Below are 144,179 nucleotides of genomic sequence, written 5' to 3'. Positions count from 1 at the left end.
TTTGGAAGGTTGAGGCCGGTGGATCACCAGGTCAGGAGTTTGAGACCAGCCTGACCAACACGGTGAAACTCCGTCTGTATTAAAAACAGAAATAAATTAGCTGGGCTTGGTGGCATGCACCTGTAATCCCAGCTACTCAGGAGGCTGAGGCAGGAGAATCTCTTGAACCTGATTGGTGGAGGTTGCAGTGAACCGAAATCACACCACTGCACTCCAGCCTGGGTGACAGAGCGAGACTTCTCAAAAAAAAAAAAAAAAAAAAAACAAGAGACCAGAGAGCTCTCTTATCATATGAGAAGAGATTGGCCATCTGCCAGCCAGGAAGAGAGCTCTCAAAAAAATCAGTGTCCAGATATTGATCTGTGACTTCCAGCTTCCATAACTGTGAAAAGAAAATTCTGTTGCCTAAGCTACCCAGGCTGTGGTATTTGGTTATGGCAGCCTGAACAGACTAATACACTTGCTAATACCAAGTAACCTTAGGCTACTTAGAAAAGGCACAGTTAGGCTGATAACAATTAGAAACTACCTCTTCTGAATGTTAATTTTATATTTATTTTTTCTAGTATATAATTAAGTGCTATTACAGTATGGTTCTTAGTTTGTGTTATTCTTTGAAAGTAATTTTGGAAGAGAAAATGTAAGTCAGAGTATTGCAAAACCACAAATTTGATTTTTTATCTGTAAAATTCTAAGAATTCACATAAATCCTAACATTATTTCCTGTTATCTATAATTTATCTGCAATTGTTATGTAAGTGACTTAAGATTGATTATATTTCTAATTTTTCTTATAACCTACATTGTTTTATTTTTACTTTTTAAAAATTAGTATTTATTTGTTTTACTTGTTCTCATTACATCCCCATCTTTAGTTCATTGCATCTGCCATTTAGTGCCTTTAAAAACATTGTATTTGTATAATATTTGGCTATATCTTCCTGATACAGCAAGAGCTCTGGCCTATAGCAATTACATTCTCCCTGGATGCAACAATTTGATGAAAATTTTGTAAATAGATTGTATCAGGACTTTCCTCATTTACAACTTTATTAAAAAATAATCACAAAATATGCTGAATTTTGTCAAATTGTTGTTCTGAATCTGTTACATCAGGGGATTTTTGTATTTTAATCTCTAAATTTGGCAGATTACATGAATTAATTTTTGTAGTGTTAAACAACATCCCTTGCCTTCTGTGATGCCTGTAACTTCCTTGTTATCCATTTTAAAGTAGTTTTAGTTTGCTAGTATTTTGTTAGGATACAGCTACATTCATAAAGGAACTTGGAATGAATATATGTATGAAGCTAGAATATGCTTGGTACAAAAATTCAAAATAGGGCAGCATGAAAAAGAAAGAAATATATATACATATATATACACATACATAGTATATATATATATATAGTTATCTGTATTCTTATGTGTACATATATATGTGTGTGTATATATATATTTTTCTTTTTCATGCTGTTCAGTTTGGAGGTTTGAATCACAAATATGCTAGCTTTATAAAATAAGCTAAGGTTTTTTTTCTACTTTTTATATTATCTAGAAGCATTTTTGTTTTACTGAAATTTTTTTTTTTTTTTTTTTAAACACTCGGTAGAAGCTAGGAGTGAAGCCATTTGAGCCAGGAGTTTTCTTTGTGGGAAGATGTTTCACTACTTACTCAATTTTATTAATGGTTATGTGATAATTTAGGTTTACCTATTTCTTCTTTTTTTTACTTTTTTATTTTATTTTTGTGGGTACATTGTAGGTACATATGTTTATAAGGTACATGAGATGTTTTGATACGGGCATGCAATGTGTAATAACCACATCATGGAAAATGGAGCATCCATCCCATTGAGCATTTATTCTTTGTGTTAAAACAATCTAATTATGCTCTTCTAGTATTTTAAAATGTACAATTAAATTATTATTGACTATAGTTACCCTGCTCTGCTATCAAATAGTAGATCTTATTCATTTTTTTCTATTATATTTATTCTGAATAATATTTGCTAACTTATACTTTAAAATATTTTGTCTATATTCTTTAAATTCCAAATTTATGTGCCTAAATTGTGTCCTGTTATTTTATATTTTTAAAACCTGCAATTTCTGTAGTATGTCTTGTTTTAATTCTTGTCATTAACTATTTGGGCTTCTATTTTTCTCAAGCATTTTTCTCTTTTGCATTTTATGAATTTTATTTTTGATTATTTTTCATTTATTATTTATTTTTTTCATTTATATTAGCCAGAGTCAACTCATAAAACATGAACATTAGACATATTAAACATATATGTTTGTTTAATGTTAGTCCACCTCCCTGGCCTTCCTAGGATTTCCATAACTTGCCTATTATCTATTATTTTAAGTTGTTGACTTTGTGTGTGTGCATATGTGTGTGTGTGTGTGATTATATGGATTTGATGTTATGTAATCATATGAGTTGATTAAACAAACAGTTTCTGTAAGGATGCTGTATTTGTGTCTTGCACTAGAGCTTTAAATTGCAGGGTAGGAAATCAGGAAGGAAAGATTGATGTATGATCAGAAACAATGAGGATAAGCTGAAACCCATAAATAGAAGGTGGACCCAATGAGGATGCACTAAGATGTTTCAATCTTTCTGCCTTTCACCTCCTTTAACTTCAGCAGATATGGATGTCCTGCAAGACAAACCAACACCCTGCATCATGGAGTTAAACATGCATTTTTCCCAGTTGTTGGAATAGCTGAAGGAAAATGGTGAAGGGGGAATGATTAGAAGAGGCAGCTGCAGGCTGATTGCAGCCCATGCCAAGGAGGTGAGCCAGCAAATATGAAACTTGTGTAAGCTGCAAGTGTACTTGGTAGCCCAATCTTTGATGTAAAAATCCATCACTTTTATCATATGCTATTGCATAAGAGCATTCCTAAATCCAGCCCATCCTGAGAAAAAGGGGAATATGTAACAAGAGGCAGCAAACATTGAGGGGCACCTTAGGGGTTTCTTACCAATTGCTTTTCTTTTCAAAACTGCATTGACAAAAAACAAAACAATCTCATATCTCAAGATAAGCAAATGCCATCAAACTACCAGGAATTATAAACCTTTTCTATATTTTCATAACTTTAAAATTTAAAAAAACATGTTATGCAATGTTTTACTTGTTTCTTTTCTCATACTACTATACATTTTCCAGATAAACACAGATATTTACATAAAACATTAACAATAATAGTAGGAAGAAAGAAAACTAAAATTTGATTTGGCATGAGATAATATTCTTTTAAATTCCTTGTGGTTTATATATCTTTTCTTAAAACAAATGAGCTCATTTCAGCTCAGGCCAATATTTCATACTCTATCCAAAGAGTTCTCTATGAAAATTTGCAAGATGTTCCAGGTAGCGTAACTCTAAAGATATTCGAAAGACAGGTATCAAGCAGGCTGTAAATTTCTTCATTTATCTTTTCTCCTCTATATACTTAATAAGGACATGCTGAACAGCAGTCCAAGCTGTCCTGCTTCAAAAAGCAAAAGTATAACAGCAAGTGATTTTTATGAGTACCTTGGAGAACAAGTTGAAAAAATAGATGTAGCCAAATACTATCTAAATTATCTCCATATAAAAGTAAACATTTTTCTTACTTTTCTATGGAACATAAATAATTTTAAAACTCATATATCACTCTTTATCACCTTGCTATACAAAGTGTCAATTAAACATTTTTGGGAAGCTTGTGCAGCTACCCATATAAAGAAACTCCATTTAATATTTAACTAAGATGTGGATAACTTTCACTCAAATTCACCATGATAGTTGATCAGAATGTTGTAAAATATATTCTATAGCCTATTGTCTTTTTTAAATTTTATTTTAATTTCAATAGTTTTGGGGGTACAGAGGTATTTGGTTACAGGGATAAATTCTTCAGTGGTGATTTCTGAGATTTTGGAGCATCAGTCACTTAAGCAGTGTACACTGTACCCAACATGTAGTCTTTCATCCCTCACTCATTCCCAACCCTTACTGAGTTGGCAAATTTCATTATTATTATTAGTATTATTATTATTATTATTAAGAGACAGAATCTTGCTCGTCACTCAGGCTGGAGTGCAGTAACATGATCTCGGCCCACTGCAACCTCCACCTCCCAGGTTCAAGTGATTCTCGTGCTTCAGCCTCCTGACTAGGTGAGATTATAAGTGTGAGCCACCACACCCTGCTAATATTTTGTGTTTTTAGTAAAGACAAGGTTTTGCTATTTTGGCCAGGCTGGTCTCAAACTCTTGGGCTCAATTGATCCACCCTCCTTGGCCTCCATTATATCATTTCTTGTTTCCTAAAGTCTTCTTCTGAAAACTGATCAAGTCAAGTGATTGCTAAGGAAAACATCACTTCATTGTTTTTGTTTGTTTTTAACGGCATCTTTTGGATTTTATGTGTCTTTCAAATTTTAAAGAGTAATACTTGCTCATTGTAGAAAACTTAAGAAACACAGAAAAAATACTGAAATTTAATTTTCATAAATCATTCATAAGCCACCATTCACATTTTGATGTTTTCACTTTCAGATGTGTGTGTGTATATACAAGTTATCTATCTATCTATTCATATTGCAAATTCTGTTTTCCAGCCTGCTTTTAATCCCTCTTAATTAAACATGGTAAATCAGCTTATTGAGTGGTAAATATTCTCATACATTCTGATTTCTAACAGTTGCATAATATTTAGTTACAGGGAAATGACTTAAACAGTCTCATACTTTTACATAGTTAAGTTATAGTTTTTCAATTTATGTTATTATAAAATTTTCTGCAATGATTATCATATATAAATATTAGCTTACATCTCTGTTTATTAATTTCCACATAATTAACTAAAAGTAAAATTGCTACGAAACAGGACATGTTATATTGATATTTTGATCAAATCTGCATACCACTTATTTTTACCAAAATAAGGGAATAAGACAAAGCGTAACTTAGCAAAACATACATTAATAATGAATATACTGGCCAGGAACATTGGCACATGCCTATAATCCCAGCACTTTGGGGGTCCAAGGCTGGCAGATCACCTGAGGTCAGGAGTTCAAGACTGGCCTGGCCAACATGGTGAAACCCTTTGTCTAATACAAATACAAAAATTAGCCAGGTGTGGCACATGTCTTCAATCCCAGCTACTGGGGGAGCTGAAAGAAGAGAATTACTTGAACCGGGGAGACAGAGGTTGCAGTGAGCTTAGATTGCACCACTCACTGTACTCCAGCCTGGGAGAAAGAGTAAGACTTTGTCTCAAATAAATAAATAAATACACCAACATTCATAAAATAGAAATATAAGAATCCTTTGAATAAAGATGGGTGTAAGGGTAGGAAAAATTGTCCCTTTTCTGCATTTGTGATAAGCCAAATCAAATGGAAAATTACTTGAGACATCAAGTTTTCTACTCAATTTGTTGCTTTGTTCAGAGAAAAAAATAAAAGCAACGATTCATTTAACAAATTACTATCCGAATCAAAAGTATGATAATTGTGCTCTCTTTTTAGCAAATTATAATTACAGTTAATCTGCATGGAACTTTACTATTTGTCAAACGTGTTACAGGTCTAAGCTAAACAAATGTTTCAGTAATTTTTGGGAAGGCTATCCTCTGTTGTTGCTATTTAACAGGTATAGGAAAAACTGCAGCTTAGAAAATCACTCATCCAAAATGAAGCAGAACTTTTATTTGAATTCTGACATTCTGATACTAGATCCCAAAAAGAAGTTTACCAAATTCAAAAACACATCAAAAAGATAATACACCATGATCAAGTGGGATTAACCACAGGGATGTAAGGATGGTTCAACATAAGCAAATCAATAAATGTGATACATAACATTAACAAAATGAAGAACAAAACCCATATGATCATAGCAGTAAATAGAGGAAATTATTATTCAACATCCCTTCATGAAGAAAAGTTTCAGCCAATTAGGTAATGAAAGAACATACTTCATTATAATAAAGGCCATATAAGACAAATGTATGGCTAACATCATACTAAATTGGAACAAGACAAGAATGCTCACTTTCAACAGTCTTATTCAATACAGTACTGAAAGTTCTATCCAGAGCAATAAGGGAAGATAAAGAAAAAAAAGGGCATCCAAATTGGAAAAGCTACATTAATGTTGTTTCTCTTTGCAGGGACATGATCTTATACATAGAGAAACCTAAAGACTCCATCAATAAACCCTCAGAACTGATAAAACCATTTCAGTAAATGACATGGTTTGGCTGTGTCCCCACTCAAATCTCATCTTGAATTGTAGTTCTCATAATCCCCACGTGTTGTGGGATGGACCCAGTGGAAGGCAATTATGGAGCAATTACCCTCATGCTGTTCTCATGATAGTGAGTGAGTTCTCAAAAAAGCTGATGGTTTTATAACAGGCTTTCTCCCTTTTCATCAACATTTCCCCCTGCTGTTGTCATGTGAACAAAGATGTGTTTGCTTCCCCTTCTGCCATGATTGTAAGTTTCCCGAAGCTTCCCCAGTCATGCTGAACAGTGAGTCAATTAAACATCTTTCCTTTATAAATTACCCAGTCTTGGGTATGTCTTTATTAGCAGCTTGAGAATAGACTAATACAGTAAATTTGCATGATATTAAATCAACATTAAAAAAATCAGCAGCATTTCAATGTGCAGATAAAAAACCAACTGAAAAAGATATCAAGAAAGCAATGCCATTTACAGTAGTTACAGACAAATAGAATAAAATATTCAAACAAGGAGTTGAAAGATCTTTAAAAGGAAAAGTGTAAAATACTGATGAAAGAAATTGAAGAAGACACACAAAAATAATGAAAAAACATCTCATGTTAATGGACTGGAAGAATTAATACCATGAAAATGACTATTCTACCCTAAGTAATCTACCAATTCCTTGAAATACTTATTAAAATATCAATGATGGTCTTCCCAGAATTAGAAAAAATAACCCTAAAATTTGTATGGAACCACATAAGACCCCAAATAGTCAAAGCAATACTGAGCAAAAAGAACAAAGCTGGAGGCATCACACTCCTGACTTCAAAACTTATTACAAGGCAATAGTAACCAGAAAAGAGTGGTATTACTATAAAAGTAGACACATAGATAAGTGGAACAGAATAAAAAGCCCAGAAATAAATCCACATATTTACAGCCTATTATTTTTGACAAAGCTGCCAAGAACCTACATTAAGGAAAGGGCAGCTTCTTTAATAAATGGTGCTGAGAAAACTGAATAACCATATGCTGAAGAATAAAACTGAACTTACCTCTCATCATATACAAAAGTCAACTCAACATGAATTAAAGACTTAAATGTCAAACTTAAAACTATAAAACTACAAGAAGGAAACGAAAAAAACTCTTCAAGACATAGGTCTAGGCAAAGATTTTATGGCTCTGATTTCAGAAGTACAGGCAACAAAAGCAAAAACAAACAAATGGGGCTATATTAAGCTAAGATGCTTCTGCATAGCAAAAGAAGCAATCAACAGAGTAAAGAGACAGCCCACAGAATAAGAGAAAATGTTTGCAGGCTGTACATTCGACAAGAGACTAATATCCAAAATGTGCGAGAAATTCCAACAACTTAACAGGAAAAAAATGAATAATCTGATTTAAAAGTGAGCAAAGAATTTGCATAGAATTTCTCAAAGATATGGAAATGGCCAACACATTTATGAAATAATCATCACCATAATTAATCATCAGATAAATGCAAATCAAAACCAGGAAATCTTATATCACTCCAGTTAGACTGGCTATTATCAAGAAGACAAAAATAACAAATGCTGGCAAGGATGTAGAGAAAAGGGAACTCTTACACACTGTTGGTGGGAATGTAAGTTAGTACAACCAGTATGGAAAACAGTATGGAGATTTCTTGAAAAACTCAGACTAGCAAAAGATGCAGCAATCCCACTGCTAGGTATTTTTTCAAAGGAAAGAAAATCAGTTTATTGATGCAATATCTGCAACCCCGTGTTTATTGCAACACTATTCACAATAGTTAATATATGAAATAAACCTAAAAGTTCATCAACAGATGAATAGATAAAAAATGTGGTATACATACACAATTGAATACTATTGAGTCATAATAAAAATAAAATGTTGTCATTCATGGCAACATGGATAACCCTGAAGCACATTGTGTTAAAGGAAAGAAGTCAAGCACAAAAAGAAAAATACTGCAAATTGTAATTCATATGTGAGAACTAAAAAAAACTTGAGCTTATAGAAGTGGAGATTAGAATTGTGGTTACTATAGGCTGGGAAGCATAAAAATGATGAGTAGACACAAAGGTTGGTTAATAGGAACAAAATTATAGCTAGATGTAAGGAATAATTTCTAGTGCTCTACAGAACTGCATGGTGAATATAGTGAACAATAATGTATATGTTCAAAAGTTAGAAGAGAGGCTATTGAATGTTCACAACACAAAGGATTGATAAATATTTGAGGTGATGGATATGCTACTTACCCTGATTTCATCATTATACACTGTATGCATCTATCAACACATCACTGTATCCCGTAAATGTGTACAATTATTACGTGTCACCTAAAAATAAAAGGAACAAAATTAGAAATTTACTTATGTGACTATATGCTTATCATTTCACCTTATTTTTCTTCTGTGTATCTATAGTGAAAAGTTAATTATGAGAGATAAAAGCAGAGACCTAGGTATAGAAAGAATCATTAGCAGCTGACTTATATACATTGATATTTATATACATTAATTCACATTTCAATTTTTATCATCACCTACACAGCTTACCTATATTACAATTGCTACTATCTGTTTTTCTTATTGTTTTTAAATTAAGAAATAACATATAATGTGTGTATACCTTAGATGTATAGCTTTATAAACTTTTACGTATGATTAGTACCTATAACTACTATTTTGATTAAGATTTCGAACATCTTTCAAGACCAAAAAGGATCTATTATTCCTCTTCGAAACATTATCCCCTTTTTAAATGTAATCACTATTCCGGCCACTAACACAACAGCTTAGTTTGCCCTGTATAAAATCCATGTTAACGAAGTCATACAGTATAGAGTATACATATTTTAGCTTTCTTAGAAATTTTCCAATTGTTTTCCAAAGTGACGGTACGAATGTACTAGTGATGTAATTGACACCACATTGGTAACCCTTGGTATTGTCAATCTTTTCAATATTAGTTACTCTGTTGACGCATAGTTGTATGGCATTCTGTTAATGATTTGTATCTCTGGTGATTAATGCTGCTCATTTTTTATTTGTTGTTCAGCTGATGAACTTGATATGATAACCCATTTGTGGCTTTGGCAATTTTTTTAAAATGAGTTGTTTGTTCTTTGTAAGCAGTGGGTTTTGGGGTTTTTTAATGTTTTTATCTCTGGCTACAAGTGCTTTGTCATTTTTCTCTCTTCTTTAGTACAGTTATTATTTTTAATGTTATGTGTAATAAAAATATTTGTATTTGCAAAGTAGGGAAGATATTCTCTAACGTTTTTGCCTAGAAGATTTATGATTTTAGCTTTCACATATATATTTTCAATTCATATTGGATTATTTTTGTATACGGTATAAGATAGGCATCAGTTAATTTTTCCCATTTTTTTCATTTACCCCAGCAACATTTATTGGATATCCAGTTATTTTCCCTTTAAGTATAATAATGTCCCATTTATGAAATATCAAGTATGCATATATGTAGGTATATTTCCGGGATTTCTACTTAATTCTATTGGTCTAATTGTGCTACCTTACCCTAATCTTATACTGCCTTAATTACTGTAGGTTTATGTAAAGTCCAGAAATCTAATGGTGTAACTTTTCCAACTTGGTTCCTCTTTAAGCTCGCATTAGTTAGTACTTCCAGTACGACGTTGAATGTGAGTAATGAGTTAGGCTACCTAGATATATTTTACAGTGGTTATTTGTCACCTTCCCTGCTAGAGATATGAGGGGATCTCTGGCTTTTCACTATGAGAACTTGGTGGGAATCCTGATGATAGAACTCACCATAATGTAGGACATCCCTTAAGACTGCAATGGGAGTTTCACACTGTATAGCTTGTTCACACTCAACCTTCAGCCATTTATCAAAATTGCTACTTAGGTGATTACAAATTTATGACTCCAGGAGAGCATATCTCAGCTGTTTTTCTCTGACTTGAGGTGGCAGTCTGCTCTGTGAACTTAGTTCTGTGATGGCCATAAGAAAATTATTGCTAAATATTTCTCTTGATTTTTCTTGTTCTCAGGATAGCAGTGACAACTTTCAACTCTATATATTGGAACTGAAACTGGAAATTCTCTACCAGGTACATATAATATGACAACTATTCAAGCTGCCATCAAGTCTACTATTTTTCTTTTTTTCTTTTTTCCATGTATGTTTTCATTTCTTTCGTCTTTGTCACATTCTTTGAGATTAAGTATTTTGTTTCATTTTATTTCTTTATTAGCTCTCTAGTCACATTTTATTTTGTTACTCATTTTATTCTTTTAATGGTTACTCTATAGATTAAATTATGTGTCCTAGGTTTATTCACACTATTGATTAAATTTGTTTATTTGCTGCTTCCCAGAGAATGTAAGAAACTTACATTATAACTTCATTTACCACTTCCTAATCTTTGTGCTAAATATAATTTTAATATATTACAAACTTCATAGGATATTATTATTTTTCTTTTAATAAATAGCTAATATTCAATTATATTTATCACTGTACTTAACTTTCTAGTCTTTTTGTGTGTTTTTTTCTTAGAGTTTTGTGCTTTCATTTGTGATAATTTTCCCTTTAACTAATTTAAATAATTTCATCTTGCTGGCAAGAAACTATTGAAAAATATAAGCTTTTTAATAAAAAACAAAATTCCTTTCAAAAAATTTTAACTACTGAAGAATATTTTATCTGGATATAATTCTGAGTTGGCAGCATTTTTTTCTTTTATCTCATTAAAGATTATCTGAATTTTTTTACATTTTTTAAAAGATTTATCATTTGTCTATTATTACTTCCTTTTAAATGTTTTAAAAATTTTTTAATCTGGCTACATTTAAGATGTCAGCTTTTTGACTATCATATGCTTAGGTATGGTTTCTTTGTATTTATTTATTCTGTACAGGGCTTGCTAAATTTTTTGAATCTGTGGGTTTTCATCATATTAGGAAAATTACTGAACATTATTTTTTCAAATGTTATTTATGCTCAGTGCTAACCTTTTTTTTTTTTTAGGAACTCAAAAATAAATGTATATTATATATTTGACCATACCTCACATTTCTTAGAAACTATTTTTTGTTCTTTTCTGTCTACTCTAGATCTCTTCCATTAATTTGTCTTTTACCTTTCAAATAGTTTTTTCTTCTCTCTCCACTCTCCTCTTAAAACACCCAAGTTCTTAAGTTCAGGTATTGTATTTTTCCATCCCAAAAATGTCCATATGACTTTTTAAATGGATTCTCAGTTGTCTCTAACATAGGATTATAGTTATGCTGATGCCTTTGTCTACAATACCCAGTGTTTTGAATATCTTTGGTTATAATTTTACTGTATTTTTTTCCTCTTTATTCCCTGCTGCTTTTTCTTTCTTTCATGTTTTTTTGATTGCATTGGATATCATGGAAGATATGTGGTGGGTATATATTATATAACCTTTATTTAAGGAGCATTCTGAAGTACGCCCAGAGACAGTGGACCTGGGGGACATGCGACATACTGAGACACCAGCTGGGGCAGCCAAGGAAGCGGTGGCATCACCCACCCCTAAACCAAGGCTGCACAGCTCACATGGCTCCAAAAGGGATCTGTCAGACAGTGATTGGTCAGGCAATACGATTATAAGTGAATCACTTTGTATCAAACTTTGGTTTTAGGCTTTGTGGAATTTTTTTTTTCTTAAAAATATGGCATGATCCTAATCCTAGATTATGCCTTCATTGGAGTTTCAACTGAACCCCAGAATGTCTATCAATGTCTCTTTAGTTGGGCACAGAACTTAAGCTCTCGCATCCAAAATGGAGGCATATAAATAGAAAAAACAACTTAAGCTCTATCTCCCCAATACTGTATAAGCTCTGAATTGTTTGCCTGGATCTCCAGCTTCCCAGTGGTTCTGCCTTCCAGACCTCCTGAAGTTTTCCCTTGTAGATGTGTAGGAGTTGGTAAAGACATTAACAAGGGTTGTTTACGAAGATTTTTGGAGCCTCTTCCGTGCTTCCTTCTCTCTAGGACCAGGTTTCCCAAATCCCAACTGTCTGGCCAGTTCTCAATACTAAATCTACATTCCCCGCCTGCAGAGACCACCGTTCTCTGCTTAACAACCTATTTCCCTACACCACATTTTAGAGCAGGGATTGACCAATATTTTAGTAGGGAATGTAGTTTGCTGATCCCTGTTTTCGTGGGTTCTCAGGACAAAAGCCACAGTAAAAGTGAAGTTCAACTCTTGTACTTCCTTTATTTCAATAATTTTATGTATTATCCAGAAAATAGGAAACAAACACCTGATTGCTTGGAAATATTCTGCCCAGATTTTATAGTTTTTTAAAGTGTATATGTGTGTGTATGTGTTTTACAGTGATTTGGTCTGATGTCATCTTATGCCATCTTTTATAGAACCAGTTGTGTGGTCTTATTATTTTCATATAAAGTTTGTAGTTAAATTAGAAGAAAAGATAAATATGACTCTTGCTGTAATTCTACATGTTCTCTGATTACTTCAAAGGAAGATAGATGTAAGGCATAAAGTTTAGAGAGGGTAGAAGGTAAGGATGAAGGCAAAATAAAACAGTGGGAGGGTGGGGTGAGCTCTTTTTCATACATTGTATTGATCAACCAGAGAAGTTGTACAGTTCTGTCCCCCTGCCTCAAAAGATGAAGATATAAGCAAGTACCATGTCCTTTTTCTTAGAGCTCTTTTATTTGTTTTGAATCTTTTCTCATTTAATTAGCATCAATCTTACACATACTCTGATCAGAGCTAAACATAAATATCTCAGAGCAATATGTGAATAATATGAAGCTTGCTTGAAGTTTGAAATTCTCTTAACTATTTCCCATTTCCATTAACATATATAACTGATAGAGGCTGTTAGAATCATCTCATCTTTTTTTATAAAAGAATGTCTGCATTAAGAATACATTAGAGAGTGAGGCAGAGCAAAATGGAAGAATAGAACTCTCAACTGATCACCTACCTCCATCCCCAGAAAAACACAAATTTAACAAGTATTTACACACACACACACAAACACACACCACTTTCATAAAAACCAAAAATCAGGTGAGTACTCATACTATTAGGTTTTAACTTCATATCACTGAAAGAGGCACTGAGAAGATAGAAAAAACCGTCTTGAATCTCAACACCGTAACTCCCCGACCCCCAGCATCACTTGTGTGGTCAGAGAGCTTCTCTGCGTGCTGAGAGATGGAAAATACAGCAATTTTGAGGGATTGAACTCAGTGCTTTCCTGTTAGAGCTGAAAGAAAAACTAGACCAAGCTGAGGTGATGCCTGCCCACAGAGGGAGCATTTAAACCAGCCCTAGCCATAGGAGAATAGCTGATTATAGAGGTTCAAACTTGAGTGCCAGCAAACCTTGCCACCTAGGGCTACTGCGTTCTGTGCTTTCAAGTTAATTTGAAAGGCATTCTAGACCACAAGGACGGCAAAACCTAGATGAGTCCTAGGGCTGAAGTACGCCCAGAGACAGTGGACCTGGGTGACATGCAACATACTGAGACACCAGTTGGGGCAACTGAGAAAGTGCTGGCATTGCCCCTCCCTAAACCCAGGCTGCACAGCTCACATGGCTCCAAAACAATCCCCTTCCTTCTACTTGGAGAGGAGAGGAGAGGACAGGAGAGGAGAGGAGAGGCAAATGTGGAGAGGACTTAATCTTGCATCTTGGATACCAGCTCAGCAATAGTAGGATAGGGCAATGATCAGAGTCATGAGGCTCCCATTCCAGACCCTAGCTAGCAGATGACATTTTTAGAGACACTCTCGGCAAGAAGGGAACTCTCTGCCTTGAAGGGAAGGACCCAGTCCTGGAAGGATTCATCAGTTGCTAACTGGAGAGCTCTTGGGCCCTGAGTAATCAGCAACAATACCTAGGTGTTACATCAAGGTCCTTGAAAGAGCCTCTGAGATTTGCTGGCTTCAGGTGAGACTCAGCACATTCTCAGCTGTAGTAGTCATGGTACAAAACTCCTTCTTTTTAAGAAAAGCAGAGGGTAAAGTAAAGGGGACTTTGTCTTGCACCTTAGGTATCAGGAGACCTACAGTGGGTAGAACACCAAGCAGGCTCTTGGGGTCCCTGATTCCAGGACATCAACATTCCTTCATGATAAACATCCTTCATCATATTCAACATCCCTTCATGAATTCAACATCCCTTCATGATAAAAGCCCTCAAAAAACTGGGATGGAAGAACATACCTCAACTTAATAAAAACCATATATGACAGACCATTCAGCTAGTATCATACTGAATGAGAAAAATCTGAAAGCCTTTCCTCTAAGATCTGGAACACGACAAGGATGCCCAGTGTCACCATTGTTATTCAACATAGTACTGGAAGCCCTAACTAGAGCAATCAGACAAGAGAAATAAATAAAGGGCATCCAAATTGGAAAGGAAGAAGTCAAACTATCTTGTTTGCAGAAGAAATGATCTTATATTTGGAAAAACCTAAAGACTCCACAAGGAAACTCTTAGAACTGATTCATTTAGTAAAGTTGCAGGATACAAAATCAACTTGCAAGAGTCAGTAGCATCACTATATTCCAACAATGAACAATGTGAAAAAGAAGTTTAAAAAGTAATCCCATTTATGATAGCCACACATAAAATTAAATACCTAGGAGTTAACTTAACCATATAAAACACTGATGAAAGAAATTGAAGAAAACACCAAAAAACGGAAATATATTTCATGTTCATGGATTTTCAGAATCAATATTGTTAACATGTTCACACTACCCAAAGCAATCTACAGATTTGATGCAATCCCTATCAAAATACCTATCATATTCTTCAGAGAAAAAGAAACAAATACTAAAATTTATATGGAATCACAAAAGACCCAGAATAGCCAAAGTTATTCTAAGCAAAAAGCAAAAACATACTGGAAGAAAAACGTTACCTTTCCTCAAGTTATACTACAGAGCTATAGTAATCAAAACAGCATGGTAATGACATAAAAAACAAACACATAGGGCCGGGCGCGGTGGCTCACGCCTGTAATCCCAGCACTTTGGGAGGCCAAGGCGGGCGGATCACGAGGTCAGGAGATCGAGACCATCCTGGCTAACACAGTGAAACCCCGTCTCTACTAAAAATACAAAAAATTAGCCGGGAGAGGTGGCGGGTGCCGGTAGTCCCAGCTACTGGGGAGGCTGAGGCAGGAGAATGGCGTGAACTCCGGGGCGCGGAACCTGCAGTGAGCCGAGATCGCGCCACTGCACTCCAGCCTGGGCGACAGTGAGACTCTGTCTCAAAAAAAAAAGAAAAAACAAACAAACACATAGATGAATGGAACAGAATAGAGAACTCAGAAACCAATACCCCCATCCACAGTGAACTCATTTTTGACAAAGCTACCAAAAAATACGCTGGGGAAGAGACAGTCTCTTTAATAAATTGTGCTGGGTAAACTTGATATTCATAGGCAGAAGAATTAAACTAGACTTTTATGTATCACCATATACAAAAATCAAATCAAAATGGATTAAAGACTTAAATCTAAGACCTTAAACTATGAAACTATGAAAAGAAAATATTGAGGAAAATCTACAGGACACTTGTCTGGGCAAGAATTCTACGGCAATACCCCGCAAATACAGACAACCGAAACAAAAATGGGGACAAATGAGATCACATGAAGTTAAAAAGCTTCTACACAACAAAGGATACAATAAACAAAGTGAAGGGAAAACCCACAGAATGGGAGAAAATATTTGCAACCTACCCATCTGACAAGGGATTAATAACGAGAATATAACGAGCTCTAACAACCCTACAGGAAAAAAAACAAAAACCTAATACTCTGATCAAAACGGGGACAAACGATTTGAATAGACATGTCTCAAAAGGAAGACATACAAATAGCAAACAGCCATATGAAAAGGTACTCAGCATCACTGATCATCAGGGAAATGCAAACGAAAACTGCAATGAGATATATCATATCATGCAAGTAAAATGACATATACAAAAGACAGGCCATAACAAATATTTGCGAGGATATGGAGAAAAGGGAACCCTTGTCTACATTTGATAGAAATGCAAATTAGTACAACCACTATGAAGAACAGTCAGGAGGTTCCTCAATAAACTAAAATCTGAACTATCATATGAATCAGCAATCCCATTTCTGGGTATCTACCCAAAATAAAGGAAATCAGTATATCGAAGAGATATCTGCACTCCTGTGTTTGTTGCAGCACTGTTTACAATAGCTAAGATTTGGAAGCAAGCTACGTATCCATCAACATATGAACTGATAAAGAAAATGTGGTACATGTACACAGTGAAGTACACAAAGGAGTTCAGCCATAAAAAGGGATGAGATTTAGTAATTTGCAACAACATGGATGGAACTGGAGATCATTATGTTAAGTGAAGTTAGCCAGGCACAGAAAGACAGACGTCGCATGTTCTCACTTATCTGTGGGATTTAAAAATCAAAACAATTGAACTCATGGACAAAGACAATAGAAGGCTAATTACCAGAGGCTGAGAATGGTAGTGGAAAGTGGCGGTGAGGTAGGTATAGTTAATGGGAACAAAAAATAACTAGAAAGAATTAATAAGACTTACTATTTGATCACACAACAGGATAACTGTGATTAATAATGATTTAATTGTGCTTTTTAAAATAACTTAAAGAGTGTAATTGGATTGTTTGTAACTCAAAGGATAAATGCTTGAGCAGATGGATACCCCATTCTCCATGATGTGCTTATTTCACTTTGCATGTCTGTATTAAAACATTTCATGTTATCTCATAAATATATATACCTACTATGTACCCACAAAAATTAAAAATAAAAACAGTGAAAGGGAATACATTACAAAATGCCTTCAGGGAAAGTTGTGTTCTAGAGCTTAAATAATAATGTTACTTAAGAAGAAAAGTTACCTAATAAAGTTTTTAACCTGAGGCTCAAATTTCTTGAATATTAATTAAATTCTTCAAGGAAGACATTTTTCAAATCCAAAGAAATGAAAATAAGTGATACTTTTTCCTAAGTAGCTAGGAAAGTTGGGGAAAAAACTCCAGAAAACTTATTTAGAGGCAATACTTATGTCTCAAGTAATGTAGGTATTCAAACTCTGAGCATAATTCAGCTCACATCCTTCACTCCACCTGAAGTGAGGTTTGCAAATACTAAGAATAACACCAAGTCGTTTGTATTGGCCAGCATTGCATTTGTAAAATCACAAACCCATTGCATAGAAATGTCCTTGATTTATATTTACCTCAAGTTAGCTAAATCCAACATGAAGTAAAGAATTCTAAATTTTTACAAAGACACATTCTTTGCTTTAACTACTCAAGGTATATATGCATGTAGAAGAAAGATTTGAAATAATTCCAAAATATAGTGGGGTTAAATTGCCCACAGAAAGTACCTAAAATCTCTTTAAGTATGGTGTTAACTCCTTACTTATCATATAGCTAATGTTCTCACTCTAAATATGAACTTTTAAAATATTTTAATATATTTTTTAGAGAGATGGTCTCACTGTGTTACCCAGGCTTGTCTCAAACTCCTGGCCTCAAGCCTCTAATGATCCTCCTGCCTCAGCCTCCTGAGTAGCTGAGACTACAGGCACAAGCAACCTTGCCCATCTTCTAAATATAAATTTTAACATGTGGAATTAAAAATTAAAGGGCATTAAGGAAAGCTCTATTTGACATTTATTGCAACTGGTGACCTATGGACAGATAGACTCACTTTGTACAGCAAGAACCCCAAGAATTATTTCTAAAAATCCTAAGAACTAACTAACACTTACTGAGCACTTAAAACAGTGTCAAACACTACACATAAGTTATATTTTTAGCTTTCCCACTACATTATAAATTATTATGTCCATTATGTACAAATGACTAGGGGCCCAAGATGGTCAAGTGACTCGCAATTCTGCAAACTAGTCAGTGTCAAAGCAGTGTCACCCTAGGTCTCGCCGTTAAAAGCCGTGACTCTCAATGCCTTTGACATTTTGCCTCTGAGCTAACATGACAGTTATTAAAAATTAGTTCTTTTGGGTTTTAGTCAATTAAACTATAAGCTCAGAAAGGCTGAGAGCACTTCTGTTGATTATTTTATTCACTCATTTGTTAATTCATTTAACGAATGTTTATTTAATGAAGATCCCCTGGGCATTAGAAATTTAAAACAAGACAGAAAATAATCCCTGTATCATGAAAATTATATTCTAGTTAGGAAGACTGAAGCATAGTAAGAAAAATAAATAAGATCATTTCTGTTAGTGCTAAGTTCTATGAAAATTATAAAATGTGATAGAAATGGGTCAAATTTAGCTAGAGTGGTAATGTGAGACCATTTTTGCAGAAGAAACTTTGGAGTTTATAAATGCACAACTCTCCATCAGCATTTTGAAGACAAGATTTCACATCTGTCGTCTTAATTTTGATTAATTCAAATTCAATTTTTTCTCTCCATTTCTTTAAAATTACTTTAGATGAAAAGTCACAGAGCTCCTTAGATGGAAATGTCTCCTTCTGTTGCTAACATTCTTCTTTTTAATCACACTTACTGCTTCAAAGTAAGAACATTTTTTTGAAAAGAATGAGCTTCTGTAATAGTATAACTTTGAGGAAAAGGTGATTATTTTTCCCATTGCTTGTCACTTAACAATTCAAAGGGCCTCTTTTGCCATTGTTAGTCTTGTTGCAGATGGCTCTAATAAGAGAGCGAAGAATAATCTGCTTTAGTAAACGAGACATATCAATTCATGAGATAGTAGTGAGTTTCTTTCTTTTCTAATGTTAGAAAAAGTGTTAACCAGCTAAGCAAATAAGGGAAATGTAGTGATAATATTCAATAGTCATTTGGGCACTATCTTTTTTTAGTTTCCCAAATCGAATAACTGTCACTACTCATATGAACCAAATACTTCCATCATGTTTACCTTGAAATATAACAAAGAAGAATTCAGGCTAAATTTTTTTTAATCACAAAATTCTTATCACTTTCTTTTTTTGTTTTTTTTGAGACGGAGTCTCGCCCTGTCACCCAGGCTGGAGTGCAGTGGCGCGATCTTGGCTCACTCCAAGTTCCGCCTCCCAGGTTCACGCCATTCTCCTGCCTCAGCTTCCCGAGTAGCTGGGACTACAGGCACCCTCCACCACGCCTGGCTAATTTTTTGTATTTTTAGTAGAGATGGGGTTTCACTCTGTTAGCCAGGATGGTCTTGATCTCCTGACCTCGCGATCCGCCCGCCTGGGCCTCCCAAAGTGCTGGGATTACAGGCGTGAGCCACCGCGCCTAGCTGCAAAATTCTTATCACTTTCATAATGCACCGCAATATTTATTGCTTGTTCACTTTACTAAGGCAATCTCTGAATTAAATTTTTGTTTGTAATATTTCCAGATAGTATCTGAAAGCCTGAAATAAAACCTCTGTATATAGAGGCAGTTTGAAACTTAACTTTCACTGGGGAAAATGTATCACCAAGGAGAAAGACTTTAATAATATTCTTCTTTTAGAGGGCAAGATAGCCAACAGCTATTAAAATTCTGAAATAGCATTGTAAATTGTAATTATATATTGTTTCACTATGGCCAAACTATGATTAAAATAATATTTATATTCTTGTTACTAAAAAGGTACAGCACATTTTTTTTTTATTTTGCCTCCTATTAATTGAAGCTATATAATCTCTAAAGGCGAGAATAGAGCCATCTGCTCTTTCTTCTTCCTTTAATTAGTTTGTGTTGGCTTTGACAAGGTGTTACTGGAGATTTATTGCAAACAATTTCACTGCACTGGAGCCTAGGTCCTAGGCAAAATCTGAGTGCCCTATGGCGTGTGTGCATGGTTTTTCAATGGGCTAGTTTCCAAAAGAAAGCTCAGAATCTGTAAAAGAGGCATGATACAACTGATGTCCTACTCGATAGACTCTTGTTGAAGGCAAGAGTCTGTTATCAAAACTCTTACTTTGTTAACTTTTTATTGTTATCTTGTCTGAACAATCAATATGTCTTTCTAAATTTTTGTTCCACAGATGTTCAGTCCTCTTTCTCTAGGACTTTCTTTGTAAGCTCCATTAGGGAAGGTTGTTTAAAGAATAAATGTTTCCTGTTTTCCTTACTTGCTGTCTCTTTGAAATGTTGTTGAATAGTGATGCTTTTCCTCCTGAGAATGTTCTAATAATTAAGTTTTCCTGGAAACATACAACCTACCAAGATTGCATCAGCAAGAAATAGAAAACCTGAGCAGACCAATAACAAGTATCAAGATTGAAGCAGTAATAAAGTATGCCAACAAAGAAAAACCCAGGACCGGATGAATTCACTGCTGAGTTCTCCTAAAGATATAAAAAAGAACCAACATCAAACTTTCTCAAACTATTCCAAAAAACAGAAGTGGAGAGAATTCTCTGTAACTCATTCTATGAGGATGGCATGACTCTAATACCAAGATGAGAGAAGGACACAAAAAAAATAAAACTACAGGCTGATATCCCTGATGAACACTGAAGTGAAAATCCTCAACAAATACTAGCAGACCAAATCCAACAACAGGTTAAGAAAAGATAATACACCATGATAAAGTGACATTTATCTTAGGGTTGCAAGGATGGCTCAATATTTGCAAATCAATAAACGTGATGCATCACATTAACAGAATAAAGGAAAAAACACATGACCATCAATAGATGCAGAAAAAGCATTTGACAGGAATAAAAATCCCTTTATGACAAAAACTCTCAAGAAACTCAGCATAGAAGAATCATACCTCAAAGTAATAGAGGCCATATATGACAAACACCATACTGAATAGGGGAAGGTTGAAAACCTTTCATCTAAAAACTGGAACAATACAGGATGCCCACTTTCGCCACTCCTATTCAACATAGTACAGAGAGTCTAGTAAGAGCAATTAGGCAATAAAAAGAAATAAAACCAGTCAAATTGGAGAAGCAGAAGTCAAATCGTCCATATTCTCAAATGGCATAATCTTATATTAGGTTGGTGCAAACATAACTGTAGTTTTTTTCTAATATCTAGGAATAAACAAATGACTTCACAAAAAAACTTTTAGGACTGATGAACAAATTCAGCAAAGTTGCAGAACATAAAATCAACACACAAACATCAGTTGCATTTCATACATCAATAATGAAATAGCTGAAGAGAAACAAAGAAGACAAACCTATTTACAATAGTTATTAAAAAAATACCTAGGAATAAATTTAACCAAGGAGATAAAAGATCTCTACAAGGAAAACTACAAAACACTGTTATAAGAAATTGAAGAGGATGTAAATAAATGGAAAGAGATTCCATGTTCATGAGTTGGAAGAATTAATATTGTTAAAATGAACATACTGTCCAAGTTAATCTAGAGATTCAATGCAATCTCTATCAAAATACCAATGTCATTTTCACAGAATTAGAAAAAAAAAAACTAAAATATTTATGGAACCAAAAAAGCAAAGGAATCCTAACCAAAGTAAGGAAAGAAAAATGGGAGGAAGGAAGGAAGGAAGGAAGGAAGGAAGGAAGGAAGGAAGGAAGGAAGGGAGGCCCTTAACATGTAATAATTCATAAAGTATACAAGCCACAGTTGAATCATGAATTCATTTAAAAACATATCTTTGGCTAAAACTTGATAAGTATTTTCTTTTTAATTATAATTTTCAATATATTTGAATGCAGAGGTTTTAACAGCAAATAGAAATATTCATGGATTGTGATTTTTCTGTGTGAACTATACATACTGGTTGACCTTGCATTTTCATTCATCATTTTATGTCTTTTGATTGTCAAGTAATATTTAGTGATTGATAACTGAATGGCTATCAATTATATGTGATAAATTCATTGATTAATTTAACAAAGGTTATACATATATTATAGGAAACTAGCTCCCTTGCACTCACAACTATTTATGTTTAAATCATTTGTGAGGAATGTAAATGGACAAATGTAAATATTTTCTAAATGATGGTAGATAGGATTATGTACTTAATCATAAATCAGAAATTATAAATATTATGTACTTAAATAATTATTTGAGACTCTAGTGAGGTAATCTTACTATATCTTTTAAAAATTCTTAACTAGGTAATATCAAATGTCAGGAATGGTGTGGAGTTACTGAAATATATTTCTGGTTGAAAGAGTACATTGGCAAAATGACTTCAAAAAATAATTTAGTATGACCTGATAGTGTTGAATTTGCACACAGCTTATGGCCCAGCAATTTCATTCTTAAGCATATGAATATATATCCTCAAATCTTCTAGAAGAGATATGTTCCCATAACATTAGGTGCTGATGGCCTAGAGGTCTTAGCTTCAGAGGGAGGAATGCTGCCACCAGGAGACACAACAATGATCCCATTAAACAGGAAGTTAAGATTGCCACCTGGACACTTTGGGCTCCTCCTACCTTTAAGTTAACAGGCTAAGAAGAAGTTACAGTGTTGGCTGGAGTGATTGACCTTGACTATTAAGATGAAATCAGTCTACTAGTACACAACAGAGGTAAGGAAGAATATACATGGAATATAGGAGATCCATTAGGTTGTCTTTTATTATTACCATGCCCTGAGATTAAGGTCAATGGGAAACTACAACAGCTCAATCCAGTCAGGACTACAAATGGTCCAGACCCTTCAGGAATGAAGGCTTGGGTCACTCCACCAGGAAAAAAAACAAAAGAAAACAAAACACAGTCTGATGAGGTGCTTGCTGAAGGCAAAGGGAATACAGAATGGGTAGTAGAAGAAGGTAGTCATCAATACAAGCTATGACCACGTGACCAGCTGCAGAAATGAGGACTGTAATTGTGATGAGTATTTCCTCATTGTTTTGTTAAATACGTGTTTGTGCATGTATACACTTGTACTAAGAATCTTTATTTTATTTCCTTTCTCCTTTATCATGTGATGTAAGATTTATTGACTTCATATCAGCATTTAAGTATTGTTAACTTTATGTGATAGTATTTGGGTTGGGGATTGGTTCATTTCTGGTTGTACAAAGGATAGTTGTATGATGTTAGGCGTAATTATGACTTTATTGTTGTCTTTATTTGAAGATTATGTATGATCTCAGGAGATGCATATGGGTTCAAATTCACAAGGGGTGGACTTTTGATGGTTAATACTGAATGTCAACTTTATTTGATTGAAGGATGCATTGATTGATCCTAGGTGTGCCTGTGAGGGTCTTGCTAAAAGAGATTAACATTTGAGTCAGTGGTCTGGGAAAGGAAGATCCACCCTTAATCTGGGTGGACACCATCTAATCAGCTGCCAGCATGGCTAAACTATAAAGCAGGCAGAAAAGCATGACAAGACTAGACTGTCCTAGCCTGCATCTTTCTCCCATGCTGAATGCTTCCTGCCCTTAAACATCAGACTCCATGTTCTTCGGCTTTGAAACTTGAACTGGATTTCCTTGCTCCTCATCTTGCAGACAGCCTATTGTGGGACCTTGTGATAGTATGAGTTAATACTAAATAAACTCCCCTTTATATACATGTATATATATGTATGTATGTGTGTATATATATATATATATATATATATATATATATATATATATTCTATTTGTTTTGTCCCTCTAGAGAACCTAAGATATTTAAAATTATACATAAAAGAATAGCTTGTAATTAAATAGTGCATGACCACCAACATTAGAAGAGGTAAGTAATATTTGATATATTAATTCCACAGACTATTCTACAGCAGAGAAAACAACTGAATAATAGCTACATGAAATGACATGGATGAGCTGCAAGATGTAAATCAAGCGAAAAGAAAACTTGAAGAAGAATATACAGCTTAATTCTATTGATGCATATTTCAAATAAAACAGGAAACTTTTAGAGTTACAAATATATACAAGTAAATAGAAGCAAAGGAACAATAAATAACTCAATATGATGAGTACCCTGAAGGTGGAGAGAAAGAGATGGGAAAGGGATTGGGCACACAAAGAATTTTAAGCCAACAATTTTTTAATTAAACTGAGTGTTGTGCCCACAGAAGATCACAATATCTTTATTCTTAATCCTTTACACATATTTTATAAATTTCCTTTTGTATCTACTCAATATTTAATGAAAAATGATGGGCGACTGTGTAATACTTGTGTTTTAAATAGGTATTTATAATAATTAAATTAAAACATATTATTGCTCCTTAAGCATTGAAGAAGAAATAAAAAAGAAAGAAAATAAACCAAAAAATTAAACCCCAAACAAAATTTTAGAAGTAATAAAAAAGAGAATAATTTTGGACTCCTGGCATTAGCTACTATGATGACCTATTTATCACCTATAGGGTAGTTGACATGAAGAAAAATTTGGCTAACTCTGGATTTTATTTCTGGCATATACTGCATTTAAATACCTGTTCAGAAGCAGAATTGCTGCCATTTTGATTCTCACATAGCTAGATCCCCAGCCAAATCTAAGACTGTGTTTCACTGGGAGTAGATGCACATCTGTGTGTGTGTGTGTATGTGTGTGTGTGTGTGTGTATGCATGTACATATGTGACCTGCATACTGGTACCATCCAAGGACTTGAAATAACATTGAAATTGGCTCAATACTTTTATCCATTTGAGCTATCACTTTTTCCTTCAGAAGCTGTGAAATGTGTTTGATAAATTATGACCATATTACTTGATAATATATCACTACCATTGCATTGTAAATTATCAATCACAAGAAGAGTCAAGCCATCAGGCCCCCAAAATAGAGCTGTGGGAAGTAGAAAGCATTAAAGTAAAAAACCCTCATGTTTCTCCTTTCTGTATTACATGTCATATGACCAAGGTCCACCTCACTACTTCTTCAACACTCCGTGTCTAGCCTAGGCTAGAGATTTAACCAAGCTTAGTTCATTAACTGATTGATTTCACCTAACACAAATTCTGCAAACATGTTCTCAGGGGCAAACAAATTTTGGAAATACCTTGTCAACCACGGGTAATAGGGTCCTTTACTACTGATTTAGAGGATGTAAAACAATAAACCATATTTTGATTCTTCATTAAATAGGGAACATTATACACATTGTTTTTCAAATTCATTTGATTATGATGTTTATTCCCCTCCCTCGAAGATCTACCTCATAGGACTACTGATTTTGTGGAATGGACTTTGGGAAATGCTGCTACTAGTTATTCTATTATATTCTGTACCTTTCTCCAAAAAGGTATAGTAATTAGAAAATCCAGGATGTATTAATAGAATATTAGCATATATCATGGAGTAGCAGAATGGGCACAGAAGCTGCTATTGTTTTAATGTGTCCCACAGATAAGCATGTGTTGGAAACTGAATCCCTAATGTAATAGTGTTGGAAAGTGAGGCCTAAAAGGAGGTGTTTAGGTCATGAGGGCAGAACCCTCATGAAATAGATTAATGTCATTATAAAAAAACAAGTTCAACAGCCTCCTGGGCTTTTGCCCTTCAGCCCTCCATCATGTGATGGCACATCATGAAAGTCTTAGCCAGGTGCAAATGTCTTGATCTTGAACTTCCCAGACTCCTGAAGTATGAACCAACAAATTTGTGTTAATTATGAATTACCCAGTGTCAAGTATTCTGTTATAGCAGGACAAAACAGACTTAGACAGAAGTAAGCAGAAGTAAGCTGAAGCAAAAGTTTCAATATATATATTTAAACTTTGAATATATAAATATATATAGTCTATAAAATGTATAAAACTTTGAATATGTATAGTATATAAAATATTTTAAAAAGTACTTTATAAAATATAATTTCCCCCATGATCTCTGAGGATACTATTAAAGACAGCCTTTGCCTTTAATATTTACTTGTAGCTTTTTTCCCCTGTTCTAAATCACCCAAAATTAATCTGGCATCTAATGGTTAAAAAAATGGCATTCTAGTTAGATTCAACTTCTCTTTAATCAGGCCAAAGAATTTTCACCTTAATTATAGAATAAGGTCTCACTCAAGTTTCTCTACAAATATCATGTGACCCACATCCTACTTGGTTGTTTTTAGATTCTTAGTCTCCATAAAAGAACAAGACCAAAAGGTGAGAAAAGTCAGGTGAATGTTCTGAATGGAATGTAATAAAAAAAATCTAACACTCCATATGGAACTAAGTTTTCCTTAAGTGTGAAAATGAGAGAAAAATAACATATAATGTTGTTATGATTGCCTACAGGATTTTAGAAGTTTCAACACTAATTCACACATACCACTTTCCTCCAAAACTTTATCTAAGTTGTACGTATACTTATGGGATTATAATTTTTTCCCACATAAGGATGATAAATGTCAAAACACAAAAAATTTAGATTACCTGTATAAAGGCACAAGGAATACTATGACATTCATAAAGTGAGAGAGTTGGATTAGATGTATATCAGGAGCTGATCAAGATCTAACACTATTGGATTCTGTAATGTGCTGATATTTCTTCCAGTCACAACTTGCTTTCAGCAACATCGAGGAGGATGACAACAGCAAACACATCAAGCTTATTTCTCATGAATAGTCTCGATACCAACCACACTCAAGACCTTGATTAATTTCTAAATCAATCATTCATCTTTGGGTCAAATATGGTAGTATGGAGTGACTGAGCTGAAGTCCATTGCTTCTGCCCTACTTGCCTGCACACAGGTAGACGGCATAGCACTGCTGGTCTACAGTAGTGGTCTGTAGAATTCTGCCTGTTACCAGTGCATGAATGAAATTAAATGGCATGCAGGTGCTTAATAGATTAAATAAATACACAATATGTAAAACAAGCAAATATTTTTGGTTTATTTGGTTCAATAATTGGAATGTGTGGTTCAATAATTCCTGGAATATCAATTGGGAAAGACTGATAGCTTTGTAGAACTGGAAAACTAACACTCAAAGTGGCTCCTTGCCACTTATCCACCATCAGACCAAATATGTGCTCTAAAGTCTTGAGTAAGTGAAGTTTGGTGGTAATGTCAGGCACCTGTTAACCTCAGTTGGTATGGATATTTGATAATGTCTATTGCAATTTATGCTTGAATTGTCTGTACAGATGAGCACCAGATAATCAGGTGTCAAGATGAGAAAAGTATAAAAAATATAGGGGACTGATATGTCTCCATTCCTTAGCTTGTTCAGAAACTGCTCTGCAGAGTGAAAACTGGAAGCAAGCCTTTAGTTACAAAGTGCGTTTCTTAAAAAGATTGGGTAGATTTTGCCAAAATAAAAATGGAGGATAATACACTCCAATATTTTCATATGTTTATGTTTTTTAGGCCTTTAAAACAGTTCTAAGCTATTATTCCCATTGTGTAGTACAGGAAGCCAAATCTAAGACAGGTTAAGTAAACTATCCAAGATTTACAAACCAAAAATGGCAAATCCAGAATTCTAATTCAAATATTTCTTACTACAAGACCCGCTACCTTTTTTTTTAATTTGTATGGGTACATAGCACGTGTATATATTTATGGGATACATGAAATTTTGATATGGGCATTCACAGTGAAATAAGCACGTCATGAAGAATGAGGTATCCATCCCCTCAAGCATTTATCCTTTGAGTTACAAACAATCCAATCACACTCTTTATTTTTAAATGCACAATTAAGTTATCATTGATTATAGTTACCGTGTTGTTTGATTAAATAGTAGGTCTTATTCATTCTTTCTAGCTACTTCTTGTACCCATTAACTATACCTACCTCTCCCCCACCTCCTACTACCCTCCCTAGTAACCATCCTGTTACTTTCTATCTTCATGAATTGAATTGTTTTGAATTTTAGATCCCACAAATAAGTGAAAATATGTGATGTTTGTCTTTCAGTGCCTGGTTTATTTCACTTAGCATAAGCCCTCCAGTTCCATTCATATTGTTGCAGATGACTGGATCTTATTCTTTTTTATGGCTGAATAGTACTCTATTGTGTATAAGTACTACATTTTCTTTATTCATTCATCTGCTGATGGACCAGGTTACTTTCAAATTTTGAGTATTGTGAACATTGCTGCAACCTCAGTGTCTTAAGTGCTAAGGTTATTGCCCCTAAATAAATGAGAAGCCTCACATAATGTAGAGGAGGACTTTTCTGAAACTCTGAAATTATATTATTCTAATCTGTACTAACTGAAAAGACAATTGTGTGTCACTCCCATTTTATCTCACATATCTCACCGTGCAGAGCAACTTGTCAATATATAGATGTAAAATTCAGAATGCTGGATTCTTTTCTACCTGTGAGAACTGGCCAAGTCACATACTCGCCTTAATAAAATAAAAGGGCAGGAACTATGATCTTTAAGGTCCCTTTTATATTAAGCACTGTTCAAAATACCATCATCATTTTTCCTTTATGCCTAAGAATATGATTTTAGAACTCTTCTAATACGTAATTCTTTGGTAAAATGGAATCATATTATGAATAAATAAATAAATAAATTTGCATTGACATTAAAATAAGTCTTTCCAAGTTATATATTATAGATCTGTCTTATCTATTTTAAACATGTCATAGTGCTTCATAAAATTTTATGGTATTCTACAGTGCCTCAAGTTTATTTAGATATACTTCCATACAAGGGTATTTATATAATTATTTCCAGTGTTTTATTTCTGATTTTTTTTTTTGCCTTTACAAATAAGACTGATGTGTGCATGTGTTGTGTGAAATTAGACCATAGATATGCAATATATATATATATATATCAAATATATGACATAGATATATTCATCTGTCTATTTATAGGCGCTATGTAATTTGGATAGATTCCTAAGATTCCTAGTATTAGTAGCTGGGTCAAAAGAGATGAACACTTTAATTTACTTACATTTATTTGCTGATAATTATCCAAAAATGTTGCAATAATTTACATTACCATCCAGTGTTTGAGGTATTGTATCAGGTTACTTTGGGTTTCAAATAAAAGAAAATGTCAATTTAAGTTTATTTAAATGAGAAAATTCACTTTGTCATGTAACAAAGTTCAGAGGATGAAGAGGGCTGTGCTGTGGCCTATTTTTCCTCCTGTTATTCTATTCTCATAGAGCTCTCCAAGGTGATTTCAAGATGACAGCTGCAGCTCTTCCTGGTGTCCATGCTAGACCTGACACCATTCAGAGACAGAAATGGGCCTCTTGACCTATTTTTTAAGAGTGTGCAAATCTTCTGCAGAATTTTTTTAGCAGATTTCTTCTCTCTCATTTCCCTGAATTATGTCAAAAATCCATGCTTAAACCAATTACTGGGAAAGCGAATGACTCATGAGGATTTAACCCAGATTTGGATCTATGGCCAGCATATTCTAAAGTGTATGGGTATACTAAGAGGAGAAAAAACTGAACAAAACTGGTTGTTTTTTAAAACAATGATGTAGTTTGTTGTGGTTAGGCAAACAATGTCTGCAACAGATATTTTTGGTCTTGAGGAGAGGATATATAACTATATGATGGATATAATGGTATGATGTTTTAATACGCGTATCCCTGGTTACTAGTTAGTTAAGCCTTTTTTCATATATTTATTGACCTGTATCAATTCTTCTCAGTTAAAAGTCTTTTTGTATCCCTTTATCATTATATTAAAAAGAAACACTTGTCAATTAATAGGGGCTCTTTGAAGAATAATATTTTAAGACTTTTTGTGTCAAATATTTTACAAAAAATTCATAGTTTGTAGTTAGACTTTGATTTCTTTTACATCTTTTTTTCATGAAAAACATTTCTATCTCATCACTTTCCTTTATGGATTTTGGATTTGTGTCTTGCTTAAGAAACCGTAAGTTACAAAAATATTTTCCTGTGACCGGGCAAGTAAAATCTAAGCTATTCATTTTTTTGATCTTCATCTCTTTTGACATAAAAGTATTATGATAAATTTGAGGGAAGTTGCATTAGGCAATTATTTACCAAGATATATAAAGGATTAGAAAGGAGGATTTGTTCAGGATTTAATAAGGCCTTCCCTGAGCCCAACCTCAATGCAAACATGTCTTGTACCATGTTACTAGTTTTCATTACAACTTAGTTTATTTACAGTTCTTTTAATAATTCGTTAGTTCATATTTATTTACTACTGTGTGTTTTTCTGTTTAATATCTATCTCCCAAAATAGAAAATTAGCCCAAAGAAGAAAATGACCACCTTGCTTTATTCATTGCTCAGTCTTCGGGATACCTAGGGATTGTTGCCTAATGCATAGTAAATGTTCAATAGTGTGATGAAATGAATTAATTGAAACAAAATTAAGTAAGGAAAGGTAAGGAAGGACAGTGAACCCTGCATTGCAAGCAAATGCAATAGTGGAGATACTACTGTGGAGAGGTCTTTTCTTTTCTTTTTTCTTTTTTTTTTTTTGAGACGGAGTCTCACACTCTCGCCAGACTGGAGTGCAGTGGCGCGATCTCGGCTCACTGCAAGCTCTGCTTCCCAGGTTCACGCCATTCTCCTGGGAGAGGCCTTTTCTAAGACCTAGTTGCCAAATTGTTGCAATTTGACAGTACAGCTTAAAAATGGAGAATTATAAAAATGCTTTTGTCCTTTGACTCAATAATTTGGTAACAATGAATTATCCTATGGGAATGAGTAGAGTGACAATCAAAGGTTTGCATATAATAAAATTTTTAAATTTCATTTTCCTTATACTTCCCAAATATTCCACCTGGATCATGGGTTCCTTTTGTAATCAGTAAAAAGTAAATATTATAAAATGTATGAAGACACATTTCGCAGAAATAACACTGGCATAGCCAGGTTTTTCTAAAGCAGGGAATTATATGTAATTGTTTTCAACTCCTGCCCACCCATTCAACTACATCCAGTTCACTTGAATCTCCCTAATCTCCTACCAGTGAGTGGTATTGTTTCTCACATTCTGATTGATATTTAATATAGATTTTTTATCACCCTACTTTCAATAACTGTATTTAATAAAGGAAAAGGAGAGAGAGAGAGACAGATGAAGACCTCTGTCTAAATGCAGGCACATGAAGCAAGTAGAATATTTCACTCACTTAATTAATTTTCTCCAAGGTATTCCACATAGTTCTGGGAAATTAAAATATGTATTATATTTACGTCTCCATTTTTTCTCACCTTCGATGCATAAAATAAAGATAAGAAACAACTAGTTAGATTTTAAAAGATTTGTGAATGTTAGACCAAACACAAAGGAAGGCCCTCATAGGGGTAAGCCTCTAATCAGAACTGGACCAACTTCTTTTTGTTTTCACTTCTGAAATGTATCTTTCTAGTTCTTATTTCTATTCTCTAACAACGTAAAGCAGCAATGATATTTGCCACTTGTTAATCTTTAAATAAACATTCTGAGAAGGTAGTTATACAAATATAGACCCATTCAAAAGGACACAAAGTCAAAGAGTAATGAAATATACAATTTTACAAAAAAATAACTCAAAACGTAAAAGATCTTAAGTGTACCAGTCTTTCGGTTATATGGATTGGAGAGTTAAAATATAATACCCTATTAAAATGTGTGGTACCCCTTAAGTATCAAACTGAACGCTTTTGCACATAAGTATCTTTCTAAAGAGTATTTATAGAATTTCTAGCAAAGCATCTAAAGTACTAAATATACTTAGCAGTAAAAAAATACCTTGATAAGGCCAGGCACAGTGGCTCACGTCTGTAACTCCAGCACTTTGGGAAGCTGAAGCAGGTGGATCACGAGGTCAGGAATTCAAGGCAAGCATGGCCAAGATGGTGAAACCCCATCTCTACTAAAAATACAAAAAAATTAGGTGGGCGTGGTGGCAGGCACCTGTAGTCCCAGCTACTCGGGAGGCTGAGGCTGAGAATTGCTTGATTCCGGGAGGTGGAGGTTTCAATGAACAGAGATGGTGCCACTGCACTCCAGCCTGGGTGACAGAGCAAGACTCTGTCTCAAAAAACAAACAAACAAATAAAAACAAAAACAAAACAAAACAAAAAAAATCCACACCTTGATGATTTCACTTAAGCTTACAACTTTTGTTTATTAATGCATAGACGGTGTGAATGGATTAAATTAGAAATGCAGGCAGTTTTTTGGCTGGTGTTTTTTCTTCAGGATCTAGCCCTAGAAACAAAGGGCAGAAGAGGGAGAGGGAAAGGAGTAATAGCGTGTGTGGCAAAGGATCTGAAATAATTTCTTCTAACAGTATGGAGTAGTGGTGAGGGACACAGTCTGACATCATGAAGATTTAGTTTCTCGGCCGACCTCTACTACTGTCTTGGCAATGTAATCTCTCTAAACCTCAGTTTTCTATTCACTATTAAATTAAGTATAACACTACTCCCTACTTCATTGAGTTGTGATGCTTAAATGAAATAGTGCATATGAATCAGCTGACCAAGTGATTGGCACAAAGCATTCTCCAATTCCTTCTCTGAGGCAGGTGATATTAAAAGTCTATGCCTGTGACTATTTCTGTATCTTATGACCCAGTCATTTGGTCAAATGCCTTGATTTCACAAGGACATATATCTTAGACATATTGTCTTATGTATTTCACGTTTCAGAAATTCGATTTTTAGAATAGAAACACAGTGACACGGAGCCATAGAAAGTATCACATTAAAGTGGGATCTAGCAAGCATTATGAGGTTTCCAGAACTGATCTGTTTTCCTTTCTTTCTAGCTGTTAGTTATTCGAGTCTTTATATCTATAAGATGTATTAACAGTCTTCTGCTGAGCATGGTGACTCACGCTTGTAACCCCAGCACTTTGGCAGGCTGAGATGGGAGGATTGCTTAAGGCAAGAGTTCAATAATAGCCTAGGGAAAATAACAAAACCCCCATCTCTACAAAAAATAAATAAATAAATAAATGTATTGGCCAGGTGTGGTGGTGTGTACCTGTAGTGCCAGCTATTCAGGAGGCTGAGGTGGGAGGATCACTTGAGCCCAGAAATTCGAGGTTGTAGTGAGCTACTATCACACTATTGTACACCAGCCTGAGCAACAGAAAGAGACCCCAACTCTTAAAAAAGAAAAGATCTTCTAATATTTTGTTTTAAGTAAGATAACAAGAGTTTGTAACTCAAAGAGGCTCAATTATTAATGGTATAAAACTGCTGTACATGCTAGTTATTGTAGCTTGTAACTAAAAGAACCTCAACTAGTAGTACAAGACTAAGAAAATGTTCCAGTTCTCATGTGCATATTCAAATTTCTATTTTTGTCTAGAGTGGCAAACAAAATTAATGTTTTAAAGAACATGATATTGAGAAGTGAGACATGAGAAAGAAAGAGGAAGAAAATAAAATTCAGGAAGAGCAACATCTCAGAAGTTGGAGAATTGACTACATGTGTCCCCCAGGTAATTCCCTATTGCATGTTTTTCCTTCACTTTTCTTTCCTTTGTAAAGGATAAATAATAAATAATAATAAATAACATACAAAATGGCTATTTTTAAACTTTTATTCCTTTCACCTTGGAGGATTTATAACAAATTGGCAGCTACAGGAAAAAAATGATTCTTTTTAAATAAAAGTTTAAATGCTTTTGTAACTTTATAACTTAGAAAAATTATTTGAGAATTACTGCACTATTATTAACCTCTTGTTACCTCTTTTTAAATGTATTTTAATTTCTTTATTCCTTATCTCTGATTATAGAAAAAAATACCTTTGGAAAGATTGCAAATAACAACTACTTGCAATATTTTTTCTTTGCATATTTGTATGACAACACTCAAATATCCGTGTTGTAGAGGTTTACTATAGTGAAAAATGGAAAACAACCTAGGGGAAGAGGAGTTAAATAAATTATGATACATCCATTCCTTGGGATATTATTCTGCACTTACCTAGAATAAGATAAATTTATATTTTGTCATGAAGAGATAGTGCTTTCAAGGCAAAAAAAAATAAAAAACTACAAAACAATATGTATAATATAATCAAAACTTTATATAAAAAAATTAAGAAAAGCGTTCCACCTCCTAATACCATCACAAGGGGATTCAAACTTTAACATATGAATTTTGAGAGGACACATGCTTTTGGTTTATCACATTTTACCACTGGCCCTTACAAGCCCTCTCCTTCTCACATGCAAAATACCCTCATTTCATCTCAACAATCCCAAAAGTCTTAACTCATTTCAGCATCAACTCTAAAGTCTAAAGTCTCTTGTAAATACTATCTAAATCAGATATAGGTGAGACTCCAAGTATAATTCATGTCATTCTTCCAGAGACAAAGATCCTCTTCATCTATGAACTTGTGAAACCAAATTAGTTACCTGTTTCTAAAACCCCAAGGGCATGCACAGCAATTTGCCTCAAATGACCTGCTAAAAAACAGCTTCCCTATCGCCATTGACACTTCAAACATTACTGGATTTGCTAGATCATAAGGTCGAAGCAGTAACACATCTTTCACAGCAGCCTGAACCTCTAGCAGAGCTTTTTCTTGTTCTGGGTCCCACTCAAAACTAGCGCCTTTTTGGATTACTTAGTAAATTGACCAGAGTAACACACCCAAATGTAGAATATGTTCAAAAATTCAAATAGGTCCCTAGGCATTGTTCCTTTTTTTTTTTTTTTTTTTTTTTTACCTCAGCATGCCCTATATCATTGGACCCCAAGAAATTTTGCTGACGTAGAAGGCCCCTGAATTTTTGTCTGATTTATTTTCTACTCTTTACATGCAGATGTCTTACCAATAAGTCCAGAATAGTTGCTACTTCTTGCACTCTAGGTCCAATCAGCATATATTATCAATATAAGGGACAAGTGTGATATCTTGCAGAAGGAAAAGGTGACCCACATCTCTGTGAAATAATTAGGACATAGGGCTGGAGGGTTGGTAGATTCTTAAGGGTTGTAACTGTGCCAGCCACAGTATGAGATGCTGCATGTAATTTTCAGTCATCTCAGACTTGTGGCTGTAGAAGATGAGGATCTCCTCTAGAACACTCAGAGAATCTTTCAGGTTAGTTATGTAGCACTCACACTGGGAAACTGAATCGCTGAGCTCATGTTTTTCTGCCATCATTTTGTCCAGCAACACTAGGAGCAACCGTTTTCATAATATTATTTTTTTCCGAAAAATGTGTAAGTATAATATAGAGTCATTCTGATTCTTGCTTTTTTTTTTTTTCTTTTTGAGACGGAGTCTCGCTCTTTCACCCAGACTGGAGCGCAGTGGCGCGATCTCGGCTCACTGCAAGCTCCGCCTCCCAGGTTCACGTCGTGTTCCTGCCTCAGTCTCTCGGAGTAGCTGGGACTACAGGCGCCTGCCACCACGCCTGGCTATTTTTTTTTTTTTTTTTTTTGTATTTTTAGTAGAGACGGGGTTTCACCGTGGTCTCGATCTCCTGACCTCGTGATCCGCCCGCCTCAGCCTCCCAAAGTGCTGGGATTACAAGCCTGAGCCACCGCGCCCGGCTATTTTTAGTGTTTTTTTGGCTTAATACTCTTAAGTAAAAGGCAACAATTGCTTGCAAATAGTTGAGGTCACAAACAAGGTATCATATTGAACTGTTTGCTCATAACTGGCAATGTGGCCACCTCAGATAAAATATATTGAATACAGGAAGGAGAATTCTATTCTTATCACAATGAAAAATTGTTAAAAACTATAAGGTACAATCCCTATTTTTAAGGAGCTTAAAGTTTCCTTAGTAAGATGAGAAACTATATCGATGCAGTAGTATTTCTTAAAAAATAATTTTAACAGTGTATTCAGGTTTCACAGACACATGCACATGTGTACACAGATGTACACACACACCACTCTCTAGTCACAGAAACATATTATTATTATTATTATTATTTTGAGGCAAAGTTTCGTTCTTGTTGCCCAGGCTGGAGTGTAATGGCACGATCTCAGCTCACTGCAACCTCCACCGCCTGGGTTCAAGTGATTCTTCTGCCTCAGGCTCCCAAGTAGCTGGAATTACAGGCATGTGCCACCAAACCCAGCTAATTTTGTATATTTAGTAGAGACAGGGTTTCACCATGTTGGTCAGGCTGGTCTTGAACTCCTAACCTCAAGTGATCCACCCACCTTGGCCTCTCAAAGTCCTGGGATTATAGGTGTGAACCACCATGACTGGCACATTATTTTTTAATATTACTAACATTTTAAAGTTATCTTTGATATTACTGCTTGAAGATTTACAGACTGAGGTATTTAAATATGCATAAAATATAATTTTCTGTAGAGTTCAGAGATACTTATTTTTCACTTCCATGTATAGGTTAATATGAGAGAGACAGACAGACAAAGGGATCTGAATGATATCTGCCATGAGGCAGTATAGTCCCAGAAGAGGGAAAATTTAAAATTATGAGAAGAAAGTAGGCATGGCTTCAAAGAAGAGGTACCCAAAGCATGGTATTAGAGAAAAATCAGAAGGCTGTTGTTTGCTTCTATCACGCTTTTATTGTGTAGTCTTTGGCAAATCATTTAGCATTTTCAGAATTCAAGTTGTTTCTTAGTAAAATAAAAAAGATTGAATTGAATTATCCGTCACTAGGATTCCTTAAACAATCGTGTATCGCTGTATTCGAGAAAAAAGTATACATTTTACAATTCATTTTATTTAATTGTGGGGATAATAGGTTTTCAATTTTGCATGCAAGTTAAATTTTAAGGATGGTTAAAATAACTTTAAAAATAACAAAATTGCCCATGAAATTTAAATATATATGCTGACATTAAACTAGGTAGAATGCTCACATTGTGAGCAGCATGTGGGAAATGAAGATAAATAAGGCAGTAAACAATTCACTTAATTCATTCTCTGCTTCCTCTTGGAATCAATGGCAGAGATTAAGGGAAAAATCTCCGGGACTCTACCTTCTCTCTTTGATCTTTCACTGTCTAGCTCTTGAATTTGTACTCACCCTCTCTGGTTTGCACTTTTCACCCACTGTAATTAAACTTGCCTTCCTCTGTAACTTTAGAAGTATCACAATACATGCAGATGTCTGTATCTCTCTCACAAACCTACACATAGTTGGGGATTAATAAATGTCTATTGAAACAACAATCAAATTTAAAATTTAAAATTTTATGTTCACAATGAGGCTCAATTAAATATATAATATAAAAATGTATATATAAATCATATTAAATAAAATGTCTATACATGTATACATATAGATGGTAGTAATAATACACAAGTGAACACTTACTGCTATGATATGGCTAGTTATGTACCTGCCAGTATGCTAAGCACTTGACTAGAATTACCTTATTTTATTCGTAATAGCCCATGAACTAGTTATTGGTATTACCTACATTTTACAAATGGGAAAAATAAGGCTCAGAGAGACTTTATGTAATTGTAATACACAATTAATTAACCTAGAACTAGTAAATTTTCAGCCAATATTCAAACAATCAGTGTAATTCTAGCAGCTACAATTTATTCTAAGTATCAGTCTGTCTACCATCCATCCATCTACCCACCCATCCATCCATCTATTCTTTATGCCTGCATCAGTCCATTTATCTATAATCTGTAACTTAATTAAAATCATATAAGGTATATCTTCTAAATCCTGCTTACTTATTTAGCAATATATCACCAACATATTTTACATAATTAAATATTTTAATATTGTCTTAATGACAGATATATTTCCCTCTGTTTTTAACACTATCTACCTCCTTCTTTAAAAAGAGATCTTTATTTCCTTGCTACTTAATCTATATCTTAACACAGCTTAAGCTTTTAGCTTCCTAAAAATACCCGAGAAAAATGGCATTTTACTCAAGAATATTTCATAAAATAAGTCAAATGTGTCCCTGAATTTAATTATGTACTCATGAGTTAATTATTATTTAAAAAGTCTATTCAATTAGCTACATATCACATTGGAGTTTGAATTCTCCAGCAATTTTTTATTCATTTAAAGTCTGAAGCCAAAATTCTAAAATAAAATGCTAAATGACTAAATGGGTTCTCCCTAAGGCAACTGGAGATGACAAGGCTAATATGGTCTAAATGAAAATGAAAAGTGTTTGGAAAAATGAATTTTTGTGTTAAAAGGGAACGTTTTGTTTTTCTTTCTTTTTTTTAGTTTTTTTTTTTTTTTGCTCATACTAAATGCTTTATGCCAGCCTAGTTGAAACAAGCATATTTTTCTCAAATGAAAATAAAACTTATAATCACCACTTATATTTTCATACACTTCAGGTATATAAAGTACTGTTTAAAATGTGGCTAAAATAAAATGGTTGTCACCTGAGTAAGATTCCAAGAAATGCAATCAACATTCCAAGAAAGGAAATAAAATGAAGACTATCTTTCTGAAGAGATGAGTAAAAGAATGCCAACAGCTCAATGGTTCAAACCAATTCCATCATTAAGCTTAATTCTTAGCCAAGCAAAACTCCCAAACTGAAAGCCCCACCCTATGCATTGCACTAATAAGCAATCCTTTGTTCTTCATCCCCAATACTGTAAAATGATAAATGGAATATTGTTACATTGAATAATTAAATATCATGACTTTACTAAAAGCATATCATCCTTTAAAGACTGAATTAAATAAACAAGAAACAATTTTATGTATTTCAGAGTATTTAGTAAGAAGAATTAAATCACAAATACTTTATGACCATAATATTCACCTTTGTCTTAAACTATAAATTGAAGTTGTTTACATGGATGTGAAGACAAAATGAGGCCTGGTAGTGAATTTGCATTTCCTATCTTAATTCTGTTATTAGTCATCTGGGTAATTTTCAATCAGTCATTTATCCTCTCTGGGCCAAATTTATATATTTTTTTATTCACAGAGAAACTTTGGTCAGGCATTTTCCTAAGGTCACGTTCAGGTCTGGAATTACATTTGATAACTTTCTCACTGAGTAATCCATTTGATACTGATTAGGGAAAATGAGCAGAAAGTAAGAAAGTTGATAAACTATCAAATTCTATAGGAATTACATTAATGGACTCCAGAAATTTAAAAAAAAGTTTTAGTTGCAATTCTATTTAATATCTAATCCCCACAATCTGCCATGAATAATCTCTTAGAATGCCAATAAATATTTCATCTTCTTAAATCATTTTTATAAAATGCAGTACCCTAAAAAATTTGTCACCACACTGCTTTTCTCATGTAATTATAAGGGACTTGAAGGCAAATATCATGACTTACTCACCTCTGCATTCTCCAGCACCTGGCAGTGTCTGACACCTTAATGACAATTAACAGTAATTGTTAAATGAATGAATAAATGAATGAATGAATGATAACCTGACTTGAAAGCATACTGGTTTGCCTAGCTTTTTGGAGAACTGGGTTTGAAAAGTTTTTCTATTAGAAATTGAATATTAAAATAGTTTCTACTATTTTGTTACAAAACTTATAATAACCCTATGATATATAATGTTCCTTGGTTTAAAATGTTCCATGTTTTAAGATTATTTTATATAACTACACATAAATAGTACAATATTTTGCCATTATCTTTTAAATGCAATCAACTTGAAACTTATTTAATGTGCAAAGAAGAGCAGAAAATCAAGAAACTGGGGAAAAGACAAGCAGTGAGATTTGGACGTGAGTCACGCAGTCATTTAACTATTAGGCCACCAAGGAAACAGTACTAGACCATCTTTGCAGAACGTATGGTTTAATTGGAGAGACAAGCATTAAGTAAACATTTAATTAAGTATGGAATTATAATCATTTATATTTGAACTGATGATAAATCCAGGATGATATGAAACATGTTTAATGGAGACATAACCTAATTTGTGGGTGAGGGAAGGCTACACTGAAGAAAATATGTTTAAGACGACATCTGCATAGTGTGTAGGAGATAACCAGGCAAATAGGGAAACATTATAATGTGGACACAACAGCATGAGCCAAGGTCCAGGAGCTAGAAAAGCCTTTTGTACTGTAAAGTATCAGTGTGGTTAGAAAGCCATTTCAAAATTGGTCTGAGAAAGCCATTACAAAAGAGGTCTAAAAATAGACAGATGTGTAGGGTTAGCTCATTCGGGACTTGGGCATGTTAAGAGTCCTTAATTTTATCTTACTATGGCAGAGGAGATGTATTAAATTGGTTTAGCAAAGTATGTGATTTCATACAATTTGTGTTTTTACAAGATCACACTAAGTATTCTAAGAGCAGCAGTGGATATGTGGTCAATATATAAGGATATTGAACAATAATGGGTGAAAAAATGACGAGGATCCCTATTAGGGGATTTGCAGAGGGAAGGAGAGTAGTATGGATTAAAGTTAAATTTAAAAACAATAGTTGAGAAGACTGTGTTTGGGTGTGAAGGATGAAGGAAAGAGTTATCAAAGATGACTCCAGGTTTATGCCTTGATTTGCTAGTTAATATTATATGAGCAATCATCTGCCTTGAAACTGGCTGAGGTCCCAAAGCTGATAACATAGAAAGAGTTTCAGACCTCCTTTGCAGAATATACTGAAAAAAAAAAAGGAGCAAAACTGATATTATAATCCTCAGCGAGTATTTTTCAAAGGGGCAATTTTGGAAATGTGTGGGATGATTCTGGCTATTACAACTATTTGAATACCTCTACATATGCTGCTGTGTGCTAAATGATACAATCTTATGAAGAGTCATTCTTCATCCCACAAAACTAAACTACTATATATATTGATAAAAGAAAAACTTCAGTCGAATTAAGTTCAAAGGAGTTTAAAGGAGCAATGAATGATTTGTGAATCCGGCAGCCCCCAGAATCACAGCAGATTCACAGAGACTCCAGGGGTGCCTGGTGGTCAGAACATATTTATAGACAAAAAAGGTAAAGTGACGTACAGGAATCAACGTGAGGTACAGAAACAGCAAGACTCGTTATAGCTCAGTGTTTGCCATATTTGAATGCAGTCTGAACGCTCAGAAGACTATGAGTGTTTGAAGTATGGCTGCTGGGATTGCCCAACACTGGACTATTGTTACAGGTGCACACTATTAAGTTAGGTTTTCAATTTTATCTGACTATCAAACTAGGTTACACAGTTCATCCACAAGAACTCAAATATGGAAATATAGAGTCCTTCTCAGGCCATGTTTACTTTGCTTTAACAATATAAATCATATTTCTTAATATTAATACTAGAATCTCATCTGAGCATGGTGGTTCATGTTTGTGATCCTAGAATATTGGGAGGGCGTGATGAGAGGATTACTTGAGACCAGAAGTTTGAGAACAGCCTGGGCAACATAGGGATACCTCCTCTCCAGAAAAAAATTTAAAAATTAGCACAGTGTGGTGGCACATGCCTGTAGTCCTAGCTACTTGGGAGGTCAGGAGGGAGGATTGTTTGAGCCCGGGATGTCAAGGCTGCAGTGAACCATGATCGCACCACTGCACTCCAGCTACAGCCTGGGCAACAGAGTGAGACCTTGTCTCTAAAAAAGCAAAAAACTACAATCTTTTATGTTACATGAAAAGCTAGCTATTAAACAAACAAACAACAAAAAAAATTATTGAGATGGAAACTTAATGGAAAGAAGATATGATGTAGAAAATTTGTTCATGGGGCATATTCTTATTGCTGAAGACAATTTACAATATAACATTTCTAAGTCCATATTTACTTGACAATATTGCAGCACAATAGTGCAATAACTGAAAAAGAAAACTAATTGCATCGTTGCAAATATAATATAGATCCCCTAAAAGAAAATTAGACCAAATTATTAAATTAGTAGTGACAAATACATTTCAATCTTATTAGATTTTAGCAGTATTTTTTGTCTTAAAATTGTTTTATACTTTCTCACACAGTTAATTTTTGTGGACCCCCCCAAAACAAAAGATATGCATCACTAAAGTTACATGCTAAAATTCTATTTAAATATAATTTTGTTGTTGGTTTTTGCTTACTTTTTTATTTTTTATGTTTTATGTTTCTTTCTTTTTTTTTATTATACTCTAAGTTCTAGGGTACATGTGCACAACGTGCAGGTTTGTTACATATGTATACGTGTGCCATGTTCGTGTGCTGCACCCATTAACTTGTCATTTACATTAGTTATATTTCCTAATACTATCCCTCCCCCTTCCCCCCACCCCAGGACAGGCCCTGGTGTGTGATGTTCCCCCTCCTGTGTCCAAGTGTTCTCATTGTTCAATTCTCACCTATAAGTGAGAACATGCAGTGTTTGGTTTTTTTGTCCTTGAGATAGCTTGCTGAGAATGGTGGTTTCCAGCCTCATCCATGTCACTGCAAAGGACATGAACTCATCCTTTTTTATGGCTGCATAGTATTCCGTGGTGTATATGTGCCACATTTTCTTAATCCAGTCTATCATTGATGGACATTTGGGTTGGTTTCAAGTCTTTGTTATTGTGAATAGTGCCACAATAAACATATGTGTGCATGTGTCTTTATAGCAGCATGATTTATAAATCCTTTGGGTATATACCCAGTAATGGGATGACTGGGTCAAATGGTATTTCTAGTTCTAGATCCTTGAGGAATTGCCACACTGTCTTCCACACAATTCTTATACAGTGTCTTAGGTTCTTTTCTTGTCAATCTTGTCTTTTCTGTTCTTTTCGTTTCTCTTTTCCCTTCTTTTCAATCAGACTGAAAAAAATGGACAAAAAATCTTAATAGACACCTCACCAGTAAGGGTGTACAAATTCCAAGTAAGCATTTGAAAAGATGCTCAATGCCATTAGGAATGTGCAAACTAAAAACACAATAAGATACTCTCACTCCTATTAGAATGGTGAAAATCCAAATCCAAAACCCTGACAACACGAAGAAAGGCTGGTAAGGACGTGGAGCTGCAAGAATTCATTCTTTGCCGGTGGGAATGAAAACTGGCACAGAAATTTTGGAAGAGAGTTTGACAGATTCTTATACAACAAAACGTACTGTTAGTATATCATCCAGAAACTGTTCCTCAGCATTTACCCAAATGAGTTGAAATTTATGTCCACACAAACCTGCACATCATTTTTAAACTAACTTTATTCAGAATTGCCAAAACTTGGAAAAAACAAAATATTCTTCAGTATGTGAATGGAAAAGTAACCTGCAGTACATCCATATGATGAAATAGTATTCAGTGCTAAAAAGAAATGAGCTATCATACAGCAAAAAGGCATGGAGGAAACACATTTTACTAAGAAAAAGAAGCCCATCTGTAGGATTCCAACTATATGACTTTCTGGAAAAGGCAAAACTACGGAGACAGTGAAAGATCAGGGACTGCGGGAGTTTTGAGGGGAGAAAGGAATGAATAAGTAGAGCACAAGGGATTTTTATGACAGTGAAACACCTCTTATGATACTGTAATAGTGACTATATGCCATTATACATTTGTCAAAATCCGTAGAACATACAACACAAAGAGTGAACCTTAATGTAGACTATGGACTTTGGTAAATAATGATATGGGCTGGGCACAGTGGCTCACACTCGTAATCCCAGCACTTTGGGAGGCTGAGGGGGGCAGATCACCTGAGGTCAAAAGTTCAAGACCAACCTGGACAACACGGTGAAACCCCATCTCTACTAAAAATATAAAAATTAGCCTGGCGGCAGAGGTTGCAGTGAGCCGATTTCAGCCACCACACTCCAGCCTAGGCAACGGAGCGAGACTCAGTCTCAAATAATAATAATAATAATAATAGTAATTATAATATGTCGGCTGGGTGCAGTGGCTCACGCCTGTAATCCCAACACTTTCCAAGGCTGAGGGGGGCAAATCACTTGAGGTCAGGAGTTCGAGACCAGCATGGCCAACATGGCGAAACCTGGTCTCTCTAAAAATACAAACATTTGTCGGGTGTGGTGGCAGGCACCTGTAATCCTAGCTACTTGGGAGGCCGAAGCAGGAGAATTGCTCAAACCCAGGAGGTGGAGGTTGTAGTGAGCAGAGATCACACCACTGCCCTCCAGGCTGTGTGGCAGAGCGAGACTCTGTCTCTAAATAAATACATAAATAAATAATGATATGTCAATATTGGTTCCTCAGTTGTAACAAATGTATCACACAGGTGCAGACTCTTGATGGTGGAGGAGGCTACCTGTGAAAGAGAAAGAAAGAAAAAGGGATATATGGGAACTATTTACTTGCTGGTCAATTTTACAGTGAACAAAAGACTGCTGTAAAGCATAAACCTATAATTTTTAAAAAATATTGACTTCTTTATATCTTTTATGATAGTCATGCCTTGGTGTTTACAAGTTGGAAATGTATTTGTATTATATATTACTTTACTTTTATTTTACATTATATTACTCTTAGGAAAATATTTTTAAATTATTGGCTAGGTTGGGGTGGTTTTGAATTGTATTATAAGATAGTCCATGGATGAATTTAAAAAATTAGTTAACAAAAAAGGTGATTAGGTTTGATACAGTTGAGAACCATATCCATATTGATCACCTAACCGCAGGGCATGAAAATGAAAATGGTAAATTCATTAACAAATATTAAACAACAAGCAGAGAGAACTTCACTGGGGAATTTTCAGTGTGCAGTTAGATCTGTTTAGAAAACTACAACTATGGGAAGGAAGCCAGGAAGGGGACTGCTTCTTCTCATTTTAAGCTGTGTTTGGAGTTCAAAAGAGTAATCTGTTCCTTGGAAGGTTTGCAGGACTTATGATATGTGCATGATTGAGAATTGGAACAGTCTGAAGGCAAGAGACTAGGACTAGAGCTTTCTGGTAAGAGAGGAAGACACAGAGTGCATGCGAAATATCCTGCGCTTTCAGAGATTGGCAACACAGTTACGTGTTTTCTGAGTTAGATGTGATTTCCAGGAAAGGAAGTTGGCTGTGGGTCACTGTAAAAGACTTCTGGTCAGTGCAGAGCCTGACATCTCAAACTGAGAGAGATCATTGTCACCACCCAGATACATTGTCTGCAACAGAAATCTTTTAATGGTTCTTGGTGGAGATAGCCAATGAACTCTCAAAAGTGTTTTATAAAAGAGACAGTAATTGTATATCCAAGGTCCTGACACCAGATTATAATGTATTTATTAAGTGAAATCTTTTCTGCTTTCTTGTTGAAAAGCAGCTTCAGAGCGTGCACGTGTGTGCTTGCCTGTGTGGGGTGTGTGTACTTCTCAGGGATGGAATGGAGGAAGATATACCAAGACAAAGCAGAAGTGTTGCTTAATTCTCCCTCCTCTGCTCAGCTTTCTTCTCCTGGAGTAAACCCTTCCATTGCAGCAAGACATGTTTTCAACTGGGAAGCATTTCGAGTTTTGTGGTAAATTGAATTGCACTTCTTAATGTCTCCTAAATACCCATTCATTAATAGCTGACATGGCCAGAAAAACTGTGAGAGATATGCCCAGGATTTCATGTGGACACAGGAAGAATTTGTCCACAGAGAAGGTGGAAATGAAGATTTTGGGAAAGATTTTATAAGAATCTAAGTTTCAGATGTACCGAGTTTGTTGCTCTGGGAGACTCCCAAGAGAATAGATCTATGAAGGATAGGTTATTTGTTTACAAAGCACAGAAGAACAAAGTGCTTACTTAGTGTTCCAGTAGGAGTGAGAATGGTAGAAAATAATAATCACTAAACTATAATCTCCTTAAGGACAAGAAATTTGTTCAATGCAACTTTGCTTAAATAATGACTAGATTAATGCCTGGTAATTAGTAGGTGCTAATAAATTTTGACACATGTTGCAGAATAATAAAAAAGTCACAATGATTTTAAAAGATAATATTTGTTGAACATGTAATATAGGCCAAGAATTGTCTAAATTGTTTACGCATGTTAATCTTTTAATCCATGAAGTGCCATGACCTTAGTATTATTATGGACTCCTATGCAGAAAAGACAAATGTAAAAATTCTTAATCAGTTGTAACCTAGAAAAGATACTAACATTTCTGATAAGACTTAAAATATATATTAATTCTCTTTGTTGAAACCTTTCACTTTTTGACAGTAGTATTAATATTTGGCAGTAATATTTGGCAGTTAATATTTTAAGATATTTTCTCTAAGTTTAAAGGAGCCATGCTTTCTTTAAAATATTAATTTGAGGGGCTAAAATTAGTTTGAGGGGCTAAAATTAGTTTCCTTAATAAAACAGTCTGATGTTCTTAAGCTGAAAGTCTCCCTGCAATTTGATATATTCATATTGTATTTTCTAAGTTTTCATGCTTGCTTTCTGCTGATGCAAACTGTATCAAATAAATTGTGATGGTTGCAATAATGCTTTTATTTATAATCATGTTTTTACAAAAATTAAACATGTTTTAAATTAAATCCATCATTTAAGAAATAATTCACGTTTCCAATGTAAATCATAACCACAACGGGATATAATTTCACACAGTTAGAACAGCTATGATCAAAATGACAAAAGTAAGGCAATTTTTGCCTTTAGAATATAGGTTATTGTAGCCATTCTATGTGAGGCTAGCCAATGGCTAGACTGTAGCCATTCTTGCGAAGATGCAGAGAAAAGGGAACTCACACACTGTTGGTGGGAATGTAAATTAGTACAGCCACTATGAAAAACAGTATGGAGGTTTCTCAAAACACTAAAAATAGAACTATCATGTGATTCAGCAATTTCACTGCTGTATTTATCCAAAGGAAAGGAAATTAGTATATCAAAGCCATATTTGCACCCCCATTGTTTATTGCAGCACTATTCATGGTAGCCAAGATACGGAATCAACCTAAATGTTCATCAACAGATGAATAGATAAAGAAAATGTGTTGTATACATGCAAATGAAATAGTACTTCAGCCATTTAAAAAATGAAAGCTTATCATTCATGGCAACAGGGATGAGCCTGGACAAAGTTACGTTAAGTGAAGTAAGTCAACCATAGAAAGATACATAGTGCACGTTCTTAGTGACATGTGAAAGCTAAAAAAGTTGTACTCAGCAGTAAACGGTAGAATTATGGTTATTAGAGGCTGGGAAGCGTAGAGAAGAAAGGAGGACAGGGAGAGGTTGGTGAAGGAATGCAAACCGAGAACTAGATAAGAGGGATACATTCTAGTGCTCAATAGCACAATATGGTGACTATAATTCACAATAATTTATTGCATATTTTTAAATAACTAGAAGAGAAGATTTGAATTGTTCTCAAAACAAAAAGTATAAGTGTCCAAGATGATGGATATTCTAAATACCCTGCTTGATTATTACATATTGTATGAATGTATCAGAATATCACACATGTCCCATAAACACGTGTAAAATATTATGTATCAATTAACAAAATTCACCTTTTGTCTGAAAAAAAGAAAGGAAATTAATTAAAGTATATTCCAAGAATGCCATAAATGATCACTATGATTGTGCACTGTCATTTCTGCTTGCCCCTTATTTGTCCCTGTAGTTTAAAATCCTCTTGTAGGGATACCTGAGGAGATTGGGAAGCCATTAGAAAGGTCATTCACACTACAATTCCAGTGCCTGTCTGTCCCACAGGCACTTCTGTGACTCAAATGTCTACAAGGAAGTCCTTGGGAGGAATATCATTAGCAATAAGATGATAGCCTGGGAGAAGTTCGCTTAAGTGTGTAGTGATTGCCCAGAACATCTGAGAATCATTACAAGGTAATTCGCAACATTGATCAAGTTTTTACATTGTGTGCCATACCAAGTAAAATATTGAGAATGGCTAGGAGTTTTCAGACTCTATTTTTGGTATTTTAAAAAATGATAAACCTGATGATTTCAAAAGAATGGTCAAATTGGCATTCACACATTTGTTTCAAATGTATATGGACAATATTTCTGGAGTACACTTTATGGGTCAACTTTTAGACTTCAACAAATATTCAGTGAGCATGTATAGTTTGTGCCAGGCCCTGCTGTAGGTGCTGCATTGAAGACAAGTAAAGCCCCTGTTGTCACAGAAGACTGACATTCTCACATGACAGCAGGAACATGAGAACAAAGACGGAAGAGGCAATGCCGTTGGAGGCCCAGACTTCAGAACTTACATATCTGTATATTCTCTCGAACAAAGCAAATCATGAGGGCAGCCCAAGCTCAAAGCATGGAAAAAATGAGTCGACCTCTCAATCTGGCTCATCTAGTATTCTTCTGAGCCATGGGGAAGTACTTTGACTCTCCTATGAAGTTTAAGAACACTAAGCTTAAGATGACTAAGCACAGCATTTTTTCCAGTTTTTCTTTTAGCGAAATAACATGGACATTGACCCCATTAATGTCATGGTCTAATTAAACGAGCTAATTTATCTGGAGGAGTTATAGATATTTTGTCTCATGGTCAATGAATGCTATAACTTTAAGATTTGTGTCTATCTCATATACCATCCCCTCATTGTATTGATGAGAAAATCATATCTGAAAAATGCAGTAATTTTTTCAACGTCACAGAGTTAATGACAGAATCAAGATTCCTGACTCTGAATTACATACTTTCTGTATCATAGCATGTTGTCACTAAAGTTTTGTTATAGATAATGATTAGACAAGTGAATTGATAAAAATGCTATTTATTACAATTATATTATTAAAATACTGTATACATTTATGCTTAAGTGTGCAAATTTTAAAATCAGATTATCCAGGTTTAAAACTTGCTCTACCATGAACTGTATGAACTCTATGAGCAAGCAATTTAACCTTCGTAAACTTTAATCTTCTCTATAGTAAACTTTAATAATAATAGTATCTGCTTTGTAGGAATTTTTAAATAAGGATCAAATAAGTTCTGTCACCTAGCACTCAGCCTGGCGTAGAAAAAATGCTTAATGATTAAGATAATATTTATTAATCAAATTTTTAATCAAGACTAAATCGACACATAGTAAAAATGCTTAGATCTTAAGTGTATAATTCAATTAGTTCATAAGTATTTAAACCTATTTATAACTTCCTATAAAAATGTGGAATATTGCTTCACTCAATAAATTTCTCCTGTGCCTCAACCAGTGAATTGCTACCTATTATAGGCAACTTCTGTACTGATTTTAATCACGTAGACTTATTTTGCTGCTCTTGAAGATCATATAAATGGAATTAGGCAATATGTACTGTTTTTGTTCTTTGTTTAATATAATATTTTTGATATTGAACAATGTGAATGAATGTGTAATATTAATGAGTTTTTCATAAGATTATTGCTGAATGGTATTCCATTGTATATGTGTCCTGGAATCTGATTATTTGGTTTCCTGTTGATGACATTTCCAGTTTGAATATATCTATACAAATCTTTACTAGAAGGGCTTTATTAGAGATATATATTTTGACTTAAAAAATAAATATCTTGAAGTAGAATCACTTAGTTTTATGATAAATGCGTGATGAACATTGCTAGAAGCTCAAACATATTTTGCAATTTGTTGTACCATTTTACATTTTCACCAGAAGTGTTTCAGTTTTGGTTACTCTATATCCTCAAAATAAAATTGGTATTACCAGTTTTGTTCATTGTGACTATTATAGTGAGTATAAAAAGCAAAAACTGGAAGCATTCCCTTTGAAAACCGGCACAAGACAAGGATGACCTCTCTCACCACTCCTATTCAACATAGTATTGGAAGTTCTGGCCGGGGCAATCAGGCAAGAGAAATAAATAAATTGTATTCAAATAGGAAGAGAGGAAGTCAAATTGTTTCTGTTTGCAGATGACATGATTTTATATTTAAAAAATCCCATCGTCTCAGCCCAAAAACTCCTTAAGCTGATAAGCAATTTCAGCAAAGTCTCAGGATACAAAATCAATGTGCAAAAATCACAAGCATTCCTATACACAAATAACAGACAAACAGAGAGCCAAATCATGAGGCTTATTTTGTAAGAAGTTGAAAATAATGCACGTTTTATAGTTTATTCTGCAATTATTGGATGTAGTATTCTATACACGTCAAGTCAGAAAACTTCTGTTAATATCTCAAAGTATGATTATGGGATTTGTCTATTTCTCCTGCTCTCACTGCTTTTACTACATTTACTTTGAAGCTCTATAATCAGACATATAATTTCTTATAATTTGTATGTCTCCTTGGTGAGTTAATCTTTTTATCATTATAATAAACCTCTCATTACCTTTCATAATACCCCTTAGATTCATATCTACTTTCAGCCACAATTTTGCTATTTGGATTTTGTTTGTCCCATTATTTTCCTTCTCTGCTCTGTACTTTCTGCCTTCTTTTTCATATATTAAATTATTTTTTAGTTTTTATGTTTTAATTTCTGTGTTTTTAAATATATCTTTTTTGTATTATTTTTATTGATACTTTCAGGATTGCCATTTTCATATTTAATGTATCAAACTCTATTTATAGTTACTATTATATCACTTCATGAGATAAGCAAGAATCTTCTAAGAGTAGAATTTTATTTATCTCCAACTCCAGAAAATGTTAAGTACAAATTATAGGAGACTATTATTTTGGACTAGGCTTTTACACTAGGCCCCAACAGACCAGAATAAAAATCAAATTGGAGTAATTTATGCTAAAGTTCCAGATTGCCAGACCTAAACTAAGTTGTTATCTGACCTTTAGAGAAATGAGAAGAGACAGATAACAGCCAACTTCTCAAAGAGGCGAGTTGAAATCTTCAGGTGACAGGTTAATGAAATTTTCTCTACTTTAATTTTTACACACACAAAAAGGTAACCAAGGCAGGGTGTACTGGCTCATGTCTATAATTCCAGCACTTTGGGAGGCTTAGGCAAAAGAATTGCTTGAGGCCAGGAGTATGACACCAGCCTGGGCAGCATAGTGAGGCTGCATCTCTTTAAAAAAAGTTAAAAATTAGCCAGGTGTGGTGGTGCATACCTGTAGTCCCAGTTACTTGGGAGGCTGAAGTGGGAGGACCAACTGAGCCCAGGAGTTCTAGGCTGCAGTGAGTTATGATTATACCACTACACTGCAGCCTGGACAATAAAGTTAGACTTTGTCTCTAGAAAATAAAACAAAAGAGTTAGCTTCAAGTAATCTGATGTTAAATAATGTTATTTTTCTATTGTTTTTCCCCCTGTCCCTACCTTACAAGAAAAGTAAACTTTGAAAGGACTACTGACTCATTGTTCACTTCTGCTTCCTTCAGCCCCTCTCTATGAAACCAAACTCTTCTCATTGGAACAGATTCTACTTCACGAAATGAAGCATTGCCTAATTCTAGAATCACAATAAAACTAATTGAGGTCTTTAAATTCGTTGTAATTTCATCCTGTGGCACTACTTTGTGCTATTGTTAACATATATTTTATATGTGTTATAAACTCAAAAATGCACTGTTATGGTTTTTGCATTAAAAAGTCAGGTGCCTTTTAAAGATATCAAGATAAAATATATCCTCTTTTTCTGTTTTCTCACATATTAACCATTTTCAGTGCTCCTCACTCCTTTTTCTAGATCTGGGTTTCCATCTGGTCTCACTTTCAGCATAAAGAATTTCTGTAGCATTATTTTTAGTTCAGTTTCACTGCTGACAAATTCTCTCAGCCTTCATTTATTTGAAAATGTCTTTATTTTGCTTTTATTTTTGAAGGATTTATTTACTAGATATAGAATTCTGTGTATACATTTTATTTCAGCACTTTAAAGATGTTGTCATCCAAAAAGCCGGCATGGTGGTGCATGCCTGTCATCACTACTACTTGGGAAGCTGAGGCACAATCGCTTGAGCCCTGGAGTTCCAAGCTGTAGTGGGCAATGATTGTGCCTAAGAATAGCCACTGTGCTCCAGCCTGGAAAACACAGCAAGACAAATAAAGAAAGAGAAAGAAAGAAAAGAAAAGAAAAAGAAAGAGAAAGAAAGAAAGAAAGAAAAAAGAAAAAAAGAAAGAAAGAAAAGAAGAAAGAAAGAAAGAAGGGAAAAGAGGAAAGAAAAGAAAAGAAAAAAGAAAACAAAAGAAAAGAAAAGAAAAGAAAAAAGAAGAAAAGAAAAGAAGTTGTCATCCACTATTTCCAGGGCTCACTTGTTTTGGTAAGTCACTGTATTATTGGCCTCTCTAGCAATTGTAATGGGTCATGTTTCTCTGGGTACTTTCCAAAATTTCAATGTATCTTTAGTTTCTGGATGTGTGACTATAAAGTCCCTACATTTCGATTTTACAGTGTTTACACTGCTTTGGGTCTACTAAGCTTCTTGGATCTATATGTTAATATTTTCCAGCAATTTGGGGAAAATTTTGCCCATTATTACGTTGAATATTTTTCTGCTTAATTCTTCCTTTCTTATCCTTCTACACAACTTTATTAGGGTGTTTGATGTTATCTCACAGTTAGCCAGTATCTCTTTTATTTTTGTTTTTAATATATTTCTTTTTTAAAAAAATTGGATCATTTTTATTAATCTGTCTTCAAGTTTTGCTGATCATTTCTTCAACTGCTATTCTGTAATTGCCAACCTGCTATGAAAACTTATGCAGTGACTTGTTCCTTTCAGGCCTTATAAATTTCAGTTCTACAATTTCTATTTTGCTTAAAAAAAAAATCATTCCAGCCAGTCTCAGTGGCTCACTCCTGTAATCCCAGCACTTTGGGAGGCTAAGGCCGGCAGATCACATGAGGTCAGGGGTTCAAGACCACCGTGGCCAAGATGGTGAAATCCTGTCTCTACTAAGAATACAAAAATTAGCCGGGCATGGTGGCATGCACTTATAGTCCCAGATACTCGGGAGGCAGAGACAGGAGAATCGCTTGAACTTGGAAGGAGAAGGTTACAGTGAGCCAAGATCATGCCACTGCACTCCAGTTTAGGTGACACAGCAAGACTCTGTAATAATAATAATAATAATAATAATAATAATTTCCATTTATCTGCTGAGATTCACTACTGCTAACTTATTTGACCATAAAAACATTATTACCAAATTTTTCTTTAAGTTCTTTAACTACTTTATAGTGACTGCTTGAATATCCTTATCTGCCAACTGCAGTATCTGGAGCATCTCAGGTTTTGCCTGTTTCTATGGACTGTATTAAAAAATATATACATACCCACACATACAAATATATATATATCTATATATATTTATCCTATTATACTGCTTCGTGACTTTTTTAAAACAATGTACAAGACATTTTTTATAACAATGACATTCAGATTTGTTATATTCCTCTGATTGATTCCTGTTGATTTTTATTATCAATATTATGAGTTAAATTATTGATAAATTAATCTTGTGGAGGATTCATCTTATACTCTTTTCAGGTTGGTCAATCTCATTTTCTTCCGTAGAGTAAATCCATTGTTATAAAACAGGGGAAAGTTATGGTCCTTCTAGGGTTTTGAAGGAATGTCAGAGAGGTTTATGAAGACCCCCTCACTTATTGGAATTCAAACTTCAAGCTCTGTGTCTCCTGCAGTGAGTGGCAGCTGAAATATTTGCTCAACTTTTTAAGTCTCTCAATTTTTGCTTTCATCTGGGCTTCTTGAAGTCTTTTCTCCTTTTCCACACAAAAGCAAACAAAATTTAAGGGAAGTTTACATACAGATATGAAGTCTTACACTTCTGTCTGTGAGTTCTCCACTCATGTGAGCAGCTCTGGTAGCCCCAAAGTTTCCTCTTAAACCTCAAGCCAATAAGATTGATGCCTTCTGCTGATTCTAACCACCCTGCATTTTTGGGATGGAGGGGCTTCCTGGATGTTGGACTTTCTGTGCTAAAACCAGGAAGTTTCCCCAGGGGAAAAGCCACAAAATCTTAGATCTCATCCAATTCAATGTATTTATTTATTTATTTAGACAGAGTTTTGCTATTGTCACCCAGGCTGGAGTGCAATGGCATGATCTTGGCTCACTGCAATCTCCCCCTCCCAGGTTCAAAAGTTGCTCTTGCCACAGCCTCCCAAGTAGCTGGGACTACAGGCACGCACCACCACGCCCAGCTAATTTTTTGTATTTTTACGAGAGATGGGGTTTCCCCATGTTGGCCAGGCTGGTCTTGAACCTCAGGGGATTTGCCCACCTTGGCCTCCCAAAGTGCTGGGATTACAGGTGTGAGCCACCTCTCCCAGCTTCAATTTCCTCTCTTATTGGCCATATCTTCACACCTCCTTTTGGTAGCATCCTACTACTTCACATATTTGCTTATTTAATATTTTGTCCAATAGTAATAATTATTACCTACAAAATAGTCAACTTTGTCACTACCAGAAGTAGAATATAAATAATATATTTTACTTTTCCAAGTAATGAGAGATTTGATATCAACAACCAAACTTGTCCAACTTATAACCTCATAATTCACTTCTGGGTGTAGTAACTATCACAAAAATAGTAGTAATAATACAGTGTCAAATTATAAGCAAAAAAAACCACTTTATTCATAGAGAATTAACTTGTAAAACAATTTTCCAACATATTGGCAAAGCTTGTTTGGATGAGTGGATTTGGGTGGTAGTTTTCTTCTTTTACTTTCCAATGTTTTTCAAACGTTAGTATAATTAAATAAATACACATACATATACACATATATGCGGCAACTTGGCATACTGAGGATTTTAAACTGAAGGAAATTGAGAAGACCACAGAAGCAAGAAGGTCTTTCTGACCTTCTTCTGCACCCCTTCTCTCCTGAATCAGGCCATAGAAACTATAGAGAATTTCCTTCACTCCTTTTCCCCTGCAGTGGGCCATAAAACCTAGTTGACCTTCCCCTGAAAATAGGTCATAAGGCCCTCATCCAAGGGATGTCCTCCCTGTGCCTGGAGAAAAACAATGTCTTTATCTCTGAAGACACAGAGACATGGAGAAGAATCTGAACTAGCAGGCCTCTCGGAGTTCCCCCGTTTATGCCCTTTAGATCATATCAGTTTTTGTCCAATAATGTTTCTGCACAACTATCCACTTCTTTATTTGATTTAGCATAAAATACACAATTTTCCGTTTCTTTTGAGCTTTCATTTCTAAAGGCTCCCATGTCACATAAAATTTGTATGAAATAAATATTTCTGTTTCTGTATGCCTTTCTACTGTTAATCTGTCATTTGTTATAGGGATCTCAGGCATAAAATTTGTATCGGATAGGAAAATATATTATATATTTCCTCTATAATATATACATATATACTATGTGCAATGAGAAGGTAGCATCATGTTTATCAAATAAAGGTTACTTTATTGATTTTAAGTATAATCTTAAAAAGGGGCAAGAGTTTACCTCAAAGTTGATAACAAAAGTAATTACTAGATCTCTTATAAACACCATTGAATGTAACACGTGTTGTAAAATCTTAGAAAATATATTAAAATCTTTTTTTTTAAAGACAGCAGCCAGCAGATAAGTCCACAGAGGCATACTGATGCCTACTAGCTATGAATGGCACAATTAAATTTGTACTCAGGTACTATAAATAGTAAAATTACCTCTATGGTTTCTCTTAATATGCTGGGCAAAGTTCCATCATTCAATAGCTTCTAATTTATAGGGGCCATTATAAGACTGATAAGGGATTAGTATATGAATCACTTCTTTGTGAATGTGACAGCACTCATTTTCACAGCTTCGTTATGCTTGACAATAAATAAACTCACTTGAGAAACAACACAAAAAATTGGAAATGGCATGTATGGTAGATATTTTACATAGTCTATAAAAATTGCAACCTTGTGGCCTGGATGCCTACTTGGTTTGGCCTCCTTTGCATTTTAAAAATTAGAACATTTTATTCTGCAATTCTTATTTCCATTTCTTCTGGCAATTCTGACTGGAACTGAACAGTGACAGCTCCATTTGGATGGAGTATTGGTACTTCAGTGTGCATGGTTTCCACTACTTTACTGATTCATAAACTGCCAATGTCTTCCATTTATCTCACTTGCTTGGGTTTTGTAGGTACTTAAGTAAACACACACACACACACACACACACACACATCTTAGCCTACAAAAGTGTGATTGAATAATTTCGCTAAGAAAATATATACAGCTATAAACAAACTAGGCTCTTTGGAAAAAAAATAGTGAACATAAGAAGGTGCATGACATTAGCCAGGCATAGCGATGTAGTCCTATAGTCCCAGCTACTTAGGAGGTTGAAGTAGGAGGATTGCTTCAGCCCACGAGTTTGAGGCTGCAGTGAGCTATGATTGTCCCAGTGTACTCCAGGCTGGGTGACGGAGCAAGACCTTGTCTCTAAATTAAATAAATAAACAGATAAATAAAAAATTAAAGAAAGGGAAAATACCTTCACAGTGCAGCAAAGAGCAAGAGAATTATATAAAAAGGGAATTTATGTTTGCTCTGCCTCCATTTTAGTCACAATGGAAAAAAGTCAAAACTGCATTTGAATGTGGTTTTCATTGGATTTTGTCTAAATGCCTTAAGAATAACTCTGCCTAAGGCAGAATTATGAAGCCATGCAGGATTCCAGGTGGGTCTGTCAGGTCTTTTTTGCTTCATTGTCAGGATGCATCTCCTGAGCCCATATGATGGGCAGCAGCCACTGGTAATTCTTTTTGCTTTCCTTGGGTATAATTTAGTGTTAGTGATGAAGTGTGGACCTGATTTTCTCATGTTCTATTCCTATGTCTCCTGGACTCCTTACTCAAGTTCCATTCATGGAAGACTTTTTTCTTGCAGAAAAGGCACTTATTTTGAAAAAACTCCTTGTCACTTTCCACAAAGGGCTAAGATTGTTCCTCATCACTAGTACTGCTTCCTGCATACCTTCAATGTGGTATCTTGACTTTAAAGAACAGTGAAACACTCCCCCACTTTATTTTTCATGATTAATGAAAGAGATTTCCTCCGTGGTGGATGAACTGGTTTGGTGTAAAGGGGGTATCTTCTATATATTAGTATCTATAGTAACATTATAGGCAAGAAAGAAGCATGCTAATACCACTCATCCAACCTAAAAACTTTAAGGATTATTACCAAAAACAAAAAATCAGCCCCCCGCATGACAAACAGAAATCCCTTTGCATTGTTAAATGACCTCCTGATTATACCCGTCTGCCCACCCTTCCTTCAAAAAACAGCCCCCCTGTTTTGTGGTGTGTAATCTTTATTCAAGCAGCTATCCCCACGCAATTACATTTGTCAAACTTCAAGCAGTTTTGTGTCTGTGCATTTTCACTGGGGTTGGAGAACTGACAAGGGAGGAATGAATCCTGAGTAGCATAGAATTTCTCCATGTCCTTTAATTCTATCAATGTTTTCTTCTCTCATTCAAACTGAATTCACCAAATCTGTCTGCCTCCAGGATGACTTACTGAGACACTCACACCTCCCCCACTGTCTGCTCCCCCAGCTCTAACAATGCAACCATGATTTCTAAGACTGTACGAGTTTAAAATAAGGATTCTTGGCAGATCTGACGACCACAAACCTTCTGTCATTGATGATGTAGTTTCTGGGCTTGCTAAAGCATCTCTTGTCCCCACGAATGCCAGTCCTTGCATGCTGGTGTGTGCAGTAAAGGGTTAAAAAGCTTTGGAAAGACACCACGCATGTGTTAATTCGTGCTGCAGCAGCGTGCATCACTTCCACTTTGACCTCATAGTTAATCTGCGTGATAGTTAATCACGCAGAGTCTCTAGTGATTTTTTTCCTATTTATTTCAAATACACACACTCACAGGGCTCTGCCCCCTGTAAAAGAAAAAAAAATCAAAACAAACAAATAACCCCAAAGAGATGGACCCCGGGGAGAACGCGTAAGTGTGAGGGGCATGAGTATACGAGTGCGCGTGTCTTTCCCTCTCCCTTATTTGTCTCCGTGTGAGTCTCTCCTTGTACCCTCCCCCTGCCTCGATGATATTACTCCCCCAGACTTGGAAGCCGCTGCCAGAGTGACGCTTTGATGGTATCTGCAAGCGTTTGTGCTGATCTTATCTCTGCCCCCTGAATATTAATTCCCAAATCTGGTAGCAATCCATCTCCCCAGTGAAGGGACCTACTAGAGGCAGGTGGGGGGAGCCACCATCAGATCATAAGCATAAGAATAATACAAAGGGGAGGGATTCTTCTGCAACCAAGAGGCAAGAGGCGAGAGGAGGAAAAAAAAAAAAAAAGCGATGAGTTCGCCAAATATATGGAGCACAGGAAGCTCAGTCTACTCGACTCCTGTATTTTCACAGAAAATGACGGTGTGGATTCTGCTCCTGCTGTCGCTCTACCCTGGGTAAGATGTGCCCTTTTTGGCGTCGTTTTCTTCTGAAGAGGTGGGGGGAAGGTGTGGGGAGGGGTAACTCGGGAGACCACCCAGATTTAAAACACTCTCCTAGGATGTGAGGCTTTATAATTTAGGGGAGAGTGAATATATGGGGCGGGGACTGGAGGGAGGAAAGTGGAAGGTCACTTTCGTTAATGTATTCATTTATTGGATTTTATTTTATTTTTTGTTTGGTTTTAGAGTGGAAAAGGTAACCTCATAAAGACTAAATATTTAGGGAGTAGCATTCTGACATTATTGCAATCTGATGTCGGAGTGGGCTGTGCTGATACACACTGGCATTTGAGGCCGTGTTGCAAGCGTTTTGGGTGGGGGTCTGATGGAGAAATCTACAAATGGGTCCTGGAGCACACCGGAGAGATATGTGTGAGGGAGTTGGGGGGAGGGGCGGCGGGAGGCCCTGTTCCTGTGTACTAAGGCATCGCTTGCTTCTGCACCTGGCATTCTTAAGGTGAGTCAGCCAGGTTTTGCATCCAGTCCCATTGACCCAACAGCCAACTCCCTGTGTGCAAACGTGGTTCAGCACCAGGGACAGCAGTCCTGGTGAGGGCCAAAGGGATAGAGGCTTGTCTAACCTGACAGAACGTCTCTAAATATACTCAAGGCATCCACACAGTCAGACAGAAGGCCAATGAAGCCACGGGGCACTAATGACATATACAGATCCTGATCTGATTACCTCTGCTCCCTCCTTGATATGGGAAGGAGACTACTCGGCATAGGGTGGAGAATGTAGTTAAATGATTGCATAGGGGAATATACGTCTGGAAAAGAGTTGGCCTTGCTGCAGTGTTGGAAAATATGCTGAACCAGGTGAATGTGATGCCAAAATCGTGAAGTACACATTAATGTTTTAAAACCTTGCTGCACTGAATAGAAAAAAAAGGAAAGGCTGGAGACTGGACTCCTGAAAACCCTGAGAATGTATATGTTCTGAAGTGCCTGGCATTTAAATTTACTTGAACTTCCTTGAGCTAAGAGTATTAGAGGAGCAATCATCCATGCAGCCTAGCTGACTATTCGTCTACCTACCTAAGCACCTCCCCCGCTCTCCAAGCTTTCTAACTAGGACCAAAGGCGTGTTAGAGGTCCACTATTTACGTTACTTGCATTCTTCTATACTTTCATTTTGAAATAAAGTTCTATAAATATACCTCTCATATCCTACCAATGTAAAGAAAGACACAAACAAAAACTAGCTATAGAAAATATCAAGACAGTGCCCTAACATTTTTTTGTGAGTTGACAATCTTACATGGTAGTTGTAACAAAAGCAGCTGAAAGGGATGGAGGTTAAACTAGTTTTTTAAAAAAATTATTGAAACTAGGCAACTTCTCTGGCCCCCTCTTCTCTAGAATGGGTAATAAGACAGATAGATTTATGATAAAGAGACCCAGGCAAAACAAAGAGTGAAAGCCTCACTTTGGAGTTTCTAAACAGAGAGAGGGTCTGCTTAACTCTTCCAGCACTTTTTGTACCTTCCTAATTTACTATAAAAATAGAATGTATTTTCACTAGGATTATAAGATTTCAGTATCTTTCTCAGAATATGAGAGGGCCTTTTACTGGAAACAGTCTTATATGTAACACAATTTGGTGAAATCCTGAAAAAAGTAATTTTTTGATTCAAAATTTGAACTCATTTTTATACTTAAGGTTGTGGATAGCTGTTAATTTGTTTCAGAAATTAGAAAATAGTTACTTACTAATAGAAAATATCTTTCCCCTATTTCTACCATTAATGAAACCTGTGGATTAAAATCTAGACAAGACACAATGGAATGTCTTTCTTTGTGACTCATCTCCATCTTAGTAAACAATTGTCTAACTTAATAGATAAAATATTATGTATTTTATCTCCAGTAACCCTATTTTAACCTAAGCATGTTTAACTTTACTATAGGTCATAAGAAAATAGTATTTAAGATGACTTCTTTTTGCCACAGCCCCACCTTTTCCATTTCAATGTCTTATAAAAAGTAAATTTGATGATACATTTTAATTTTCAATTTGTACCAGACTATCTTAGATGAGTTTTTTAAAAGAGCTCTAAAAATATGAGCTATCTGTAATGGAAACTCCCCAAAGTGGTAATTTTTACATTCTCTTATAGTGACAGAGAATGGAGTCATTGCTGTTTGGTGCAGAGAATGTGATCAGAGTTTCAGTCTGCCGCAATCCCATTAAAAAAAGTCATTTGAATCATTGAGTAGGACTGGAGGTAAACAGAAGCTTTGATTTCTAAAGTTAATCCTGAGGAAGGACAATAAATAACTGGGAAATGTTTGAGACATGAGGAGCCCATAGGAAATGGTACTTATGAAATAATACTTTTGTGGTAGACAGTAGTAGCAGAACTACCTAGAAAGTTAAAGAGAAATAAAAATAATTAATTGGTTTTTTATTTATGTAACTCAAAAGATTGTTTTCGCCCTCATGAAGTGACAAAATTTATTAGTCTGTGTCTTTACAAAAGTAAAACAGAGAAAAATAAAGCATTGTAGTGAGAATATTAATAACTAATATCTCTTCTTATGAGTGAAATAGTTAATTTCTGAAACCCAAAATTTTTGAAACATTCACATAGCTTGTGCTGTCATAAAAAATAACACGGGGAACTTACTAAAATGGAGATTCCTACACTATACACTGAATGCTTTTGAATCATTATGTCTGGGGAGAAAAGGAATATTCAACAGGAATATTTTCAACAAGTACCCTAGACCTCACTTTGAATAAAAGTGGTCTATACTTCGCTGATTTCCAAACGTTTATTTATCATCATATTTAATATTTAAAGGTGTTTTGATTATTCATACTTTATTATTCAGTTAGGCAGAATAAATCAATTTAACATCAATAATGTTTTATTTGTATGTAAATCATTGAGAATATTATACGTACAATAAAGCATAAGGAATAGTATAAAGAATACACCAACATTAGTTACGAGAAGATATTGGCTCCAAAAAAAAAAACATATATACATATATAAATGTGTATGTGATTATATTGAAAAACTATATATATACCACATATGTATGCATAGAGATTTTAAAACAAATCTTATAACTTTATAAACTTTTTCAGTGTAATTTTATTCCATCTCAGAGTAAAAATACCATAAGGGGAAAAATATATACAGAAAAAAATAAAAAACAATTTAGAGTAAATAAGAATAACTGAAACATAAAATGTTTTTATTTTATTAGAATAAAACAAGATTTTGTAATATACTTAGAGTGACAAATAATTATTTTTCAAGGATAAATTGAGCAGAAATAAAATGGACTGAATTTTTGATGATCCGTCAAAACTTTACTTTTAAGTGCTCATTCTGAATTTTTAAAAAGAAAATACAGTTAAAGGTTTATACATATTTTCTATTTTTATCTGTTGCCTAAACAAAGATGCTTTTGATGATGTTTCTTATGAGCTGCTAAAGTGTTTGTATTCCATAATTTTATTTTGCATGTTTCTTTAACCGGCTGGACTATGCATGTAGAAAAGATATTTTGATTCTTCAATATACCCTTAGTTGTTTACAGAATTAATCTCTACAGACAAGCTTGTTATTCCCTATCTTTCTAAATGCCCCATCTGGTATCCACCAGAAAAAAATTTATTTCCTCAGCGTACTAAATTGCTTTAGTTGTAGACGAATAGTCTATCCTGAGGTGGACTTGGTAGACTCTGTGAATGGTAGGGACTCTACCTTCCAAATTCAAAAGGTTACCCAGAGGCCATTAACCTGAAAAAAAAAAAAAAGAAAAACGGAAAGTAAACACTCATCACCTAGTATCTCCCAGAACCCAGTCGCCCACTACTACCTAAACAAAACACCTGAATTGTAGGCAGAAGTTGAAAATTGGCTTGTAATTTAAATAATGAGTTATATAAATGTGTCTTTCACATCCTAGATTCATTTAGATCAGCTAATTTCCTCAAAATAATTGATGTAAAGCATATATATTTTAATGATAGAGGTCTCTGTTCTATACTTCAAAAAATTGTTTCATTCCAAGGATTTCCGCTCAAATTGGAAGGAAGTTAAGACTAATTTTAGATACTGTATCTCTTTGCTATAAATATTATGTTACTAGGGTACTGGCTACCTCTCTACTACAATTTCCCAGCCATTCCAAGACAAGCTTTTCAGTTTAAGTACAAGTAGGCTTTACTGGAATTATACATACTTATGGTTTTCCAAATACTTCTGCCAAATTGGCTGATTATAGAAGATTGAATTATAATTAAAAGTTATAATCAGAGTAGTTTGGAGATTGTTTGACTACTATGGGTGTCAGCACAATTCAAATGCTTAAAGATTCAGGATTTCAGTTGAGATGAATATTCCAGATTGATACTTTATTCAGGTAGACATGCAGAAGACAATGCATCTTTCTGCTGACAGGGGATCAGACACCTATGTGACCTCTTCAAAGCCAGAAACCAAATAGCCATAAGATAATATCAATTTTATGCCCTGCTTGTGTCATATTATACATACACACTGAATCAAATAATACACATACACAAACACACACACACACACACACACAGACTTAATCCTCACTGTGACTCCGCAAAGTATTTATCATCAACCACATTTGAGAGACTAGGAAACCAAGATTATAGATGGATTAAATGACTTACTTAAACACAATAGATAATTAGAAGTAACATAATATAATAAGTGTGAATGTGGATGTAAGTAAACATGTATACATATATAATGATGTTTATATATCTGTATACATATGAATCATAATAACTTGGTTTTTTAGATCTGTCAATATTATCTTCTGTGTTTTTTTAATCAGTTTGGGGTCTCAATCCATCAATAGTGTTCCTGGATTATCTGTAAGTTATTTACTAGTTTTAATATTCATGATTCTCTCATTCCGTCTTCAGTTAATAGAATCTACAACAGATACTTTACAGCCATTCAGCCCACTGAATAAATCAAAATGTCTAATCTATAGAAGGACATGTTTTAAGATACTCAGTGTCCACCAATGACATCACTATTACATTATATTTTATTGTTTTGATTGAAAGGTCTAGACAGAAATGCTTAGCAGCAGTCTGAAATTCAGTTTTTTTAATTTAAGAGCATATTAAATGGAATTATTTAGAGCTGAACAAATATTATGTTTAGAATATATATTTCCTCATTGTTTGTGTCTATGTAAGTAAAACATAGTTTAATCTGCACTTAATTATTCATTAGAAACTTAACTATAGCACGTCATTCCATTTTTAAAGAGGAGACCTTGCTTTTTATTGAGAAAATCTATAGGAAACTTTCTCAATGTTGTCCTCCAGTTTTCTTACAAAAATTCTTAGAAAAGTGAAAGACAAAATTGAGGCAACGATACTCAATATTAAAGTAGAAATAATATTACAACTTCATATTTGGATATGTATAGTTTTAATATATAGATATTCAATGATGATATATTTTTAATCACCCCAATCATACTAGCAACTGGTTAATTAACATTACTACGTGGTAACAACATAAAAGCTCTTAAGTTTTAATTTCTAGAGTAATAAGAAGTTGTAATTTCTAGAAAGTAATAGGGATTTTACATTTTTACAGAAATGTTTGCATTCACAGTTTTATTCTCTCAGTAGACTCATGAGTTAGATGGAAAAGTTAATATTTTCTTCTGACAACTGTAGAAAATGAGATATTGAGAGATTAAGGAACTTCTTCAAGGATCCTTTACTATTAGCTGTAGAACAGAATTAAGACCCCCTCCTTGAATTCATAGCGCAATACATCACATTGTACAAGTATAGTCACCCCCCCAGCTTTTTTTTCTAAATGTAAGATAATACTTTGGTTGTTTAGAGATGTAAAAGTCCTCTAGTCCTCTCTAACTTGCATTACTGGGGAGGGTTATTTCCCATTCATTTGTTCCCCATACTAAAGAATAAATATCCTTTAAAAGAGGAAATAAAAAGCTCCTTTTAAGTTACACATTAGTGGTTTAGGGTAAAAATAAAACTTAACTCTAAATCATATTAATCCCTACAGTATTATGATATAAGAACACAAACTATGGCAATAATTCTATATTATTATAAAAATCATTGTATAACTCTGCATAGATAAAATACCATGTAAATGCTAAATAAGTAGCACTGATACAACACTCTCCACCCATTCATAAAGAAAACCATATAAGTACCAAACAACATAATCGTGGAGAAAACAAGGGTTGTTTTAAAGCAAAGATCCTTTGTTATAATTGAAACCCTGCCATGAACCCAAGTGTTGCTGTAAGCCAAAGTCTACCTAGTAAGACAAATATACAGTGTGTATTTGCTTAAATACATCTAAAGAAATTGCAGAACTTACTGTATATTTATATAAATAAAATGGCAAAAACAAACTGAATATAATGTCATTATAATCTTGATTGGAAAAAATAAATGATTGATGCTTTCACGTGTTCTTTTTTTGTCAGTTATCAGTTCTTTTTTATAAATTGCTTTTGAAAACACACTTGAGATACACAATTGAGGAAAGCAACTCTAAACATAAAAGTAAAAATAAATGTATAATTTCTTAATTAATTTATGAAACGAATATCATTTGAGCCAATTCTGGGATTTTTGCATTATGGAGAATACAGGCCAAATTTCCCTAGGAATTTTCTAACCACTCTTTGTTTAGAGAATGCTAAGAGGTTGTAAAAGTTTTTGTGTTTGTAGTAGAGATAAGAATTGGCCTCTTAGTCTTTTTTTACGGTGGACATTCATGAGTGAATTATCTGATTTCTGCAGGCAGAAGTGGAGCTACCTCCCACTATGGTAGGAGATAAGTAATTGAACAGTTCCTTCTATTGCTAAGCCAATAACCCTCTTCCACAAGTACTCCTCTGTCATTTAATCCTTAAACTTCTATCACATTGCTGCAAGGAGGGGGAAGGAAAGAAAAGGCACTGAGGGCTATTTTATTAATCTTTTATAGAAAGTTCTATTCCTTCTTAGCAGTGTACCACATCTATATTAAATGAGAATATGATGTTTGTCATCTTTTCTCAGTATCGGGAAATTAGTCATGATAACATAGGGAAAATTTTGTATAATATTGTGTTCCCTGCGCAATGTGTTTCACATATCCACTGATTAACTCACCTTTTTGAAGTTTTTGCTCAGATCTCACCTTCTCAATAAAGCCTGCACCTACTACTCAATGTAATATTGCAAACTCCACTCCACCCTGTACTCCTAAGTCCTCTAATCCTCTCTGCTTTACTTTGCTGTAGTACTTACTTATAGCCTTTAGTAATTAATCAGAAAAAATGTTATTTATTGGTTTATTCTTTTTACTTTTTTATTTTCTCTCTCTCTCAGCTAGAAGCCAGGACCCACAAGGGAACAGATGCCATTGATACAACTCACCTTTCATAGCATCCCTAGCCCCTAACAGATGTTCAATAATTCTATGCTTAATTAAGTAATAAAAATTGCATTTTCCCCCAAATTTTATTCTTTTCCAAAAAAGGAAATATTTTCGACTTTTTTTTACAGTATCTCACTCTAAGTCAGCATATATGGCTGTCAGAAAAAAAAAATTAAAGAAAATGAACAAACTTCCACAGCATAGTATACTTGTTAATAGCATAAGCTATTCAGACACACTTGATCAGGGTTCAGTTTGATGACCCTCAGTCAACCAGTTTCACTCTATCTTTTCACATAAAAAAAGGAAGATTTGGGAAGCTGAGGCAGGAGGATCGCTTGTGCCCAGGCATTCCAAACTGGCCTGGGCAACATAGTGTGACCCTATTTCAAGAAAAAAAAAATTAACTGGGTATGGTAGTGCATGCCTGTGGTCCTAGCTTCTTGGGAGGCTAAGTCATGAGGATCACTTCAGCCCAGGAGTTCGAGGCTGCAGTGAGCCATGTTTGCACCACTGTACTCAAGCCTGGGTGACAGAGTGAGACCCTGTCTCAAATAAAAAGGAAGATAATAATTTTTCTTAAGTTTATTTTGAGTAGGAATTGATATAATACATATTAAGGGGCACATAGTAAGTGACCTTTACATGGTGTTATTTTTGTTACTGTTATTGTTATTGTTGTTTTTGTTATTAATACAGGACATTATTTAACTCCTGATATATCACCGGAGGCACAAGTAGGCTCCCCATCCCTGCTAAACTCTGAACTTGTGAGAGTGTAGAAGAGGGATTTTTTAAAATACAACTTTTCTAATTCTTCAGTTTCTTGCTTTGACTTGCATGAGATAAGCAAATTGGGTAGAGGTCCCTAAATTTTGAGAATGCCTGTGTAAACATTGAACTCAATAATATCTCTAACAATGTGGAATAGCTTCTATTTAAATGAGAAAATATATCCTGTCATACAAGACTCCTTCCTGAAGATAATTTTGTCACTGTATGTAAAGAAGGATATTTTCCCAAAGACATTATAAAACATTATCCCTGAGTTGCTAGGCAAATTTATTCAACTCGTTATTCAGAGAAAACTCAGGTTGCTACTCTTGATGGTCAGGTCTATATTGGATAGCATGAAGCGGAAGCAGTGTTGTGGAATCTGGAGAGTAATGAGGAAGGAAACAATCTAAGCTGGTATTTTGCTATTCAGGGTCATGACTAACTTTTCATTTTTCTTTGTGCCTCATACATCTGATCATATAAGAAAATTCGACATCATCTGTTACCTGGGTCACTACAACACTGCTCAAAATACCTTTCTGAATATGTTTTTGCTACCTTCCAATTCACTCACCACATAATAGACTTTTCCCCTGTAACTATTTTTAAATAAAGACATAACATAGATTCAACAAATTATTCAGAATTTAATATACGGTTAGATGAAGTGTTTTCCAAATGTATGCAGTATTATAGCAACCACCCCTGTGTGTGTGTGTGTGTGTGTGTGTGCGTGTGCGTGTGTGACGTTTCTATCACATCAGCATGTCTTATTGTGCTTCTTTAATAATCATCTTTCTCCCTCTCTCCAATCCCTGCTTGCCCCTGGTAGCCTCTTTTCCAATTTCTTTCGTCATAGATTATATTTTTCTGTTGCACAACTTCATAATAATGAAATTAACAATGTGCTTACCTTTTTGCCCAGCTTCTTTTGCTCAATATAATATTTTTGAGATATAATATTTATGCATATGAGTTCTTTTTTATTATTATGAATTCCATGGTATGAATTACAGTACATTTACCCAGTATCCCCTTGATGCTTCTAGGTTGAGGCTAATTGAAAACAAACTGTCGTGAATGTTATTGTACAAGTGTTGCTGTAGGCATCTGTTATTATTCTCGATGAAATGTCTAGGACGTAGCATGGGTGTATTTTATTATAAGAAATTTAGCAAAACACTATTTCAGTGTATGACAGTTTAAGTTACTTCAAGTCATTGCAACCTTAGATATCATCTGTCTTTGCATTAGTTATCTATGTCTACATTACCAGTTATCCAAAAGTTCGCCGTTTAAAATAAGAAACACTTCTTATTTTGCAGTGTCTGAGGAGCAGGAATCCAATAATGGGTAGCTTGGTAATTGCAGTTTAGGATCTCTCATAAGATTGCAGTCAAGTTGTTTAGCAGGGTCCTGGCCATCTTAAGGTGCTTTCATGCTCACTCCAATGTGGCTATTAAAAGGAAGTTCCTGTTTCTTGCCTTTTGAGCTCTACATGGGGTTGGAGAGTTGGAGAGAGGAGACAGAGAGGATTGGGGGAGGAAAGAAGGAGGGAGGAAGGGAGTGGGAGAGAGGGCTTTCAAGATGAAAGCCATAGTCTTTACAAGAAAGCGTCAAAAATTGTACACCATCACTTCTGTCCTATGCTGTTGGTGATACAGACCTATCCTGATGCATAATGGGAGGGATCTACATGAAGTTGATTCCTTAGTCAGCATCTGCTACTAAAACAAAACACCATAGAATACATGGCTTATAAACAACAGAAACGTGTTTCTCACAGTTCTGGAGGCTGGAAGTCTGAGATCAGGATGCCAACATGGCTGGGCTCTGGTGAGGGCCTTCTTGTGGGTTGCAAATCGCTCTTCTCATTGTATCCTCACAAATAGTGTTATGCCACATTAAACTTAATCAGATCCCTTTGAACACTGGGTTTATTTTCCTGTCACCTTTACAGGCATTACTTTCAGAGCATCTTACCATATATATATATATATGTTTTTTTTTTTGAGACGGAGTCTCGCTCTATCACCCAGGCTGGAGTGCAGTGGCTTGATCTCCGCTCACTGCAAGCTGCGCCTCCCAGGTTCACGCATTCTCCCACCTCAGCCTCCCGAGTATCTGGGACTACAGGCGCCTGCCACCACGCCCGGCTAATTTTTTATATTTTTAGTACAGACGAGGTTTCACCGTGTTAGCCAGGATGGTCTCAATCTCCTGACCTCATGCTCCGCCCGCCTTGGCCTCCCAAAATGCTGGGATTACAGGTATGAGCCACTGTGCCACCCCTCACCTATTATTTTTTAAGCATGTCATCTTCAATACAGAATTTTCATCAGCGTGATGGCTCAGGGTTTGAGTTATAATTTTGTTATAGATATTTTCCATTTAAAGTTTAAAAAGTGAGGTCATACATGGAATGATATTTAAGTGAATTTTTGTTTTCTAAAGCCTGAAATAATAAAATTTTTTCAATTTTAGATAAACAAAAATCTACAACCTTTCAGTCACATTGCATGTCACTTCATAAAAAATCTTTTATACATAAATAATTAAATTTATTTAATTAGTTTAAATTAAATAGATTAATATTATATAATTAATAATTTAAAAATGAAATACAATGAATTCACTGTCATAAAAACAAAAATATGTGAGTACTCACATACTCCTCAAAACATCTATTACAGTTGATTGTAATTTTCCAGGTACTCTTGTGGTCAACAGGCCATTTACACAGTTTCCATGGTCCATGATGGAAGTCCTCTTGGGAGACTGACTTCCCTTCGCATGTGCAGCTCAATTTCTCTGATGACCAAGCATCACAGTAAATTCTAGAAAGTCATATGAGGATGGAGAGATTTCTTGATTCAATTTTAGTCTCCTTTACTTCAGGTTGTAAGTGATATATACCAAGCAAATTCTTAACAATGATATTAGAAAGACTAGAGAAAGTAATAATAGGGAAGATAGGGGAAGAAACATGGATTCTATAAGAGCCTAATTTTACAATATGCACATTAGTGTTGCAGCTGTTTGTATCTGATGATAATATACTGCCAGAAAAGACAGTACGTTATCTTGTTATTTAATTAAGGCACTCTCATTTTGTAATATGAATTCATAATAATTTAAGGCTTTTAGCCTTAATGTGTGTTGAAAGAGCTAAACTTGTAAATCTGTAAATTACACAAACAGCCCTCTTCTATTATATAAACCTTTTTGACGTAACACATGCTTAAAATTGGTGTGAAGTTAGAATGTTTTCAAATTTCATTGGGGATTTTTTATATTGTTCCAGAATTCCAGGAACAAATGTAATTTTGGACTTTCCAAAATGAGTTCATGAAGAACTAATTTGTTCACTCTCAATATGGAACTTTTTAAAAAAAGTAATAATTCTAAGTGCTAAGAATAGTGCTTAGCTCATAAGAGATGTCTGTGAATAAACACAAATGAGTGAATGAACACAAATTTCTATAATCTGGAGTATTCATAATTCCTAGTTATGTAAATTCATATTATATAGAGATAAAAATAAGCTATTTATATAACGAGAGTAGGAGGAAGGAGGAACAAGAACAGTACTAACAACAAGACGAAAAGATAAGAAAAGACTTGATTAACTTTTAAAGCGAACAATAAAACCTTGATTTTGAGAAAATACTTTATCTATAAAGAGTCGATGAAAACTTAGTAGTAGTCTTCTAGAATTGGCCATGACCACGAGGACAGATTTGGCATTTGTTTACCTTGAATCTAAAGATGAATTTTTAGCACAATTTTAGAAAAGAAAGAAACAGAAAAGTATAAAAAAAGACGAATAAGAAAAATTTCCAGAATTGTGGTCATTCAGATGTATGTACACATGTTAAAACTAGTGTATGAAAATGAAAATTTAATCAACTATCTGAAAAATTTTGCTCCATCATTTCAAATATCTAAACATGGAAATAAAATTGGAATATTTCATTTCCTGTTACCATAGAGCAATATGAATTTTCAAATACATTCAATACATTTGAATATCTGCCTAAATATGGAACCAGCCTTCATTTTCATACACTTGTTCTCAGTGACCTTTAAATGATTCTAAATCTGAGACAGTTTAATCTTTTGTTCATGTGTCATGTCAAAGGGCACAGAAAATCTCCTATCCATCTGTGGACTCCTTGCAAATATTTAAAAAATTATGTATGTTTGTATATATGAACGTTTTTGCTACAGAAAAAATCAAAAGTTTTATGGGTTCCTCATAATATTTTGGATTCTAGAAGAAAATTTTCTTCTTACCCACATAAATTGAGATTTGAAAATGAATGAAGAAAAACATTGATAGAAACAACCTCAGTATCAAGTTGGAGGTCCTGACAGAGCCAAGTCATGTTCTACAATGTGAGAACGTTTTTGGTATTGTCTTGCATTGTTATTTAAGTGTTTTTTTTTTCTAGCTGTTCAGGTATTTGTCTCTTTAAATAGATGAGGACTGTTTTGATATCAGCATTATACTTTGTACTTCTTTCCATCTGCAACTGTTTTCAAAAAAGCGTCTCAAATATAAGCCGTTTAATGAAGGATCAAGAAATCTAAATCTGTAAGTCACTGTTTCCCAAATTCAGTGTTTTCTGCCACATCTAAGTAATACGTGGTCATTTATGACTGAACTTTTTTCATAAAACAAAGTATTTTTTAGTAAAATTTTTATTTAATGAATTTAATAAAAACAATACAAACTGGAAATCAGTGTCACTTTTCGTATTAGAAGACAACTGCAAAGTAAATTCAATGGTACCAGAACAATGTTATCAAATTTTAATTATGTATTTTGTCTCCCATGTATGCCAAGCTTGCTCTTCCTCTCTTCAGAAGGCAGATTAGCAAATTGGAAAGAGTGGCTAAAGACAAATTAGAAATAAACTGAGACTTTGCCCTCAATATAATTAGATATGCTGAAGGAAAATTAAAAAGAGAAAAACTTTCTAATTATATGTTTCAATGTCTTTTAATACCGTACCTATGTGACACTTTATTAAAATTGTCTGTGTACTAGAGCAGATGTCCCAAGCTTTAGGAAATGCTAATTTGGGGATATCTTAATATCACAAAAATATTGAGGATGATGCTATTTTGAATTTTCAGTTTACTATGAAACACTATAGCAAGTGACATCTGACTTACCTAAAAGCAGTTACCAAGGTAATTATTTACTCTAAGAAGAGAAAGTCCAGGTGGTTCTGTCATACTCTCTTGCAGTAGCTCTTAATTATGGCTGCACCTTAGAATTAGTTGAATACCAAAGTCTTGGTCTCATAGAGACCAATTAAATCAGTATAAGAGGTAAGATTTCAGACTGGCATTTCTTTAAAGCCCTCCACTTAATATTAACACACAGCCAGGGTTAAGAATGACTAGCCTATGTCTTATTTTGAAAATTCAGTATATGCCACACCTTGCATATTTATAATATGCTAGTCATCATATAAATGAAGGAAGAAATACAAAGTATTTCCTACTTGATACATTTCTTGATGGTAAATAATTACATCCTTCTCTTTTATGGTTTGCATATCTTCTCTGGTTAAAATTGGTCTTGGATTTTCATAGAACATGGCAAGAAATGCAGTCCGTGTGTGTTTCCGGAGTGAAGGAGAGGAAGCCTTCTTTATTACACTGACTTTGTCACCATGTTATCATTATAGTCCAATAACAAGACAAGTATAGTGTATAAGTTCTACCATCTGATAAAAAAAAAAATACTGCATGAGACCAACATATTTATGAACCCACTTCAGGTTACTGCCTTTAAAACTTCCATGTTAGTGTGTAGTGTGCAAGACAAGCTGTCCCAGTTTTCCCAAGGTCATGCAGGTTATGAGGCCGTCAATATCGTATGTAGCTATCTTTCACAAATTTGCATTGTTGTACAATATTTCATTATACGGACATGCCATATTTTATTTACCCATTTTACTATTGATTTGAGTTTTATTTACTTCTGTATGTGACAAATAATGCAACTGTGAGCTTCTTTGTACATATATTAAGTGGAACAAAGTCATCACAGCTTTTATTCTGTAGCAAGGTATTCACGAAAGAGAAAGTAAAAATACTATTTTTAACATGTTGTAAATAATTCTACTGAAGTGCTTTATAAAGAGATAAATGAGAAATATTCCAGTTTAATAATCATTTGTTAACATTTCTTTCTAACCACAATTTAACATGCACATTTTTCTTTCTGTCCTACCCAGCAGCCATGGACAGTTGACATGACTTTAGGATTTGTTCTTATGTTAACCTTGGATTTGTTTCATTTTTTTTAGTACTTTTTTTTCTTTTTACTTTTTTTTTTAACTTTTATTCTGAGTTCAGTGTTACAAATGCAGGTTTCTTATATAGGTAAACTTGTGTTATGGGGGTTTGTTGTACAGATTATTTCATCATGCAGGTATTAAGCCTGGGGCCCACGAGTTATTTTTCCTGATCCTGTCCCTCCTCCTACCCTTCACCCTCTGAAAGGCCCCAGTGTGTGTTGCTCCTCTCTATTTGTCCCTGTGTCCTCATTGTTTAGCTCCCACTTATAAGTAAGAATACGCGGTATTTGGTTTTCTGTTCCTGTGTTAGTTTGATAAGGATAGTGGTCTCTAGCTCCATTCATGTCCCTGCAAAGGACATGATCTCATTGTTTTTTATGGCTGCATACTATTCCATGGTGTATATGTACCACATGTTTTTTTATCCAGTCTATCACTGATGGGCATTTAGGTTGATTCCATGTCTTTGCCATTGTGAATAGTGCTACAATAAACATACTCGTGCATGCTTTGTTTAATTATGGTCTAAAAAATATTTTAAATATATGTCATTTGAGTTTTCCTATGCAGAGAATCACTAGCACTTGAAGAGAGCAATGGCAACCATACAATAGCGTGTTATATAGGCAGCTCCTTTTAGTATTAACTCTAATTGTTACATGGGCACATACATAAAGAGAGGGAGCCACTTACTAAGTTAATTTCCACAAATATTGAATCTTCTTTTAAAAAATTCATACTCATGTTTTGAAAACTATTCATTGGGTGCCTTGCCAAATGCCCAACTTTTATAAAGTTTTAGAAAACAACACCTTTGAAGACAGAAGCAGTTCTTGTCCTTAGGTGCTTAATGCTCTGCTTTTAACCTTCATAGCTAAACTTGTTTAGTTTGTTTTCTTATGAAGTATTAATGTTATAAAAAGCATATAAGATTAAAATATAACTCAATGCATTATCAAAAATTGAAATAAAAACCCATGTAATTACCAAATATGTCTGAAAATGAAATATTGCCAATGTCCCAGAAAACGTCTTCTTTCCTTCCTAGTTTCTGTCCTCTTTCTCTTACCTCAAATAACTGCTGTCCTGACTTTGAGCACTACAGATTTTTCTTGTCATTAAATTTTATGTAACAGAAGTATTACATATTTGTCCATGTATATAAATGTCTAGATATCTTTTGCTCAGATTTTTATTTTTCAAATTTATTTTGCTGCATGTAGCAATATTTCACAAATTTGAACTGTGGTACAATATTTCATTGTGTATACAAGCCGCATTTTATTTATCAGTTTTACTGTTGACTTGAGTTCTATTTTTTCCTGTATGTGACAAATAATGCAACCATGTACTTTCTTGTACATTCTTCAAGTAGACGTGTGAATGTATTTCCTTTTGGAAATAAGAGATTAAACTTCTGGGTTATAGAATACAGAAAATGTTCATTATTAGCAGATAATGCCAAAATATTTTCCCTCCAGCAGTATAGAGTCCTAGTTTCTCTACTTCTTTTCCCTTTTATTTAAGAAGGGTTGAAGCAAAGAATAAAAACAATAAACTATGATAGGGAGGTATAATCCATAGAAAATGGATGATAATGATAATTTCAGAATGTAACCTGACATTGATTATTTTTTTCTGTTCTGTTCCCCACAGTGAGCATAGTCACTGCCTCTCCACATTTTCCCTCCTCACCTTCTGAACTACCATAATTTTAATTTGGCATCTGTGAAGCTCATGTGCTTTTGGGGAAGCTGTTTTCATACTTTATGCTAGTGGTAGGTTTATATAATGAAGGTTAAATATTTATCATTTTCTCATTCTCTAGCCACTGATAGCAGTTTCATGCGTCTGATCTCATTTAGGCTAGTGATATTAAAAACAGGAGGCCTTTGGGGGGCTTTTAGAAAAGTGGCTATTTTCCTCTTTTAGAGAGAGCTTTTGGAAAAGTTTATCTCTCCGTTTTTGTGGATACATACAAAGAAGCATAGAGGTGAAAAGTTGTTGCCAGAATCTTGTGACCACATAGATACTTCTTTGGGTTGAAGTCAACACCGTGGAGGATAGAAGAGAGAGATAGAAAAAAAGAAATCTAAGGTTTTGAATACATAGTTAAGGAACTGAGTCAAAACTCCTAGAAGCTCATCTTACCTTAGGATTTACAATTGTACCTGTCAGTGTCTCCCAATTTAGTTTAAATGTTGTAATACTTACAATTAAACTCATCCTAGCTGATAAAATTCCATAGACGTTTATTTGATATGCACCATTTGTGGCTGTTAATAAAGTAAACAATTTGCATTTTATATATTGCAAACTAAGTGTCTGATAATTGATTCAGCCAAACACACCAACAGCTGTTAGCCTAATATCAAAAAAATTAAACAGGATGTGAGGTGAGAAAGTAATTTTAAGTAGGACAATTTGTTAGCAGAATGGTTTACTTTCCTGCCCTAATTCTACCCTCTTTGCATGTATACACTCATATGTACACACTCATGCATAGAGCACCCTCTGAACAGGTTCTGCACAGAGAATTTGCATGTCCTTACTGGGAGGAATAAAATCCCACAGGCCATTGAAGGACCTATATGAAGTAGCAACTAGCGCCCCAATGGCCCTGTCCATTGAACACCACTATGTCTCTAAAGAGTAGCCAGTCCTCCTGGATAGTACTGAGTGGAGTCCCCCTTCCCATGATCATATACTGAGTTGCCTTTGCCTCCTGAGGATGTACACTCACCTACTCTGCCTGTTCCTACACTGTTTACCAAAGCCCACCTTCTGCAGTGGCTGAAGGACATCCTTTAAATTGAACTAGCTTATATGTGTGCCTCGTCTCTGTTATATACGTTGCTTTCCAAACAGAGGAAAGAGTTTAAAAGAGGCAGATGATCACATCTATTACGTTAAATTACAAGCTTTGCTTTTATTCCTGTGTGGGGAGATCAAATCATTGGTATCTGCAGTGGTAAGTTTATGAAATCTGAATGTTATTAACTTTGTGCTAAAGGCATCATGTCTTTTATTGGACTCAGGCATAAATTAATTTATTGTCCTAAGGGAAAATGAGCTGGAACAATCATTTATTTTGGATGATCTTATTGTTTAATGAATGTATAGCTGTAGATTCTTTGGTCCTAATTTCTTTCTCAAAGCCATGAAGAATAAAGCTTAAATGTTTAGTTTTGGCCAACTAAAGTGACTATTATGATTGTAACAGTGCTTCTTTATCTGTAAAACAAGAATAATTATGGGAATATCAGTGTTTTGAGGATTAAGTGAGAGAATGTATGTGAAATCTTTAAAGTTATACCTAGAACATAGTGAATATTTTTAATATTATTACTTCTCCGAGGAAAACTGGTGAGCAAAAAATTATTTCCCCAAATCTTCACTGAGCACACACTCATGAAATTTATAGTTTAGTAATGAAAACAGACAATAGACAAGTCAATAAATGCATATTGTGATAAATTCTATGAAACAATCTCCTGGTAGAACATGTGATGGGTGGGTGGGCAACAAATGTAGATAAGATAGTCAGAAATGGTCTCTATGATGGGATGTTTGTATTGAAACATGCTAAGTAGTAGATTGAGGAGTGGAGCAGAGGAAAGGTTGAAGGCAGAAAGGACAGTTACATGCAAAGGTTCTGGAGTTTGGCCTGATTTTCAGAACTTAATTAATTCTCGGGTAACATGACAATGTAGGGAACAAGAGATTCCTGTATTAATGATACTTTTGGGGCATGGGATTCCCAGTGGACCCTACAGCCTCGTGAGAATCTGGAGTAGCAGTGAGTCCCTGTGCATGTGGTAAAGGAAGGAATAGAGAATTATGAGATATAAGTAGTGGATATTCACAATTTAGAGGTGACAATGGAGCAGAAAATCCAATGCATGGGAATTTTTATTAGAAAAGGTCAAAGATAACATTTTCCTGCATGTATGTCTTGATAGATTTATTTTGACCTATAAAATACTTTGCATATGAACTCATTGCACTTATAAAAAAGTAAATCAAAAATTGTACCAAGAAAATATTAGTGAAGCCAATGTTATGAAAAAAGAAAACATTAAAATATAAAAATAGCTTAAGAATACAAATAATTAATTTTTAAAATTCAACTACTTAGCTGAGTTAGAGAAGGATAAATATATATTCAGTCTTTATTGTGTCAAACATCAGTAGATTTAAAGATACCTGAACAAACAGACAAATGCCTTTATTTCTCATCCAAATATTTGCTGTTCTACTATCCTGGGCAATGACTAAATTTTCCTCCTTTACCCCTAAACTTAGAGCTTTATTAAATATATTGAAATCTGAAATACCTAGGTGGAAATTTAAAATTCCAGAAACTGCATGACTAATCTCCACAATGGCAAACATCCAGCATATGTACCAAAATTAAAATGTCTAGAATCTTGTTAAAATTGTGAGCAACGTCTCATTGAACAGTCTCTGTGCAGTATTTGTTGTGTTTTATAAGCCACTTTTATTCTTCTAAATAAGATTGATTTTTACTTCTAATTACAAGTATGAATTCCTGTTTGTAATCATGCCTAAATTCAAATTATGCATAAAACTGTGATGATGAGAATAAAAATGAATAATCTAATATACAACATGTAGATTCAGATTTAGATCTAAAGCAGGAACGTGAGAATTTTTATTTTAAAAAGTCCCATCCCAACACATACACGTACACATACACGTACACGTACACGTACACATACACGTACACATACACGTACACGTACACGTACACGTACACATACACATACACACGGGGCCAGGAATATGTGCCACTGGTCTAACCACTCAATAACTGAGATCCTCAAATATTAATATGTATATGAATCATTAGTGAAACTTGTTAAAATGGCAATTCTGATTCCGGGGTCTGGGTGGGTCCCAGAGCTCTGTATTTCTGGCAAGCTCCCAGGCGATTTTGCTGCTGTGGCCCGTGGTTCTCACTAAGGTGATTTTCTAACCATTTTTTTGAATATTTACAAAGACGAAAACTTCACATTCTTTTCTGACACTATCACTCAGATGACAAAAATGTTTTTATTATGGTTAGTTAATTGAAGGATAAGTTTAATTTCAGTTATTTTCCTCTGTAAGAATGTATTTTTAATTATATGGTACCAGGAGGAGTAATAACTTCTAAAGGCCGTTCCATGTAGATAGGTACCTTTAGCCAGAAGTTCAAATATGTTTGCTCTCTACCCACTCAGCTGTTGAATGAATTCGTCAAATCATTATCATTCTGTTTTGGCCCAGACATTCTTATGGAGTCTACAATTCCATAGAATGTCTCATCTAATGGTGAGACTTCATTATTCCTAGATAGCCTACCTGTGAATGCAGAGGTTTTTATGTCCAAAGCACTCTAGAGAAAGAAACAGCATAGCTTTAATAAAAGAAGTTCCTTTTTTTTAAGACAAATCTGGAAACAGTCCCAGGTTATGCATCAGCTCCTTTAATTTAGACCTCAGCTAGAAAAGCTGTGGAAAAGAAAAACTTCATTTATTTATAATGTAGATGGCCATTATTTTTCTTCCTGAAAAACATTTTTTTTTTTTTTTTTGAGGCGTAGTCTCGCTCTGCCGCCCAGGCTGGAGTGCAGTGGCGCGATCTCGGCTCACTGCAAGCTCCGCCTCCCGGGTTCACGCCATTCTCCTGCCTCAGCCTCTCCGAGTAGCTGGGACTACAGGCGCCCGCCACCACGCCCGGCTAATTTTTCGTATTTTTAGTAGAGACGGGGTTTGACCGTCGTCTCCATCTCCTGACCTCTTGATCCGCCCGCCTCGGCCTCCCAAAGTGCTAGGATTACAAGCGTGAGCCACCCCCGGCCGAAAAACATTTATTTTTAGTTCTCCTCAGCCCATATTGTATTAAAAGTCTTGAAGCAGCATACGTAGATGTAGGTTTTTGTTACATGTTTGGAGCTGGTGTTATAAATCTATCGGTAATCACTTTATAAAATGATTAATATAATATTTATAATATTCGTTCCATTATTAATGGATTTTGCTATTGATTAATTAATAATATAATAATTGTCACGGACTTATTTTCAGTACTGTGTGTTAGGAACTGTGCTAAGCACTTAAGCATTGTCTTAACCTTACACGAGAATGTAATATGAGAACTAATATTAAGCCTATTATAAGATGAAAACTTTGAGGCTTAGCAGGGTTAAATAACTTCCCCAAAGTTGTTAACAGTAAGTGTCAGGCAAGCCATGAATCCAGAAAGCAGAACTAGCATTTCCTGATTCCCAAATATATACTCTACTCTATTTTACCTCTCGATGGCTAAGTAGACATCCTGAAGTGTGAAAAAAAACTAGGTGATGACTCTGAGGGAATTATAGGAGCAATTCTGGAAATTAGTCTTACTTCTAAAAAAGTATCCCTTATCTTTTCACTTTATGTATTTTCCCTCCTGGTCTGCCAGATGATAGTAATAACAGTAATATAGCACCATTATACTTGACTCATTTATTTGTTGGCATAAGGAGGTGCCATAAACAAACAAACTAAACAATTTAGTACATATTCCCTTTTCTTGAAGAAAATTTAATAGGGTGCATGTGTCTTGAGAGAGAGAGAGAGAAAGAGGGAGAGAGATTTTTTGAAAAGGCACCTTTGCACGAACAATTTAAACCGTAATATATTCTATTATGGCATCTGACGAAGCTACCATATCCTTTTCTCATGAGTTATGGGAGGGATTTGAAAATTACTTTACCAGAGAGCTTTTTTTTTTTCTTTCCCTAAACCAGTAAGATTTGGGTCAGAGGATTAAAGCTCTAATAGGCAGAGTTCAGCAGTGCTCTGGAGAAATGATGAATTGAAGCCCAAGAAGGATTTTTTTTCTAGCAGCACACTGGCCTCTGCTTGCATGGAGGCTTTTCTCTCTGACAGCTGATGGAAGCATTGCCCAGCCCATTATACCCACTATGGGCACTCTGTGAAATTAATGCTCCTTTAAACTTCCTATGCTCACTAAAGTGCAAGATGTAAGACACTGGGTATGTTAGGCCTTTTGCAAATGTATTCTTATGATGTTTCCTAGTCATAAAGCTTGAAAGGAATGAAAAAAAGAGGTTACTGTAATCACTAAGTTGACCCACGACAATAATTACTCTTAAGACTTCATCCTCTATCCTTATTCTCAAACCAGATTAATTACATAATCATCTTCTGCAATATTTAGTCATCAAGATCTATATATACAATGTACATAAAACATATATGTGCATTCATGTGTACACACATACATACACACACAGGTATGTATATTTAACTACATTGTCTGTACATGTATATATACTTGATGACTGAGTATGATTGAAGAAAATTGATAAATCTGGCTTGAGAATATATGAATATATACATTTATTTATTCAAGGTAAATGTGGCAATTATGTCATAGCTGACAAAATTCATTCTATACTATATGTTTAGAAAAATAAGGTAAAGATGGGGGCAGGAGTGGGAAATGTTGTTTTTTAAGTTTGTATTTTTTTTAAATTTTACTCTAAACTACAAAAGTAACCAATATTCATTCAGTGCTGATAAAAATGAAAATGGCAGCTTTTGCAAGGTTGTGTGTGTTGCCCCTGGATCTGGAAAATATCATCATCTTGGCGGGGTTGCCCTGGACTTGGGTTAGGGGGAGAGGTAAGCTATAGGAATTCCAGTCCCCTTCCAGAGTCATTCTCAGGTGGCTTCCAGCCCAATTGCTGAAAGGTTTTCTGATAGGTTTGGGCATAGTGAATATAATGAAAGAATATTATGTGGCTTTTTGATCAGTTATAACAAGTCGTTTCATTTCTATGATTGTAGTACATTAACCATTGCATTTGCCATGATGAAGTGTGGTTTAAAGTCTGTAACATTTTTCTTCATAGTACCAGGTTCTTAACAACCAAAGATAAGTGAACCGCCTTTGCCTTCAGTGCAAGTGAGGGGAAAAAATACACATAAACACACCCTGGGGGAAGCAAAGGCAAAGAGACTGAGCTCTCTCCTTAGTGTTCAAGTTAGCAGGGAGGGGCATGTCTGGCAGTTCGTGGGAAGGAATCTAATTATCAGCCTCTTACTTTCATTAATAAGTTGGGGCAAGTGAACTCCTCAAAGAAGGAAAGAGCAGACATTATACCTGAATTCTTAGACTACATATGATCCTTTAACCGCCATTTCCACACAAATAGTTTTCTTATAATTCCTTCAGGAGACTGGGAAGTAGGCAGAAAGAACATCAAATATGGGAAAAGTAAAAATAACTGGCAAAACATGGTTTATTTGTCCATGGGAGGGCAAAGAATTCTGAAAACCTGAAGCGTACACTTGAATACAGTTAGTCTCCATCTATGCAGTTTAATTAGAATGACCCTCAAGTGAGACTTTTCAGTTTAAACATTGCTTTTATCCTGTTTTATTTCTTCTTTTCCACTGGTGGTCTGTGGATAAAAGTCAACTTGTGTGTAATCAATGTGTTTTTTGACCAATATGTTTTTTCTTAGCTTCACTAGCCAGAAATCTGATGATGACTATGAAGATTATGCTTCTAACAAAACATGGGTCTTGACTCCAAAAGTTCCTGAGGGTGATGTCACTGTCATCTTAAACAACCTGCTGGAAGGATATGACAATAAACTTCGGCCTGATATAGGAGGTTTGTTAAAGTCTTTTGTGTTGTGCTATAGATAGGAGCACATAAACATGTCTACTTTATTAGATAAAAACATCAGTGTAGTTCAAGAGCAAGGAAGATTTAAATTATACTTTTTTATATGTTGTAAAAGTAGTGTTTAAATAGCATTCAGGCCTATGAGTGGGGGGGGTGTGTGTCAGCACATTCAAAATGAAGAAATATTATTTTCAAGTGAAGCTTGAGAGCTAGAGTTAGAAATTCAAATATTCCTAGATATCTCAGATAGAAGCTGTAGGAAAAAAAGCAATGACCCCTTTATGAAGCAACATAAACAAATCAAACAAGACAATAATAGTAAAGAGAGGATATATTGTTTGCCTGTTGTTGTGTAACAAACAACCAGAAAAATCTCAATGACATATGACAATAAACATTTATGTAATACTCCCCTGAGAGATATACTAATCTAGGCTAAAGCAAGCTGGAGCTGCTTATTTAGGGCAACTGTATTTTACATGTTCCTCGTTCTACTCCTGGGACCAGGAGGTAGCTAAGATAACCCTTCTCACAGTGGTAGAAAACAGCTAGAGAGTAAGTAGAAGCTCGTGAGGCTGAATGCTTAGGCCTAGCACTGGCACACTCACTTTTTGTATATATTATTAGCCAAAGCCAATCAGATGATCCAGCCCAAAGTCGAGAGGCAGAGGAATAGCCTCATCCAGGAGAAGGCAAGGATGTGAATGCCGGTTATAGAGAATTCAGTCCACCACAGTGAGTTAGGTCATGACGCTTTCAAGGAAAAAAATAAAGAAAAGACTAACGCTCTTGTTTTTCATTAAATGTTAAATAAAAATGGAGACCATGCATTTGGTCATGGATATTATACTACAGATTTTTAATATCAGTCTTCTCTGACAAATAGGTACATGATGGGTTTCCATATGTTTTTCTCATATTATCTGTGGTATCACAGGGTACAATAAATCATCAAGGAAGATTAATTTTGTGTTGGTGAGAGATGTGTGAGGATAATGTGGTCATTAAAGGAATCAACAGGGAACTCTGATCCAAAACCAATTTATATTACCAGTTTGCTCTTTATGTCCATTTCATGTTCTGAATGCATATTTTTTTCTGAGTTTTTAAGCAATTATTTTTCTATGTGGGTCAAGTCAGGGACATGCTCAAGTCAATTTCAGAGCTTGAAGGAAACATGGTAAAATTCAAGATATCTGAGAGAAAAATGGAGAAAAGCTAAGAGCAGCATTTTCTAATTTATTCATTTTTATGTTAGTTTTAAAAGGATAATTGGTTTCAAAACTCTACTAGGCATGCTTGGTGCATGTGCATGCTTAAAAAAGATATTTCTTTGAAAACAAAATGGTTATTCAAATGTGGTGAATTAGTAACTGGTACCAAATTAGTTGTGAATAAATTACTTCTAATGTAGCTAAATAAATCTATTCTAGAAAACAAAGATTAAAACATTAAAATCTTGCACCTCTCTTTGTGCACACATTTCTATGTTTCTCTTTACAGTGAAGCCAACATTAATTCACACAGACATGTATGTGAATAGCATTGGTCCAGTGAACGCTATCAATATGGTGAGTTTCCAAATAAAATTCTTTGTCTATTTTATTAGCATGTTTGGGAGAAAACGTGATGTCATGGAAATAGCAAAAAACATGCCAGCAAAAAATTTAAGTTTAAAACTTTAGAAGTGAAAGATAGTCTTCCACATCCTTTTTTTCTTGTAATATGAAGATAATTAAATGTTAAATATTTTTGTTATAAGAATTAAATAGGATTTTATATATATAATTAATTTGTGTAAATATGCTATGCTGTTGAAATTCAACAATCGGTGTTTACTTGCCAAGTGCTACTTACTACAAAATAGGATATAGTACTCAACTACTTATTAGAACATTGATAGTTTGGTTCAAATCAGAAATGTTTCTCACATAAAATAGTGTGTCAGATGTAATAATAAATGTAATTCTGTTCTTATGTAACACTTTCTACCCAAATGTGAAATACAAAACTAGACTGGAGTCCAAAATATGATATAATAGAGAATGTAAAATAAGAGTAGAGCAGAATGGAGTACAACATAACATAATGTAATACAGCATTCTATATTATACAATATTATATATGATATAATATAGTGAAACTATAAGTTTAAAATCATGTTTACCAAGCTAGCAATAAAGATGCTCTGCTAAATCAGAAAGAGATTGATGTGCCAATTGAGGTGATATAACATCACCTGCATACTCCAAGCTAGTAAGTTTGCTTGTTTAATCATTAAACAAATTCTAACTTCTTTATAGCCATAATTCTCAGAATTTTTAGAGTTCTGAAATAAATTATAAATATCTAAGAAGTAGAAGCTATATAGATAGTTTATTTAAATGCAGAACTTTCTTGTTTTAGGAATTAACAGTCCCCAGAACTGTTCTAGGATCAAAGTTTGTGAAACAATAGTTTTAAGAATCAAAGTTTTTTATTCATGGCTTTTCTTGACAAAATGTAGAATATAAATTAATTAATTATTCTTTCTACTGGCACATCACTAATTGGTTGACAAAGGATTTCATAAAACAGGTTCTTTTCTCATTACTTGTAGACTGTAAAAATGAAACTAAATGGTGAACAAGGGTGGAATGGCTTACGGGGTACAAATGTAGCTAATCACAATGGCACCCAGTGGGAGGTGGTGCAAGGAAAGAAAACAGAACAATGTGAATGAGGCAAAAGACTCAGGCCTAATGGTCTGAATTTCACACCATATCTGCTTTTTTTTTGTTTTGTTTTGTTTTTGTTTTTGTTTTTGAGATGGAGTCTTGCTCTGTCCCCCAGGCTGGAGTGCAGTGGCGCAATCTCGGCTCACTGCAAGCTCTGCCTCCCGGGTTCACGCCATTCTCCTGCCTCAGCCTCCTGAGTAGCTGGGACTACAGGCGCCCGCCAACACGCCCGGCTAATTTTTTGTATTTTTAGTAGAGACGGGGTTTCACCGTGTTAGCCAGGATGGTCTCAATCTCCTGACCTCGTGATCCGCCCGCCTCGGCCTCCTAAAGTGCTGGGATTACAGGCTTGAGCCACCGCGCCCGGCCTTTTTTTTTTTACTGAAGTCAACTACTCTCCAATTTAGGGATATGTATACTTGATGGAAATAATTACAGTAATTTGTCACTATGGCATTTAAGAATGCATTTTATGATAGAGATTAGCAGAGTGTTATAAATTATCTTTAATTGTTAATTTCATCTTGTTTAGAGAAAAGAACATTATAAGTAAATAGTGAAAAAACCCCTCTTCTTGGGGGTTTGTTCTCTGCCAGGCATGATGCAAAGCACCTTTTGTTGATTGCCCTTTTCTATCCAGCATGGCCTACCCAGTTAGGTTCTTTATGATCCCTATTTTAATATAGGTCAACTGACTTTCCAGATCTCCTGCTTAGGACTTTTTTGCATATTCTGTACTTTATTTCACTCTACAGTGGTGGTTCTGAATCTGGACTTCTTTTTCCCTCTCAGGGGATGTTTGACTGTGTCTGGAGGCAATTTTAGTTGTCATTACTTGGCAGGATTGAGTATGGGTTTGGGCCTTGCTACTGTCATCTAATGAGTAGAGGCCAGGGATGGTTCTAAACATTCCACAATGCCCGGGACAGCCCTCATGGCAAGGAACTAGCTGGCTCAAAACAACACAACGCTCTGCTCTACAGACATGGAAAGTAAAGGATTGTATCAAGGCTATGCTCTTTTGCCAGAACTCACTTAGACAGATCTACTTTTTCATAAAAGTATCAAACATAGCTAAAAAAGACGGGTGAGATGGTAACCTCCTCAGCAAAACTCTAGCTTTCTTTTGGACTATTCAAAGCCAAGATAGCTTTGCTTCATATTGGCAAAGAAAACAGGAATGAAATATACCAATATTTAGAAAGATAATCTTACTGTGTACAAATTTTCTGTTTATCATTTTATTAAAACAGGAATACACTATTGATATATTTTTTGCACAAACATGGTATGACAGACGTTTGAAATTTAACAGCACCATTAAAGTCCTCCGATTGAACAGCAACATGGTGGGGAAAATCTGGATTCCAGACACTTTCTTCAGAAACTCCAAAAAGGCTGATGCACACTGGATCACCACCCCCAACAGGATGCTGAGAATTTGGAATGATGGTCGAGTGCTCTACACCCTAAGGTATTCTTTTGCAAAAGGAAAGGAGTAATTGTTAGGAAGAAAACAAACTAACAAACAAATACAAAAATCAACCATAAGTCTCTAAAAAAAAAAAAGGAAATAAATTTCAAGACTACATCAGGATTGGCATGCTATCAAATAGTATATGACATCAAAACATTAGTTTTTTCCTTTTGTTATCAATGAGCTTTTTCAAAGCACTAATTATAGACAAAGCTTATTTTCCACAACTGCTGTGAAAACTATTTTTTGTCACAACTGACCTGAAATTTCCTTCATCTTGCAAGATTATCTGACCTTTGCACCTACGCTTTGCACTCTTATGCTTGGAAATGTCTTCATTTCCAAGGAAATAGTTGCTAAAAGAGAATTTTTGAGGTGTATGTCTCCATACATCCTTCTCTTTTTAGCTTCACAATAGCAAGCACCTAGGATCTATTATCTTTCATCTCCTAGCACCCCACTTCCCATTACGTTAATAGGCTGTTTAAACTAATTTATTGTTTATCTTGGGAATAGACATACTTGGGAGAAAGTTGAAGGAGCTATCGTTCAGCATCTGAAATTAAATTCTGAAATTAAATTGTGAAATTAGAGTAAAATGCTGCCTTAATAAAATAATTATTTTATGCCATTATCTTAGCACTACATACTTTGTATTTAAAACATTTTTACATTGAAGTTTCTCATTGGTGGGAGTACATTATTAGACAGAATAATAGATAAGTACATAGTCTTACGAATCAGACATCTGACTTTGGTTCTTAGCTCTCCCTCTTACTATCTGTAGGAACTAGGGCAATGCTCCAGCATTTCTATATAAAGGGACTTAGGGGCAGCTATCTGGTAGCAGGACTTTTAGTGTTAGAAGCTTTGTTTGCATAGTAAGCATGATGCTTTTACATGGCTACATTTTTATTTAGAAAAATTAGGTGAGAACTGATGGAAATTATTGGGAAAGAAAGCAAAACCACGCTGTCCCACCCTGTACTGCCTCTCCCCCGACCTTGACACCACAACTGAGCAAACTCTTTTACCTTTCATTTCTTTAATTTCTGTAAAACAGATATATTTCTTCTGACCTTATGGAGTTGCTGTAAGGACAAAATAGGGTGATAAGTAAAGTGATTAACATAGAGCCTGATACATAGTAAATATAGAAAATATTAAAATTATACATTTTCAATCAAAATAAGAATGATGCAATTCTAAATCTTCATATCTGAGAACTTCTACCTTCAAATGATTCATGTTAAATGTGCTTGCTCAACGTACAAAAGATAATACTTGAATAGGCTCCAAAATCTTTATTAATTATATCAGTTATTAGAAAAAGCCACAATTCCAAAATAAATTCATTCCAGGCATTTTATATTCATCATGGCTTTCGTAAACTTAGAGATATAGTAATAACTGAATTTATTTTTATTTATTTATTTATTTTGAGACAGGGTCTCACCCTGTCACCCAGGCTGGACTGCAGTGGCATGATCTGAGCTCACTGCAACCTCTACCTCCCAGAGGTTCAGGTGATGTTCCCACCTCAGCCTCCCGAGTAGCTGGGACCACAGGCACGTGCCACTACATTCTGCTAAAAAATTTTTTGTATTTTTTTGTAGAGATAGTCTCACTGTGTTGCCCATGTGGTCTTGAACTCCTAGGTTCAAGCAGTTCGCAACTCAGCCTCCCAAAGTCTGGGGATTATAGGCGCCAGCCATGGCATCTGGCCAATGCCTGAATGTAGAATCTAGTGGGTACAAAATTCCCCTGATACATCAGAGCTCAGTCCAGCTTTTGAAATATGAAGTCAATCATGCTATCTCAAGTGTCGTTATTGTTCTTGTAACATTGTAGTCATTTTGGGACTTAATTTACGGAATCATTACATTAGTTAATTATGAAGGCCACCTCAAAAGTGTCACTAATGGAGATTCAATCAAAGCTTGAATGGTTACCAGTTTACATAGAGAGATGATTTTGTTCTGGCTATCTAAAATGAGCTAAGAGTGTGTTTGTGTGTTTTTGTGCATGGCCAAAGACATTTAGATCTGTATCTATGTTGTATCTGCAATTATATTATTTTCAATTTTAATAATTCCAGTTTAATTTGGAGTAATAATACTAATAAAATATCAAATTTAATTGTAGCTTCCTTTATGAATAAAACTATTCTTCCCTTTGAAGAGCATATAAATATATAGTAACAATGTTTAAAACCTCCAGCTTTGAAGGCAGATAATCCTGGGTTCAAATTTCAACTGTGCCTCTAGTTATGTGACTTTGGACAAGTTCAGGTACAATAAATGCATAATAATACTTATTAAATGAGGAAACAATTCACTCTACCCAGTGCTTCATAGTTAATTAAGGGCTCAATAATTATTAGATATATTTTAACATCAGTAAGTTCTCTGTTATATCATAGAATGATTCTTAATTCTTTTCAATTAAAAATTATACTAATTAGAAAATCTCTTAAAAATAAATTTTCCTAAAATAATACTTGTATTACATCAACAATATCTGTACAATGTAAGAATTATAGCTAAAAATATGAAATTTTAAAAATCGTCAACCCATTACCATTACAATTTGAGATTATATTCATACTTACCCAAAGGTGGTCAAGATGTCTGACTTTCAAATCTTCTGCCTCCTGGAATTCCAGCCCAGGACTTGAGACTGAGAAAATCTGTATACTTTAATAAGCACTAACTCATAGGACATAAACTAATTTAGATTTACCGGCAAACATCTTTCAAATATGTCTGTGTATGTTCATTTAACATTTCTTGTTTTCCATTAGATATTCTTCTACTCTATAATATCCTATTTAATGACATCCTCTGGAAGATCCTATTTAGTGACAGTGTAGTGTAGAATTAATGCCACACCATTGTGCAACACAGGTATTTTTACACTCACCTTTAGCAATTAAAGCTAACAGCTAACAAGTTCTTACAAACAGAAGGTCCTGCTTTAATTAGCAGGTAAGATCTTAGAATTATCAACATTCATTTACATGCAAACAGTAAATGAGCTTAAGTTCTTAAAACAGTTGGCTCTGTTAAATATATTCACTGAGCAGTTTCACATGAGCAATTAATTTGCAAAGAGAAAAACCAAAACCAAAAACTTAAGTGATCATAAATTTTCAATAAATATAGTTGAGGTAAGTGAGGTGCTATTACTTGGTCTGTGAAAATGAACAGACTACATTAAGTCTTATGTAATTTTTTCCTGGACTTGGTGGATTTCTTCATTGGGGATCACTGTGTTTTCAATCAGAATGTGAGATATTCTCTAGAAAAAAAATCATTTAAAATTGTGCAAATTTACAATTTAAAATTATGTCTAAAATCCATCTTATGTTTAATATCTTTCTACTTAGGTTGACAATTGATGCTGAGTGCCAATTACAATTGCACAACTTCCCAATGGATGAACACTCCTGCCCCTTGGAGTTCTCCAGTTGTAAGTAATATTCCTTCTCCATTTGTATCCTCCCTCACCTACAGTCTTTCTGATTGCCATGTTAATTAATTGAAAGAAGCATAACGAATTTCAAGGTTGTATTGAGTTATGTTACTGACTTCCATGATTTTGACCATCTCTTTCATCTTAATCCCAGCTTGCTCCAATTAGGGTGATTCCTGCAAAAGAAGGATTTATTTTATTAAGAATTACAATAGGTTTCCTTGAGTTGCAAACTTTTAATATATTGGCTGTGTAGAGCCTTTTTTTTTTTCTTTTTGTAATGGATTGTAAAGCCAACCCTGGACTCAATAGAAAAGGTGCAATCTTTAATTATATATCCTCTTCCTTTCTCTCTTATGGGCCTAGGAAGGGACTATAGCAGCACATTGCTAGTTAAGGCCTGCCCCACAGGACAATTATTTCATTGATAAAATATATGTGAACTACTACTTGACACACAATAAGATCAAATATAAAACCATTATTTTTACATTTATTATTTTTATCAGATAGATAATAGAATGTAGCAAGAGGATCTATGATGATGTAACACAGATTATGCTTTAGTAACCTTTACAAATATTTCCTGCCTGAACCAAAGCCAAGCAAATCTAAATTTCCCAAAACATTTTCCTTACTATTTGTTCAGCATCCATGAAAGGTCAATCGCCTCTTTTACATTTTTGTCTGCCACTTGTACATATTGGACAGAATAAAAATCTGATTATAGATTTTTACAGTATGCTTGTAGAAATGTAATTTCTCAACCAGGGAGTCCACCAAGTCATTGTAATCACAGTTTGAAAAAAGTTGATGATCAGAGAAGTAATCACCTGTTTATCACTTCATCAATACCAGAGGAAACCAGAGGAAAAATATCACTGGACATCATATTTATCTAGAAAAATTCTCATTATAAAACTTATTTCATGTTTTCCTTAATCCAAGAATGAAATATATTTAATTATAAAGTTAAAGCTTCCCTGAGCTTTAGAGAGATAAGCCTTCCTTTCTTTTCATATTCCAAGTGGGACTACTTCTTTCAAGTGGCCACCATCAGGTGGCCAGTTGAAAATGGTCCTCTGAACCCAAGCACAATTTAATATTACTTATTGCTATCAGAACAATTCAGTCACCAGCCCATTCTCTGCAAAAATTTGCCTCATATCATCATTGTTTTGTTGTTGTTGTTGTTTTGTTTTGTTTTGGACAGGGTCTCGTTCTGTTGCCCAGGCTGGAATGTGCAGTGGTGTGATCTCGGCTCACTACAGCCTTCGCTCCTGGGGCTCAAGTGATCCTCCCACCTGGGCCTCCAGAGTAGCTGGGATTTCAGGCACGCACCACCATATCCAGCTAATTTCTGTATTTTTTGTAGAGGTGGGGCGTCACCGTGTTGCCCAAACTTTGATATTATCACTGTTTTCCTCAATTTTCATCACATACTCTCATATCCCTCTCCATCCCCTCCATCCCCTCTAGGGACTCTTTCTTTTTTTTCCTCCCTCTTTAATTAGTATAAACATATAATAGATAAAGCTGCATCAAAAGGAACAGAAAGGAGGAACTATGTGGGATTTTATTCCAAGTACTCAATCAGTGTTCATAATCAAACTAATCTTTACATGGCATTGTTATTTATTATCACATAACAATTAGTATTATTAGTAGACAAACTGTTAAAATGATTTCTGGTTTTTATTTATTTTCTTGAAAAAGTTATTTCTGCTGTTGACTTCATAATAATGTTTATCCATTCAACAAATATACATTGACCATCAATTCCATGAGATAAGTACTATTATCCTCCCTATAAGGGAACAAACAATTTAGGAGGAAAAATATACACTTGTCCAGGGTAGAATGGCTGGGAAATGGTACTCATAACCACTACTTTATCTCACCTCCCCAATGTGATGTTCTCAATGAATACTCTCTGTTGTATTAGTACAAGCTCAATGATATCTTCCTCTTAGCATTTCTACTTACTACTGCTTTGAATTGTGTATTTCTGTGTATATTAAAATGGAGTCCCGACAAATTGAGAAAGAAATATAATAATTTAGATTATTTTTTCCAACTATCTTCCACTTCAAATGCAATCTTTGGAGAAGTTTTGAGTCTGTACTTTCTTATTATTTTCTGTTTCTATGTGACTCAAAATCTTGCTCTGTTAACTGCCTTTCACTGTGATACAAGACTTTGTATTTCTGCTATGTATTATAGACTGGTCACTTGGTATGCACTATTCCAGATGATGTAAAGTATGCATATGGCATATATAAAACCACATGTAGTATACCTCGTATGTCATTTAAATTATTTTCAATAGTAAATTTGACCTTTGGATTTTTGAATCTAACTTCCCATTAGGATGCAATGTTATTGTAATTTATGTCCTCATTGCAATGCCCTTTGATCCAAGATCCTGATTTAGCTTTGTAACTATCTTTCTCAGTCTTTACCTCAGTGTTGTGTTCATAGAAGATGGTTGCTACATATGCTAATTTATAATCATTTTTAATGTGAGCTTTCCTATCTCACGGCAGATGGCTATCCACGTGAAGAAATTGTTTATCAATGGAAGCGAAGTTCTGTTGAAGTGGGCGACACAAGATCCTGGAGACTTTATCAATTCTCATTTGTTGGTCTAAGAAATACCACCGAAGTAGTGAAGACAACTTCCGGTAAGATGCACTTGCAAAGAATTTCAAGTGACCCTTCCAGAGTTGAAATTTTGGTATATATGAATTAGAAGGTTTTTCAATACCTCTCTATGAATGATAATCAGAAAATTAAATGAAGTGTTTTAATTTTCTAGAGAAAATTATATGAAGTGTTTTAATTTTCTAGAGAAAATTATAATTGAAATTCAAGTAGAATAGATAAACATAAGTATATTCTACCAATTTGGGAAAATTGGATTCAAATTGGATTAGTAAATTATTCCCTAATTTATTTAAGGTAAAATGAATATCAATTATGAAAAAATAAAATATTTATTAGATGTACCTTTTTTAGAAAGTATGTTTCATAATGTAGTGAAATCGCCACATTTTCACACAGGAAGAGTGAATTTTTACAAATGCAGAAAAGTAAGCATAGTGGATATGGACCCATTCTCCATTCAGTAGTTTAATATTTTAAACTTACGCATCAGTGGGTAATAGAACAAGCCTTGAGTATCAGACAGGACTGGGTTCAAATCCCAATTGCATCAGTTATAAGCTATAGACATTGGGCAAATGTGTTGAATCTCTGAGATCAGCTTTTCCAGATGCCTAACGTGAATTAAAAAAAAAAAACTGCATCACAGGAAGACAGTGTGTATGCAAAATATAAATGAAATGAAATGCTTAGAATGATAGCTGGCACATAGTGAGCACTTGGTCAATAGTAGGTCTTACTAATATTAATTATGATTATCGGATGTGCATGATAATATGGTCAGGAATTGAGATTTAAGACAAGCTAAAAGTAAATATTTTTATATTAAATCTGATGATTTGTAATAGTATCAATTATTGATTTAAAACCCTATGTCGAGCAAGTTAGATATGTTTCCAGACCAGATCTCTCTCATGGGTGGCCAGTTTGAACTCTCAGCAATATTGCTTATATCCTCTATGTAGATTAATCCAACTACTCCTTTTAAAATTATGTTAATTTACATATGTTCAAATTTCAAATACAAACATTATGTTCTCAGCTTACCATCTATTAAGATGTCATTTGAAGCATATTTCCAAGAGTTGAGCTGTTTTCTGTTGATTTAGTCACAAACACCTGATTATTTTCTAGAATTCATAGAAAATATTTTTTGCATATGGAATAATTTGGAATCAGGCCTTCATCTACTTTATAGAGAGAAGCAAATAAAGGACCTACACAAAGATGGAAATTTATGATTCGATTCTACTTTCAAAAGTACCATCCTTCAAATCTAAGAATTATCTGGCTGTAACATTGTTTTGAGCATTTGCGACTGTCTCATAAAGGCTCTTTTATTCGGAAAAAAGAATCTGAAAGAAGGTCATGGTAATGCTTGAGTATACTATTTTAAAATGGCCTTCTGTTCCCTTATTCACAAGAAACCTGACCATCAAGTATTAGTAGAACAATCTTTTTTTTGAGAAGGAGTCTCGCTCTGTCTCCCAGGCTGGAGTGCAGTGGCGAGATTTCTGCTCACTGCAAGCCCCGCCTCCAGGGTTCATGCCATTCTCCTGCCTCAGCCTCCCCAGTAGCTGGGACTACAGGCGCCTGCCACCAAACCTGGCTAATTTTTTGTATTTTTTAGTAGAGACGGGGTTTCACCGTGTTAGCCAGGATGGTCTCGATCTCCTGACCTCCGGATCTGCCCGCCTCGGCCTCCCAAACTGCTGGGATTACAGGCGTGAGCCACCGCGCCCGGCCTAGAACAATCTTTCATTTAGTTCAAAAAGGAAAACTTCAGGATTGCCTTAGAACGGAAGTCTTCCATCAGTGAAAGAAAACACACACACACACACACACACACACACACACACACACACACCACGTAAAAATTAATCTCCAATTCTTCATGCTTCCAGAATGAGAAATTGGGCATTAAGTTCTGTTGTATATTCATATTTCTATAATTATTCCAGCATTCTAAAACAGAACCCACAAACTCGTAACTAGAAGATTTCTTGTTTAGTTGTTTTGAGCCCAAGAGTGGTATGAAGAACTAATGGTGGAGACAGAAGGGTTGATTTCACATCACAGAGCCTAACATTACCACCTCCCCAATGTCTCATGTGGAGGATGATCTAGGGAATTTACTATCTATTAGGAGACACTTGTGGGAGAAAATTATCTACTTACTTTAAGCATAGCAAAAATAATTAACAAGGTCTCACAAGGCTATTAATCTTCCTAAGGAAATCACAGCAAAACAGTATTGAAAAGATACTACGTCTCACACTGAGTACCATCATGTAACTGATCTCGTCAACTCCTTTGTGCGTCCTAATATTGTGGATAGCCTTCACAGTTGGCCTTCTCTCCCACTCCACACCCCGCTGGTTTGTATTTTGTGTGTAGTACTATTTCAACGGGCTCCGTGAAGAGAAAGGGCTGAATTGAACATTAGTGTTGATAACGAAAGGCAGCCTGATTTCTGTGACAGCTGTTTTTTAATGATTGGAAGTTTTTGCTCGATATTTGCTTGATTCTTGATGCTATTCTTATCTTCAAAGCATAGCTCTGTAACTAATGAATGTCTACAAGGAAGTTATGTTTACAACTTTCTTAGGATATTATCAGGAGCTCAATCTTAGCCAATTATAATGTGACTTTCTTTTAGACTTGTGGTAAATGTACCTCCCTTTAAGATGCCTCTTTTTTAACTGGGCAAGAATATTGCCAAATTGCGACATAGCTTAGTGAAGGATTTTCCAACCTTTATTCATTCAAGCTTTGTTATATCCAAGTAGTGACTGTACTTCTGTTTCCTAATTTTTTTCTTTGAATTGATTCATGTGTTTTTTTTTTCTTGAATGCGTAATAAATTTTATTCTTTTGTTTTAACTTTTAAGTTCAGGGGTACATGTACAGGTTTGTTATATAGGCAAACTCGTGTCATAGGGGGTTGTTGTACAGATTATTTCGTCACCCAGGTATTAAGCCAGTACATATTAGTTATTTTTCCTCATCCTCTCCTTCCTCCCAACCTCTACCTTCCCAAAGGCCCTGATGTCTGTTGTTCCCTTCTATATGTCCATGTGTTATCATCATTTAGCCCCCACTTACAAGTGAGAACATGCAGTATTTGGTTTTCTTTTCCTGTGTTAGCTTGATAAGGATAGTGGCTTCCAACACCATCCATGTTCTTGCAAAGAACATGTTCTCATTTTGTGTGGCTGCATAGTATTCCTTGATACATGATTTTTAATGAAGTTAATTTTTTAAAGGAAAGTTAATATAAGGACCATAATTGGAAAACCAGGACATTTAACAAAAATATAAGTTATATAACAATATGATTAAAAAACAAGTGAATACTCTTACACTTTAAGTGCATATATTTGTGTTCCCTAGACTTTGAATATGTTGAGAAAGAGAGAGAAAAGGATATTAGAGCTTGAGTAAAGAGCAATTAGTATGAAATCCAAACATTCTCTTTGATATAAACAGAAGAATAGAAGAGCATTTCATAGGAGAGAATTTGCTCACCAGGAAATTTAATGCTATGTGAGAGTCCTTGCATCCACCACCTGAATCATCTCCTTTATTACTACTTTATTTGTACTACAGTTGAGAAAAATATTTCCCCTGTAGTGGGTCAATAAGATTTGAAGAATATTTTTAATTCATTGTCAATATGCTAGTGCAGATTCTGGATCCATGATTTCTTCTTCAAACTATAATTCCTTCCTGATTGTTCTATATCTGGTAGAAGAACAACCATTGCCCCAGTGAGCCAGGCGTGAACACTCAGAGTCATGTCTCTGCCTCCCACATCTAATGAATCATGAAGGCACTTATGCTTCTGAAATATCTTGTGTAACTGTCCTCTTTTCAGTTGCCATTGCCACTGTCCTAGTTCATGATTTTGTCTGCTCTCATCTGGAATGTGTCAGTAGCTTATTATGTGCCTGCTGTCAATTTCTCTCTCATCTCCAGTCTATGATTTTCACCTTAATTATAAAAGCTAGCACTTACTAAGCACTAACTACATGCGCCATAGCAAGCACTACGTGTAAATGATCTGCTTTCTCATAACCACAGTTAAATTTACTATTAACCCGGATGGTATCACTGCAGATGAGAAAATTGAGACTTCGAGGGGTTCATTTACCTGCGGGAATCAAGGGCAAGCACTGGGACAGAAACTCAAGTGGTCTGCTCTCAGATTCATACTCTTAATCACAACGCTATTTGACTCCCATCGTGGCCCAGTGAGCCCCTGATATATCCCTTCATCACGTCTCAATAATTCAGTAGGTTCAATTGAGCACAAGCTATTGTTTCTAGTATGTAAGAATCTGGTCTCAGGAACTTTCCAGCCTTGTTTTCTACAATTTCCCAGCTTCTGAAAGAACCGATCTATTAATATGTTTCTGTGTTTAACTAACCAGTCTTACGCTCATATTGAATCTCAATCTCCTTCTGTTTTGAATGAAATGGCTTCTTAATGCATCACTACCATCTCATCTCTATGACTTTAAGGCTTAAATCAATGGCATCTCTTCAACAGTGCCTTCACTGATCTTAATACCAAAACAACTTGAAGCTCTTTTTAAGAATGTTCACCACGGGAGTCAGACAGCTCAGGTTTTAACACCAGCTTTGCCACTTAATAGTGGTGTGACTTTATATAAATCATTTAATATATCTGAGCCCAATATCACCAGTATCAACAGGGTTGCTCCAAGGATTAAGAAACATACTGCATTAAAAATGTGTCTGACAAATGGGAAGGACTTGGCAAATGGAAGGCAACAATATTACTATTATTATCACTATCATTATTATTCCATTAACTCCTCCAAGAGCATTTTCACCCACCTTAAGAAAACATGATTTATATGTGCCACATTTTCTTAATCCAGTCTATCGTTGTTGGACATTTGGATTGGTTCCAAGTCTTTGCTATTGTGAGTACTGCCGCAATAAACATACATGTGCATGTGTCTTTATAGCAGCATGATTTATATTCTTTTGGGTATATACCCAGTAATGGGATGGCTGGGCACATATACACCATGGAATACTATGCAGCCATAAAAAAGTGATGCGTTCATGTCCTTTGTAGGGATATGGATGAAGCTGGAAACCATCATTCTCAGCAAACTATCACAAGGACAAAAAACCAAACATCTCATGTTCTCACTCATAGGTGGGAATTTAACAATGAGAACACTTGGACAGAGGAAGGGGAATGTCACACAATGGGGTGGGGGGAGGGGAGAGGGATAGCATGAGGAGATATACCTAACGTAAATGACGAGTTAATGGGTGCAGTACACCAACATGACACATGCATACATATGTAACGTGCACATTGTGCACATGTACCTTAGAACTTAAAGTATTATATTTATTTATATTTATATTTATATAAAAAGAAAACATTATTTCTGCCTTGGGTTGCTTGGGCACTTGCTTTAATCCTCAGTCCCTGACCCCTTACTCCACTACATAAGCTTCACAACAGAAGCCTTCTTTTAATCATCTCTAAGCCAGTCACCAGACTAATAGTCATCATGGACTATTAACCTGGTGGCTGACTTAAAGGTGATTATAGATAATGGTGGTATTAATCACTTGTGACAACTACGTTGATACAGCAGTATATCATTCATCAATGAAATACATAATGCAGAATGCTGTTATATATATTTTCCATTGCTCATTGTGTACTCTAAGCTAGAAGAGTTTATTCTTCTTGTCATGTTGCCATGGCCAGCTCATCAAATTCTATCCATAATTTTTGACACTTTTTTCTTCTCTGTTGTCATCCTGACATGTGAACTAGAAAAATGGACAAATGGGTTTCTTACAGGAAACTTACATTGGTGGGATCCTCCTGCCATCATAATGAATCACAAAGAAATATACCACATTTCTCCCAAATCAGAATACCATTAAATCTGTCATATTGTCTTTAGCAATGCTTCCAAAACATCAGGGTTTCATGAAACATCTTCATAATTATTTTTGGCATAACCATGTAAATTATTTTGTTTTTGTTGTTTTTAATCCCACTTTTTTCTTAGATTCCATGTTCTAGTTATATTTTCCTGATTTTTATCACAAGGAATATATAACTAGGAAAATGAAAAATCTGTGTACCACTAAATTTAGCTTCCTTTCCACCAGTGACATGCAGATCACAATTTTGAAACATCAGCTCCATGGATGAAGTTCGTGCTTGTTGCCTGATTTCTAAAATATCCATATGCTATATTTTTAAGTGTTGGGCATCATTCTCCCATCATACTCTTCCCTTCCCTGAGATTTTCTTGCTATCTTACACCTATCCCAAAGTCTCTGCTCCTATCCATTTTATTATTTAATACCAAGCTCAAGTCCAAACTTCTCTGCCTACATCAATATTTACATGTGAATAAAATGCTTCGTCAAATAGAGAACAATAGCTTCTACCTTTTAGGCTGTTTTAATTTAAGTGTCCTTGGTAAACTAAGGAGATATGCGTAAAATTTGACTCATCATTTAGATGATCTATTTTGGCAGAAAAAAAGGAAAGTAAAAAAAATACAAGTTAATGGTACTTTTTAAATTGAAGAGGTTGGAAGGGAAAACAAAACAAAACAACAACAACAACAAAAAAACTAAATGAAAATAAAACTTAAATGAAAAAAAGAGAAATAAACAACTACAGCACCAATCCTACAGTCTCTTGTTACTCCTGAGTCTCAGTGAGTTGTGAGCCTATTTTAGTCAATACTAAATTTTTCAAACTACTTGAAGCAGCGTAATATCTTAAAATAAACCAGTGGGTGATTGCACAGTAATAGATTTTAATTTTATTTTTAAGCTTCAATTTAGAAAGTTAGCTTTGGTCTCAGGAGAGAAAAGTGTACGAATTATGTAAATAGAGCTGGGCCTAGAGCAGCCATGGGGAAGTCACTTTCCCTCCCTGGGATGAAAGTTCCTTATCTATAAAAGAAATACATTTGATTAGATGCTTCTTTAAAGTCCTTGTCCTCAGCATTTATTCACAATCCCTGATACAACCAAGGTTACACTGTCAGTGTCCTAACGTAACAGCCACTTTCATTATAAATGAATAGTTTTTCCTTGATTAAGTTTTCAATAAAATTTCAAAACAAATACAAAAACAAACTCCTTGGGATTTAGGTATCTAATTTAGAGGAAGCAGTTTTCCCGAACCTCTATCTATTTTGTTCTTAGTGATATGTCATTATACACATTAAACAAAAATGTTAACCAAAAATGATAACCTATTTTCTTTCCATTGTGATTCTGGAATATTCGTATGTTATGTTAAAAATCACACATTTGGATTTTAAATTCCAAGGTTGTGTTCACACTATCTAGCAGGGAGATAGTTTTTAATGGGCGGAGGGAGATGGCATAGAGAAGTTCTGTGAAATCAAAGGAAAATTGTCTGGTTTCAAGGTGACACATGTCATTTCTGCTTATGTTCTATTGACAAGAACTAGTTGCATATTCCCATAGAGATAAAATGAGGTTGGGAAATGTAGCTCAATTTTGGGTTAGGAAAGGACAATGGGTTTTATGACTTTCTAGCATCTATGCAATATACACAATGGTATTTTATTTCTCACAAGAAGCTTCTGAGAAAGATATTATTCTTTTTCCATTTGATAGATGAGGAAACTGAAGTTTAGATGGGCTAAGTTATTTGTTCAAGGATATTCAATGGGTAGAGTTATCTATTCAGATCCACAATTTTTACTCCATAAAGAAATGAATTAAAATAAAAAGTATTCCTAAGCTTAATTATAGCTATTTTTACAGAGACATGAAACAATGAAGTATTTGCACTTAATATGGTAGTCGTATATATGAATCAACAATATGTTAACCTGTAGGAACATCAGTTATATTTAGATACAGCAAAAGTATAAAGTGAGAAACTTAATTTAGCAATTATATCCTTTCATTTTTCATAAAAGTTATTTACTGCTTATGAGATAGTATTACTTACCGGTTAAGTGGTCAGTACTACTCAGTAGTTAAGTGGATCTGCACATGACCATTCAAATCCAACTTTAATTCAAAAATTGTTGAATCCAGTGTATTTGTGAAAACTTGTTCTTTGAAAAAAAATCAATTGGAGAGAATATATTAAAAATGGTTTACATGACTACTATTTATGATAAATTTTAAAATTAATATTTTTGACAGTCTATCAAAACCAACCAGATCAAAAAAGCTTTTTTATCCAAGTTGTTGGTATTTTCTAACCCAACTGAAAATCCTATTTTGCTACATTTAAGGGACATTTACATCAGTGTGACTGATATAACTAATAGATCTCTCCTAAACAGCTACTGCCCCAAAATAAATTTGAAAGACATTTTTTTTGAAAATGCAAAAATGTGAGAGAATGAAGACTGAGACTTCAGAGATGATACTCTACACATAAACTAATTGAAGATTGCTTTTACCCTACTCGATGTAAGTGAATGATCCCTTCATCTTATTCTTGCAGTTTCAGAAAATAATGCTATTCAGCATTGCAGATATGCACTTTTAAGCATGTCACAGACTGGAAATGGGCAGCAAATAGCAATGAGGAAAATAATGTATTCTTTTAAAAATATTTTACCTTCTTTTCTTTAAAAGGAGATTTTTATGAAGGCCACAACAATGTGTTGCACAACATTCTGGAAAAGAATTTGCTGGGCATATAGATTAGGGGCTGACTAGAGTTTATTTACCATTTTCACCTGCCATTCATGTAATATATTTCATTTAAGAGATCAAGAACATCTAATTTTAGTAGTACATCCAGCAAAACAGAAACAGATAGTAAAACCCCAAGGAAAAAGGATTGACCAATATGTTAAACATGGTTTACAATGTCACTTTTTTGTTTGCTTTTATTGTTTATTTTATTATTATTATTATTATTATTATTATTATTATTATTATTATTTTGAGACAGAGTCTCGCTCTGTTACACAAGCTGGAATGCAGTGATGAGATCTTAGCTCATGCATCCTCTACCTCCCAGATTCGTGCCTTAGCCTCCCAAGTAGCTGGGATTACATGCGCACGCCACTATGCCCGGCTAATTTTTGTATTTTTAATAGAGACGGGGTTTCACCATGTTGGCCAGGTTGGTCTCAAGCTCCCAGCCTCAAGTGATCCACCTGCCTAGGCCTCCCAAATTTCTGGGGTTACAGGCATGAGCCACCGTGCCCAGCCTGGTTTGTTTTTGTATATGGGGATCTCTACTGTTCAAGAAATTGACAGTGCTTTACAGTTAAGATAGAACAACACATCATAGATGTCTAATTTTTCACATTTCTCTGTTTTCCAATTTATCCATTCCAAAATTAACTACTCTTTGCAGTACACCATGTTCCACAATGATGACAAGAAGATATACTAAAAAGTTCTATTCTCTTAAAATTAGTTCTTCTTCCATGCCCACTACAAACCTAATTGTTTTGCCCATAAGCACTTCACTAGCAGCTTTATAAGATGATATCTTTCTTTAGAAACACTGGAGTACAATAAATAAGTTACATTGCTGACAAGACTCAAAGATGAAAGCTTCACTTTAGACAAGTGAGTTTACTGGATTAGTTTCCAAACATAATTTATAATCTGCCTATACTCACATGACTGATAGCATCATGTACCAATGATGTACTTTCATCATTACATCTATTGTTCATTGCTAAGTGGTGAAGAGCTATGTAGTATAAAAGACAAGGTGTAATTCACGAACTGTGCAATGGTTCCTTGTTAAAGAGGTAATGCATTCATGGACACCAATTGTAATCGCCTAATGATCACATTTCCTTATGGGTGGTTTCCTGTTACCAGTATTAGTGACTAAGAGTGAAGTAGGATTGGTACAAAAATAAAATTTTAGTGCTAAATCTTAAAGACCAAGCCCAGTTGTAATTCCACTTACAGGGAAATTACTCCAAAGAGGTAAAGTCAGAGCTTCTGAATTGGCAGCCCATTATTTGACTCCTGCCTATAGCATGTGTCTCTAGGATGGACAGAGTTAAATGTCATTTTATTTCTCAGCTAATATTAAACAACTGATAATTTTCATGAAAAATTTAAAAGATTTTTATATCTTACACATCTGAGAAAGCCCTCATTCCCATGTAAAAATATTTATGTAGAGCTGAATTATCACCTGTCTAAACATCTCCAGTTTACCAAAGTCTCTACTACTCCCTGTCCTATTTCCGATTTTTGGAGTTACGTTTTCATCTTGAGTTGCTGTTTTCATATTTTGGAAAGCAATGTGTACGTGTATCACTATAAAAATGGGAAAATTAAAGTTATTAAATATGAGATAGTGTATGTATCTGTAGAGATGAAGAATATTATTTTATCTTTTAAAATAAAAGATAACGGGAGGCTGAGGCAGGAGAATCGCTTGAACCCAGGAGGCACAGGTTGTGGTGAGCCGAGATTGCACCATTTGCACCCCAGCCTAGGCAACAAGAGTGAAATTCTGTCTCAAAAGTAAATAAATAAATAAATAAGATAAATAAAGGGCAAAGAGGATTTTTCTATCACAAAATGACACTCTAAAAAAAATGCTAAAACCATGGCTCAACCAAAGTTTGCCTGAAAATAAATATTAGATGAACTTCAAAGGAGTGCCAGAATTTTGTCAATCTAGGTCTCACCTCCTTTTGACATTCTGCAGCTGGGCTTCTGTATCGTTGAATATCTAACATAAGCAATGTTAAGTTCATTCAGTTTATCTCTACTGTCCACTTTCATGGAAGATGGGTTTTGAATAAAAATAAAATTGCGAAGTTCTATATATGGACATCTGTGCCTGTAGTCTTCACTGTCTTTTAGTTTCTTTTTTAACTCACATGTAAGCAGCTAAAAGCTTTGTTGCCATTTTTGGTTTGTTGCCATTTTGCTTTGTTGTCGTTTTGCTTTGTTGCCATTTTCTTGCACATTAGCAGTCTTGCATTGTCAATCAAATTGATACTTTGTCCCTTTATCGTTTTCTGAAGATCTACGTAGTTAATGTTCTGCAATAAAATCCTATTCTTTACTTACTTTGATAAAATGAGGCAGCTGCATATGGAGCTCTACATACCCTATGATTCCTATTTAAAGGTTTCCATTTTTGTTGTGGTATCGTGTAGCTGAATGACCTTAAGGAAGTCATTTTCTCTTTGAACCTGCAATTTCTTCTTCACAAAACAAATAAAAATCAGACTAGACTGATTTTGAAGGTTTACTTCACTCCTAAAACACTGTGTCATATTTCCTGGTATTTAGCATCTCTGTTATGAAGCAAACATATAGTGGGTATCTGCGTTCTCTATGTCCCCTAGAATTCCTAACAAAACTTTTATCATGTTTTCTTATTATGTCACATTCAGAAATTGACAGATTTACTTTGTCTGTCACGTGTAGAGATCTTAGGTGAGGGAAGGGGACCAGAGTGTTGCCATAGAAATGGTTGATAAGTTAGCTAAGGTCTGATAAAGTGAATTCAGCATGAAAACATAGACCTGCCGTGAGTGGGAGGAGCAAGGGTGGATGCTAATTGAATTTACTGTGAATGAGAAATTGGGGATGGGGTGAAGGTAGGGCAGTGGCTGTGACTCTCCTTTCAGAGAGGAAGGAAAAATACTCAGGTCTTCAAACAGGAAGAAGACTTGCAATCAAGAGTGCATATAAGGACCTTCATTTATTAGCCTATTATTTTGTTTCTAATATCTTAATTGTATAAATTGGCTGAACTTGTATAGTCCTGTGTATCAGGAGTCAAAATAATAATGACACTACTACCTCTACAATAATAGTAATAATGATAATAATAATAATATGTGCTAACATTGTGAAGCAGTTTCTACACATCAGCTCATTCATTTTTCACAGCCGTTCCATAATATGATGCTCATTTTCCAGATGAAATTTCCAGGTACACCAACCTTGTAGAAAAGTTGACAGAGAGGGTAAGAACCTTGTGCAATATCATGGCGTAATTTACTGAATAGACACTCATCTTTCCTGACAGTCTGATTCCAATTATGAATTAAACACCAAGGGGTGTGTGTGTGTGCGTGTGTGTGTGTGTGTGTGTTTCCAGAAAGGCTTACTGTTGGCCCTATTTCCTTATCTAGTGTATAATTTATGTTCCTGTTATTGTTTTGGCATCTATCCATCTATCTATCTATCTAATCTGTCCTTTGTTTATCTTAAGCTGATTGCATATAAGTATGGTGGAATCAGTCTATATTGGTCAACTTAATCTAGACATTGCTATGGTAGCAAATAACCCTCAAAATCTCAGTGGTTTAAAGTAAGAACAATCTCAATTATTCTCCCTCCAGTGTTTCTTTATTCTGTGGTATATCATTCTCATAGCCAAAAGGGGAAATAATAGAAGAGTAAAATGGTCCTTAAAACCTCTGCTTTTCAGGTCTTAAGTAATTTTGACTCACATTCTACTGACCAAAGCAAATCCCATGAACAAGCCTGATGTCCATGGAATAAGATGCACAATGCTTTCACACAAAGGGGCACCAGGGAAGGCCTCTTTAGGGATGGACTTTGTAGAAAGGGGAAGCAAATATCTGGATCACAAAACTATCTCCAACAATTAACAATAGTGTAATTCTTTATACTATACATGACTCACCTACCTGGCCATGTCAGAGGGGTCCAGTCACCAGATCTCATGGAGTCTTCTCTAGAAGTAGTGGGGCAGGCAATACTCTGTGACATTTAATTCTGCAGTATGAGACCATAACTTTGACAAAGATCCCATCTTCTTTGAGAGGTTGAAAGGAATTCCTAATCATGTGGATGAGGAATAGAATCCCAGGCTTGTGATTTGCCAGTTTAATTTCTGTTGGTTTTCAGATCTCAAGATCATGTACCAGGATAAGTTACTTTTAAAAAGAGAAAGGGGTACCATACTCTCAGAGAAAATATTGCCCAAGCATGAAAATGTCTGTCTGAGAATTATCCTCTCAAAAAGAGACTGTTTTGGGTCAAGCCTGTCTCACTCTGTCAGAGACCTATAGCATGATTTCTAATTTACGTAAAATTGGTTTCAGAAGAGCAGGTGAGAACACATGATATTAACATGAAAATGATTGTAGGGTTATGGGAACTGTCACATTTTATAAACATTAGCAAAATTTTCTTTGTTGTACTGCTGGGACAGCTTTATTAATTACAAGTCCAAAATAATGGTCCTGTACTAAATTCAATTTTACAGTTATTAGTCAGTGTTAACTTCTAAGAAACAATAAATCAGAATCATCCCCTTGTCAGTAGGAGGAAGTAATTGAACATGATTTAATAAAGAATGGCCACAAAATAATGTAAAGGTCAGATTGTCCTGATTGTTGTTATTCTTTGCATGGAAAAAAAAATCCTTAATGTCTCTAACAGTCCGGTGTAAGAGGAAGATATTGTCAAAAAGAGTAGTTTCAAGTAACTTTTAAAATCTTTTCCTTTATTTAATCTTAACAATTGAGCTAAGATTTAACCTTTTATTTTATGAAGCATTCTTAATCATGTTCCTCTGTTTTATAGATAAAGTACATGAAGCATAGTGCTAACAATAATTTAAAACATTGCCATATGGCTAGTTATGAGTAGAACTAAAGCTAATTATCAAGTGTAGGGGACCCCAAGCAACTGTTCTCTCCTCTACCCAAGACTACGTCATTAGTACAAAAAAGAATTGCCATTTCATTGGCAACAATTGAGTACTAATTGATATTTTAGTCCTAAAAATCTGCCACTGTTAATATATGCACAGATAAGTAATGTTTGTAATGACATGATGATGATAATGATGGTGATGATGACGCAGATGCTAAAGCCAACTTTTGTTGAGCATTTCACATATGACAGACACCGTGCTACGCACTTCACTAGAACTGTAAACTTGAGACAAATTTTTGCAGGTTTTTGAATTACAGATTCAAATCCTGAGCCAATATTTGATTTCAGAGTCAGCCCCAGAATTTTTATTGAGTCTTATTTGTAGGTACTGGTGATTTGGTATAGCAGTTTTGTTTATTTTTTCTCCTCAACTCTTTTTCTGCCATCCGTAGTAGTTTTATCAAGGAAAAAAACCCCAAACTATTGATGTTCATAGAGGTTCCGATGGGGTGTGTGTGTGTGTGTGTGTGTGTGTGTGTGTGTATCTGTAATAAACGTAATAAAAACATGTATTTTCAAGGTACTCATGCCAATTATATACTGTAACAGCCTGATAGGTTTTATTGACTGCAGTTAATGGCAATAGAGTTTTGATAATTAACTCTAACCTAATATGTCTAGTTTTCTTTTTATAGAAACAAGAATGAGGCAGTAACAGGTGTATCTTGATCAAGCACATTTAAAATCCTTCCCATAACTGGACATATTATCTATGTCTCAAAGGAAAACTCTGGGTATAATTACATAGGTGCTATAATAGCAAAACTAGGCTAAAAGTAAAAAGTTCTGGCTTTAAGTCCCAGGTGAACTTATAAACGTGAATATATGTGAGCAAAACTCTCTCTATATATCTATATCTATATCTATATCTATATCTATATCTATATCTGTGCCAGTAAGCAAATTGACACATGAAATAAATGAATCAATTCTCCCAACTCCACAAGGAACAAGGCTGAGATTGTGACTCAGGTTCCTACTTCTCACTCCTGGGTTCCTGTGATCAGATTTTGTCATCGGGACTTAAGAAGGATGACAAGCTGATAACAATCAAGGGTATTATTAAAGCGACACAAAAGGCAAAATTCTGACTTTTCTGCCACTTTGGTGGAAAATTGCTATTAAAAGATGAAGGCTAAATGTGGAAAGAAAAGTATAAAGAACGCTATACTCAGAGGAAGACAGAGGAAGGTGGTATTGGGATGGCCCCTAGGATTAATGCACTTTAACCTAAAGTGAAAAAAGGGACTTGTAGCATTGGACCATTTTGAAGTCCTCAGGGGCATTTGAGAATGCTGGACCCAGTTAAATGCAATCCTTTAACTCATTTGGGAATTGAAAATTAAACTTTCAGATAAGAAATATAGGATGAAAAACAATTTGAAATTAGACTCCACAGAGAGATATAGAGAAATATTTAAGAGAATTATCCTTTCATATTAAAACATTCAGTGCGTTCTCTTGCCTGTCTGTAGGGACGCAAGGAGAATTACAAAACTCTGCATTAGCGCTAGTCTCTATTATGTCTGGGGCTGAGAGAAACAAATGCTTATTTCCTCCTGAAAACTGATAACCTATTTTCAACTTTCCAAATTTCTCTCCAGATAATTGCTGTTTACTTCAAGAGTTCATAGTTACCCAATGTTGTAATAATTATTAACATATTTTATTTGTTGAAAACTACTGTGTGCAGCAAACTACCCACAGCAATTCGTTTATAGTATATCATAATTCTCTTAAGAACTTTGAAGTAGATATATGATCACTACCCTCCTTTTTGAGATAAGTTTCTTGATTATCTATTCTGGGCCTCCCATGTTCCCAAATAGAGTTCAAGAAGGTAAATTTCCCTTGAGCAGCCCACAGTCCAATGAAATGACAATGAGCCAGATGTAACTGAACATTAAATAAATTTTATATGAATCTCTATATGCTAAGACTGATGAAGCACCTACCTTGCACCAAAATCTATGCTTTTTACTACAACCGAGCACATCAATGCCTACGTGCTTCAATAGCATGTCATTCTCATTTTTATTTTTTCTGAATGAAGAAATCATTGTCCTAAATATACCTTAACTTCTCAAAATACCTTAGAATATGTTTGGAATGTAATTTGAAGGTATTGGTACAGTCATAATGCTGTTTAAGAGCTATTGTAGTTCTTAATTGTGACGGTTTCAGGGGCTTATTTTAGCAAGTTGCCTACTTCCACCCACTCCTCTTCCTGGCATTTGGAAAGATCGCCCCCATGCTTGCCATGCCTAGTGCCTTTCAGACAGAGGCTGGTGGGAGAAATGTATCTGCAGCGTCCATCTGCCAGCTCCACGCTGAAATAACTGGGGTTTACTTGAGCAGCCTTTGCTGAAACCTCAGACAGTGGCAAAGGTGGTGTTTCCATAGCTGTGCTAACTTAACATTAAGTCAAGGGCTATATGGTTTATACTTGTCTTTCCCTCTCTTTAACATTCAATTTTTGGCCCATGGAAGTACCAGACACAACTTTTGCGCCCATACATATGTCATCTGTCTGTAATTCTAGATATGATAGTCCTTTGATGTTGTGTCCAACACTTCCATCTTCCCTCATGCCCTCAGGGGTTCTTTCTGAGGCCTGGGAGAATATAATATAACAGATCACACTCAAAGGGAATATTAAGCTATTTTTGAGATTATTACTCTAGCATTGAAGTTTCACGTCTAAACCTGAGGTTATGCCTACTTGAATTCTCTGTACAGTGGAGATATTAGAGAGTTGCAGTTAGGACTGAAGAACTATAGCTTTTTCTTGACTATTCATCTTTCAGCATAAGATATAGACTTGGGAGGATTCTGGATGAAGCATCAGATAATAGAGATGGCATGTGAGCTCTCATGCCACCTCTGCAAGCTGCATGAACTCAGGCAGTGTCTAATCTACCTTAGCCACAGTTTACATGCCTATAATAGAAAATAAGTATTCAATTTCTCAGACCATATAGGATCCTTGCAATTATTAAATGAGATTAAAGTATATGAAAATGGCTCTGCAATTGCAAAGCACTATATAACTTTACAGGACCATTCAAACTGCATTATACAAGAAGACAACTACCCAGTTTAGATTAAAAATTCCCATTAAAACCCAGTAGTAAAAGCCAGCATTGCTTTCTTTAACCAAGATATTATTCAATTAGATACTTTGTTCATTATTTGTTTAGTATTTGCTGAGCACATATTGTATATAAAACACTGTATCAAGGAATATCAGGTTCAAAGTTAAACAAGGCAAGGATTCCAGTGTTAATAAGTTTAAATTCTTACTTATTCATGCGAATCATTATAAAACTGTAGAAGCTCAATGCTTTTTACTGAAACCTCCCTCTGTCAAAAGTATGGACCAATGTCTGTGGCCATTTGAACACTAGATGCTCGTGGGTCAATCCATTGCATGTCCACATACTTCTGCTGAGTTTAATATTTATCCAGAGTCAGTTGTGTTTCTGTCCAAACCTGTTAATGAATGCTGAACTATTATTTCAATGATACAATTTAAGTATTACATAAGGCCATCGAATTAGGTGTGAGCTAATTAATTGTAAGTGCTTATAAAACAGTGCATATTAGAAAGAATTTTTACACTTGATCTTTTTAAAATTGATGAATTTGAATGTGATTTGTATATGAATGATGACACTTTGATAACCAGTTGGCAGACTCTAGTTCAAAGCAAAGAAGCTTTGGATCTATTTTTTTAAAATGTTGGACAAAGTGTGCATTTTGTAGATTTTTAATTAAAATGCATTTTGAAACATTGCATAAATTATATTAATTAATAACTTATAAAAGATTCCTTTTCACCAACTGACCTAGTACAAGCTCTTTTTGTATTTGATAAGAGGGTTTCTCCTTTATAAGACTGACTGTAGATACAATGCCATGAACCTCCAATTTTATTGTTATCTCCTTAGCAACTAGCTTAGTGCCTGGCACATAGTAGGTGCTTTCTAAAGACATGCTGGAATTGAAGGAGGTAACTAGAAGAAAGATCATGAAATGGAAGCATTTGAAATGAATCTTGCGAATAGGGAGAAATTGGGTTTGATAGTGATGTGGACAGAACAGAAAGAGCATCAATGTGTCCTCTTAAGATCAAGGGATTATCATTTAATGTAACTTAAGGCATTTGAATTTCTATATCTATAAAATGTTGAATAGCTAGCAGTCAAAGGGTCATCTAGAAACTATGCATGCATAAATAAATCAGTGCTGTCATTAACTTTCCAGTGTCTTAGTGTCCCTGAAGGCAAAAGTCAGGTTTAAAAACATTCTTAACTTTAAATTACATAAGACGCATAAGAAAATTTGTGAAATTGGAAGAGTTTCAGATATATATTTCCTAATTCCTCTAGAATACACACAAACACATAAAAATAAATGCTTACTTTAAAATTTGACAAGATATATATTTATGTAACTTGAACCAATTTTAAATTATTTAGAACCAAAATAAAAGTTGCATTGGCTAAACTTAGGAAGGAAGTTGAATACTTAAACGCAATTCATAGAACCTATATCCTAATAACTATGAGTTAGGCCTCTGCTGCGGTGTTCCATCTATTAAAAGCAAATCAAAACAAACCAAAAATAAACAAACTGAACAAATGAAAACACACATACACAAATTTTAAAACACAAAAATAACTGAAGACATTTAAAAAATTAAATGATTATAGAATTTACTTCCACGGAGTATATTAAGAGAATAGATAATCTATATAAACCATTTGTTACACGTATTATTGAAGGGTTCCATCACTAGTATTGAGACATTCAGGAATAGTCTGTTTTATACTTCAGATTATTTAATTTTTTATCTTCATGACAGATCACCCATTATATTTCAATTGTCTTGAAATATAATGTAATTATATCAGTAATATATTTAAACATTAAAGAAAAATATTATTCTTATACAAACTATTTGAGAATGGAAAAGATACAGCATGAATTTTGAGCCCATTAAAACCTGACATAGTAGTCAAAGACTTTGTAAAGCAAATAAGAAAATAAAAAAAGAAGGAAGGAAAGGAAATAAAAGAAAACATTAAAATTACCTTAGTTTGTTGATTCTAAAGTTTATTTTTCATTTTACTATCTCTAAAATTTAGACATTTAAAAATAAATGTTATAATATCTTGTACTATATATCTGGCAAGTAGCTCCTGGCACAGTCAAGAAACTGACCGATATGAAAACACCTTAGAAATATATTCAACATGAAAATCATTGTATATTTGAAAACAAAGTGCTTAATCATAATTAAAAGATGACTAATTAAATGTTTTAATATTCTACAAAGAGCTAACTAATCATATTTGAGAAAAAAGAAGGCATAGGTATTATTTGTTTTTTTTTCTTTTTTTATTATTATTATACTTTAAGTTTTAGGGTACATGTGCACAATGGGCAGGATTTTTACATATGTATACATGTGCCATGTTGGTGTGCTGCACCCATTAACTGGTCATTTAGCATTAGGTATATCTCCTAATGCTATCCCTCCCCCCTCCCCCCACCCCACAACAGTCCCCGGAGTATGATGTTCCCCTTCCTGTGTCCATGTGTTCTCATTGTTCAATTCCCACCTATGAGTGAGAACATGTGGTGTTTGGCTTTTTGTCCTTGCATAGTTTACTGAGAATGATGATTTCCAGTTTCATCCATGTCCCTACAAAGGACATGAACTCATCATTTTTTATGGCTGCATAGTATTCCATGGTGTATATGTGCCACATTTTCTTAATCCAGTCACAATATTATTTGTTTTCTATCAGTAAAATCTGAAAATCATCTTCCTGATATTATTTTTTTCTAATTTCTGTTTCTTCACACTTCAAACATTAAAAGTCAAAGATGCATTTGTTTGGAATTAGTCTTGAATAAGATATAATCACCTTTATTGGACTCTAATAATGTTCTATGCATGTGAAACTTTTCTTTATCCAATGATTATTTTTTATCTAATTATTTTTGTATGATGATGGTATTGTCATACCACACATCTATATTTAAACAAATTTTCCTATGGAACTTGATGAGCATTAACCAATAAAAAATAATTATGCATTCTCAAAACAAATAAAAAAATGTAGTAGAGCTCAACCTGTCTTGGGAGTTATAGCAAAAAGAAAAAGTAACATACTGTGTAAGTGTGTGTCTGTTTACATATAATCACATGTATATTTATAAAGACTGACAGTAGCTTCTTTTCATTGGGTATTTACTATGTGTCAGGAGCTGAGCTAAGTGTTTTATGGCATTACTCAATTGATCATTGTAGTAGCTATGAGGACTTGTATTATTATTATTCTACAGGAGAGAAACAGATTTAGAGAAGAACTTTACCAAGGGGTCACATAGTGTGTAGCAAAGCCAAGACTGTTAATGGGCCTGTCTACCTCCAAAGAATGTGTCCATAACCACTGTGTTAATGCTTCGTTTGTGTGTGAAACATTGAAAATAATTATAACTATAGAAGGAACATCTTCAAACGATTGGTCATCAGGAAATCTGGGAGAAAAATGATTCTCTTTTATCCATATAAGCAAAATGCAGCAATGAATAATGAATCAAGGTGACGAATAACTAGGGCTAAAGCAATGCTCAGTAGAGGGCCTGAGAGGCATGAGGAAACAAAGAAGCTTCCTCAAAGAGAAAGTGTTTGAGCTGGGTCTTATCATGAGATTTCAAATAGCTAAAGAGAAAAAAGGGGCATTTAGGCCAGGATAGTAGTATAAATAAAGGCTAATATGGCGGAATGACCAAGTGTTTTCAAGTGATTGTGAATGTTTTTGTTTAACAGTTCAATTGGCAACACCATCTTCTTGCCTTCCATGTTCTAAAACAATAGAAAAATACAACAAATAAAGTGAGTAGAAAGTGACCAAAGCATCATCTCTGTTATTGATATTCCTGATATTGGAACATTTTGCATATACCTATGAGAGAAATTACTTTATAATATTAAACTCCAGAACTAGAATTACCTATCTAGCAGAATCAGAGTTACTCACCCCTAGAAAAACAGCATAGAATAAGTATGCCCTGTAGAGAGGCCCTCCCGAGAAAAAACAATAGGAAGGAATGGGGCAATGCACATCCAGTTTTTATTGTTTTGTTTTGTTTTGTGTGTGTGTGTTTTTTTTTTCCTCCAGAGTGGAGTTAAAGGACAGAGAGAGGCTGGTAGTGTTATTCTAATGAAGTTCCTTCACAGGGAAGGAAACATGAGGAGTGAAGAAAAAGCATCCCTCCACCTAGGCCAGACTTGAAAATCTGCATTTAGAATTTCAAAAAAAGCGCTATTTCTTAATGTGCCACATGACACAGTGCTAGAGATCCAGTCCTTTATTCCTAGCTCTTTCTAAATATTCCTAATAGCTAATAAAGAGAAGAATTGAAATATGCTTGTGCAAAATGATGCAAGGAATCTTATAAGTCACCAAGAAAGGGCATTACCTACACATAAGAGCAGTCTCAAAATAAATAAGATGCAGTTTTTGCTGTTCTTTCTGTATAAAGAGATGTGTGTGTGTGTGTGTGTGTGTGTGTATTTGCAACTAGGCATATCAAAAACAGAATAAAATAAAAGGTTTCTCAGCTTAGATGATGTCTCTTTGACCATACCTCATCTGTGTTCAATAGTTCATATAATTATGTCTGAAAAAAATAAAACCTTGGGACAAATATGCTATGTTCTGAGAAAACAGAAACTTTCACTTTCTGGTAGAGAAAAAACTAGATAAATCTATTGCCTATTTTTTTCTCTTAATTTCCAACATTTATATTTATTTATTTCCAGTTGAATCATTGAGCAAACTCTGTTTGCTGCAAGTGTTCTTTTTAATCTTCTGGATATTCATTTTTATCCTGTTGTTTGCTCATCTGTCCTTTCTGTTGTGAGTGTCTGATTTTAAAATTTTATCATGAAATATAATCAAAGAGTGTCTGGATTCTAGTGACTAAGTCATTTTCCACCAAGATTTTGGGTGATATAATCATTGAGGTCTCAAGGCAAATGTAGATAGCAACTTCACTTTAAGGCATGATGCATAAGATTTGAGGTCTTGTGCCATTTTTGATAGTTAGGATTCCCAGTTTTTAAACACTACTTGTTAATTGCTGAAAAGTTATTAAGGCAAGAAGACACATCAATTGTCCAAAGAACAGCAAGAAGTTCAGGTTGGTTGAGAGTAGGCATCAAGCAGAAGAAAATTTTGGTTTAATCAAAGTGGTGGTTTTGTCAGATGAACATAATGAAAGACAAGAGAATTGAGGGAGTGGTTGTAATGACCAACCAAAGAACTTACACAGAGTAAGGAAGGAGAGACCACTGAGGGGATGAGGGAAGGTTATAAGGTCATAGAATCAACAGACAAAGGTCTCCATAAAGTAAAAAGATTTGGAATGCTAGAGTATAAGAGTATAGGAGGGGCTTAATTGGAAACAAATAAGAGATGTTGTTCCATAGTAAGATTCATGAAATAGACATTATGGAAAGGTTACAGTTATTAATTTAAAAATAGTAATGTCTTGAGTATGCCATTGAAGAGGGTGAATGAAATAGTATTGAGGTCAACCTCATACACCATCAATCTAGAGAAATTCAAGAAACTTCGAAGACAGAGATTTGTGGGTCATGTTTTGGAAACCTCAAGAATTAATACAAAAGATGTGGAGTATGTGATAGTGAGCCAATAGTTAAAATCTTCAAGAAATGAGTGGGTAATGACATTTCATATTCAGATTAGACATGGTAGATTCAAGTCAGCTAGTGTTGGTGCAGCTATTGAGAGTGTGAATGAGGAAGTCGTACTTGTGATTTCATCTTCACCCCTACAGATGAGGAAAGGCATTCTAGAGGATTGGATGTTTATCAGTGTGCAATCCAGTGCTCCACCCACCAGTGGGTCCCTGATAAATGGAATAGACTATGGAAATCATTGTCCTAGAGTAGTGTGTGAACTCACTTTTGACCTCTATTGTGGGGGGATGGAATTATATGAAGTGTGAGACTCTACTTGACATATTTAGATAGAGTTAACACTTTGTGAAAGGCAGATGTTATCCTAGCGTGAGGTTTCCCTCTGCACACCAAAGGTGGTAGATGGCCTAAGAAATGTTTCACATCATCCCCAGGAGTAATTCCAAATACCTTAGCACGACATACATGAAACTTCATACTCAATTCTCCGAGCCCATCTGTCTCCACCTTCCCCTTCACCTAATTCTAGCAGTCAACATTATAGCCACATGAACTGTTTGTAGTTTTTCAAATTAGTCGGGCTTCCACATGCCCAAGGGACTTTTCACTTGTTTCCTCTCCCTGAAACGTTCTTCACTTGAAAACTCCTGTTTGTCCTTGAAGTCTCTCATTGTACACACAAGGCACTTTGCAATCTGGGACTCTCTTATTTATCCTGTATCTACATTTCCTGCCACTGGGAGTGGCTTATAGCGGGTGATCAACAAACTCTGGTTGTTATAAGTTCATTTAATTTCCCATAGTAATTAATCATCCTGAACATTTTTAAATTTATAATTAGAAAATTCCAGAGGTAATTTCCAGGCACCATTACCTCTGCAAATCTACCATCATTGGAATTCAACCGTGGCACTCTTAAGGATGAAAAGAAAGATAATAAAAGTCTTAAGTACAGACACGTAAGTAATGGAGATTAAGATAGCAGGATTTCCAGAAGCTCATAACTCTTGTTAAGAATTTTTAAAGCAAAGTTATCAAATCTCTGCACACTGGAAAACCTATGTGTTTTGAATATAAATGTAGTTTTTTTCATGAAAATCATCTTTTCACTAGTGCCTGTACTTTAGATACTTGTGGCTAATGGCTTTTCTCCAAAATTAAAAGCATGCTAGAAAAAAACTAAGATCATTCTAGGTTTATATTGGGTTGTTCTAGTTTGTTTTCTTCATTTAATCACTTATATGGTATGCTCTAGTATATGACTAAATCTAAAATTTATGTAAGATTATAAAATTTGGAGTATCTATATTTGTATCATAGTTCAACTATCACTGGAAGCTCATATCTCCATATGTGAGCAACCCTGAGATTGGGTCTCTAGGGCAGATTAGAGATTCTGTTTTGTCAATGAATGAATGAATGACAATGAATTTGAGGGCTCTGGATATGATCCTATCCTCCTATGAACCATGATACCAAAACCCCATTATTAAATATGTTGTCTCCTGAATTCACAGCATTGTCTTCAGGAATCCCCTCCACAATGCAAATGCCCTAGAAAGGTAATCATTAGACAGGTAGTATATTAAGCTTTCTATCAGATCAATCAAAGGGAGGGAATGCAACACAAAAAATTTGAGCATAGACATGAAGAAACTCATGATCCAAGGATTTCAGCAACTTAAAGTCATACACTTAGTAATAACCAGAGTCAGGGTGTGAATCCAGATTTGTTCTGAAGGCCACATGGACGTAGTGAGAGCACAGAGTGCTGCTCAAGGTAAATGGTCTGGCAGGTGCCCTGTGTGAAGTTATGCAGGAGGTGGAAAGCAGACCTTTGGTCACATGGGACAGAGAGTATCAAGAGACCATTTCCCAGAGAAATGGGAAGTATGTGTGATATATAAATTCAGTATTTATCATGCTTTTACTTCAAATTATTCAGAAGAAGGGAAACTCCTCTTTTCTTTTACCTGCTGGCCCAATTTCCTGAATATCCTCCCTTTCCTGGAGATCACAGAAGGTGGCTACACGCCAAGCCAAACATCTTTGCTGCTTAAGTTTTCCCCAGTTCTCTTTTCTGGCTGAGATACAGTGAGGAGGTGTATTGATTTCAGCTCAGATTCTCATCTGGGTCATTCAACCCGCATTCAGCAAGTGGCATTCTTTCACTGCTGGAGGCAAAAAGACACTGTCAGTCTCTCCCTGGAGGACAGTTGACTAAGTGTGGTAAGACTGCTGGCATCCCTTCCCTTGTCTGGGTTTGTTTTACATAACAGCATGCCACAGCTCTTCAAGGAACAATGCTGGAAATGCCCCTGGCTTCCCTTCTTCTGACATGTAGGAGGGAAACATGAGCATTTGCAAAGTGCCGTTGCTCCAAACTCAGCTTTCAGCAGGCAGATAATAAATATTCCTCTGTGCTGAGCTCCTTCCTCTCCTCTCCTCTCCTTCTTCTATCATATGGTTATCTATGATATTGAAGCTCTGATACTGTACTTCGACTTTTTGAGGAGGCAGGATGAAAAGCAAGGGGCTTCAGTTTCATCATTTCTAAGATGGAAGAATTGAAGAAGTTGGTATCTAAATGTGCATAATTCTGTGGTCACGGTTATCCTGTTATTATTTCAGTAGCATGGACCCAAATCTCTGTGCATGTCTTTTAATGGAATGCCATTGGGAGAAATTTTTAAATTAAGAATCAAGCAACTAAAATTCTACACCCAGATCTGGTACTAATTATGTGACCCTGGGTATATAATTTCAACTCTCTGAGTCACAGTTACAGCTGGATTAGGTGATCCTTGATATTCTTTCTAACTGCAAATAGTCTATTATATACTATCTTTTTTCTAGTTGGCATATCTTTTATTTACTTTAAAGTGATAATATTTTAAAGAAATAATTTTAGAACTAAAAACACAGGAAGCTTTTTCAAATTTTATTAGTTGTTGATCAGCATATTTTCTTAACAAGATCAATAGCCAAACTGGCATAGGAAAGGAAGAAAGTTTGTGAGCAATGTTTATGTCACCAGAATTTTCTTTGCCTTTCTACAGAAGATAAGCTACATGAAATCTTGGTGAATTTGACATTGGGTAAGGTTACAGATTTTCCACAAAAGTTGATACACGGCAAACAAGAAAAGGAAGAGTTTGTTTTTCTCCTTGTTCAGAACGCAAGTCTTAAAACATCACTAAGGGTATCTTTCCTGACATGAAAAAGATTAAAAAGCAAACCCAAACAAAGAACTGTGATATACAACTAGATTCTCAAGATTATAAGACCCTATGAGTTTTGTGAAAACATTTAAAAAGTGAAAAAAAAATGGTATAACATTCAATAACATTTGTTAAGCACCCGGTCTGAGTCCTTGTGCTAAAACACCATAGGAATCATTTATTTAATCCATTCAACAAATCTATGAGATACAGATGATAATTTTTTCCATTTTCATCTGGGAAAAAAACAGACTGGACAAGTAAAGTAACATTTCTTGCCCAACATTATAAAGCAAATAAAGGTCAAACTAAGAAATAACAGTTTTTTTTTAAATTTTCCATCAAATATTGTATTCCTTAAATTTCAAAAATAAATTTTAGAGCTTCCATTGTTAAATTTACATATGTAAATTTAAATAACAACACTGTGAATTTTTAAATATTAAAATTATATTTAACATTTACATAGGGTTTCATTGATCTATTATTTAATTGAATTTGTTATAATTTACAGGGAAGAGAAATAGAATTAGAGAAGAGATCGGATTCACCCAAGATCACACAAAGTCACATGTAGGCAGGAATTGGAAGCTAGGTCTGCTGACTTTGAATCTGGTACTTTGCCCACCAACACAGAAAGTTTCCTTTTTCGGAGAAGTTGAGCTTTTTCGAACCAATTCTATATAGTATGGTAAAATGTACAGAGGTTTTAAAATATATATTGGCAATGATTTTTAACAGATATCTTAAAAATATCCTTGAATTTCACAAAATGAAAAACTTCCTGGGTGAAAGAATTCCATGGGGGCAGGCGTGTGATAGTTTAAAATCGAGTGCTTGGGAATAAAGAGCAAGTAAGGTCAAGTTTTTAAACCTATAATTTTGCAGAATATTCCCAGGAGTGATTTGACATCTTGGGGAACATTTTGTGATTTGACCTTTTGCAACCACTGCCTGCAGTTGCCTGAAATTGAACAATTTTTTTTTTTTCTAGCTGCTTTCAAAGCCATTTTAGAAAGCTTGGTATTCTGATAACATCGGGTTTCTCTACCTCTGTGGAGCCTTTTCTTTAAGAAAATATCAGTGCCTGGGTTAGATTAATCAGGTCCGGCTTCAAATGCAAAGTTACCCAGGCTCATCAAAAGGGTGAAAATGACAAGAAAAATAAAGCGTTTCTACTAATACGCTTATTTCCCCAAAATAGGTTTCTGGATTTGGGGTTATATTTATTAATAACATTTCTCTGTTTATCTCTTGATTTTGACCCATTTGTAAGATAGAGTTGTAAATCGAAGAGATAGTATTCAAATATTATCTTGATTGCAGGTAGCCTTGGTTTGTAGGATTCGTTTTTATTTCCAGCTGGGATTCTTACTTTTTCTCCTCCAAGGCTAATATTTGGTATTAACCAACTCAAGAGAGATGTGGGTGTGGGAGAGCATACACTTACTTGGAATAGCTGGCTGACACCCACTGAGTCCCCATAGAAGGCATGGAGAGAGATCATGAGGTCATCATCTAAACAGTAATCCATGCCTTGATTCAAGAGAGCTTATCAAATGAAGGACAAAAGCAAGGAATTATGAGATCCATTCAGTAAGAAAACACCTATGTGATGAAGTGTCTTAATTTCACCAATTAGATAACCAAAATGAGTAAAGTGTGAGGAGAAACAGTGGAATCTTTTCTTTCCAATACTTCTAAAAGGGCGTATATTTCTGTTCACAGGTCAGGAAAAAATGAGGGAAGACAAAGGACATTATGACTCCTAAAGAGGAGTGTCCCCCACCGCAAGTCCAGCTGAATATGTGTACTATAGACTATAGTAAATGTTTCCTAAAAGCCTAGTTTTGTGATAATGTATCTTTGGAAAATGCTAAGTTAAAGGCAAACATCTTCTAGTGCAGAAGCATATATGTGCTAATGTGCATGGTGAACCTCCAGTGGTATTGCATGCTGTTCCATAAAAATCAAATGTTCCTGATTGAAGAAGTCATTATTTTTAGCATATTATGAAACCAATGTTCAATAAAAAATATTACTTAGAAACATCACTTTAAGAGTATTCCCAACTATTCTCTTCTTCTTTCTCCTCCACTGTATTCTCTTCTTTCTTTTTTGTAATATTTTAAATTCCGGTAGTTCTCAAACTTTGGTAGGAATATTAAACAAGAAATGAAATAAGCTATGAGCTGAAAGAGCAAACATTTGTAAGATTTATAATTATTAAAGAATACAAATTATTTATAAAGACTAAACTTATATAGAATATTTATAAAGACTTTTAACATGCATACTATCAAATCCACAAGATAGCATCCATCTAAATATAATCTGAATCCACATGCCATGATTCAAATGTCCCCCAATGTTCGTACCGCCCTTCCAAACTTTGTAGCTGTTAACTTGTTAGAATTATTGAAAAATAATTGGTAAGCCTTGGATTTAGGGTCGAAAAGTGGTGAGATACTTACTCCAATATTAGTAGCTATAAGGAAGTTACCACAAATTTGAATATAGTGTATACTAGTCAGTGAAATATTTCTAATAGTAAAACTTAGGTTTTGGGTGGCATTCAGAGTTCCTAGTAGAGCCTTTGGCATCTAGGAGAGAATAAAAAATGATGGTAATTACAAAAAGTATTGATTAATTACAACCAGTTATTGCAACAGGTATTGCAAGAACTCTGTCAGGTTGTTATGGAGAATTTTGTCATCTCTATTTTACAAAATAGGAAACTGAGTCACAGATTGGTTAGTTAAAATAACCTCCTAGTATCACAAATTAGTTTTTGACCAATTTGGGACACGAACTTGGTTCTTACTAAAGATACTGTCCTGTTTTTATAAACTGATGGATACCAAGCAATTTTTAAGGAGAACAAGATTCTATCTCCAGAGTAGATGGAAAAAGTTGTTCCCTGTGGATAAGGCATCTGTTTTTCAAGACAGACCTGAGGACCAGGCATTTTTCTGTTGAGAATTCTTTGTTCTTTCCACACATCACAAATAGAATTTCTACTCATTTTCTCTGTGAAATGCAGTCTCATCATTTCTATGTCAGAAGGGCAAAATGTAGCATATCAACCCCAACTCTGTGGCTCTGGGATTACAACTCTGACAAATCAATTATAATCTCTTACTCAAAGGAGCATATCTAGCACTTCCCTAACTATGTATGGTTGAGTAGAAGTAAATGACTGCAAAATTTCTCAGAATTTATCAGGTCTTCACTGACACCTCTGTAGATCCCGTTTTCTCTATTAAAGCTAATTTTCTCATCAAAGTTAATAGATGCAACTAGACTATTGTATCTGCTTCTTATTGGCACCTCTCTTCTGAAGTGCTGAAACTATTTCCATTGAACCATGAGAGCTAAGAATGGAATATGAATTCACATTTTAAAGTTTCTCCTGAGACGGGACTTCTGCAAAAGGTAAATTAGATCTGTTAGTGTCACAATCATACTCTATACAAACATGAACTACATTTAAAAGAATATTTTGTTACCTTCTGACAAAACCTGTTGGTATGTAATTAGTCTGTTCCTCAGAATCTGAGCTGAACAAAAGAGCATAATTTTACTAATGCAAATACGTGAGCTCTAATAATGTATTACTGGCTCTAACAGTGTGTGACTCTAATAGTGTATTACTGGCTTTCATGGATGCATTAATATTAGTAGAAACAAGAATAAGATTGGCTACTTTACCATTACTCCTGAAGGCTGAAGGTAGCCTTTTAACAAAGGAAAAAAGAAATCACTCAACAGGAATATTACCTACCAATGTCACAGAAGTTATTTTGGAAATCGACTGTCCTCAAAAAGCTCTATGTAGCACTTTATCTGTACTCTGTGTTCGAAAGATGACAAAACACTTTCCCTACCATTAGCAAATGTGTTTCTCACAATAGCCTTAGCAATAAGTTTGTTTATTCCTACTTTAGTGGGAGAATTTAAACAACTTACCCGCATTTCTGTACCTTATTATCATGATTGCATGTACTTTAATCCTGGGACTAGATCTACTACTGTGAATTGCCCTGTGTTTATGTAAAACATGTGTTAATATCTAGTTAGATGTTTGCAGGAGTTACAGTTAATTATACTGGGAAATTGCTGTCTCTTTTGATGGATCAAAGTAGCAAATGTATTCATTTGTTGCTGTGGTTTTAGATTTCTGAGCTGGAGTTGTTTTATTTATGTATATCCCAAGGTGAACATATTTGCTGCATTTTTTTGAATTTGATTATGGACTCAGACAAATGAATTGCATTACAAAATTCCACATTGGGCTAGGCATCTGTGGTAGCTTTTTTGGAGGGTGAGAAAGAGAACCTCTTGCATAAAGAGAATTTTCTAGTAAAGGAAGGCAGAAAACTGGGATATTAGCAAAGACCTCGCTCCGTGAACCTAGAGAAAACCACTACATTTGGAGGCTTTGCAAATACTGAGCTTTCTTTCATCTAAAGCTATCTGCCAAGAGAAAATTTCTGCTATTGTTGAGTCAGACGCAGGCTGGTATTCCAGACAATGAGTTTTCAGCTTCCTAAAGCTAATATGTGAATTTTATAATGTTCAAGAGTAAATGAAGGCTGTGTTTGTGATTGAGGGCCCCAGTTATCCAAACCAGCTTTCTATATTAACCACATTCTTGACATTCAACAATTAGTCAGCTTTCCACATTGTTTTTGTTTTTTTTTTTGGATTTATCATCATAGTCCTAACCACTGATTTAGAATGCAGAGGTTATTTTCTACAGAAGGACTATGGGTTTATAAGGCAGGAGTCTTGGGCCTGCCACTAGGTAGCTCTGTCTCTTTGGATAAAGCATCCTTCTTTGATGAATGTCAACTGCTTAATCTTTAAGAGGATAGAATTGGTTGGTATAGATTTATTCTAAGACACTTTCTAACTCTAACTCTCTTTTGAATATTTAGTAAGTTTCTCCTATGTTTGTTATGGTTCAGAACAGTGTTTAATCATATTTCATAGATTACTCTGCTTTGTCATAACTGACATTAACGTACCATCCTATGTGCCAGGAATTGTACCAAGAATGGTATGTGTATTAACTCTTTTTATGTTCACAATATCACTGTGAAGTGGATTCTATTATTATTCTTACTTTCAGATAAAGAAGTTGAGACTCAGAGACATAGGAAAGTTGCCTGAAATCACACAACCAGTTAGTGACAGGATTTGAATTTTGAACCCAGTTAATCTGATACTTGCCCTTGCAGTGGACACTGTTGATGCCCCTGCCACCCAATCACCTTCCTTGGACTCACACACCCATCTCTCAGATGCTTAGGGGTTGGCTGCTGACAGCTCACTACTTTCCACTTTTTCTAGAGAAATACCATTGGCCAAAATAAAGCCATCTCAGCTAAGAGACTAAGACCATCCCTCCTCAGCAGCCTGCAGGGAACAAATTACTGCTCTCCTTCTAGGGAAAATGATTCAAACCAGTTCCCATTCTTCACTATAGTTCTCTACCCCTGCCCTCGGTGGATATTCAGATGGAGTCTTTAAAGGATAAATTTAAACCAGAAAAATTATGTTAATGCACTTTTAAAAATTATATTTCCCTCAATTGCTATTTTGTTCTTCACGAATTTAGTAGATGAAATCAGAATGGCAAAGTTTTTAAACAAAAACACACCTAGTAGACTTGGCAGACTGTGATGCTTGTGTTTTAGCAGCCAAACCCTTTTGTTCTCTTCTTTCACTAATTGGGTCTGGCTGAGAAGCTCAAATCACTAAATAATACTTTACTAAACGTAATGCAGCCACTCTGATAAAGCTGATTTCCCTTCTCTCTTTTTTTTTTCTTGGCAAGCAGTTGGGATTGCTAACAGCTCACTGTGACCTTCTATCCATTGACATTAAGTTCAGCAAAAATTTTTCCAGATGCAATAATTTGTAATGTAAAAGTTTAATATCTTAAAAGCCAATGTTGATCTCCACTTTGGTCTTAAAGACTTTTGGTGCATAGCTCATCCACAATGTCATACTGAGCTAAAGCGTTTATTTATGTAACAAATAATTGTGGAATTCCCTGTATGTCCCAGGCACTGTGCTAGATGCTCAGAATAAAATAGTGAGCAAAATAGCTAGAGCTACATCCCTTATAGAGCTCATAAAATAATTATAATCTAGAGTATAATCCAGTATTCACCATCATATATTTTTATTGTGATCTTACTGAGCTCTTACTATGATGTCTTACTGAGGACATTTGATGTAATAAGAGCTTCTTTCATCATGAGATAAATTAATTGACATTTGAAAAATAAATGGAGTTAAGTGGGTAAAGAAAGATGGGATATTAGAGTTGAGGCCAGAGGTGGGAGCAGGTGAAAGAACCCTGTGGGAAGAGGAAGCAGGGTGAGGAAGGCATGTAAAGAACTACAAGAACCCCAATCAGTGAAGAATCACTCTTTAATATGAGTCCGGGAATATAGTGAGGGAAAAACAAAACAAAACAAAACAACATATGAAGCCCTAGAGAACAAGTTAAAGAATTTTAGTGTGTCCTGGTATCAACGGGCAATTATTGAAGAGTCTGGAGGTATTTGTATGTATAGGCATGATCAGAGGGGTAGAGAACATTTCAGAAGTTGAGAGCAACATATTGCAAACAAGGTCAAAATAATGAGAAGTTTCCCCTTGGAAAAGCAGAAAATAAATCATATGGCTGAGCTCAAAGTGGGGAGATTATAAAGCTGGGATGGTTCAGGATGGATCAAAGCAAACCGGGCCAGAATCACGTGTTAAGCAGTGCGAATTTCATACTGAGATGCTCAAGGGGAATGACCTGAACAAATATGTACTCTAGAAAGAAAAGCTTGGTTTAGCATTGTCCAATTGAACGTTCTGTGATGAAGGAACTGCTCTATAATCTGTACTGTCCAATACACTAGTCACTAGCTACATGCAGCTCTCACGCACTTGAAATGTGGTTTGTGCAACTAAGAAAGTAAATTTAATTTTTTAAAGTATGTTTAATGTGGCTACCATTTTAGATAGCACAGGTGTAGTTGCATTGTGGAATATATGTGTGTGGGGTGGTGGTGGTGGTGGCATAGGTGGTCAGAAAGTTGGAATGAAGAAAAGGAGTAAAGAGATTATTCAGCAATCTAGGAGAGAGATAATGTCAGGAAGAATAAAGACAGAAAAATAATAGAGGTATGAAATAAAAACATTTATTTGTCTAGGGCTCAGAGGACACAAATAAAATAATAAGAGAGAAAAACCTAGGTTAAATTTAGATTACCGACAGCCTTGATGCCAGGTTTAGAAGCCTGGGCTTCCTCTGAAGAGGAGCATGGACCTATTTAAGTTTAGTGAAAATAGGTTTCTTTACTCAGAATTTTCAAAAATGTGCCTGTCAGAAAGTTTAATTGTGGTGTGTAAGATAAATTGGCATGTATCTGTTATATTAGAGCTCTTGTGCCATTATGTAGCAATAATATATTGATATGACTTTCTTGGCCTGAAAACTCCTTGATGGCAAAAAGCTAGAGCTTAGCTATACTATTTTTTCCTGCTCTTGACCTCACAGGACCTGGTTGGCAGGAGATATTGAATGTACTCCAGAAGAGTTAATGAGAGAATAAACAACCCTGAGAATGGTGGGCAGGTGATGAATGCAGAAACTGCTTGGGAGTAGCATTTATAGAAGTTAGCAACTGATTAATTTGGAAATCTTTTATCCGCAACAATGTTCTGGATCCCTTAAGCTCAGAGATTGGGATTCTGCCCAAAGATTGGGTGTTCTACTTAGACTTCTAGGCACATAACAAACCATGAGAAAATTTTGGTGCCAATTGCATGGAAATATTTGAAAACTTTTTGTTTCTGTAGTGTTTATCCAAGAAATTTTAAAATAAAATACGTTTTTGATATACTTTCAGATTATCTTCCTAAAAATTCACATCATTGTGTATCCCCACCAACAGTGTGTACCTCTGATCCCTGTCCACATCTTTTCAGGACCAAACATTAACAAGGAATTTATTTTTTCCTCAATCTGCCAGGCTAAAAATGAAATACTATTATTTGACGCTGGATTTCACTGATCCCTTCTGAAGTTGAGTTTTCAAGTATTTTGTATTTATAAGTTCTTCATTCCCTTTTTTAGCTTAGTTAAAAATTTAGGTTTTTTTTTTCTCAGTGACAAATGGGAATTCTTTATGTATTGGTGATATTATTTTGGAAATATCTCACCACACTCAAATGTGGTGTTTTGCCCTTTAAAACTAGCTATAGCAGTCTTTCTTTTTCTTTTCTTTTCTTTCTTCCTATTTTTTTTTTTTTTGAAACAAAGTCTCACTCTGTCACCCACACTGGAGTGCACGAGTCTGAGGTGCGGTAGAAGGATCTCCACCCACCCAATGCAACCTGCAACGTCCACCTCCCAGGCTCAAGGGATCCTCCCACCTCAGTCCCTGGAGTAGCTAGGACTACAGGTACATGCTACCATGCCCGGCTGATTTTTGGTATTTTTTTTTTTGTAGTGATAGATTTTCACTATGTTGCCCAGGCTGGTGGTGAACTCCTGGACTCAAGCAATCCATGTGCCTTGTGCTCCCCAAGTGGGATTACAAGTGCGAGCCATCACGCCGTCACTGCAGTCTTGATAACACAGAAGTCTTACATTTTACACAGTCAACCCCATAACTTTTTCCTTTATGCCTTTTAAATTTTGTGTTATAATTGACAAAGCTTTTTCTACATTAAGATTATATAGATATTCTATAGTTTTCATTCTGTAGTATTTATATTCACTCATAAATTTGGATCTTTGTTCCGTCTTAAATTTATTTTATGTGTTAGAGTGAGGTACAGATCTAATTTCAGAAAACAATTTTCCCAAATGAAAACTCAATCAACTTTCCTGCATGCCTTTGGTCAAAATCAGCCTCATGAAATTATACCCCCAATTCAAGTGTTTAATGAGGGATGCCAAAGCTAGATCGAATGCATTGTTCCAGAACATCTCTCTGTCTATCTGGGTTGTAGAAAAAGAATAATCTTATGTCCTTTTAACACATTTAATTTAGAATCAGTTATAAGGCCCCCTATGTCTTAAACTCCACATTACCTAATACACTGCTGTATGCATAGCAGTGATTCAAAATATCTGCGGACTTAAAAAAGGAGCTAGAGAAAGGAATGCAAAGAAGAGTACAACACTATTTATGCCTTCAAAGTTAACCTAGTAGAATAAGATACACTTTATTCAACTATGTTTTAGTTGAATAAGAATGATGAGAGATGCATAAAGTGAAGATATATTTGATACTTCATTTTTTCACCATCCTGATAAAGCATTTAGGATATTTACAGATAATATATGCAAACCATTCAGCCCAGTGTCTACACATAGTAGGCTTTCATGACTGGTAACTTGAAAATTATGTTCTATTATTTCAGGGGTTCAAGAGGGAAAGACTTCTTTACCATGGACTCTTCAAGTTTTTAAGATGAGATAGTTTCATGTAGAAAATGAGAACCTAAATGCTCCACTAAATATTAAATTTTAAAACTATCGTATGGTTATTTACCACTACAGCTTAAAACAAAACCTGCCATTGATAGTCTCTTCCTAAAACTAGACATAAGAATCTCACACACACAAAAAAGATAAACATTAATGGATGTTGTTTCAAATTATATGTCTCTGCTCTTCAATCATAGCCTTCATCTATAAACTCTAAATTAAGACCAAAGCAGGAATGAAACTCATACATAAAATACTGTAACTTTAATGTCATATGTTAGGATAAATCAATACGAGGAATAAATCTGAAGTGGCAGAAGTAACCACCTTTGACTTGCTTGGCATTTAAACCTTTTGGGCTTGGGGAATCACTGATGCGGCACTTTAAGGGGATTTGATTTTATAGGCTCTTTAGCCCAAGAGTTTTTAGGAATACAAAAAGCCACCGTGGCCTTGGAGATATGACAGGCATCAGGCTGTCACTGTGAAGCTGCTTTGCTTTTAAATGGCTTGTTCTCAAGTTTGAATCCATAATCCATTGGTAGAAAAGCTGTAGACTTGCTGGCAAAGATGAGAGATGCTCAGAAGCCATTACCTTATAATAGAAATTGATAGATAAGTGGACCATGGAAGTTTAGACTCTGACCTAAAGGGAAGTGGAGAATTGAATTGAGGTAATTATCTTGTTAACTTTGGACAAAATTAAAGTTCACCTTTAAAAGTGCCAGATCATTAATACCAAAGTGCACATCCTCATTCACTTACGTGATAAGGTGAAAAGAAGTTACTAAAATTGTCTAGCTTTATTTAAAACATGATAATTCATAATTTTTTATTTAAACACATTTAAAATATGCAGAAAGCTCAAGGACTGGGAAAACAGGAGAAAAGGTACCCCTGAATATTATTATTTAAATGAAAAACCTTCCTTTATTACTTTGCTTTTCCTATCTGGAATAAGAGAGGATGCATTTGCATTTAGTATTCTGATCAAAGAAATGAGAAAGAAAAAGATAGATGTTAATAGAGGTCATCTCAAATTAAATCTTTTTACTCTTCAATCATAGCTTGTGTCTGTTATATTCTAAATTAGGACAAAAGCAGAGACCAAACTAATTTATGAAATACTATGGCTTTAAATAGCTTATGTTCAATAAATTAACACAGAGAAGCATATGCTATGGGAATTAGCTAAAATCTATCATCATTGATAAAAAATTTCTACCTTCAAGTCTTTAGGCACAGTTGCTAGATAATTGCTACTTATTGATCTCTGGGAGGAAACTGATGTCCCATTGGAAGCCTAATTCCCTGATCAGTGCTAGGTCATGATCACTACCTCGACCAGGTCTGACTTAAACAAATAACTGTATGCCAGTCTACCAAAAGACAGTGTTAAGAGGCATTCAAAACCCCACTTAGGAAATATTGCAAGGTTAGGGGACAATCTACTCCCTCAAAGAGCAGCCAATAAAGGCCTTTCTATTTCAGCAGCTCTGAGGGGTATGGGGTGAAGCTTGAGAGTGGTAAAGAAAAACTAGACTGAGTAGTAATAACTCACCCTGCTAATTCAGTCTTCTCTGCATGAGGCTTCTAGGGCACCTTATTTTCAAATCAGATTAAATCAGCCAAGTAAGTATGGAAACGTAGGCACAAAGCCAACTAATCAAGCTAAAAGATATGATTTGAATTTAATTATCTATGTATTTTACAGCAAAATATAATTTAGCAAAGAAAAAAGAAGCAACATTTGAAAAGCTGTCTCATTTATTCATCTCACATTGTGAGTGCAGATACAATATTTGAAACTGATATTCTCTAAGAATATTTTAAAAAGGTGTAGTAACTGGGAAGTGTTTCTATAATATATTTTCTGATTTTAAAAGTTAAAATGCTTTAAAATTTTACTTGGGATGATTCAAAATGAATGACGTGGAATTTTAAGAGCAACTTATGCATCATGGCTTTAAAAAGAGACTTCAAATTGTGTCACAATAAATTGTTCTCATGCATGGCTACATGGTTATTCCTTTATTCTTTTAGTAGTTTTTCTTAATATATTGTCTGGATTATTTACATAAATTTTGCCTCTTTTTTTTCTTTTCTTTTTTTAGAAGGAGTCTCGCTCTGTTGCCCAGGCTGGAGAGCAGTGGCTCAATCTCGGCTCACTGCAAGCTCCGCCTCCCGGGTTCATGCCATTCTCCTGCCTCAGCCTCCCGAGTAGCTGGGACTACAGGCGCCCACACAACGCCAGGCTAATTTTTTGTAATTTTTAGTAGAGATGGGGTTTCACCATGTTAGCCAGGATGGTCTTGGTCTCCTGACCTCGTGATCCGCCCGCCTCGGCCTCCCAAAGTGCTGGGATTACAGGCTTGAGCCACCGCGCCCAGCCAAATTTTGCTTTTTAATTCAAATGTTCCATCATATATCTTCTTGATTTTTAGAGAATTTTATGTGTACAGTTTATAAAGGCATTAATTCATTTGCACAATTACTTGACAAATGTTACTGAATGCCTGTTTGGAGTCATGCAGAATGCTAAGTACTAGTTTGCAATGGTGGGCTTAAATGGGCACTATTTGTAGACTCATGCAGATAAAGTCCAGTAGGGGGAAAGGTACTGCAAAAATCACCACACAAATGTATAAACACTTAAAATTTAAAGTAACTGCTATAAAGGAAAACCATGTGATGCAATGAACATGTGAAAAAATGTCATCATAGGAATTTAGTTATAAATTCTGAGAAAAATAGTCATTTATTAGTGTCAAGCACCAGGATATTCCTGTATGTTTTTTACAGATAAAGATTTTGTCCTAAGAAATAAGAAGAAATTGTTACAAAACCTAGAATGAACTGCAGACAAGATATGCACAACGTAGAAATACTGTTCCCTACCCCTCACCAAACAAACATTTTTATAATGTTTGTGAAGTAGGAAGAGAGTATGTCAGAAAGCACAGAAAGAAGAAAATATGATCAGTATGCTAAAAATGTTTCCTTCTATCTAGTAGACAAATTGCTTCTAAAAGAATTGGGATTCAGTTTAGGTTTTGTTTCATTTTTATTTTTTAACCCAAGTGGGCAAAAATAGTTTTCAACATACCACTTGTAGAAAACTCTTAATTTAAATGTGTGTGCATGACCATTAAATACATGCTTACTTTTAATGCTTTCCAGTGATTGATAAAGGGTTGTATGGTGTTATCTTTGTTCTGTTCCAGGAGATTATGTGGTCATGTCTGTCTACTTTGATCTGAGCAGAAGAATGGGATACTTTACCATCCAGACCTATATCCCCTGCACACTCATTGTCGTCCTATCCTGGGTGTCTTTCTGGATCAATAAAGATGCTGTTCCAGCCAGAACATCTTTAGGTGAGACACCTTTGTTTATGTTGCAGTTTCTCAAGATAAGTACCAAATACAAGTAATTTTTATTTCCATTTCTATGTTGATCTGCTTTAAATTTAGCCTGCAATTGCATAGAAATACCATTTGTTTCATATTCAAGAGAGTTGGCATTTTTTATTCACAATAGCAAAGACTTAGAACCAACCCAAATGTCCAACAATGATAGACTGGATTAAGAAAATATGGCATATATACACCATGGAATACTATGCAGCCATAAAAAATGATGAGTTCATGTCCTTTGTAGGGACATGGATGAAACTGGAGACCATCATTCTCAGCAAACTATTGCAAGGACAGAAAACCAAACACCGCATGTTCTCACTCATAGGTGGGAATTGAACAATGAGAACACTTAGACACAGGAAGGGGAACATCACACACCGAGGCCTGTTGTGGGGTGCGGGGAAGGGGAAGGAAAAGCATTAGGAGATATACCTAATGTTAAATGATGAGTTAATGGGTGCAGCACACCAACATGGCACATGTATACATATATAACAAACCTGCACATTGTGCACATGTACCCAAAAACTTAAAGTATAATTAAAAAAAAAAGATTTTTTACTTCTTTAGTTGGGTTCTCCTTAGTTACCTTGGTAGGTTTTCTTGAGTAACTTTTCTTAAGAAATTTTAATTAACTATTTTTTAAAAACCGTTTTAATATTAACAGATGTGTTTGTTTAGGTCTCTGGGTAATATGCTGCAGCTGCTTACACCAGCTCATGCAAGTTGATTGTGTTTATCTCTTCCCAACTTGGTATTCAGTGATGTCACATTGTTAATGTGAAGTCAGCCCAGGAGGAAATATTAACAACATGGAAACAAAAGTCAGGGCCTTCTTTTTTCTAGAATTAATTGTTACACATTTACCGGCATGCCATTGGCTGTTGGCTATTCCCCACATGAGTAATTATTGAGATAACATTTGAAGTAATTGGCTCTTTACAGAACAGCCATGGAAAAAATTATTTTTGAGAAAACATATTTACCTGTGAATTTTGTGGGGGAAAAGCGACTCAAGATTATTTGCAATTTGCTCAGTCTAATATATATGGTGATCTTTGTCCTGAATTTTCCCATCTGTTTCTTCACATGGGGAGGAAGACTCACATAGACTGAAACAAAGCCCAACACGTGAAACTTTTTAAAACCTTAACTAAAAAATAAATCTAGTGAGACGTGAACAAAATTCAACACCCTTTCATCAGCTATGTAAAACCTAGAACCACATTCCTTGCTAACTGTCTAAAGAGTCAGTAGGGTGTAATAGCTAGGAAATTGGGTTTTGGAGTCCCACAAATATGGGTTTGACATCACACATTTAGTACAACATTAGAATGTCATTTAATCTCTAATTCAGTTTCCTCATATATAATTTCCTGTACCTAACTTATTGGGTTCTACTAGGGTTAAATAAAGTATTCGATGCAAATTGCACGTGAAAAGTAAAGCCTCAGAAATGTTGGCTACTATAGTCATTTTCTGACAAAATGGTCTGTACTAAGTTATTAAGCTGAGGGCAGAAGTGATTACTGGGGGAAAAAAGACATCATTTGCATATCTGTCCTCTTCCAAACCTAATTTAGTTTCCCATCTGTTTCAAAAGAAAGTTATTTTGATTTTTCCTGTTATATGTGGTACTTTGTGTTACAAGTCCTTCTCAAAAATTAAAATATCTTGTCTAATGCTACATGCTGAAACAAACCCCAAATATGTTGAGCCTATTACTTTAGGACTATTACTTGTCACTATGAACAGATATATACTGCATTACAAGCTTCTATGTCTCTCATCAGAACGTAAGTCTTGTACATCTCTAGTACAGTGCCTGGAACATGGCTGGTACCTCAAATAATTGTTCAATTGATGTATACACTTATGTATGGATGGAGCAAATACACTGACGTATTCCCATCCACCTTCTTCCCAAAAACATTTTAAGGAAGATATTTCCAATCAATCTCTCCTCTTGAAGCCTGGATTCTTGCTGGCCAAAATCTCTCTCATGACTTCTTGGGTAACTCATTTAACCCACTCAGTAAATAAGTATTCGCTGGCAGAGGATCGTGGTGGAAGAAGGGATCAAAGTGAGTGAGTTTTGGAATAAGCGAGAGGCCCTTGAGCAAACAGCAGATAGGTGCTTCTACTTGTTTGTAATTTGTAAGTCAGGAATGCTCAATATGGTCTCTATGTCTTTTCTATTCTTCAAAACACCTGCATGTAGAAGTTGCTGTGATCATCATTATTATCACAATTTTTAGAGCTGAGCTAAGGAAGTAGAGGTGCTGCAAGGTTAGATGACATATACAAAGTCACAGCATAAGGAGGTAGTAGATCTGCACCTCAGCTGATGGGACATAGGTTTGCTGGGTAGGAGGCCTTGTTGAAGGCCAATTGTAGGTACAGTTGAGAAGCGGAGCTGAGCCAGTTTCTCTATTTTAACTTTGCTGTCTCACTTTTCTGGATCAGTGGTCCTTAAATTTAATTGCACATTTAAGTCACTAGAGGACTTTTTGAAGTGCAGATTCCTTAGTTCAACCCCAAGAATGCTTATCTAATGTGTCTAGAACCTGACTTAGGTGTTAGAATTGAAAAACAAACAAAAAATCCACAGGTGATTCAAATGTGCAGTCACCTTTTAGAACCCTGCTCTAGATTTCATTGAGTCCAATTACTATTCTTAATGTTTAAAATCCAGAGTTAAATGAGAGGACCTTAAGCACATGCAGACCTTAAGCTTCTTGCCACAGAACAGTTAGGCCACATTGTTTGATGCGCAAGATAAATTTATCCACGTGACTTAGAAATACTGGCTATTTTCTGAGCACAGAGTCCGAGAGTATGGGCAGCCATCATCTTGGAGCATATAAAAGTGAATGTAGTTTGATGCCCAGGTGGTAGTTGTTGAGGCATATTTCTGGTGTAGTGACAATGAATGAAATGAAAATACCATTTGGTACTTTTCACCTAACTGCTTTGAGGTGAGGTAACATCCCTGAAGAGCTTACTTCATGCCAAGACTGGAGGAACTGGTAAAAGCTATGGATATATTTCATCTACCCAGGTAAGATAAGTCTAACTTATTTACTTATCAAAATGGAAGCTGTCTTATTGTTGGTTGAGGAGCCAATATAAACCATCCCTACTCTGCCTCTCACTATTGATGTCATTGGAGTTTCTTTCCTGTGGCTCCAGGCAGAGCCCTGAAAATATCATGAGGCAGTTCTTCAAGAGTCTATTTCTACATGGCTGTGATGAATGTCTATGTAGCCAAAATGACTTTTTCCCAATTTGCTGGATCAGTATTTAACTTGCAAGTCAAAATTTGTTTCTCCCAAATTGTCACATGCCACATTTAAAAAAAATTAACTCATCTACAGTACCTACCATAAATACTGACATTTTCACTTGTCAAGAGTCAAGTATGGCCTCAGGCCTGATTGTAAAATGAAGGCCACAGTGCCAATTTAGTTTTTCAGTCCTCTGCAAAAATATCAGTTGTGAGTAGGCACAATCAGAAACTTACATGAATTAATGCATAGACAATCTAATTAAATGTTTTTTAGTTTAAGAAGTAGAACTTTCTTTTCTAAAATAAAAACTATCAATACCTAATATATATTAGGATTTTACTAGGTATTGGTACCGTATGCAGTTTTTAAATTTAATCTTCACAGGAGACTTATAAGGCTCCCCATCATTACCGCCACCACTCCCAATTTGTAGATGAGGATCTGAAACCTCCCTAAGGTTCTACCATGATATTATGCAAGACGCCAGACCCATATCACCTCCCCAGTCAGGAATCTACAATAGGTCCCATCTGTCTGGTGCTTCATGCCATGTATTTTTCATGTATTTATGGAGCTAAAATACTGTGGTTCAGAGCACAGCATTTGAAGTCAGGCTGCCTAGGTTTGTAGCTCATCTCTAACACTTACTATCTTGAACAAGTTTTTATTCTTCCAATGCTCAGTGTTTGTCACCTGTAATAATAATAATAATAGTAATAATAATACTTACATCATAGAATCATTATGAGGATATTGTGAGATAACAGAGAGAAAGTGCTTGACACAGTATGTGGCCAAAGGAAAAGATCAATAAATCTTAACTACTTTATTTGCAATTAAAAATATCTCCCAAAAGTGATAATTACGATTTCCTATTCTCAAATGTAGATTGAGCACCTTTGATCTTTCGGGTATATACTATGCATTGATTCATTGTTTCACACATAAATGAACAAACATTTATTGAGTCCCAGCATGATGCTCCACTGTGGGGTTATAGTAGTCATCAAGACGGATTCTTTTTTCATAGAGTATACAGACTAGAAAGGGAGATTGGTTATTACATAATCAGGAATAGTATAGAAAAGGGCTGATGGTATTTATAAACATAGTTCCCTTGATCATCTCTTTCCTGTATTAAAGGCTACCCTTCCTCTATAGTTATTTAAACCAATACCAGTCTTTCCACTCTCTGGAATTTCGTAACAAGTATGTATTTAGGAAACTTTCATATTAAGCTACAATTAAATGACCCAAGAGAACCACATGGTTCTTGGAAATGTAGCTAAACTCTTCAAAAATGGCTCGGACAAAGACTTGAACGATTAGGAAAATAACAGTAATTTTATTTCCTCTTACTTATCCTTTATTCAAGAGTGTTTTTGCTTTTCTCAGCTTTCTTCTAAGCATATTCTACCAGTTACCTACTTATTAGAGAACAAAAGCTTTACCTCTTTTCCTGTATGACACTGGTGCTTTTCTCAGTATCTTCCTCTTCTCTTGCCCTCCAAGTCTCTCTACCTCTTTCTTTCTTCTTTCTTTCTTTCTTTCTTTCTTTCTTTCTTTCTTTCTTTCTTTCTTTCTTTCTTTCTTTCTTTTTCTTTCTTTCTTCTTTCTTCTTCCTTCCTTCCTTCCTTCCTTCCTTCCTTCCTTCCTTCCTTCCTTTGTCTCTCTCTCTTTCTGTCTGTCTGTCTTTCTTTTTGACAGAGTTTTTACTCTTGTCACCCAGGCTGGAGTGCAATTCCACGATTTCAACTCATTGCAACCCCCACCTCCCGGGTTCAAGTGATTCTCCTACCTCAGCTCCTTGAGTAGCTGGGATTACAGGCACCCACCACCAAGCCCAGCTAATTTTTTGTATTTTTAGTAAGGACAAGATTTTCACCATGTTGGCCAGGCTGGTCTCAAACTCTTGACCTCCTGATCCACCCACCTCGGCCTCCCAAAGTACTGGGATTTCAGGTGTGAGCCACCATGCCTGGGCCGACCTGTTTGGAAGTTTCCCTAGCACTTCCGTTTGACAGAGGAGAATCTGACTGTCCCCTAGAAGTCTCTTGGTTGGCCGTAATAGTCAGAATTGCACATCATTAAATGATGCAAACTTTATTTTTCTTTTCTGTCCCCCGTAAGAAATATAAATAACAAAACCTGGTAAAAGTGTGGGATTATTGCTTTTAGAGTACAGAAAGATGCCTCCACTCAGGATTAGAAATGCTGAACTAGAATCGTAGAATGGTAAGCTAGGTGGACCTTCAAAGAGTTAGTCCTACAGATGAGAAAACTGAGGCCTAAAGTGTTAAGATGACTTAAGTTCCTATAGCAAGAGCTAGAACCTATTTGAATACTGAATCCATGTTGCCTTCAGTATAAATAACACAACTTTACATAAGAGAGCTCCTCATCCTTCTCTGGTTGATAAATATAGGTTGTCTTGACTTGTTCCCTGTCACTAAACAACCACTGGAGAGGACAGGTTTGGATAGATGCTGTTGTATAATTAGTAAAGTATGAGCTTTGAAATCACACATGTAATTTCTGTGTTCAATTCTGTCTGCTACTTACCAACTATTGGATGTGGTACTGGTCCTTTAGCCTTGTTCTTCTGATCTATAAATTCAGAATGAAAATACCTGCTGTGAAGATTCAAAGAAACAATGTGTATGAAGTGCTTATCATTGCCCTTGGCAGAAGGAAGTTTTCAGTAAATATTACTTATTATGTTACTTCTGAGATACTTATTTTAATTCTATAATAATCTAAAAAGAATCCATCAATCAGAGCATGTCACTTACACATAACCCACCTCCTTTATTTAGCATATTTGAATAATTTCTCCTTGCACTTGGAATAAAATGTAAACTGGCTGCATATGCCACATTTTATAACTTCCTTTTTATCAAAATAATTTTAATCCCCTTGTCCCTCCCCAGGTGCCAGGTCTTCTAAAAATTTAAAAAACAGACAAGATTTCTCTTTCTCAGAACCCTCCCTTAATTTAATAATAATCAAAAGGTTAGTTTCTTCTTACATTTTAAGCTTTACTTTAAACATCAACTCTTCAAAAAGGTCTTCTCTGAGCATTCCATCTAACTACATTCTCACCATCCCTGTATTCTCCATGGCACATACCATAATGTGACATTATACTTTTCTCTGCTGACATGATTCACAGTACATCTCTCTCACTAAAATACAAGGTACATAAAGGCCAGACCAAATCTATTCATCAGGGTTTGTCATTTCAACTGATACATAGTAAACAGGCAATAAATATTTGTAAATAGAGTGAATTAAATCCACTTATACCTCCTTTCCCATTGCTGAAACTGCCCATCAGAAGTCATGAAACAATGTAGTCTCACGAGTGACTCAGTTACCCAACTTGCTTATGCAATCACATGACCTGTTTTATTACACCTCTCTTCAGGTATCACCACTGTCCTGACAATGACCACCCTCAGCACTATTGCCCGGAAATCACTCCCCAAGGTCTCCTATGTCACAGCGATGGATCTCTTTGTATCTGTTTGTTTCATCTTTGTCTTCTCTGCTCTGGTGGAGTATGGCACCTTGCATTATTTTGTCAGCAATCGGAAACCAAGCAAGGACAAAGATAAAAAGAAGAAAAACCCTGTATGTATCATTTTCCACTGGGACCATTGAAATTGTTATGATTTCGGTTGAGTTTGTTTTCATTAGCCTATCTGCAGGCTAAGGCTCAGCAGTTTGGGCTCCAAGAAGAATACAGCATGTATGAGTTTAGCCAGGCCATAATGATTCATTTACGGTCATTAGTTACTTGAGAGAGACTCAAGTCTGTTTCTGTTTCTCTATGTCAGAATTCTTATGCAAATATAGTTACCTGCTCTCTTTATTTTGTGGAGACTAAAGCCATTTTTGAGAAATGTGACCTTCTTGTTGCTATTATTCCAGGTTTCACTGATTTTTTGAGATGGAGTGTCGCTCTGTTGCTCAGGCTGGAGTGCAGTGGCGGGATCTCGGCTTACTGCAACCTCCGCCTCCTGGGTTCAAGCAATTCTCCTGCCTCAGCCTCCTGAGTAGCTGGGACTATAGGCTCGTGCCACCACTCCTGGCTAATTTTTGTATATTTAGTACAGACGGGGTTTCACCATATTGGTCAGGCTGGTCTCAAACTCCTGACCTCAGGTGATCCACCTGTCTCGGCCTCCCAAAGTGCTGGGATTAGAGGCGTGAGCCACTGCGCCTGGCCATGATAATATTATTAAGTTACTGATGTTTTAAATTAAAACTTTCATCTAAGGCATTCCACTAGGAAGCTTTAAGGTCCTTGAAATTTCAAGGCTGACTACATTTTTGCAAATGATTTAGTGTGTGTGTGGAGGTGGAGTGTGGGTATTGTCACCAGAGCATTTCTATTGATTTCATTCTCGAAATGTATCTTTTTCTTTTTAAAACAAATGATTTACTATTATATGGGCAAGTTAGTTAGCCTCCTTGTGTTATATATATATATATATATATATATATATATATATATATATATAGTGTATTATTTAAAAACACTTGTCTTATGGGACTACTATGAGAAATAAATGTGGCGATGAAGGGCAAAACAAAAAATCCCAAAATATTACATAGTACTCTACACATGAATGTGTAGATAGTTGATTTTGATGATTTATACAGTTACCAGCCTGGATTGATTTCAGTGTCACAATTTGAAAACAGGGAGGATGACTTCTACTTGCCACCAAACTTTAAATAGTGAGGATGAGGTGCAAACACAAATGCCTAAAGCAATTGTTTTTTATTGTGAGTGTTGAGGAGAGCACATAGTTACCCATTTGCACACCTGAACAAAGTGGCTGGCTCATAGAAGTCCCCACGAAAGTTAAGGTCCATTCCCTTTCAAGATATGGGCAAAGAGAATCACCTGACAATCCTGGATCGTGGCCTTCTGCTTTGAGAGCCATAATACTCTCTACCTATCCAATCCAGAGACTTTGGAGGTTGAATTGTAAGGAAGGAATTTAGCTGATTCTAGGTTGTATTCTGATGCAGCTCCAGAAACCCAAGTGAAATACTACAAGAGTAATGTATTTATTTGAATGTAAGACTTTGGAACATGTAAAGAAAGAAACATCATTATTCTTGATTTTTAAAAAATGCTTGTCTTTAACTGCTCAAATATTTACAATGCTTTATGCAGTCCTTCCCTTCCCTCTCTGTTTTGCCTCTCTCTGACTTTCTATTTTCTCTATCCTTGTTTTATTTTCCTTGTTGTGTTGTTTTTGTTTGCTCCCTCTTGTTCACTTTCCATTTCACTCTTCCTCAAGAAGGTGGTTCTATTGAGAGTTGGCATATTACCTGCCAGCTATAACAAGGATGTAAGGACTGGCTTTCAAACAAGTTCTGATGAGTCCTTTGGAAAAAGCCCCTTGGCCCTCTCTGTCAGCTATGCCATTGCAGAGTGGATTTTGTTTCAAAGATAGAAGCAGATTCCTTTATTCAGAGTCATGGAAATGGCAGAAGAAGAAAAGACAGAGGAGAACAGGATAAAAAAATTGAGAAAATGAAATTACCTGAGAATTTGATGCACTTCTTTTTAGGCAGTTAGATGATTTATCAGAGCTAGCAAGAAAATAAATTAGGAATGAGAAGCTGAAAGTTTATTTTCCTGTTCAATATGGCTTTTGGATAATTGTGTCAAGACTCACCTATTAAGTTATCCTTGATGATAATTAGAAAATAGAATCATGGTATTTTTAAACAGGGGAACCAGACAATAGAAAACTTCCTCACAATTGAACAACTCTGCCTTCTTCTGTCAAATAATTGTAGATTAATTTATTAAAAATTTCACTAGTAATTACAAAATTACACTTAACTTCAAGCAAATACTTTATCCCAAGCTCAGAACTCTCCTTCTGTGTTTATAATTTCAGTTCATTCCACTTACTATGTTTTCAAAATGTATTTTTAATTTATCTTGTCTCTCTCTTTTTTTTCTTTTCTTTTTTTCTCCTTTTTATTAAAAACAAATGCAATTCTCTTTTCTGTCTACAAACCCAAAGCTTCTTCGGATGTTTTCCTTCAAGGTATAATGTTTTTGGAATGGAAATTCACTGCATGCAACTGCTGAATTTAACTATTAATGCTTACATGGTGTTTTATTTTGTTTTATGAGTAGACATTTAAGCATTCTACTAGAGATAATATGTTGGAGAAAGTTCTATAGACTTCTAGAGTTGGTTCAGCAACTATACACTAATTCACATAGGTTTTAATCTTACACCAAGTTCAAAAGCTATAATTCCTATGAAATGTCATAGGTAAAGAAGGCTGCTTTATCCATCAAAGCCAAAATGAGCTTCCTCTTTTCAGATGAAAATGGGATTGAGTCTTACTAGTTACACCTACCAAGTTTGTACTCTTTTAAAACTAAAATTTAACTCTGTAAATCTTAATTCAAAATGGATTGGTTCATTATTGTTTTTTAAACTTAATGATTTCTGTTTTTCTGAACACTACCTGTAAGTTCTGTAAGAACAATATTCTTTTTGAAAGGCTTTGAGTTAAAATATCCATTCCTTATTTCCAGAGCGATCCCTGGGCTTGTTGGCTGTACTATAATATGTTGCAATGAGATTTCTATTCAAATATAATAGCTGATTCTGAGACGTTAGAATTTCTGTTTACATTATCCTAAAATGAAATCATCCAAATTAACATTAAATATATCATTTAGTTGTGTAGAAATTTACCAGCTGCTCTAGCAGGAAATTTGACAAGTAGTAACCTTCTTTTCTCAGTTTCCGTTCACATGTAGGTAAATGTTGACATTCTTAAGCTTATAGATGGTGAATATTAGAAAAAGTATCATAGTCTTTTAAAACATAAGCCATACCGTTGTGGTATAAAATAAGGAAAATTCTATATTTATATAGATTTTAACATTTTCTATTAACATTTAATACATTTGCTCAGTGTAATGGGTTTTCTATTTGCCTATAACTAAGCATGACACAATATTTTATTTCAGAATTGATGCATTTTTATTTCTCTGTTCCACTCACATGCAGCACCATTAAATGCCTTCATGTAACCAACCTCACATCTAGTAGTTACTAGAATAAGATTCCATGTAATTTGATTTAAATATCTAACTTTGAGTTCTTTTGGTGTTCAATCTCCTTGCTATAGCTATTAGCTTGATGATATTATTTTCAGCTGCACTGCTTAAGCTCAAAATTTGAAATCTGCAAATGTGCTATCTTTCTAAGTTCAGTTTTACCATTGTAGATCATGATGTCATAGCAATTTCCTGAGTACCCATTTTCAGATTCATCATCACATTGGTGACATTGTGGAAAAACAGCCTAGGATCTCTCGAGAACAACTAACTGATCCCTCTCCTTCCCTACCCTCGTCCCAGGCCCCTACCATTGATATCCGCCCAAGATCAGCAACCATTCAAATGAATAATGCTACACACCTTCAAGAGAGAGATGAAGAGTACGGCTATGAGTGTCTGGACGGCAAGGACTGTGCCAGTTTTTTCTGCTGTTTTGAAGATTGTCGAACGGGAGCTTGGAGACATGGGAGGATACATATCCGCATTGCCAAAATGGACTCCTATGCTCGGATCTTCTTCCCCACTGCCTTCTGCCTGTTTAATCTGGTTTATTGGGTCTCCTACCTCTACCTGTGAAGAGGTATGGGTTTTATTGATATGGATCTTATTCACTGAGTCTCATGGAGCGATGTCTGTTCTAAGTCCACTTAAATAATCCTCTATGTGGTTGATAATGATCTGAATTTGTTTCTATGTCCAAACCTGGTAAATTTTATAATGTCATATTGTTTGTGCCCAGCCCTCCTTTGGTTAGTGTACTTTGAACTTCGATGTTTGCTGTGTTTCAAACCTGCAAGGCAAAGTAAAATTAGAGCAAGAAAATTCAAACCAAGTAAGATATTTTTCAGCTACAGCAAATGAAATAGTGAAAGCCCTGACTATTTACAGTAGTGGTATCCTTACTAGATTCGTAATGCATTTAGATAGAAAAGGTCCAAAACTGTACCCTATGTTCACTCCAGGTCAAGTTGTGATAAATTTGATCCCAATAGAATACCTCCCTCATTTAAGAAAAATCATAACTCACTTTAAATATGAAAGCCTAGTCCAGAAATCTATTACACCTTTATCTCAAAATAGGAAAAAAATTTCCTCCACATTCATGTACAATGATGTAAATATTTCAATAACTTAGAATGCTTCAAGTTTAGTGCATGCATCTCTTTAGATCCAAAATAAATGGATTGAAGTTATCATCCTATTGTCTTTTATTTTGTGTCCTTGGGCTATAAAAGAATCCTGAATGTAATTATGAGGATTTGGGTTTGGAAATGGAGGGAGGAATTTTCATTGCCTTCTCCCTCATGCATGAAGATTCGAACAGCTTATTTTTTCCTTGTATGACATATTACAACACTTTAAGTAAAATATAGGCTGAATAATCAACATTTGTCACCTCTAAATATGCCCAATTTCATAACTAGAGTATAAAGTAATTGTATGTGCTTGCCGCTATTTTTTTCTTCCTTTTAGGATGATAGATCATAACAGAACTTATTCTCCATCTCAAGATCTGCTTCTAGTGATTGTGAGTGCCTTGTGGGCAGAATCCTTGTCATTTCCTCTTTGGGTCCGTAGCACCTTGCATAGTGCCTGGCACATAATTGGTGCTCAATAAATATGGTTTGAAGTGAATTGCCCTCACATGCTTCTGGCAAATCTCTGTGCTGACCTGAAACCAGTGATTCATCTTCTCACATAGGTGTTGTCAAGTGATATTTGATTTTGTAAAAATAACCAGTAGGATCCAAAGAGCTTTAGCTATTTATGTTCATCTTCAAAAAATTATTTTAGGCAAAGTCCATACTCATTTTAAAACAATATTTATGTCCTATGTTTGTGTATAGAAATGACTCTACTAGGGCATAATTAGAATTTGTGTATTATTTTTCCAGGTTTGGGGATGAGTCAGTCCTTGCCTATCCACAATTTTGTTTGTGAACTTACAACAGGAAAAAGCAAAATTCATACCTGACTAGTGTTCAGAATGTAGTATTCTGTGTGAAAAAGTATTGAAGATTAGCTTTTAAAAACAGAAAAAAAAAATGAATGACTCACATAGAGGTTGAGCCAATGACTGTGGCCTCATTAGATTATATTGTAATTAAACAAAGCAATTTCTCCAGACTTAAAACACGATGAGTTGAGCTCTATCTTCATGTACTCATCCTGAATCCTTATTTTTCTAAAATAGCACCCTTTGTTAATTATTTTTATGGAAATTATTACTGTGTCATAATTAATCATAGCTAGTATAACTTTACAGATAACCTAAAAAGACTAGAAAAGAGAGAGTGGCTTTGTCAATATAAAACCGTGTAAAGTCATCATCAAGTCATCTGGATGAATCTTGAAACACATTTAGCTGCCAGATTTACAAACCTTTAATATAACAGTGCTCCAGTATATAACCTCAAACAAATGTAAATAGAATGAATTATTTTCTTGTTTTGAATTGTCAATATATTAAATGTTGACTCTTTGGGAGAGTTGTTGGCAAGTTTCAATGGTGAGAAACATGTTATTGTCAACTTGAAATCTGTTCTGTAATGGGGACACTACAAAAAGCTAGCTTTCCAATGTGTGCATAGTATTGGCAATATGAATATATATTATATATAATATAATACTTATTATAAGCTGCTCCCTGTCTATGTATTTGGAAACCTTTTCACAAAGGGAATTGCCTAACATGTGGACTTTTACAATAAAAATGCTGCATTCTAATCCATGGTGACATCTCAGTAGTCTGGTGGGACTGTTTGTCTTAGAGATTGTGACCTCTCTTTCCTGTCTCATTTCCCTAAATCCCCTCTCAGTGAGCTTTATCTGTGAGCCATGTGACTGTGTTTTACATGGTGGTACTCTTCACCTCAAAAAAATTAAGAGAGGCACATGAGTTGTGGAGTGAAGAAGAAAGGCAGACATGTAATAAAGTAAGTAAAAATTCAAGCCTTCTCTACCTCAAGAATTTCGGTGTGGTTAACGTTAATTCCAGTGCCAGACAAAGTTGGGATCCCAGCTTTACTATTTACCAATTGTTAGACAATTGTCAATTCAGCCTTTAGAATCCTCCTTTAAAAATAATTTATGTATTTGTTTATTTGTTTAGAGACGGGGTCTACCTCTGTCACTCAGGCTGAAGTGTAGTGGCACAGTCATAGCTCACTGAAGCCTCAAACTTCTGAGCTAAAGCATTCCTCCTGCCTCAGCCTCCTGAATAGCTGGAACTACAGATACATGCCACCATGCCCAGCT

The 144,179-nt window shown here is 35.0% G+C and overlaps 1 protein-coding gene across 6 annotated transcripts; it reads left to right on the top strand.

Moving 5' to 3' along the window:
- Nucleotides 1-57,673: 57,673 nt before the first annotated feature.
- GABRG2 (gamma-aminobutyric acid type A receptor gamma2 subunit) lies at nucleotides 57,674-143,660 on the top strand. 6 transcript variants are annotated; one of them, XM_030825514.1, is made up of 12 exons: nucleotides 57,675-57,830; nucleotides 58,254-58,296; nucleotides 65,111-65,174; nucleotides 81,409-81,560; nucleotides 83,079-83,146; nucleotides 85,546-85,766; nucleotides 89,158-89,240; nucleotides 91,790-91,927; nucleotides 130,320-130,472; nucleotides 137,232-137,437; nucleotides 139,861-139,884; nucleotides 141,222-143,660. In XM_030825514.1, exons 2-12 carry the CDS (start codon nucleotides 58,257-58,259, stop codon nucleotides 141,495-141,497), a joined length of 1,425 nt encoding a protein of 474 aa, XP_030681374.1. In that variant the 5' UTR covers nucleotides 57,675-57,830; nucleotides 58,254-58,256; the 3' UTR covers nucleotides 141,498-143,660. The 6 variants fall into 6 exon arrangements, with proteins under 6 accessions (XP_003268668.1, XP_030681374.1, XP_030681386.1 ...); XM_030825526.1 differs by lacking the exon at nucleotides 65,111-65,174 and having other exon boundaries at nucleotides 57,676-57,830; nucleotides 58,254-58,297; XM_030825494.1 differs by lacking the exon at nucleotides 57,675-57,830 and having other exon boundaries at nucleotides 57,852-58,296.
- Nucleotides 143,661-144,179: the final 519 nt, after the last annotated feature.

This window comes from Nomascus leucogenys, chromosome 2 (genome assembly GCF_006542625.1).
Source record: "Nomascus leucogenys isolate Asia chromosome 2, Asia_NLE_v1, whole genome shotgun sequence".
In the NCBI taxonomy this organism is placed as follows: domain Eukaryota; kingdom Metazoa; phylum Chordata; class Mammalia; order Primates; family Hylobatidae; genus Nomascus; species Nomascus leucogenys.
Note: the sequence above shows the minus strand (reverse complement) of the source record. Positions and strands in the feature narration are given on the sequence as shown.

Coding starts and splice junctions, on each gene's coding strand:
- GABRG2 (XM_030825494.1), top strand. CDS start 58,191: ATGAGTTCGCCAAATATATGGAGCACAGGAAGCTCAGTCTACTCGACT. Junction 81,561..83,078: donor ACTTCGGCCTGATATAGGAG/GTTTGTTAAAGT, acceptor TTCTCTTTACAG/TGAAGCCAACATTAATTCAC. Junction 85,767..89,157: donor CGAGTGCTCTACACCCTAAG/GTATTCTTTTGC, acceptor CTTTCTACTTAG/GTTGACAATTGATGCTGAGT.